Source organism: Emys orbicularis, chromosome 7 (genome assembly GCF_028017835.1).
Source record: "Emys orbicularis isolate rEmyOrb1 chromosome 7, rEmyOrb1.hap1, whole genome shotgun sequence".
Taxonomy (NCBI): Eukaryota; Metazoa; Chordata; order Testudines; family Emydidae; genus Emys; species Emys orbicularis.
This window is the reverse complement of record NC_088689.1, coordinates 85,379,188-85,504,940: the sequence shown is the minus strand read 5'-3', so window position 1 is coordinate 85,504,940 and position 125,753 is coordinate 85,379,188. Positions and strand designations below refer to the sequence as shown.

The 125,753-nt window shown below is 47.7% G+C and overlaps 2 protein-coding genes and 1 non-coding gene across 3 annotated transcripts; 1 reads left to right on the top strand and 2 right to left on the bottom strand.

Annotated features, from left to right (window-relative positions):
- Positions 1-10,423: 10,423 nt before the first annotated feature.
- LOC135882000 (U6 spliceosomal RNA) lies at positions 10,424-10,527 on the bottom strand. The gene has a single exon (XR_010561558.1). It is a non-coding gene; the product is annotated as a U6 spliceosomal RNA (small nuclear RNA).
- Positions 10,528-16,333: 5,806 nt separating this feature from the next.
- On the bottom strand, positions 16,334-24,994 carry C7H3orf18 (chromosome 7 C3orf18 homolog). The gene is made up of 4 exons (XM_065408723.1): positions 24,761-24,994; positions 20,198-20,223; positions 18,192-18,321; positions 16,334-16,414 (listed from the first exon to the last, which is right to left on the bottom strand). Exons 1-4 carry the CDS (start codon positions 24,992-24,994, stop codon positions 16,334-16,336), a joined length of 471 nt encoding a protein of 156 aa, XP_065264795.1.
- An 8,291-nt stretch (positions 24,995-33,285) lies between these two features.
- Positions 33,286-82,120, top strand: HEMK1 (HemK methyltransferase family member 1). Its single transcript, XM_065408337.1, has 11 exons — positions 33,286-33,395; positions 35,476-35,990; positions 36,507-36,598; positions 37,641-37,734; positions 62,359-62,520; positions 65,412-65,476; positions 72,218-72,267; positions 75,015-75,120; positions 77,876-77,971; positions 81,163-81,276; positions 81,619-82,120. The coding sequence occupies exons 2-11, from the start codon at positions 35,739-35,741 to the stop codon at positions 81,716-81,718; spliced, it is 1,131 nt and encodes a 376-aa protein (XP_065264409.1). The 5' UTR covers positions 33,286-33,395; positions 35,476-35,738; the 3' UTR covers positions 81,719-82,120.
- The last annotated feature ends 43,633 nt before the right edge of the window (positions 82,121-125,753 follow it).

Genomic DNA, 125,753 nt, shown 5'->3' with positions numbered 1-125,753 from the left:
GGGAGGGGCAGAGCCAGGGGTTGAGCAGTGAGCACACCCTGGCATATTGGAAAGTTGGCGCCTGTAGCTCCAGCCCTGGAGTTGGTGCCTATACAAGGAGCCGCATATTAACTTCTGAAGAGCCGCATGTGGCTCCGGAGCCACAGAAAAACAGCAGCCTCCCTGTGAAGGGGATTCCCTCACCTGGTTTGTATTAGACCTTTGCAAGGAATTAGGGTTACATTAAGCTCTTAAAAAGCCGTTACAACTTGTAACTTGTGCTGTCAGGAATGGCCATAGTCCCACAGGGAAGGGAAGCTGACTTAATACCTGCAGACACAGTGCAGGTGACCTAATCACACTGCCACTTTTTGAGCTCACCTAGTAACACCATCAGGGGGAATGGGGCATACACTTCTATTTTCAGGAGAGCAGCGAGAAAGTCCTTGGGGACCAGTTCCTGGATTAGGTTGCTGCTCATTTTCTCGGGCAGTGAAGAATTCTTTCTCCCACTCTCCCCAAATAGAAAAAACAATGGGAATTGCCGTACTGCCATGGGCCAGTGCTTCATCTAGTCAGTTATCCTTGCTTCAGCAGTCTAGAGACCTTGGAGGAAAGTGTAAGACTTGAAAAAGGTGGACTGCTGAGGGGGGGAGGAGGTCTTCCTCCCCTGTTGATAATCTTGCTCCCTGAAGCATTTGGGTTGATGAACCTTATTTTTTATCCTAGCTAGTGTCAGTCCAGGGATTATTTGGGGGGCCATATCCCCACAACCAGTCCACACCCAGGAACAACTCTCAGTGAAGTCAATGAGAATATTTCCTGAGTGAGTACTAGATAAACACAGAGTAAAGACCCCTGGATTCTTAACAGGCATGTCTGCAAGAAAAGGGTTGCTTCTTTACTGAGCCTCATGACTGGTGTTACCAACTCCAAAACCACCTTGTAAATTCAGTCACCCACTGTTGTGTCTGCCTGTTTAGAAACTAAACGTGTGGCATCCTCTGGTGTTGCAATTGTGCATATGAAAATATCTTAATACACTCAAATTTCAGGAGTGCCTTGGGACATAATGATAGCTAATCAGTTTTGGGTTATTGCAAGTGACTGTTGATCTCATGCTTCTGTGCCAGATTTGATCTAATTCTTGGGGTTCAGGGTGTTTTTAATATCCAGTCCCACCCAGTGGAAACCCACTGATATTTTCCATCCATTGGAATAGATGCCTGCCTCATAAAATAGGCGGAGTAGATATTTCAATTATATGGGACAAGATATAAAACTGGACAGCTTTTACACTCAAAAAATATTTAATAGGACATAATTGGCTATATATGTAGGGAAGCAACAGCAGAAACCTGTGAAATGACTGGATTTATTGAGCTCAAATGTTAATCTTTTACCAAAGATCTGTTCCTTTAGCAGGTAATTATTTCACATAGGAAAATCCCTGTAGCTTTTTAGGAGGAATGGATAACAGAATGTGGGGCCTTTCACCTCTAGGTCCTGAGATCAAATCAAATCCAACATAATAGAAGTTAATGGAAGTTTGGCACCTAAATACCTTTGGAACTGGGCCTAAGACCCTGATCCTGTAGTTAACTCCCTTGCTCTAATAGTTGTTTCTGTCTAATGGTTGCTTTATGGTAGTCTATTTGAAATGAGTTAGATGGACTCAACTGAGTTCCTAGTGGAACACCACATCACATGTCAAGTATCAGGGGGTAGCCGTGTTAGTCTATATCTACAAAAACAACAAGGAGTCTGGTGGCACCTTAAAGACTAACAGATTTATTTGGGCATAAGCTTTCGTGGGTAAAAACCTCACTTCTTCAGATGCATAGAGTGAAAGTTACAGATGCAGGCATTATATACTGACACATGGAGAGCAGGGAGTTACTTCACAAGTGGAGAACCAGTGTTGACAGGGCCAATTCAATCAGGGTGGATGTAGTCCACTCCCAATAATAGATGAGGAGGTGTCAATTCCAGGAGAGGAAAAACTGCTTCTGTAATGAGCCAGCCACTCCCAGTCCCTATTCAAGCCCAGATTAATGGTGTTAAATTTGCAAATGAATTTTAGGTCTGCTGTTTCTCTTTGAAGTCTGTTTCTGAAGTTTTTTTGTTCAATTATAGTGACTTTTAAATCTGTAATAGAATGACCAGGGAGATTGAAGTGTTCACTTACTGGCTTATGTATGTTACCATTCCTGATGTCCGATTTGTGTCCATTTATTCTTTTGCGGAGGGACTGTCCAGTTTGGCCAATGTACATGGCAGAGGGGCATTGCTGGCACATGATGGCATATATAACATTAGTGGATGTGCAGGTGAATGAGCCCTTGATGGTGTGGCTGATGTGGTTGGGTCCTCTGATGGTGTCGCCAGAGTAGATATGGGGACAGAGTAGGCAATGAGGTTTGCTACAGGGATTGGTTCCTGGGTTGGTGTTTCTGTGGTGTGGTGTGTAGTTGCTGGTGAGTATTTGCTTCAGGTTGGGGGGTTGTCTGTAAGTGAGGACTGGCCTGCCTCCCACATCACAATTACCATTTCCGCTCTTCTGACTGTCTTATCAGAGCAGGCAAGGCTGAAGTGGTACAGATACTGAATGACTTTATCAATGCAGTGGTCATCCCCTAGTCAAGAATGAGGCATGTGGGTGAGGGTTGGGAAAGATTGCACTGCTACTTATGCTATCCCTGTTCTATAGATAAGTAGAGGAATTCAGGTCCCAGGGATGACAATGTAATGTCTTTCCTAAGCAATAAATCTGCTCCCAGATATACAGAGAGAAAATTTTAGCCTTGCAAAGTTGCCATGAAAATTTATCAGCACAGGCACAAAAACTGCCCCGGACTATGATGCTGATGCAAACTGATGAGAAAGGAAGGAATAATATTTCACTCACCCATATTTTTCTTGTTGGTATTCTTGCTGAAATAGTCCATCTTCCCCAGCTGGACAAAATAACATTTGTGGTTTCCACCATCCCTCTCCCTGAGTGCAATGATGGGGCATTGGAAGGGGAAGGGTGAGCATGTTTCCTGCTGCATTTTCCTTAATTTTTTTTAGATACCTTCACTGCTTACCACTTTTAACTATTCCCAAACCTCGCTGCAGTGGCATAATGGGCGAGATTCATATTTTTGGTACATTCCATGTTCTTCTGAGTTCAGGTACTGGAGCTGGGCTTCATATCAGGTGGATACAATCATCCAGTTGTGGCTCATCTCACATTTCAAAGGCTGTGCTGAATGGACACAGAAATCCATTTCAAGTTCTTGACTACAAGTGAATTAACAGACTGTAGGAGTTCTCTGTCTGCCAGACTCTAAATGCTGATTTAGCTAATATTTTTCATCTGTGAGTGTGACAGGCAAAATACCAGACTGGGATTTTCTCTTCATCTGAAATGGATTTGGGGTAAGAACTTGTACAATATGTGGTCTGGTTAATTATTGTATCATGATTGATGTTCAGGCATTTCTCAGTACATTATCTAGATCTTTCTCAGTTGGTAGGCATGCACAAAGACAAGGAAAAGAGACTGGCTTTTGTTTTAACACAAATGACTGAGAAATCTGGTTAGTTTCAGGTGGGGAGGGCAGCTCCCCTTGGGCCACATCAATGTCCTCTGTCTTGTAAAACGGGTCAATCTTTGCTACCTCTTGCTGTCTCACTCAGCAACCACAACAGAAAAAGTCACCATAAAAGCATGGCTATATTGGGACCAACAAGCAGAATTCTATATTGTTGGGAGATAATCTGTGTCTGCTCCTTTTAAGAGTTGGGTGCTGTGAAAAACCTACCTGTACTTTTTGTTTCAGTGTTTATGTAGAGACTGGGGGTGAAAACCTGGCCCAGCTGAAGTTAATAGCAAAATTGCTGTTGTCTTTAATGGGGCCAGGATTTCACCCTATAGCTTTATTAGTTCTTAGGAAAAAAATAGAATGCTTTTTATTCCCCACATTTGACTTTTCAGTCTATGCAAAACAATGGGCCTGAACCAAAACCCTGCATCTAAACATATGAATTTGTAATCTTCGCAATGCAATCAGATCAAATATATCAAGTTTTGCAATCAAATCAAAATAACTACAAGAAAGACAGGTTCATTTTGCAAAATCTCATTAGCCAGGTTATGATTTTGCAGAATAAAAATTGAGAATAAAAAATCCACATCCCATTTTATCTGTGCTCTAAAGTTTGGTAGGATCAGATAAATGGTTCTGGTTTTGGCCCATGGATAAAGATAATGTTAATTTGGGATTAGCTTTTAATTTTGTTAATAAAGATGTAAGTCACACAGCACCTCTGGGTTCAGTTTTCGTGTTCTTTGTGCTTTCTCTTTGAGTGATAAACCCAGGGAGAGTACATGGCATTTGCAAACCACAGGACATCTGAGCTTTTCTTCCTTCACCTTAAACAAAGATTATAAAATAATAATTGGTCTGTATGGCACAAACCCTCGGGTCTACACAAAAATGATAGATAATGAACTCCAGGGAATGCAGCATAAGAACGAATAGGCAAGTCACTTAAGCCAAATTTTCAAAGTCGGGTGCCTAAAGTTAGACACCTAAATCCTTATTTATCAGCATCTTCTGATAAAAAGACAGTAAATTTAAAGGTGCATAAACTGGAATTGGTTTAATCAGAGTAACAATTAATTCTGCTTTCCCCTGAACAAATGCACGCTTCCCACAATTTATTGCATACTGCACACATCCCACAATAAAAGTAATTCTGTAGCTCTTTGTACAACTAATTCTGCTCACATACACACACAGGCTCACCAGTTAATTCCACAGCCTGCTGATCAGTCCTTCACCCCCACACAACTCCCCAACAAAGCATGTGTCCCCAGTCAGTCCTACCTCTCCATCAGTTCTGCCCCCATACGCTATCCTTCATCCTAATCAATCCTGTTCCCAAACACATCTCTTTACAGGGTCTGTGGCTGACAGAGTGGCAGCAGCCCTGGAGGGCTCTTCACCATCCTCCCGGAAAGAGGTGGTGATGTGGGGCTGCAACTGAAGCCCTGGGAAAGGAGAGCTGCTTCTTCCCCCTCTGCCAGGACAGGCTGTTTGTTCCCAAGGCTGGAGCATTCCAGGAAAGCTCCAGCCCTGTGCTGGCAAGAGCAATGCCTGTTTCTCATGCTAATAGACAAGCTGGTCCCTAAGTATGTACAGCAGCTCTGATTGGCTGTCATTCCCCAAAAGGCAGGGAAATAGGGCAGAGAGCCAATTGTATGGGGATTTTCCCCTTAGATTTAGAGTTTTCCCTGTACACCCTGAAGCCCAGCTTGGTTTTATGCCTACTATGAACATCTTCTGTCCCTGCATAGGTCTGCCCTTCATTTCTGCACAAGTCAGGGGGACCTAAAGCTGGAGTGGGAGGTAGAGCAGAAAAGGAACCAGTAACTCTGCAGCATTCTCCCCCCGAGCCCTGATTCACAGCTCAGAGGGAGCTTGTCAGCTATACCTCTGCAGGGTTTGGGCTGCCTGGGTCAGGAAGGGCTGCAAATATGGTGGAAGGGCAAGGGGAGCCACTGCGGGATGCAGCCTTCATGGACTCTAAGGTCAGAAGGAACCATTGTGATAATCTAGTCTGACCTGCTGTGTAACATAGACTGGAGAATTTATCAAAAATAATCCCTAGAGCAGAGCTCTTAGAAAAACAGCCAATCTTGATTTCAAAATTGCCAGTGATGGAGAATCCACATCAACCCTTGGCAAATTGCTCCAAAGGTTAATTACTCTCAATGTTAAAAATGTGTGCCTTATTTCCTATCTGAATTTGTCCAGCTGTCAGGAGCTGGTTGAGTGCTCCGGGTGAAAAGCACCGCCTCACGGCAACACTCTGGGATATACCACTTAATGGTGAGAGTCCACAGGCTGCTTTGCCTAGCGGCAGTATCACAGAGTAGTGTCACCCACTGGCAAGAGTCCAAGGGCCACCTTCCTGGCAGCAATATCACAGGATAGTGTCACCTACTGGTGAGCATGAGGATAGGAGGGGAGGGTAACCCTGGCCCACCCTAGTCCACTGGGTTCTGACCCAGGACCCTTTGAAACACTATCCTGACACAGGGTTGAGGTGCCAATACCCCCAAGTGCATTCCCTAGGTCACTTCCTGCTTTCTTTCCAGTCCCTCTGAGGTCATCTCAGAGTTGGACATGGGGTCCCTCTTGTGTTCCCTCTGATTCAGCTTCAAAGTCTCCTCCACTGACAACAGCAAGTCATCCCCTGCAATTCCCCTGGGCAACTGGCTTCCCACAGCACAGCTGGGAGATGGCTTAGAATCCCAACAGCTTCCCAGCAGGAGGCCACTGCTCCCAACTGCCCTCCTCCTCAGTCAGCCCAGTGTTGTGCTGCTCCCTTTTGAATGTTCCCTCCACTGGGAGCATGCCCAACAGGGGCAAAAGGGCATGGCCTCTTGTGTCCAGAGCCTCCCCTCTCCAGTGCAGGGTTGATACACCCCATCACACACGCTTCAACGTTCAGTCATTGAATCATGTTATGCCTTTCTCTGCTAGACTGACGAGCCCATTATCAAGTAATTGTTCCCCATGTAGGTAACTAAATTGAGTTCCTTGAGTCTATCACTATAAGGCATGTTTTCTAATCCTTTAACAGAGATGACAAGGGTTGGCTGTCCTTAAGAGTGAGATTTACAGCCCCCAAAAGAGAGATTAAATGACAAAGTGAGACTTTCCAGATGGCGTGTTAGGTCATTGCTCGGGGCGGTGCTAGGAGAGGCTTGTGGGAGCTTTTTATAGCCACCCCAAAATTTGCCTTATCCCGCCTGTAGCAGCTGCCACTCTCCAGCCACCCAGGTCTGAAGGCAGAGCGTAGAGAGTGGTGGCTGCTGGCTGGGCGCCTAGCTCCAGCAGCAACACAGAAGTAAGCCTGGGCAGAGGGTTGGGGGGCCCAAGATCAGCCCCATCCCATGACCCTGCCCACTGGAGTATGCCGCCCAGGCCAGGAGGAGGGTCTAGGATTCCCCACAGTGGCCTGTACTGACCCGCTTCAGCCCAGGCTCCTGGGCCCCACCCTCCATGTTTGCTGCTCCCTGAGGCCTCTGTCAGCCCTGGAGCCGGGTCCCTGCCTAGGCAGCTCTTACCAGCTATGACCAGCCAGTGCCCTACACTGCCCAGCTCAGCTCTGGCTTCCAGCCTCTAACCTGGCCAGGGCCACAGATGAGGACAGGGCCAACAGAGGGGTGGGGCCTCATGCCAAGGGAAGGTGCAGCCCTCACAGTTTTCTGTCTGGCCCACCTCAGCCAGTTAATAACCCCTGGTTTAGGCACACAGTCAGTGGACAAAACGAGAGAAATATTCAAAAATAAACTGTTTTATGTACACCTAATAAAAAAGAAAACTGTTTTATCAATACAACAATATGTTTATTTTGCATATCACCTTGTCCTAGTGATCATCCATTTGAAAAACACTTTAAAAGTACAAATACTATTTGGTTCATATATTATTGCTCATGTTACATTTACAACAAACTAAAATAATCAGATTCCAAAATAAATAAATGCAAAATAAATTAATTAAAATTAAATAATTAAAATAAACCACAACCAAATAATACATTGCATAAATATAGAAATAAATTTATTTAATTAATTTGAAGCTAACAAACTGTAGATAAAGGATTCAGATTCCACATTTCTTTTAATATCTAATTTGGTTTCACGTTTTATTACATTGCCATGAAACCCCCTTTGCTGTTTTTATAACTTCTTTTGGTGGCTCAAACTTGTACCATGGCTCAGGATTTCCCATCTTCATTTGGATAATAGAGGCCAGTTGCCCTTCTAATCCAAGGTTTGGTCTGAATGGTGTCTTATTCTTTCGAACAAGACTGAACGCTCTTCTTCCCTGCATTTGAGTGGGGTAAAACTAAGACAAGCCTGGCAACTGTGAACAGTAATGGGAACTTGAGAAAACCTAATTTAAAAAACGAAGTCTTGCCTGCTACTGGGACAATGAAGGGCCATGGATTTGTCCAGTATGGTTTAAATTTTGAACTGGATTTTGCAGAACCTGCAATCTTTCAATCAAGTCCTGCTTGTTTTTTGGGCCAACTCATTTTTTTGACCATTAAGTATTCACACACACAACCATACCTCACCTCCGGATAGTCTCCTCTCTTGGGCCTGTAGTCTCCATGGTTACCACAGTACACAAGCTTAGAAAGCGCCTTTCCAAGATCCAAGCCCTATGCCTGAGGCCCCAGGTATATTGTTGTCTCTTTCAGCCCCTGAGTAAAAGTATTTTAAATCTTTGTATATTTACTCAAAATGAGTGAGATAAGTTTAGGAATATGTGTGAGAGTGAGATAGCGTGCTAACGAGTGAATCTCACACCCAGTGAGTGAGACTTGTCATGTCTGCCTTTAGTCATTCTCCTGGCTCTTCTCTGAACCCTCTCCAAGTTACCAACATCCTTCTTGAATTGTGGGCACCAGAACTGTACACAGTATTCCAGCAGCGATCGCACCAGTGCCAAATCACCTCTCTACTCCTACTTGAGATTCACCTTGTAAGAGGGTTGAATTAGGCCAGGTGGGTCCAATCAACCAATTAAGCAGTGAGCAGGGGAGAGATTTCGGCTAGGAGGAGCCACTAATTAGGAGCAGGCTTAGCTGGACAGGAATAGGAGGGGCCTGTGTAAAGCCCAGGAGCTGGGAGCTGCTGGGAAGCAGGCTGAAGTCACTCTCTGGGAGCAGTGTTTAGGTCTGTAGAGGGTAGGTCATGGTTATTTCCTGTAAAGGGGATTGGGAGGTTTGTGAACCCAGAGCAGGGGAAGTGGCTCAGGGGAAAAGCAGCAAAGAATAGGAGTCAGGGACGGCTCCAGGCACCAGCTAAAAAAGCAGGTGCTTGGGGTGGCCAGTACCAAGGGGCGGCACTCCGGCCGCTATTGGGGCGGCATGTCTGGGGTCTTCGGCGGCAATTCGGCGGCGGGTCCCTCAGTCCCTCTGGGAGCAAAGGACCTGCCGCCAAATTGCTGCCAAAGAGTGGAGTGGCGTGATTGCACTGCTGCGGCTTTTTTTTTTTTTTTTCCCCGCTTAGGGCGGCAGAAAACCTGGAGCCGGCCCTGATAGGAGTGCAGACGTTGGCTGCTGATTAAAGGGCCCCTGAGCAGGAATCCAGAGAAGAGAGTGGGCCTGGGTTCCCCTACCAGCCACTGGGAATGTGGCACCGACGAGGTAGAGGACAGCGGGCTGCCGGGATGTGACATTCTATACCTTGGGGGAGTGTGTTTTAACCCCCATATTCCTTACTTTCATATAATCATGATCTTATGTATAAAGCATGCCTTGTAAGGTATCAGGGCAAAGGTTATGATCTGCTGAAAGTCATTTCTCTATCCATATATATATATATATGGATAGAGAATATATCATTAATGCATATGAAGTTATGAGAATTGTGTAATATGGTTGTCACTAAAACATGCTGTAAGTTGGGGGAATCAGCCAGATATTAGCTCCCCAGAGGCAACAGCACGGAAAGTAACCAACGCCTGGGCGGGGTGTCAAACAACCCATCAACAGCCATTGTCCAACAAGGGAGTTGCAATGCAATGACTCACCTGCATGAGGCCACACCAGGGAATTGCTCAACCTTGCTTGGAGAAACTCAGTAATGCTCACCTGACAGGGGGTAAAGCCAAGAGGGAAGAAAGGACATGATAAAATAGGGAGACATTTGGCATGCTCTCTCTTTCTCTCTTCCACCTATGTCTACAGAAACCACACCAGACTGGAGCGCTGATCAAAGGGGAGAGCCTGGCTGAAGAGCAACCAGCGGTGAAAAGCATCTAAGTTTGTAAGGGCACTGAAAGTGTTAAGATCAGTTTAGAATGCATTTTGCTTTTATTTCATTTGACCAAATCCAACTTGTTACCCTTTGACTTATAATCACTTAAAATCTATCTTTATAGTTAATAAGTTGTTTGTTTGTTCTACCTGAAGCAGAGTGTTTGGTTTGAAGCAGGTCAGAGGCTCCCCTTGGGATAACAAGCCTGGTACATATCAATTTCTGTGTTAATTGATGAACTTATATAAGCTTGCAGTGCCCAGGGGGCATAACTGGACACTGCAAGATGGAGGTTCCTAGGGTTGTGTCTGGGACTGGAGATATTGGCTAGTGTCATTTGGTTGCAAGTAGCTGGGAGCAGCTTACATGCTAGAGTCTGTGTGTGGACAGTCCAGGAGCGGGTGTTCATAGAATCATAGAATAGAATCATAGAATATCAGGGTTGGACAGGACCTCAGGAGGTCATCTAGTCCAACCCCCTGCTCAAAGCAGGACCAATCCCCAGACAGATTTTTGCCCCAGATCACTAAATGGCCCCCTCAAGGATTGAACTCACAACCCTGGGTTTAGCAGGCCTATGCTCAAACCTGAGCTATCCCTCCCCCCCAAAAAAATATGGAACGCTTCATGAATTTGCATGTCATCCTTGCGCAGGGGCCATGCTAATCTTCTCTGTGTTGTTCCAATTTTAGTATATGTGCTGCTGTTCTCACAGCAGAGCAGGGTAAGGCTGGCTCCCAGAGTCAAGGATTGGAGTGACCTAGCAGATCACCAGTCCGGATAACACCAGAGGGGAACGTCACACTGGAACAATTTGTCCTGGAAAGACTTTGTTACTCCTCACATCTGCAAGGGGAAACACATGTGGTGACCTGGCCGCAGGGCCAAGTCACGAAGAGGGAGCCCCTTGAGGGGCAGATGGCGAGAGAACACCGGGAGAGACACCATAGGAGGAGGGCACAATGCCTGGCCAGAGCTAATCCCCAGGACGGCCAGGAGGAGGCACCACCAGCCGTGAGTGGACCCTGTGACACACCTTTTTATGCAACCAAGGATTGCATTAGTCCTTTTAGTCACAGCATTGCACTGGGAGCACATATTCAGCTGATTCTCCACCACAACCCCCAAATCTTTTTCAGAGTCACTGCATGCCAGGATAGACTCCACCATCCTGTAAGTATGGCCTACATTTATTGTACCTAGATCAGGGGTTCTCAAACTACATTGCACTGCGACCCCCTTCTGACAACAAAAATTACTCCACAATCCCAGGAGTGGGGGCTGAAGCCTGAGCCTGCCCAAGCCCCACTGCCCAGGGTTAGGGGGCCAAACTAAAGCCTGAGCCCTGCTGCCCCAGGCAGGGAGGCTAAGGCCAAAGTCAAAGCCCAAGGGCTTCAGCCCCAGGCAGGGGGCCTGTAATCTGAGCCCCACCACCCAGGGCTGAAGCTGTTGGGCTTGGGCTTTGGCCTTGGGCAGTGGGGCTCGGGCTTCAGCCCCACCCCCAGCAAGTCTAATGCCAGCCGTGGCGACCCCATTAAAACAAGGTCCTGATCCACGGTTTGAGAATCACTGTCCTAGATGTATACGTTTATATTCAGCCATATTAAACCACATATTGTTTTCTTGCGCTATGCTTACCAAGAGAATCAGCTGACTATGCATCAGTGACCTGTCCTCTTCATTATTTAACCACTCCCCCCAACGTTTGTGTTATCTGCAAACATTATCAGTTAGTTTATATTTTCTTCCAGGTCATAACGTGTTAAGTAAAAGTGTTAAATAGCGTAGTGCCAAGAACCAATCCCTGCAGGACCCCATTCGAAACACATCCACTCAATGATAATTCCAATTTATATTTACATTTTGAGACCTCTCAGTTAATAGCTTTTAATCTATTTAATGTGTACCATGTCAATTTTATATCGTTTTGATTTTTTTATCAAAACGTCATGCTGTACCGAGCCAAATGGCTTACAGAAGTCTATTACATCAATACTATTACCTTTATCAATCAAACTTGTAATCTTGTCAAAAATATGTAAGTTTTAAACAGGCTCTACTTTCTGTAAACCCATGTTTATTGGCATTAATTATAGTACCTTCATTCTTAGTTAATGGAGTCCTCTAACAGCCACTCCATTATCTTGCCTGGGATTGATGTCAGATTGATAGGCCTATAATTACCCAGGTCATCCTATTTACCCTTTTTAAATATTAGTAAAACATTTGCTTTCTTCCAGTCTTCTGGAACTTCCCCAGTGTTTGAAGACTTATTGAAAATCAACATTAGCAGTCCAACAAGCTCCTCAGCCAGTGTTCTTTAAAACTCTTGGATGAAAGTTAGCTGGACTTGCTGATTTTAAAAATATTTAACTTTAGTAGCTGCTGTTTAATATCCCCATGAGATACTACAGGAATGGAAAGAATGTCATCATCAGATGACATGACAATCTGTTTTTTCCCCAAATACAGAACAGAAATATTTATTAAACACTTCTGCCTAGTCTATGTTGTTGTTGATAATTCTATCATTTCCATCTAGTAATAGACAAATATATTGGGATTCATTTTGTTACTAATATAGTTAAAAAACCCTCCTTGTTGTCCTTAACTCTGCTGCCTGTAGATTTGGCCTTGTGTCCTTTTGCTTCCCTTATCAATTTTCTACAATTCCTATGGTCTCTGCAACCCTGGTAGATAGTCTAGTGTATATCAGCAAGGGACTCTCAGTGCTTCTTCAAGCAGTATTCATCCCCACTTTTTTTGCAATCTCAGAGGGATTTATTATTGGTATGAGTGGGGATGTCAATGAGAATGTGGCTTGTCCAGAAGCTGGGCTGCCAGAGCACACAGCTCCAACCACAGAAGCCCTGGCTGCTACACTCCTTGATCATGCATCCTTGTGATCTGCAATGTGGGATGTCTTACCCCACTGTTTGCTCTCCCCCAGAGAAAAGCATACAGGAAAAACTCTGCAAGTCCAATCTTGTCGATTTTGTCCATCCCAACTTGTTGATATTTTTTCTCATGGAGGGGGAGTGTTTCTGGTCAAGTATTCAGTGTCTTGTACAGTGCTTGGAACATGATGATTCAGCATGCATTGGGTATATGTGCTCAGCCATTTTTCTTGAAAAATGAAAATGAAAGAAAAAAAGACTAAAAATCATGCCAGATTTCATGTAAATACTTTAATTACATCTGAATGCTTAAAACTTGAGTTAAATTACACCATAACACATCTACTAAATTATACGTATACGTCCAGTACCCTGTAAGGAGGTGCTATTACACTAAAAGAATGCTAAAGCCCAGCCAATAGTGGTAATATTCTTTTAGTCTTGTTATCTGTATTACATTGATTTAAGGGCCCCCAGCACAGGACAGAGTCCCCTTATATAAGAGAACTGTTTGAATCTGAGAGAAATTCTGTCCATTCATTATATAATATAGGTCTTACCCCTAATACATGGCAAGGTATGGGTTTGGTTCCAGATACACAGCAAGTGCATCACTCAGCAACTGCCTGAGAAGTGCAAGGATGGGGTTCACAGAGCTTTGCAAAGCATATTGTTGCTTTTAGGAAATACTCCTTGTTACAGTTTTGTGTATTGAATCAAAGAATTAAAAAAATTCACTTCAGTGATAAGGAGTCTTGAAAAAGGTTCCCCTAAAAAGAAAAAGCCAATGTTGTTTAGTTTTAAAATCGTTCAGAAGCCCTAAGGCCTGCCAAGCCCCAGTGGGCCTTACAGCAACAGCTGAAATCTACAGGGGAGAAATCTGACAACTCAGTTGCTGGCAGCCATCTCTGAGCAAATGGAAAGAGATGCTGGTTCTCCCAAAGCAGAGTAAAGTGTGTGATGTGTTTGGTTCAGATTCTCACCTGGGGTAAAATCAGTGTAGCTGCATTGAAGCCTCCAGGGCTCAAAACCTCAAAGTGGAGCTAGGCTGTATTACACCAGCTGAGGATCAAGCTTATTTCCATACACCACACCCTGTTGTGAGCAATCCTTTTGGAGTGGGAACACTAATGGCAGCCTGTAGCTGAGGTGCTGGGATGCCTTTTTGTAGATTCCAGTTGTCTTCTGGCTATACACTAAGGGCCATTTTCCCAAGGACAGCTACAGACTCCAGGATCAAACAGGTTCCAAGAATTCTCAAGCTTTACCTGGGAGGGGAAGTTTAAAAAAATAAAACCCCAAAAAGGCTCAGTCCTGCAAAATCTTATGCAGGTGAGTAGTGTCAATGAATACCCTGGTGGGTAAGGACAAGTTGCATGAGAAGGGGCTACAGGATTGGGCCCATAAGCAGGAAAGGTATTTGTACATATGAAAGGGGGAAATTTGTAGGAAAATGATTTGAGGGAGGGTACACTGGCCAGCAAGTCCCGACTTGTGCAGTTCTACTGAATACTCAAACTGCTGGACATTCTGCCAGCCAGTCACCTGCCTCGTTGCATAATGCCCACTTTCTAAATATAGGTATGCATTCAGATTTTGGCTGTCAATTTAAAGAGAGCTCTTTACTTTGAGAGTCATGTAGTTGGCTCTCTCTGCACTGGAGCTCCTGGGCAGAAGGCAGTTCTGCTTGACAAATGCATGTGCTAAAAGAAAACCAATAGATGGTGCATCAACTGTGATGGACACATGCATGTGCTGCATACATCAGGTCTCAAACTTATTGGTGGGACAGCTGGATCTCTTGAATATATCTATATAGATCCATAGGTACAGACCCATCGCCTGGTATTACAATCTACCTTTGGCATGAATATATCAATCAGGACTTTTGCCCAGGGAGTGGAGGGAATCACTGAGGTTAGAATATCATAGACAGGCAGGGGCTCTCTGATTTGCTAGGTTCCACCAGTTTCCCATTTCAATTTCAGGCTTGGAGAATGGAGCAGGAAAGATAGGGTAGTTGTCTTATGATCTGGCTATGTTGGGGAACATGGGTGAAGGAAAACTTACAGACAGCCTGTATTTATACTTTCCTACTATCATTGCTTAGGTACTGCTACTTGCTTTTGATGTTCTCCCTGCAGTGCCTGGCCATATTGCACTTGTTCTTAGTGACTGCCAGAAAGCTCTGCTCATTACAGTGCCAGCTTCATACTGCAGTGTACCAAGGTGGCCAGTGGCAGTGGGGGCCTGACAGGCCCCATAACACTACTCTTGCCCAGGGGCTTCCTCCTCAGCACTCATCACTTGCCATGTCAGTTAACAATACAGCTGAGAGAGAAGTGCACCAGTGATAAAGGTGAACCGAAAGGATTTGTTTTTACCTACCAAGACCCGAGTTCAAGATTTTGCATTTCTTCTGCATTGTTGGCTGATGTGACTGGGACATAAAGCAGAGCATTTTCTTATACTCTGTACGCTGCTTTAGATGGGGTCACCTATTTCAGCAGGAGAAGCAAAGAACCCTGAATGCAGGTTCTGGCAGGTAAATAAGTAAGGATCAGACTTTTGACTATTTTGTACTGAAATTTATTTATCCTATATATTCACTCACACTCACTCTCTCTCAAAGTGTTCTTCCCTCATAAAACTTTACTCTGTAAGAACCATCTTCCTTGGCCGAAGCACAAGAGTGGATGGGACTACATCCGAGCCCATTTATTTTTATTATATTAATTCTACCACTGTGGTATCCGGTCACCAATCACTGCCACTCCAAGCTAAGCCAGAGGGAGATGAGAGGGCCCAGCTTCTAGGAGCTGAGTGGCTTGTCCCTACATTCTTATTACGTCACTGATCTGGGACGTTCAACCATTTCCTCGCTTTAGATTTATTTAATCAATTTGTTTCTCCAAAGCTCTTTGGTTCACCTTTAAAACTAGTGAAACACCCGTGCTGCAGAAACCCATTGGAAGCCCACAAGGAATCTTTGAGTGCTACCCCGTGAGTGTGTTTATGAACAATCTAGGCAGCACAAGAGGCAAGACGGACGAGCTTTCCCCGGGGATAACATCATGTGCTCATGGGCACTGCTGAGGAGGCAGGCACAGCTGCCCTGCCTCCCAGCTCAAGGGGGCTTAAGTCACCCCCAGGCACCTGCCTAAGCTCTGTGGAAACCATTAAGATTACAGTGCAGGACTCCAATCATGAGATGTTATGGTAAAAAAACACTGGGAAAGCCCTTCAAAACAAGTGCTCCCACCCCCACCACGATCCCATGACTCGGTAGGGTCGTGCATTCTGACCGATTTAGCTTCAAGACAGTTTATCTTCATCCCTGCACAGCTTGGTAAGACGGCACTAACCAGGATCGCTCCTGAAATCTGAGCATGGCAGCTCAGGGCCCTTTGGTAGCGATGGATGTACCAAAAGTTGCTGCAGCCAGCCACCACCAAGCATTTGCTGCCTGAAGTGTGTAAATGCCCAGAACTGCTCCCCAGTCGCAGCACAAACTGATGGGGTGGTCAGTAGGCTTGGTATCCTCATCCATGCTTGTGGTATGTAACTGGTTGGCTCCGTCCTCCCTGATCTCAGAGTGATCCAAAGCAGGGGCAGGTGTCGTTCATGCATTGATAGCGTTAGCGACATCTGTGAACACAAGACGGCTGGGTCTCTGGACAGTTCCCTGGCTTGTCAGGAGGATCTGCAAAAATGAAGCAGTGAGAGATGAGACAAGGCAAGGATCTGCAGGGATATATGCAAACCCACATGTCTGTCCATAAACTTACACACTGTATCTTACCTACATTCATCACTAGTGTTAGTCTGATTAGAAAACACTGGGTTTAACAAGTCTGTGACCCAAATATATATTGGGCCAGATATTGAAGTCAATGGAGACAAGCCAATTTACACCATCAGACAATCTGGAACCTTAGATGTAGTTTATCCAGGCTGCATGGATTAGCAACATGTAACACTTTCTCTCTCCCTGCACCCTTTGAATGGCTTATCTCTTTATCAATATTTGTATGTACTAGGCAGTCACTTCCAAACTGTTGCAGCCCTTGGCTCTTGCATCATGGGACCTATGAAACCTGCCACACGCTGAACCGTGGCTCCATTTTGGATGTTCTCTCTTACTCTTTTAAATCTTTAAAATTGCCATTTATCATCAGAGGCATCTGCGAGGTAGCAGGCCCCATGGGAATCTGAGGAGTCCAGCAGCACAGTCTGTCCTAGGCAGTTGCCTTTGGCATTGCTACTGTGCCATTGTTTCCCTCCCTCCCCCACTTTATTACCTCAATGAGCTCTTCCTTATGCATCTCTCCATGCATCCTGTATTTCTTCTTAGTAGCATTTTAGTCAGAATCCCTACCTTATATATTATTCCTCTTCTTTTCAAAAATCAACATGTTAAACACACAACCCTCTGCCACCAACAATCCCTCTAAAACATACCCCTTGTATCACTGCTTGTGTGTAAGTGATCCCAGAAGAACCGGTCACCTCAAATGCAGTAACCCAACTCCCTGCTCCATCCTGTCAAGTAGAGTTGGGTTTGAAGAAACATCCCACATTTTGGGGCAGGCAACTGGAATCTAAATCCAGACTTGGGTCCAAATTTTGCCACTGGCCTTTATTCCAACAATGGAGCTATCAAAACCCCTTATCCAAAAGCCCTGTGAATTTCAGGGCAGTCAGCCTGAAGATCAAAGTATTGTAGCTTGTGCCCATGTCAAGCGCAGCAGTGTGTATTGTCAGGGACCCTTTGTTAGTTCTGGAAGCAGAATTTTAAGATAGTGACTCTGTGAAGGAGAAGATACAGAAGCAAAGGCTGCCATTGTTTACTTGTTACCTCAGGTGTCTCTACCTGCCCACATTACAGTTTGCTGCTACATTTTTACATGTGTGCTTAGGCAATGGGGGAGGTTCCTTTGGGGAAAAGGCTTTACAGTTACAGCTTCTACTTATTTTTCCTCTCTCCCTCCCCACCCCCATTAATCTGCTGCCAATTAGTTAAGTATATAAAGTGAAGTATGTGTGTGAAAACAAGAGCACTTCCCGCCCCTAAGGAAAAGCTCCATAGGAAATGGAAAGGAATATGTGGGCTGGTTGGTACAGTTGAAGAGGAATCTAAGGAAGGGGAGCTGTCTACTCTACAGAGGGGCTGCACCCTCACATCACTCACTCCGAGACATACCTGTTCCAGCCGTCCCTGATGCCTCTGTATTTCATAAGAACTTTTTCCCCCCACAAAGAAAACAAAGAACATTGTGAAACTGGCTGACAGTGGTAAGTAGCCCCTTTCCCTGCTCCTCCCACAACCTGGTGCCCTGGGCAAATTGGCACTCCACATGCAGTGTTCATTACAAGACTACCTCCAATGCATTTGCCAAGCTCAGTAATAACAGGCCTGCACATCTCTGAGTGGGTTGGGCAGAAAGAAGGGTGATGTGACTGTGGAAGGCAACTACTACCTTGCTCTGGGTGGCCTGGGAAGATGCAGCATCTCTTCCATGCTCCAGCAGCTCTTGTTCCAGCTCGTCCTGTTCTTCCGTGGGGTCGAAATTGTACATGGGCATGAGCTGGTGCCGCAGCTTCTCTAACCTGCCAACGGAAAGAAGAGCAAAGTGCAGCATCAAAACCTGTGGCCGAGGAAAGAGGGAGAGTGAAACAAACAGTTAGTCTTCCCTCCCCACTCCATTGCTGGGCAGCTGCTGAAGCATGTGTATGGATGTGAGTGGAGGCCTGTGTGTAGGGATGTATTTTCTATTCAAGGGTGCTTCTTGCTGTTAAGAGAGTATTTGGCTGTAACTCACTAAGTGATATGTCCCTGTCTAGGGGCAAGGATAAGATCCAACTGCTGCTACCAGCTAACTAGGTCGCTTTTTTAGACAAAGTGGAAGACAAAGGCCGGTACTGAATGTGCAGGGTTCAGTTACGCCCGGTAACCTGTGGCTGCACAGCAGAGGCCCATGTGGGGATTTAAACTGAGCTAGAGTCTCAGGATGAGCTTTATGTGGCAGGGGGAGCATGTAACACGCTGGCTCAGTGTGATGTACACCCCACACACACCCCGCAGTGGCTAGTCCACACTTTGGATAAAAACCTCCTACTGCTGGCAGAATTACATCTTCAGCTCAAGTGGTAGAGGCCTGTGTCTGGTTCTGAGTTCAATCTCTGCCAATATCCTGGGAAGGAGGAACGCGGGATTGGTACATAAAATCTAAAAGGAGCTCTGGAGGGAGCTGATGGACACACAAACACTTTGTAGTTCTGTGTGGCTTACCTACTTTCACCCTAACAACGCAGCCTGACCCCGCAAAGGGTCTCCCTTCATGCTGGCCTAGCAGTGATGAGAGGGACTGCTGACTCCACCAAACAGGCATACTTGTGTGTAGCTGTCGAAGCCCCAGCATATGATGTGGGTGTCGTTTTGTGGGGAGGAAGAGATTCCTGAGCTGTTCCAGGCAGGGTCAGGGTCCTATTTGGCCAAGGCTCAGATGACATGTTCTCTGCATGACCCTTGCCTGCCTCTGGCTGGGCCTGCCTCTGGCTGGGTTCTGTCCACTAAACCATCAGTGTATTTACAGGCTAAATGTTTCAGCTCTGCCTTTAGCCTCTTCTGTTTCTCTCAAGTCTCTGCTTTGGGAACCAGCTTGTAAGATTTCTGGCTAGTAGCAATGTATCCTGCAGGCTGTGTGTAGCCTAGCATTGCCCACAGCAATCAGTAAGTGAGGCACAGTCCATGACACAGAAATCCATCTATGTCTGTGTCCATTTCAAAATAGCAGGCAAATCAAGGAGACATGTCTTTCCCTGTTTGCCATTCTTCTCCTGATTTTCAGCAGCAAGCTTAATGGGTGGGTGGATGAGGGGGAGACCACTAAGTCTTGAGCTAGGAAACTTAGTATCTTGCAAAACAGGATCCAGGGGAAATTGCCCTGGAAAGCGTGGAGTCCAGCATTTCGCCCAGCAGCACTGCCATAAACACAGAGGAAAGCAGGGGGAAAGGTAGGCCCACTGCCCTTGTCAAGCTAAGCAAAAGCTTTGGAGAACTGGGGTCTGGCAGACGTAGCCTTGCCAGGCAAACCTCATTACGTAAGGCTGCTGGAGCAGAAGAGCCCTGCCTGTAACCGTAGCATTTGGGATTGGCTAAAATGTGACAGACTCCACAGGTCATAGGATATGCCTGTTATATGGATAACAGCTTCTTTGTACAAACCCTCTCTCTTTAACCCACCGTATGTGAGATGGGTTAGGTGTTGTGTAGGAAACCTACCATGCATTCAAAGGACTTTCGGCTTCCAAAATGGCAAGGAGCTGGCTTTGGAAAGGAAATCTACAATGGGGGGGAAGAAAGAGAGGGAACTCTGCGTTCCCATCTGACTCCTTTCCCCTGGCCTCCCTGTCTGCTAGAGATTTCCTGGCCTTTGCCTTAGTTTTGAAGCATTGAGACTCCCCAAAAGCAGACTGCACTTACCTCTTCCTCTTCCTGATATAGAGAACCTAGAGGAGAAAGAGAAACACCATTAAAACAGTCCCAGTGAGGAGAGGAGCAGGAGATAGTGCCTATCTTTAAAAAGGGGAACAAGGAGGACCTGGGGAATTATAGACCAGTCACCCTAACTTTGATACCTGGAAAAATACTGGAACAAATTACGAAATAATCAATTTGTAAGCACATAGAGGATAATAGAGTTATAAGGAATAGCCAACATGGATTTGTCAAGAACAAACTATGCCAAGCCAAACTAATTTCCTTCTTTTAACGGGGTTACTGGCCTAGCGGATGGGTGAAATAGTAGATGTGGTATATCTCAATTTTAGTAAGACTTTTGACACAGTCCCAGGTGACATTCTCATAAGAGGAGTAGGGTAATGGGGTCCAGATGAAATTACTATAAAGTGGGTTTACAACAGCTTGAAAGACCATACTCGGAGTAGTTATGGTTTGCTGTCAATCTGGGAGGGTGTATCTAGAGGGGCCTGCAGGGGTCTGCCCTGGGGCTGGTACTAATCAATATTTTCATTAATGACTTGGATAATGGAGTGGAGAGTGTGCTTATACAATCTTATACAATCTTCAGGTGACAACAAGCTGAGAGGGGTTGCAAGCACTTTAGAGGACAGAATTAGAATTCAAAACAACCTTGACAAATTAGAGGATTGGTCTGAATTGAACAAGATGAACTTCAGTAAAGACAAGTGCAAAGTACTTCACTTAGAAAGAAAAAAAATCAAATTCACGGCTACAAAATGGGGAATAACTGGCTAGGTGTTAGCACTGCTGAAAAGGATCTGGGGGCTATAGTGGATCACAAATGGAATGAGTCAACAATGAGAAGTAGTTGCAAAAAAGCTAATATCATCCTGGGGTGTATTAACAGGAATGTTGTATGTAAAACATGGGAGGTAACTGTCTCGCTCTACTAAGCATTGGTGAGGCCTCTGCTGGAGTATTGTGTCGAGTTCTGGGTGCCACACTTTAAGAAAAGATGTGTGTGACGCACTCTATATGATTTTATGAAAATATGCTAATATAACTGGAATATGCTTCATGCAAAAGGTCTCTTGTAATGTATCATTACAAAGCTTATAATCTACTGAGTGTGATCATCCTATTTGTATAAATGTACCACTCTTGTATCTGAAACTAGAAATATGAACTATAACTCTGAGGTCCTATTGTAATTATGCAAAGTGTGGGCCATTAATGGTGGTTTGGAATCTTGATGGCTCCCATTAACCAGGACAATTGACTGTAGATGGCTCTGTTTTACCTGTAAGTCTTCTTGTATATGTGTGTGCTGGCAAGTGGGTAATGAAGTCTTACAGTGACATGTGACCATGTCACCTGAACTGGAATCCATCTTTAACCTGGTGCTTTTCCATTGAGAAGGAGGGGGTGGGAACCCAGAGAGGGACAAAGGATTCCCGCCTTATGCAAAAGACATATAAATGGGTGGAACAGAATAAAGGGGGCGGCCATCATGAGGAATCCCCTAGCTACCACCTGAGCTGGAACAAGGTCTGTACCAGGGGAAAGGATTGTGCCCAGACTAGGAAGGCGTCCAGTCTGTGAAAGAAACGTATTGAAACATCTTTCAGGGTGAGATTTTATCTGTACTCAGTTGTATTACTGTATTAGGCTTAGATTTGCATGTTTTATTTTATTTTGCTTGGTAATTCACTTTGTTCTCTCTGTTACTACTTGGAACCACTTAAACCCTACTTTCTGTATTTAATAAAATCACTTTTTACTTATTAATTAACCCAGAGTATGTGTTAATACCTGGGGGGGGGGCAAACAGCTGTGCATATCTTTCTATCAGTGTTATAGAGGGTGAACAGTTTATGAGTTTACCCTGTATAAGCTTTATACAGGGTAAAACGGATTTATTTGGGTTTAGACCCCATTGGGCGTTGGGCATCTGAGTGTTAAAGGCAGGAACACTTCTGTAAGCTGCTTTCAGTTAAGACTGCAGCTTTGGGGCAAGTAATTCAGACCCTGGGTCTGTGTTGGAGCAGATGGGCATGTCTGGCTCAGCAAGACAGTGTGCTGGAGTCCCGAGCTGGCAGGGAAAGCAGGGGCAAAAGTAGTCTTGGCACATCACTTGGCAGCTCCTAAGGGGGTTTCTGTGATCTAACCCATCACAATGTGGACAAACTGAAGAGAGTCCAGAGGAGAGCAACAAAAATAACGAAAGGTTTAGAAAACCTGACCTATGAGGAAAAGTTTAAAAAAACCACAACAACAAACTGGGCATGTTTAGTCTTGAGAAAAGAAAACTGGGGGTGGAAGGGAGGACCTGATAAGTCTTCAAATATGTTAAGGATTGTTATAAAGAGGATGGCGATCAACTGTTCTCCATGTTAATTGAAGGTGGGACAAGAAGTAATGGGCTTAATCTGCAGCAAGAGCGAGATTTGTTAGAAAGTTTTTCCTAATATCTAACCATAATGGTTGATAAGTTCTGGAACAGGTGTCCAAGGGAGGTTGTGGAATCCCCATCACTGGAGGTTTTTAAGAGAAGGTTGGACAAACACCTGTCAGGGATGGTCTAGATCAGAGGTTCTCAACCAGGGTACATGTACCCCTGGGGGTATGCAGAGGTCTTTTGGGGGTACATCAACTCACCTAGATATTTGCCTAGTTTTACAAAGGGCTACATAAAAAGCACTAGTGAAATCAGTACAAGCAAAAATTTCATACGACTTGTTTATACTGTTCTATATACTATACACTGAAATGTAAGTACAATATTTATATTCCAATTGATTTATTTTATAATTATATGGTAAAAATGAGAAAGTAGCAATTTTTCAGCAGTAAGGTGCTGTGACACTTTTGTATTTTTATATCTGATTTTGTAAGCAAGTAGTTTTTAGATGAAATTAGGGGTACAAAAAACAAATCAGACTCTGAAAGGGAAGGGGTACAGTAGTCTGGAAAGGTTAAGAGCCACTGGTCTAGGTTGACTTGCTTTTTGTCTTTGCACTTAGGCACTTTTGAAAACTTTACCCAAAGTCTGCAAGAAAATTCTGCAGCAGCAAGTTCCACAAATTAACTTGTTGCAGTTTGTAAGGGAAGCTGACCCTAAGAACTGATTCTTGTTGTCAGGAGCGCCGCCAGCGGTCGCCGCCCCCCAAATTGTAGTGCCCTAGGCGACCGCCTAGGTCGCCTAATGGGTTGCGCCGGCCCTGCTTGTTGTTACCACCCATCTTCTGCTGAAAGGTAAACTAGCTCATTCTACTAGAGAAGGACGACAGCCCTTTGTGCTGCCCTCTTCGTAAGTGACACACCCATTCAGGGATAGGTGAGAAGAAAGGTTTAGAAAGCCACTACCTATAGCGGAGATGGAAGGGTTGGCTCTGTGGAGCAGCTCGGGGAATTTTAAGGGTTTGTTCAATATCCTGTGGGAAGAGTGTGACAGACTCCACACCACACGTCAATGGACATGCCCGTTGTTATATGGATAACAGCGTCTTTGTACAAACACAGAACCTTCCTCCTTTCTTTAACTCTCCATATGTGAGATGGGTTAGGTGTTATGTAGGAAACCCACCACACATTCAGAAGTCTTTTGACTTCCAAATTGCCAAGGGATCTACTCAGGAGCTGGCCTTGAAAGGAAACATGACAATGGGGGGAAGAAAGGGAGGGGAGATCATTCCCCTCTTAACACTTCACTGCCTAACAATGCATCACCACATATTATCTGAAGTGCTGACCCACTTATGCTGTGTCCAGTCATATCACAGGAAGCTAGACAGGCCCCCCTAACTCCCCCTCAGTCAAGGGAAACAGAACTTTCTGCAGGGGCAGAGACTGTGGAATGAACTTCCCCAGGAACTAAGAGCCATCACAAACCTCACTATCTGCTCCAAGTGCAAGGCACATTTCTCTGACCTTGCCTCTTCTAACACACACTTAGTAACAGGTATATTTTTATTAAAAAACCAGACACCCTGCCAGACCAAGACTTTCCACTGCACATTCATGTTCCTCTGGGGGGAGGATGAGAGCATAAACAACAGATGGATAGTCATGTGGCTTAATGCACTACTGGAAGGTGCTTAGATGCCACAGTGATAAGCATGGTATAAAAACCTACATAGGACAGAATAGAGCAACTCAGAGCAGAATCTGCCCCATTTTCTTTTAAATAAACTCCTCACTTATTTTTAAAAAGGCTGATACCACATATGGGAACTGGTTCCTGGCATCCTCAAAACTACTGGGCACCCAGTCCTGGGAGATCCCAGCAGCACTGATCATTGTGCTGCGATTTGGGTTCCTACTGGGAGCCTACGCATACCTCCCACACTTGGTTTGTTCTGAGCACTGGATAAAGACAGTTAAAAGTTGTGGATCTCAGAGACTTTCGGTGCCCATAACTTTTGTATGGTTGTCCAGTGTGGTGGCTCTTTCTTGGTTCAATCAAGTTATTGGGACTAAAACTGGTGTTGATAAATCACACCCACCCTTCCTACTTTAGAAAGAGAAGTATTTAGAATGCCCGATGGAGTGGGTCTCTCTTACCATTGCTACAGCCAACCCAATCATAGTAATGATTCCAAATGAGAGGAGCATTGTGCTCAGGCCGGGCCCACTGCTGACCATGTCTGGAATTTTGGTGCTGTTAAAGCTGGTGGTTTCAGGGCTTACGGTAGCAGTTTCTGGTAGAGCCTTGTCCATGGTTGACCCTGGGTCTGGCTCGGAGGTGGTAGTGGTGCTGCGGTACAAATCGTGTTCAGAGGGCGTGCTGTAACTCATCCTGGACAAGGGCCCCACGTCCTCTCTTACTGAACTGTCTCCACCCACTCAGGACTCCTCGATTTCTGCTACAAAGTCATAGGGTCTCCCCTTCTGTCAAGGACCCTCCTGTGAGCGCTGTTGTGCAACATCTTCCTTGTTGGCCCTTCTTTGAGGGAATCCTGTTGCTTCTCCCTGTGTTTGAGAGAGATAAGCAGAAGCTTTATGAGTCACTGATGCACAAGGTGACAGTCCTAAAGATACATGACCAACATTTTCTGAAATGGCAACTGTTTCTGAGTATGAGATAGATTAGATATAATTTTGGAGGAGAGGGGCGGCTTAGAGAGTATTTTTGGGTGCTCAACCTGAGATGGAAAGTGGCTGACTTTTCAGACATGCTGAGCGCCTCCAACTCCAGTTGAAGTTAGTGGGATCTGGGCATGTCAAAATCAGGCCATGAGATTCTCAAGCTGAGCTTCCAAAACCTAAGGCATCCAAAATCAATTGCCACATTTGTGCTGAGGTCTAGGGGGCTGAGAGTCAGGAGAGCCTGGTTCTTTTCTCTTATGCCAACACTTTCAAATTTGCCTTGAGTAGGAGCTGTGGGTGATCAGCACCTCTTAAAATCAGACCATTGATTTACGTGCCTAATTTCAGACACCCAGATTTGCATAGGCATTGACTTGTTTTTGCCAGTGGGTACTTTTGAGGAGGTGTGTGTGTCAGCCAGTTTGGGGGGGAGGCTATTTTCAGCATATTTATATACTTATTTCATATTCTAGTAATTGAATGCATCTATATTGGTATCTTTACTATTTTAATAACGATTAATTTTTTATGAATTACATAATTACATTATCATGAATTACAGTATATTAAAATCATTGCAATCACCTACAAGCTGTCTTCACTAACCTCCAGGAGTGCCAGTAGGGCAGTACCCTCCAGTATGCAGTACTGGCAAGAGATTTTTAGTGGGTACGGGGTACCGGAAAGACTTGGGACTAGCTCCCCACTCCGGTGCGGGAGGGGGGAGTTTGCACTCTGCTCCTTAAAGGAGCAGAATGTGGCTAGGGAGGGCATTCATTCTTTAAGTGGCTTTAACAGCACAATACATATGCTAACAAACTTAAACAAACTTTGTTTAAGTTTGGAAGTTGGTCAGGAGTCCTCAAGAGGGGAGGGGTGGGAGGGACGGAAGGTGTTTAAACAGTGTTTTTGATTCTGTTTCTCCCCACTGGTCTGAATTATCCATGACATCCATACTGCATCACATCAAGTCCAAATCATTAGAGGAATGCCTCTGCTTGTACTGACCAGAGTATGTTTGGATTCTGATGTCAGCCCAGTTCTGCAGCCTTATGGGAATCAGGTGTTGTCCCCAGTGTACATAGAATTCTTCTTTGCAGCCAAAATAGTCTAACATGCATTTTGTTAACTGGAACTGGAGCAGCAAAACAAAGAAAACAAATGCCTCATTTTCCAGCTTTGTGGGTGAGCGAACTGTAAGTGAAGATTATAATGATGGACACTGACGGCCTTAAACCAGCTGCCTCAGGAATCTGCCAAGAACTTTGCTGAAAATATGTTCCTCATCTTAGCAACGGAGCTAAGACTTATCACACACCTGCCCACCTTTATTTTAATGAAGTTCCTTCTGATCTGACAGCTCAGGCATTGTCAGTTTCATCCAGAACAATTTACAAACTTGGAACCTAATCCTGTAAACTCTTAATCATTTGATCAATCCCATTGAAGACAATGGGAGTATTTGCATGACTATGGACCACTTTTGTGGAATGGTAAGAGTTTCAAAAGCCTGTTCCTATAAAGGAAGTTGAATCCCCCATTGAAATGAAATGTTTGGGTAAAATACCATAAAGCAGTTTAGGATACAGTTCTACTTAAAATTTGTCTTTTAATAAGTCATACATATGCTGAAATGGCTCTGCACCCAACTCCCATATTCCATATAAACAGACTGAAATACTACATATTTGGGGGGAAAGTGAGTAGTTAAGCATATTGATGTTTGTATATACAAAGGGGGGTGTCGGAGGGGACGCGGAGAGCGTGTGGGCCCCGGGCTGGGGGTGGGTAGGGGTCACATGGGGAGGTCACATGCCCCCCCTTGTGTCCCTCCCATGAGTGCAGTACCAGCAAGAAATTATTTCTACTTGCACCACTGCTAACAGTTTAAAGACATCATGTCTCACTGTAGCTTTCTGGATGAAACTGTCAGCAATCTTATTTACATCTAGTTCCCTGGTATTGTCTTGATGCACATTAAGGACAGCTACATTATTCAGTTGTGTCTGTCCCATTGATGATTGGAGATGATTTTTAGATCTTTTCAAGCTGGAGAATGAGTTCAGGGTGATACCTGCACAGTGAGAAGGATTCTTATAAATTTACAGATGACTCCAAGCTCTCTTTCTTGATGGGCAACAGCTAATTTAGGAATCATCATTCTGTATGTATAGTTGGGATTATATTTTGCCATGTGCATTACTTTGAATTTAACATTGAATTTCATCTGCCATTTTGTTGCCAAAGCACCCAGTTTTGTGAGATCCCTTTGTAACTCTTAATTAAGTCCAAAGCAGGCTGCAATCTTGAGTAATTATCACTTTTGAAATGGTAATGAGAGTGGCCCATTTCAGACAGTTGACAAGAAGGTGTGAGTAACAGCAGGGAGACAGGCCAGTCCTCGCTTACAGACAGCCCCCCAACCTGAAGCAAATACTCACCAGCAACAAAAACACCAACCCAGGAACCAAACCCTGCAACAAACCCCGGTGCCAACTCTGTCCACATATCTATTCAAGGGACACCATGATAGGACCTAACCACATCAGCCACACCATCAGGGGCTCGTTCACCTGCACATCTACCAATGTGATATGTGCCAGCAATGTCCCTCTGCCATGTACATTGGCCAAACTGGACAGTCTCTATGCAAAAGACTAAATGGACACTAATCTGACATCAGGAATCATAACATTCAAAAACCAGTAGGCAAACACTTCAGTCTCTCTGGTCATTCAATAATAGACCTAAAAGTGGCAATTCTTCAACAACAAAAATTCAAAAACAGACTCCAACGTGAAACTGCAGAACTGGAATTGGTTTGCAAACTGGACACCATCAGATTAGGCCTGAATAAAGACTGGGAGTGGTTGGGTCATTACAAAACCTAAACCTAATTTCACCAATACTAATTTCCGCCTACTGTTACTCACACCTTCTTGTCAACTGTCTGAAATGGGCCACTCTCATTACCATTTCAAAAGTTATTTTTCCTCCCTTGGTATCCTGCTGTTAATTCAATTGTCTCGTTAGACTGACCTCACACTTGGTAAGGCAACTCCCATCGTTTCATGTATTTATATCTGCTCCTGTATTTTCCACTCCATGCACCTGAGGAAGTGGGTTCTAGCCCAGGAAAGCTTATGCCCAAATAAATTTGTTTGTCTCTAAGGTGCCACAAGGACTCCTCATTGTTTTTGAGTAATTTTGTATCGCATTCCACACTCAAGATCTGGCTCGTGGGTGCTGAGCACCCACTATTTTTTTCCAGGGGTGCTTCAGCCCCAGAGCACCCACGGAGTCAGCGCCTATGCAGGTTTGACAATTTTAGTTTTAATATTTCTGTGCTTAGTTCCCCAGCTGGATGGCAGGGCACTGATGTTTACCGAAGGGCTTTAGGATGTCTGGATAAAAAGGACAAGGATTTATTAGGATGTTCATTATTACTCTGGCTAGAACTACTATCACCCAAGAGAAGTATATTCAATATCAACCACCATCTCTAACAAGTGGTATTTGGTCATTGCAGCCTCATGGGATGTGGGTTTTCAGAGTGAAACTTTGTGGTTTCCTCCTAAACCACCCTATAGGTGGCTAGCCCCTCAGCCTCCTATGTAGTCCTCTGTGGCACAGCCTGACTCCCACAGGCCCCTTGCCGCTCTGGTTACCATCCTTCCGCAGAGAGAGAGAGAGAGAGAGAGGCCATCCCTTGAGCAGACTTCTATCCTACCCCTCCTCCTACTCCCCCACTCCAGGACTGCCATGTTGTCTGCTCTTTCATCCACTGGTCTCAGGAACATTCATTGCACCTTGTTGAGAAAATTCACCTTGACATCTCTCCCCATTGTGTGTGGGGCAGCAGGCAGGAGAGGGACTGCCCTGGGGTTACTATTTGCTCACTCTCTGTCCTGAGGTATAACAGGATCTCCCTTAGAAGGTGGTTGGATGGCATCTGCCCAAACCCTACCCTGCAAAGGCTCACAAAAGTTGGATAATTGATGGTCTGGGAGATGCTGTTGAGCTAGCAAAGTTCATTTCAAGGACTAGAGGAGACAACTGAATTCTGCAGAGCTGGCTGCTACAGCAAGGAGATGGGGTCTGAGCAGAGAGGGTTTCAGGGAGTTAGCTTCATGGACAGTCACTTTCCCGAGCACTGGGAAGTGTCCCTTCAGACTTTTCCAGTGAGCCAAACCTTCCCAGCCTGAACCATTTTGGGGCCTTAAGAGATTCTCTTGTGCAGAGGCTGGGACATGTCTCTCCTGGAGGAGAGACTGTTACTCAACATTGCAGTTCTATCAGGATTATCCATGACTGCTGAATTTCAAACCTGACTCCTCTAAATGTCCCTGAAGACAAGTCTGCCTGCTGTATGAGAGGGTGTCACAAGGGCAATGGGACCAGCCCTGCCTATGCCATAATTAGCTACCTCCCAGCTGAAGGAGAGAGGATTAATTGTGGTCAAGTGACAATCTGATGAATACATGGGCCTCAAAGGGCAGAGAATGCAGTTTAGAGGAGGAACCATAGGGAAAAAGTTGGGTGCCCATGGAAGGGCCTGAAGTAGGGGCTGGAAGGAGCAAGGGAGTCAGGGCTTCACTGCAGAGAGATTTAAAAAGAGCCCAGAAGAGACTGGGAACTGAGCCCAGAGGGCAGGCTGGAGAGGAGTCCAAGGGGGGCAGAAGAACTTTTTGTTTGTATGGACTCTTGTTATCCAGGTTAAGTTTGGTTAGTGACTTGGATGGAGGGCTAAGCCACCTCACTAACTCCACCCTGTGTGGGGAAGGCTAAGGGGACCCGCCTCAAAGGAGGAAATTGAGGCAGGGAACATCTGCAGAGCTCTCCTTTCACTCTTGGTTTCATTCAGTCTTGGGTGGGATTTGACATACTAGAATAAGGGGGATGGATGCGGGAAATTCATTGCCTGCCTATATTAACCCCAATGTCCTGCCCAAATTCCAACTCCATCACTTCTATTTTCCCCTACATAAAATAGCCGGCACCCCCTGCATTTTCAATTAAAGTTATTCTTCACTCCCTCTTCTAAAAATATCTTTTTACAGTATTGCTGGTACAGGATGGCTGCCAAATTCCACCCCAGAAGTAGCTGCATTTCCTTGCTGGGTGATCCATATTCACACAGCAATATGCTTTCACTGTTTCCAGCCAGGCTGATGCTACTGCTTCTCACACCAGCTTTCAGTCCCAGTGGCCTGCTCTGGATTCATCCCCCTCCCACCTACTTTCACTGTAACAAGCTGGTGCATGCCCCTCCAACCGCCTGAACAAAATCGTGACATCAGCACTTACTTAATTCCTCCCAGATGAGGAATCGAATCCCCTTCTGGTTCCAGTCGTCCGTCTCAGACTGGAAGAGTAGCCCAGGCCAAGCCTCCCGAGCCGGCAGGCAGGGGGAATACCCACAGCCCACACAGACACAGTAGCCGCTGGCCTTGTCCCCGGAGAGCTGCTGTCTGTTTGTCTAACCTCGTCGTCTCCTACCACAACTGGGACAAGAGCACAAGTGCAAAAGGTTGGGTGATGTGTGTGTGAGTGCGTGCACGCTAGGGGATAGAAGCAAATTGCTCTCTCATACAGAAAGCTGCTTCCAATGGACAGCAGAGAGCGACCTTAGCAGATGGATAATTCTTGGTTTGGTGGAGACAGGGCTGACGAGCCGCCTTTGGCAGTGGAACTCAGATTGCTTGTGCTGGAGATAGAGGACCCGCGGCTGCTGTTATTGCTCTACTTGCCATTGTATTTTCCAAGATGCCAGGAGCTGCCAACCCCTCCTCCCCTTTCTCTGATCTCCTGCTTTGATCTCCTTTTAGCCGGGGATTGGCGGGGAGAGGATGGGGCTCTGGCTCTGGGTTGGCCAGCCTGTTTGTCACTCATGAGCTTTTGCTGCTGCAGGGAGATTGAGGTTAAACAGTGGGAAGCTGGGATTTTAGCACTATGCACTCTCAGTCTGGAAGGATGCCACATGCCATTGCCCCACAGAATTGGCGGGGGCGGAGAGGGGAGATTTTAGCTCCTGTATAACCTTTAGGATTGTGTTTCACTTTGCAGTGCTCCCATCGGGCTTGGTTATACGGAATTCCAGCCTTGTCCAAGTCTTCTCAGGGGAAATCCACCAAGAGGGCATTTGTCCCCACCCATAACCACTGTGCCTTTTACCCAGTGCAATTGCCTCACGTCCCTGCCAGTGATGCTCATGACAATTGGTACTTTGCCCTATTGTCTTGCCAGGGGTGCTGGAACAATTTTTACAGTGGGTGTGTTGAAATCAGAAACCATGTATTTTGTTATTACTCCTTCAAGCAAGGGGGTGCTATCCCTAGTTCCAGCACCCCTGTGTCTTGCATCTTTCATCTGAGGATCTCAAAGTGAGACACACACACACACACACACAACTTTAACTGGTGCCTCGTATCCAATCTTGTAGTTTCAGCCTCTGCCTGTGGGAAGGAATTTGGAAGATAGAGGCCGTGGAAATCGAGCTCCTTTACACTGGGGTCAGTCAGGAACAGCTTTATGACATTTCACCAGCATAAAATCAACCTGCTCTAAGTGGAAGCAGCATCGGCATCAGATGCATGCATGTTGCTCACCTGTCTATTTAGAAAACATCACTGGCCATTGGCAATACCAGGAGAGAGGAGCTGGAGTGCCTTTGAGAAGCGACGTCGGGAAAGTAACTGAAATACTTATTTGATAGGTTGTCCCTCAGTAAATATAATCCATCATAAATTCTCAATTACTGAGGGACAATCTACACTCATTGCTATATTTGCTTTCCACAAGGTACTCTTGGTATAACCTTTTATGAGTGATGTATCTGGATGTTAATATCTAAACTGTTTTGTTAAATTTATTAACCTTAATTTGGGATATTGCAGATTGGGTAATATATATATTACCCAGGGCGCCGGAGGGGAGGGCGGCCGGAGCCCTGGGAGGAGGGCGGCGAGCCCCGGCGGGGGCTCGGCTCTCCCCCCCGCCCCGGCGGCCAGAGCGCCGGGGGCAGGGCGGCGAGCCCCGGCGGGGGCTCGGCTCTCCCCCCGGCGGCCAGAGCGCCGGGGGCAGGGCGGCGAGAGGGCGGCGAGCCCCAGCTGGGGCTCGGCTCTCCCCCCCCCCCCGGCGGCCAGAGTGCAGGGGGGGAGGGTGCGGGGGGAGGGCGGCCAGAGCGCCGGGGGGAGGGCGGCGAGCCCGGCTGTGGCCCCGCTCTCCCCGGCGGCCCGAGCGCCGCGCCGCCCCCCTCCAGGTGCCGCCCCAAGCACCAGCTTGGTTGCCTGGTGCCTGGAGCCGGCCCTGAGCATACCAAGCAAGTGCTTGGGGCGGCCACTCCGGAGAGGGGCAGCACGTCCAGCTGTTCAGCGGCAATTCGGCCCACGGTCCCTCACTCCTGCTCGGAGCGAAGGACCTTCCCCCGAATTGCTGCCGCAGATCGCGATTGCGATCGCAGCTTTTTTTGTTTTGTTTTGTTTTTTGTTTGGCTGCTTGGGGCGGCCAAAACCCTGGAGCCGGCCCTGATCCCATGTCTGGATCATGAGGCACGGGGTCCAGTCTTCAAAGTTGGCTGCCTGAGTCTTCCAAGGAAGGGCACTGTTAATTGCATAATGGGGTTTAATGAAACTGAGGAATATCTGTTCTGAACTCCTGAAAATACCCCAGCCGGGACGTGGCAGTCACACTAGTGCAAGCGGCACTGTTCGGGGACGCTCCCTTGTCACCCACCTCTGCACTGGGACCTTTTTTCCAGGGCGGGGCCGCCGGGGTTGGTGGAGAAGCGGCTCCCTCCCCGCTGCGAGGCGGGACTGTCCGAGCTGCTGCCGCCGCCCTGAGCTCTTCCTTTTCTCCCCCCCCCCCTCTCCCTGGAGCCCTGCTGGCTGGGGAACAGTGCAGTGAGGGGAACCGTGCACGGAGGCCGCGGTTGCAGCCTGGGTTGCGTTGCCTGCAGCCCCAGCAGGAAGTGCCCTGAGTGCTAGTCGGTAGAACGTACCGCTGCAGGCACCGGCTTTTCCCGGGGAGTCCCTGACTCAAACCCGCTGGGCGGGCTCGGGCCCCGCACAGGGGAAAAGGCAGCAGGGGCTGCCAGGAGTCTGGGTCGCTGGTATGTTGTAAATAACCTGGTGGCTTTGCTGTCCCAGCACCTAGGCTCCGGAACAGGAGGGAAACCCTAAATAACTCCCCTCCCCCCTCTGGCTGGTTGTTTCTGGGGTTGTTGTTTGTTTGTTTTGCGTTTCCCTCAGCACAGCGGGATAAAATCCATGGAGTCCGTCTGGTTCTTCCTGCTTCTAGTCAGTTCCCCCCCAGGTCTGTTGCCGCGCTGGGGATGCAAATGCTGCACGGATGGGGGATGTGACAGTGTGTGTCGTTAAAAGCCGCTGTTCCCGCTAGTCTAGTTTAAAAACAAACCAAGGCGCGAACATTTCCCTTAGTAAAGTTAGTAAAACTTCCGGGCGCGGGGAGAGGTTACAAAATCCAATATTTTGGACAGAGGTGGGTTGAATCTCTCCCTTTAATTCCCACCTGTGTTATTCCTCATAGGAAAACCTTTGTCGTTCTATTCCAGGCCATATTGCAGCTGGGAAAGGTTATTTTGCTTTTCACAATGACCCTCTATGCAAGGGGGACAGGCATCTCGTAGGGTTGTTAAGCAGCACCCCCGTCAACCTTCCAAAAAGAAAATGTGGGGGTAAGGAGAAGCCATAGCAGCTGCAGAGAGCAAGGACTGAAGGGAGAGCATCCCCTCGCAGAAAACAACTGGGGAAAGTTTTGGCCTGTGTTCTCCATTAAATCACAACTCCAAAGTGTGGTGTTGAACAATTGTTTTGTAGAGTTCTGGCTCCCTTTCTCTTTTTCCTTCTGGTCTTCCTGTTTATTTCTCTTCATTCCATGCATGGATGCAGCTGTTCTCTCCCCAAGATGTCCAGGGCTTCCCTCTGGCAGATTTTCCTGTCCTGACCTGGCCTTTCTCCACATTAGTGTGTTTCTCTCCCCCCCCATTCCTACCCTTCATGAGCCAATCTACCTTCTATCCCCTCTCCCCCACCTGTCTGTCCTCTCTCCTTTCCCATGCCCAACCTCTTCACATGGAGACCGGAGCCCAACTCCTGCTCACTCTCCAATGCAGCTGATGAGAGTGTTTTGGAGGGTGACTGGCAGTGAATTTGCGAGGCTCTCACTCTTTCATTCCAAGTGTCATGAGCTCACATTAAGATGAAGAATTTGGGACAGACTGGAAATAGAACAAGGGTGGCAGGATACAGAGATGGTGCATTGGGGAGAATACAACCGAGGCAGCAGGACACGCTGTCCAATGCAGTCACCTCAGGTGCATTGTGGGACAAAAGGTCCAAGACCAAGAAGTGATGGCTGTTTAACCATAGCTGTGTACTGGCTTCTTCGCAACCAAATGTGTTGACTGGCCCATCCTTAGAGGGACAGGCCTGCAAAGCTGAGCAGCATTACTATGATATGGACTCCAGAGGCAGCGCTCTCCGGGAGAGAGACTAATGTGCTCCCAGTTATATTTCATGAGTCATTGTGTTTGTGGAATCATTTTACACCTTGTAAGCAAGTTTTGGTACTAAGGAGAGGTGCCGGAGCCAGGAGTCTGTTTATCCACAGCACAAGCAACAGCATGCCATGGTCCCCACAGACCACCAGCAACGTGCCTCAACCCGGAAGCGACCACCTACAGGAGTGACAGGGGAGTCTGGACTCTGCATCTATTCGCTGCCTCTTCTGTAATGCCAGCAAGAGGGTGGGGAGCACTTTGAGCCAGTTATGGCAGTGGTTTGGTGTGTGGATGTTTGTCCACAGGGCAGGGGGCTGAGACCATGGACTCATTTCACACGGGAGTCACCCTTTGGACTGTAACTCTCAGTTGCTACTGTCCAAGGCGAAACGGAGCTGGTGACTGAGAGGCGAAAAGCCCCGTTTCCCGCTCCCCATTCCCAGTGTCCTGCCCCTACTAGTTCCCTGCTGTTTAATCTCAATCCTTTAAACATAGATGCATTTTGTGATAGCATGAATGATTGTTTGTGTTTTCCTGTGCACCATGAGTGCCTTTCTGGCTGGGAGTGGGGAAAGCACCCTGCTCTCTGGTGGGTGGATTCCCTTTGACTCACTAGCCCATAAGCCACATGTGCGCACGCTCTCTCTCTCTCCCTCTCTCTCTCTCTCAGCAGAGGAATGGTGCCCTGAGCTGGTGCCTTGCTGTGAGGAGATGCCCGCAGGATGCCTTTCACAACGCCCGTGGGCATGAGAAGACTCCCGCAGCAGCAGAGTGTCTGGTGGGCATTTAGCAGCCGTGATGTGGGAGTGTCAGGTGGTGAGGAGACCATGCCGCCGGCCTGCCGAGGCTTGAGATTGACTAGGTCTGGTGAAGGTGGCCCGGGAAGGAAGGACATACGTGGCAGCTTGGAAACCATAAGTGGCCTCTGATGAGATGAGGCTCCTCACCAGCCCGTTGCGCCGGATGCTGTTGAGCCTCCAGAATCTCTGTGAAGGAGAGGGAGGGAGTCCTGCCAAATGCTGTGTCCTAAACCCCCACCGCCTGCTTCGGAGGGAGAATTTCAGTGCTAAAGTGACAGCCATTGAGCTGGTCAGCTACTGGCGAGGTGTGTTTGAGGTGAATGGGATCCCTGAAGCACAGGAATCCAGCGAGTATATCGTTTCCTACGTCCTGGGAGCAAAGACAGTTAAGTGGTGCAGAAGGGATTATGATGGTGTGGTCACAGCACTCCTGATTCATCAACAAACTTGGCGATCTTGACTAGATTGTTTAATCTCTCTGTGCCTCTGTTTCCGTAGCTATGAAATGGGGAGACTGACACTTTCCTGTCTCATACGGGGATGGGGGTGAGGCTAAATTCATTAATTTTTGTAAAGTATTTTGCCCTCCTCTAATGATTTCTATACAGGGATCTGCCAGGGTTAGCACTGGTTGTAGCATGGGAAACAGGCACCCAGATTGTGCCTGGACCTGTGGCTGCGTGGCCTTGAATTTGGCCCACTCTCCTGAACCCCAGAACTTAGCAGGTAAATGCAGAGGAACTGTTTGAATCGGTGACTTCTAAGTCTCTATGTAGATTCTGCTAAAGATTTGGGATCTCAAAGAGTCTGGGGTGTTATTTATTGGTGAATGTTCGGGGACAGGAGAAAGAGGTGAGCAAGCTGCACAGTTGGGCAGGTATTAAAGTGATTTCCTCTTCAGTTTCACAGCTTGGGTGCTGGCAGCCTCTCCACCCCGCTCACATTGGAGCAGCGGCAGCAGATCCAGCAGCTGAGTATGAAGCGGCTACAAAGGTGGGAGCGTCCCCTTTTAAAATCATCCGGCATCTCTTCCTTCTAGGGGGAAGGAAGTAGCATGGAGGAAACAAACAGAGCGAGGGGGGTTGTGTTCACGCTCAACATGCTAGAGCATATGGTAGCGCCGTGTCGCTGTTGAATGACCAGGGAGCGGCGGTAATAGGAGTTTGCCATTAGAACAAGGAGGATGCATGGGGTGAAACTTTACAAAAGAGGCCAGGCCCAACTGGATGTTGGCTCTGAGTCCATTAGAGAAACTACCAGTAGTGCCTTGTGCCGCCACTCCCCTGTCCACTGGCTATGGTCCTCTTCTCAGCTCCCTGACCTCCACTGTTGTGCAGTGTTAAATAGTTGTCACGTTCCACCCCAGAGATGGCAGATCCAGCCTCTGGGGAATTTTCCTGATGTTGGGGTCTCCCTGGCTGTTGTAGAGTTGGCAAAACCCAGTATTCCCCTCCCTCCCCACAGGATCTCTCAGTACAGGGTGAATTGGGCCTGGTGTCTGCAGGTCACCTGGAATTGGAGATGATGGGGCAGTCTGTGAAGAGAGGAAATGCTTAGGGACTTGGATCATTGAGAAAACTGAGACCTCCAGGAAGGCATCTGGAGTGAGCCTAGAGGAGATATGGAAAAAAACTTAACCCTTTGGCTACTGCAGACATACATCCTCCCAATTATCCATGTGACCGGTGGTTATGGAACATGCTTGTGTCCTGCAGTGAGGGTTAGCTCTGCGATGCATGACAGGGGAGTATGTAGGGGATTCTATAAGAGGCATAGTGTGTCAGCAGTGGATGCTGGGCTTCATGTATTATCTCCTCACTGCCCATGTGCTCATGGATCATCTTGTTAGACCCCTTCAGTTCCACATCCAAGGATCTTTAGCAGTGCCAGGCATTGCCCTCCATCCCCTGAAGCAAAGGTGCTGGCAATGACAATGCCCATGGCTTGGAGGTTGATAAGAAGGTGATTGAGGGCTTGTCTGTAACAGGGGAGCCTACTCCTAACGTGATGCGTAACCCACCCCGTCCTGTTGCAGGATGCCTGTGCAGTACGTCCTTGGTGAGTGGGATTTCCGGGAACTGACCCTCAAGATGAGACCCCCAGTCTTCATTCCTCGGCCCGAGACAGAGGTAAGACCTTGGAAAGGAGGCGTTTAAACTGCTCTTCCATGCACTGAATTGCTACAGATGTGCCCTGTACTGCATGAGAGTCTGTCTATAGGTGATGAGTTGCCCAGACCGACCACCTCACACTTCCTTGGGGAGGTGCGGGGTGGAGAGGAGGCAGAAAGGAGATATCTGAGACTGTTGTAGGCGAACTCTGCTTCCTGGCCCATGCTGTTGGGGGAGAGACTGTGTTTCTCCCAGCCCCACACTAGGGCAGGCTTTGCTAGCGAATCTATTTCACCTTGGCCAGTCACAAGGAAACCCCAAGTGGAAGTAGTTGGAGTATTTTCCTTTTTTTCTGCTATGGTAATGGCTTTCTCCATAGCCTAAGGACATTGTTAATAAAGCCCAATGGCTTGCTACTTTGATACCAGAATAAGAAGCCTGCAGCTATTCAGAGCTTATGTTAACAAAATCAGCCTGTGGTTGAAGGTAGCAATCACTCTTCTTGAAATCTCAGGATATTGGTAGTGGGATACCTGGAGCCTATTTGTGTCTTTGCTGCTTCAGATTGAGCCTGGGTTGGTAGAGGATGGAAGCTCTTCCCTTTGGGTAGCTTCTGCAGGACAAGCACTGAAGAAATTGGACTCAGATCACTGACTCATTCCCTAGGCCACCAAACAGGTCATTTCTGGCATGGATTGGATTTGAACCAGTGTCCTAGACATGGTGGGGTCATACCGATCCCTTGAGTCACCCATGTGTTCCTCATCCACCTGGACTGGTGACAAAGTAAGGAAACTGGATGGCTAAGAGGATTGGCCATGGAGCTTTTCATCTCTAGCTCTCTGGCTCAAATCTGCTCCCAACTGGTTAGTAACTAAGTGCTTTTACCATTTGACTACAGCTTGGTGGCCATTATGAACTAAATTGGTGGGTCACTGCTCAGTTCCTCCTAGGCAGGTGCCCACGTCACAAAAGTGACCGATACAATTAGCCTCCTTGCTGGTAGTCTCAGATGCCAAAGGCAGGATGAATCATGGAGACTGAAATACATAACCCATATAGGATGGATCTGCTAGCTCACGTGTGAGCTGTATTGGGGATGGCGGGGGGGGGGAAACTGTGTGGAAAGCACCTAGATGTACTGTACCTGATCTGTAGATAAAGAGAGGACCTCCAGTCCCCAGGGTTGTCCATCGTGCTTCTTTCATTAATCAAAAATAAAATATTTGAGAAAGAAACATTTATATTATTTGGTCAGGCAAGAGTATAGGAGTCCGATCCAGCTCTTCCTGAAGTCAGTGATTTTAATGGGAGGACGAGCAGGTCCTAGGTGAAGAATCCCATTACTCTAGCTTGTACAGTGACGGTATGAATGTTCAGCGCTGGAGTCCCAGTCAGGACTGTGACATCAGCACAACCTCATTAGTTTCCTATTAATAGAGCCCTGGAAATCTGTGGATATCTGCATCCATGGACCATGTTTGCAGATCGTGGATTGGATGCAGATACAAATTTTTTACCCGTGCAGAGTTCTACCTACTAGGCAAAATTGCACCAGGATTGCTTTCTCTAAATGTAGTGCTCGCATCCAAGAGTGGAGACTGCCCGAGTTGTGTCTAATGCCTCGCTTTTATCATGCTGGTTATGATGATCCAGTTTGGAGCAGGTGCCCTGAATGATGATTGTTTTCTTAGTTAGAAAGCTGCCCCTCAACAGCTACATCCAAAATCAACAGCCAAAAAGGAGAGATTCTAGTAGCTGTGTTGCATAGGTAGTCCTGTTCCTGTCAACTTCAGAGAACATTTCCGGCCTCTGACCCTCTTCTAATTCATGGCTACAATGTTGGAACAAATGCCAGAGGGAGCCTGTATGTTCTGAAAGTCAAAACATCTGCTGATGAGGCTTCCTTCGGTGCTATGCTCTAATTCTTTCCATGCAACACCAGCCCCGCCAGTCCTTAAACAAAGGTCTATTGCATACAGAGCAGGCCATGATTGCCAATGCAAGAGAGCATTGCTGGTTGTGCCCATGTGCTTGCATGGTTTGGTAAATGCATCTCCACTGGCCCAAATTACAATGCAGTGTGCTGGAACATGCTACATTTAAAGGTGTTCAGCGCAGGCAGGAACCCTGTCTACAAGGGAAATTTTTACAAGTTAGACCACTATAACCCACTGTGTGGACACTCCTATTCCAGTATAAGAGTGGCTTTTTTTTTGGTATAGTTGAATCCCTTCACAAGTGACATAAATTAAACCTAAAGGAGGTCACTGTAAACTGGAATAAGACTGCCCACATAGGAGTTGATCCTGGTATAACTACAGTGGTTCACACCTTAGGTTATAACAAAAGATCTTTCCCATGCAGACAAGGCCCTAGACATCCCAGCCACAGTGCCTTTTTAACCAACAAAATGCAGCCACATTCCTTCATTCCACCCGAGTGGATCCCAGCTGAAATCTCCTCAGGGTCACCCCTCTTCTGCACGTGGGCGCCGAACCCTTTTTTGGTGCACTCCTAGAAATTCAAAAGGCTTTAAATTTCCCCTTTGTTGAGGTTCCTGGGAATGTTTCTTATGTCAGCGAATTCCTTTGTAGCGAGACATGGCATGTCTTGCCACCCACTAATTTAGATCTAATTTGCCAAGCCTAACTGGAAGGAGGAAGCAATCAGGCAGGCACTTGTGAGAGGCCAGAGGCTGGCAGGCAGGTGGTCTGTGCTGCTGAGTTTAGGAGGACAGAGGAGTTGTCCTATGTATCATTTCATCTGGAAATAGAAGAGGAAATAACAAAGGATCTGATGAGTGAGGGTGATAGGGAGGAGTAGTGGGAGGGTGCTGATGAGTAGGGGTTAGAGGGGAACCTACCCTGTGGCCGAGTAAGTATCTGTCTTACTCAGAAAGCAGAGCAGCAGCAGCATATGCCCCAGGCTGCTGCTGCTTCTCTTGTAGCTGTTGCTGTTTCTTGGCTTTCTGTTGTCTCATCGTAATTTCTGTAACGTCATATGCTGGTCAGCAGTGGCATGGCGAGAGATGGTGAGGTATGCTGAGCTTCACTCTTGCTGCTGTGTAAGTCTGTGTATTTCTCAGGTCTGAGTCTGTTGATTGTACATTAAATAATGGGAGCACCTGCTGCTGGCTCTGACAAAGCTGCAGTATTTTGAGCCAGCCACTTCTGGTATCTGATGCAGAGACGACTGAAGATCTGTGTGTTCTTTCTGCCTGGCCTTAATCCCATCCTACCCTGTCACCATTTCCAGCCATGCCCTCTAGTTTAATGTCAAGCTGACAAAAACATTGGGAACTCAGTTGTTTGTTGTCTTGAGAAGGTGTGTGGGCAAGACCATTTACATCATAATCACACCAAACACGTGGCCTAGTTATCAGGCCATTGACACTATGTGGTAGCACTCATGGGCCAGCTTTGGGGGAGGATAGTTGGATAGGAAGTGGGTGGGGACAGGTCCAGATATTGAGCACCGTCCAGCTGGATGATGCTTTGTGCATGTACTCTTTCCAAGCACTACGTACTGTGTATAATCTGTTGCACAAAGTGAGTGGGTGTCCAGCTCCTTTCACTCTGCTCCTTCGGACATTGAGCTCTGTGTGGTGTGTTTCAAGGGTGGGTGTTGCTTTGCATATGTCGCCAATGTAACTTTTCAGGAATTCCATTTTACTTTAAAAATGCAACAGGAAAGTCTCTAATTTATTTTTTGACCAAATAATGTAGTCAGTACATTTGAGCTGTCTTCCTGCTTGTGATTTGTCTGCAAGCCGTTTGCAATGTTCTCATAATGATTGGTGGTTAGAAATCATTCACCAGATAACGTCTGAATAATTCTTGGTCTGTAGATCATCCACAGGCAGCTCACTGCCAGTAATTGTTATCCCATATTTGAACTGGTTCATTCTGATTGCACGCAAGTCATCTGGCATGTTTCTATTCCCTGATTGGCTGAGTGTAACTCTTACTATTGAGACTCTGATGCAGATATATTTACAAGTACAAAATGTGCTTCCTGTTGCTATTTGGTGAAACTTTGCTGCTTCCACAAATGTTCCTGCCTGTAAATGTGGGCACAAGCTAGGAGAAGGAGCTGTCTTTATTACACATTTGTATTGCACCTAGTACAATAGGGTCCTGGTTCTTGATTGGGGCCCCAAGGTGCTACATTAATACAAAAAAGAATAAGGAAACAGACACGTAAGGAGTGTGAAACCAGCAAAATCATATTTGATTGTATGAGCGAATATATAAATGAAAAATAAATTCCTTTTTCTGGTTTTCTTTTTCACCTGTGTGAAATTCATCACTTTCTAGTCTATTCAAGTTCTTACGCTGTACCCATCTCAATGGTGTGTAAACTCTCAACCCACAATTTTTTGCATTCATTTCAGCTCATACGGTTTCACACCCTTTCTTGTATTTTACATTAGCATTTGGATTTCTTTGAAACCCATCAGGGTGAAGCTGAAATTTCATGTGAATCAGAGTTCTTTTAAGCTCTAATCATTGACTTTGGGTCCATGAGTGCTCGTTCAGTTCAGATCCTTGCCAGATTTCTTTAAGAAACTGATACTAAACTGTCTCAGAAAATTTCTGCCTATTCAAGAGCTGCATAAGATTTCTGAGTATCAAAGTGAAAGGCTTAAGACACCAAAAACCTTTTGCAAGCAAGGTGGTTGGCTTTATTTCTGTATTTACACCCCAGATTTACCTGTATTAGCAGTTTGCATGGGTGGAGATTTTCTTGCCAAAGGTTGGCTCTTCTCTACTTTTCATGTATTGATATTGTTATGTATCTTATTTTTTGGACTGAAGTGGTGCCATCATGGACCAGGACCCATTGTCGTAGGTTCTGTAGAAACACAAAAATACAGTCCCTACCCCAAAGAATTTACAGTCTAGATAGAGTATAATTCCACAATGGGTCCTTGGTCTTTTGGGGAAACACCTTCCACAAATTCCCAGGCTAGATTGTGTGCTGTTCTTCTGCATAGTCTACAGGTGTTTTAGCCTCTTATGGAATAGAGAAAAACAAAATCATGTGAAGGATGTCTCAAGCCAGAGGCAAACCAGATATTATCTTACATGTGTAACCACAGGCTAAATTAAGCCTCATCATAATTTCACATATAGGAGTTTTTAATTTGGTCCTATTGTTTACCTCCTAGATTATTTTGGTAACACATATCTCACCCCTAGAGGGCACTCCAGGCTCAGATTCATTCCCCGCTCCCTAGGTTCCTTTGACTTCCAGGAATTATTTTCCTGTAGCTGATGATTAACAGGGTTTCCGGTGTCTGTTTTCCTCCCTGAGTGAGGCTGTATTTTTAGGCAAATGAAGGCTCGCTTTTAAAAGTAAACATTGTCTCCCTCCAAATCCCTCTCCCCTGGAGATGGCTTTCCTGCCAGAGAGGGACAGTTGGGTCCATTCAGAACCTTCTGAAATGCCTTCCTGTGGACTTGGTGAATGGAGAGCCACAGGAAGGGACAACTTCCAGTTATCCTTAGGAGGCTTTGCTCCCTGAGCCGCAGAATGGTTAACTAGCACTACCTCTGACCCTCCCCTTAGGCCTTGTCAGGGCTCACCGCCCCACCTTGAGCCTTAGGGGATTCATCGTGGCAATCTTTGACACCTCCACAGCCCTGTGGCTCGCTGGGATTTCAGCACCATTTCAGAGCTGTAGGAGGCTTTTAAATCCCAGACAAGCCTGTCTTAGATTGGTTGTGGGGGCTAGATCATAGAAATAAATCGCTGACCTGTAAAGAGGAAAGGATGGAGTCAGGACTAAGGGCTTGGCTACACTTCCAAGTTACAGTGTGTTAAAGGAGCCCCGGGCGCACTAGCTCACTACCCGTCCACACTGGCACGGCACGTAGAGCGCTCTGACTCCACGGCTAGAGCGCTCTTGGTACTCCACCTCAGCGAGTAGAATAACATTTGATGTGCCCCAGCGTCAGTGTGAAAGTGTGAACGAGGTGTTGCATTATTGCACTCTCATCAGCATCCGGAAATGTCCCATAATCCCCTTAAGTCAAGTGGCCACTCTTGTCATTGTTTTGGATATGCCCTTTGAAAGCTCCATTTGACAGCCGGCTGCTTATCTGCTCCGAGACAAAGCAACCATGACTGTGGAATGCTGTGTGTGTGAGAGAGAGAGGCGGGGGGGGGGGGGGGGGGGTCTGCTGCTGTCTGAACTTACAAGACAACATGCTGACATGCTCTCAGCCCCCCCAAAACCCACTCTCTCTCCCCCCACATACACACAACACACTCCCTGTCACACTCCACCCCACCCCCACATTTGAAACGCACGTTGCAGTCACTTGCATGCTGGGATAGCTACCACAATGCACTGCTCTCTGTGGCCATTGCAAGAGCTGCTAATGTGGCCACGCCAGTGCGCTGTCAGCTGTCAGTGTGGACAGACTGCAGCGCTTTCCTTACTGCGCTCTACGAAGGCTGGTTTAACTCAAAGCGCTCTACATCTGCAAGTATAGCCATGCCCTAAGAGGCACATTCAGCATGAGAGATGTGTGTGTATGAAAAATTGTAAACCCCATCTTCTGTGGTGCATGTTTCCGATACTCTACGTGCAAAGACAGAAAAAAGGATGGCCGGCTGGCTAGCATTGCAGAGTTAAGTTTTTTTTGGAGAACGTGCATCCTTAGTTGTGCATTTCTTAGGTTTCTGACTCTTTTTTTTTTTTTTGTTCTGGCAAGAGCAGGGGTATTGTGTTTTATTTATAACTCTGATGTTCTTGAATGGGAGTATGCACTAAAACCACTGCTGTCTACTTGCCCCCTTCAGCTAGCGGTGTGATTCCTAGATTGCAGAGATATACTCACATTAGCTCAAAAGAGTAGTGTAACCACAGTAGCCTGGGGAATGGTATCATGATCCAGCTGCCCTGATTACGTACCCACAGTGTCCAGGTGGGTTTGTACTCATGGTAACTAGCCTGTGCCGCTGCTAACCGCTGCCCATGTTACTGTGACTACAGCCATCGAGCTAGTGGGAGTATAGCTATGCGAGCTGGGAATCACACCCCTACCTTCAAGTGTAGGCTTTGCCTGAGTGACATTTTGTTCGTGCTGAAATATGTTATACAAGCATGTGATCAAAGTTTGACTCAAAGAGGGCTTTCATGGATTATAACTGAACTTTTAGTTAACTTTAATTATGAACTTTTTAATTTCTTCAGAGCCATACAAAAGGGAGAAGAACAAGAAAGATCTGGATTCATTAATCTGCGTATTTAAATAGACAGATTGCAAGGTGGGGGATTTCTCCACTGTTTTATGTGTAAGTGGCATTATGTTCATCTGCTTGAGAAGCCATTATTGATGCTGGATGGATCGAAGCCTCTGTTTTTATTCCTCAGAGTCCTTGTTAATGCCACAAATTGCATCACTTTTCAGCAATTGCAGAAGGCCATGTAGTCTAGTGGTTAGAGCCATGGATTGGGAGCCAGGAGACTTGAATCCTCTTCCCAGTTTTGCCAGTGAGCTGCTCTGTGACCCATGGCAAATCACTCCCCGCCTCTGTGCCTCTGACTTTCCTGTGTATGAGGTGGAGATGCCAAATCTTGCCCACCTTTGGAAAGGGCTTTGGGATCCTTTGATAAAAGGAGCTATGCTAGGGCAGCTGGGGAGTACCAAAAGAGACTTGGAAATGTCAATTTTTTATTAAAAATCCCCAACCTTTCTTTGCAAACACAATTCGCTCCCCTCGGTGCTGGGCAGAAAGGAGGCAGCTTTCCTTTAAGGGCACACATGGACCTGGACATGCTTGGAATGAATTGACTTAATATATGCTCTGGTTATCACCTCTCCACCATACTAGTTGTTCCTTGTATCTCTCAGCTCTCATACCACACATGGGCTCTTACTTTCCTGCCTTCCAAGCCTCTGCTCCTTTGGAATCCTGTTCTGTTTGAGACTGGGATCTCAGGTCCATGTTTTTCAGGTTCTTAGCTGAGAAGCAGTGTGGTTTAGCAGTTAAAGCACAGGGCGGGAAGTCAGGACTAGAGCTGTGTGAAACTACTGCAGAAAAGTAATTGGGGAGAGTCATTTGACTAAAGTCTGCAGATTAGCTTGGACAGAATCCACGACCCATTTCCTTTGCCCCTAACCAACATTAGCCTAAACGGGGTTTTAGGAACACAGGAATTGCCAGACAGGATTGGATTAGTGGTTCATGTCATCTGGGATCCTGTCTTTGACAATGGTCAGTACTTGCCGCTCCAGAGGCAGGGGCGCCTCCAGGCACCAGCCGACCAAGCACGTGCTTGGGGCAGCACCTTAGAAGGGGCGGCCAATCTTGGGGTGGCGGGGGGTGCTTGTGGTGGGGGTTTTTTTGTTTGTTTGTTTGGCGGGGCGGCGCTCGAGGGTTTTTTTTGTTTTGTTTTGGCCAGGCAGCGCGGGAGGTGTTTCGGCGGCGCAGCGCTGGGCGGGACGGGGGTTTGGGCGGTGCGGCGCGGCGGCGGGGGTTTGGGCGGCGTGGCGCGGCGGCGTGGGGTTTGGGCGGCGCGGCGCTCCGGGGGCGCGGGGGGGGTTGGGTGGCCCGGCGCTCGGGGGTTTTGGGCGGCCCGGCGCTCAGGGGGCGGGGTTTTGGGCGGCCCGGCGCGGCGCTCGGGGGTTTGGCAGGCCCGGCGCGGCGCTCGGGGGGGTGGGGTGGGGTTGGGCGGCCCGGCGCTCAGGGGGCGGGGTTTTGGGCGGCCCGGCGCGGCGCTCGGGGGGGGGGGGGGTTGGGTGGCCCGGCGCTGCGCTCACGGGTTTGGCAGGCCTGGCGCGGCGCTCGGGGGGGGGGAGGTTGGGCGGCCCGGCGCTCGGGGTTTGGGCGGCCCGGCGCTGGGGGGGATGTTACGGCGGTGCGGCACTCTTCTTTTTTGCCTGGGGCGGCAAAAAAGTTAGAGCCGGCCCTGTCCAGAGGAAGCCAGCATTTTGCGAATGTTCAGGGGCAGCTATGAGGGGATGAAGATTAATGCTGGAGGCATCCATGTAGCTGCCTCCTGGTCTGTTTGGGATCAAAGGCCCTCCTCAGTGGCCTTGTGTTGGGCTGCTGCCCCGAAAGCACTAGTATGGCTGCCTCAGCGCCTCATTGGCATGGGGTTGTCTAGGGTCTGTGTGGGAGGCTCGGGGGTATGTGAGGTGTGTCCCTTTCCCCCACGGTGGGCGGTGCGGCGCGGCGGCGGGGGTTTGGGCGGCGTGGCGCGGCGGCGTGGGGTTTGGGCGGCGCGGCGCTCCGGGGGCGCGGGGGGGGTTGGGTGGCCCGGCGCTCGGGGGTTTTGGGCGGCCCGGCGCTCAGGGGGCGGGGTTTTGGGCGGCCCGGCGCGGCGCTCGGGGGTTTGGCAGGCCCGGCGCGGCGCTCGGGGGGGTGGGGTGGGGTTGGGCGGCCCGGCGCTCAGGGGGCGGGGTTTTGGGCGGCCCGGCGCGGCGCTTGGGGGTTTGGCAGGCCCGGCGCGGCGCTCGGGGGGGGGGGGGGGGGGTTGGGCGGCCCGGCGCTCAGGGGGCGGGGTTTTGGGCGGCCCGGCGCGGCGCTCGGGGGGGGGGGGGGTTGGGTGGCCCGGCGCTGCGCTCACGGGTTTGGCAGGCCTGGCGCGGCGCTCGGGGGGGGGGAGGTTGGGCGGCCCGGCGCTCGGGGTTTGGGCGGCCCGGCGCTGGGGGGGATGTTACGGCGGTGCGGCACTCTTCTTTTTTGCCTGGGGCGGCAAAAAAGTTAGAGCCGGCCCTGTCCAGAGGAAGCCAGCATTTTGCGAATGTTCAGGGGCAGCTATGAGGGGATGAAGATTAATGCTGGAGGCATCCATGTAGCTGCCTCCTGGTCTGTTTGGGATCAAAGGCCCTCCTCAGTGGCCTTGTGTTGGGCTGCTGCCCCGAAAGCACTAGTATGGCTGCCTCAGCGCCTCATTGGCATGGGGTTGTCTAGGGTCTGTGTGGGAGGCTCGGGGGTATGTGAGGTGTGTCCCTTTCCCCACGCTGCCAGCCAGTGAGTGAACTGGGATTGCTGTGAGCTGTGCTGCCATCTGAACATGGAGCTGGCCTGGAGGCCTAGTGTTTAAAAGGGGCAGGGGGGAATTTTCCATGGCTTCCATATACTCACGTTTCCTGCTTGGCCTCCACGTGCCCTGCTGCAGATCGATTGGGAGCCAGTGGACAAACAGACAGGAAGGGGGCGATCAGATTAGGCTCTGCAGAGAGTCCTGGATTCTGGGAAGTGCGGTTTCTGGGGGGAAAAAACAACACATGTAAAAACATTCCCAGGAAGCGACAGTGTGTGTCTCTGGGTGTTTGGACAGGAGTGTACACCCAGCCTTCTGTATCCCTCACTGTCTCCCCCTGCTTCCCAACTCTAACCTGAGAGATTCACAGGCAGCACACCACCCGGGCTGTTGACTCTCAAACTTCATCTTCCCTGCTGCCTCAGACACTTGAGCCAGGAATGGCATGACGCAAAGGGATGCTCCCAGGGAGTGCTGAGAATCGTCAAAGTCAGAGCCTGAAGGAAGCGTTTGGGGTGCTAAGAGGGTTAACATGCTATCTCCCTGCCCCTGCAGCTGTTAATTTTGTATTTTGTGTTATGTGAAAGAAAAACATGGGGTTACTCTCCAGTTTTTCTGACAGTACTGATTATTATTAATATTTATTATCTGTGCTATCATAGCGTATAGGAGCCCCAGTCATAGACCAGGAACTGATTGTGCTAGACGCTGTACAAACACAGAACATTGGGAAAGGCAGTCCCTGTTCCAATGAGCTTCCAACCTATAATACTCTATCATCCCACTGCTGGGCTCACACACAGCTCTGCCACTGCACCTCAGCCCTGGCCTACAGCCCACCCTGTGGTACCTATCCTACCCTCCTGTATGCACAGTATTGAACTGCAGCACCCCTGTCCTATGTCTATTAAGCACAGAGGCTGCCAGCAGCACCAAACTGTGCAGGGTTTCTGTGGTACCATTATACAGCCACTGGAGGACGACTGGATATCAGCAGGCTCTTTTCTCTTGTACCCATAAGAGATTGCATGAGCCCCCCACCAAAGCCTAAGATGAATTGCTCTCTATACCTCTGCAGACAGCTTTCGCACGGCAGTCTCCTAATGCAAATAGGAGGTAGGATGACATCAGCAAAGCAGTGCTTGTCCAAAGTTCACACTGTGTTCCATCCTGGGAGGCAGAGAAGTGGTTGGGGTGAAGAGGTTAATTACACAGGAGCTTTTCAGCATTTAACTAGTTTCTTGAGGAAGATGTTTTTCAAATAATTTGTTCTTGTAATGAGCCTGGACTCAGTGAATAGTTTGTGATGAATAACTTATTCCATGAAATTCACTTTTTTTTATTTAATTCACAAATTTCCTGTGAACGGCTTGCAAAATTCTATTAATCTGTCAAATAATTTTCCTGAACAATCATGGCCCTCGAAACATTCACTAACAGTTCAGTGTGATCTTCCAAACATTTGAAACATTGGTTCATTTTGCCTGGAAACACACATCGCACCCTGTGGTTTCTGTTCCCAGAGTGGATGACCATTAACTCTTAGGGCTTGACTCACTGTGGGTGCTACAGTGGCACAGCTACAGCCGTTTAGCATCATAGTGTAGGTGCTTTCTACAGCAACGGAAGGTTTTTTCCCACCAGTGTAAGTAATCCACCTCCCCGAGTGGCTGAAACTAGGTTGACAGAAGCATTCTTCCATTGACCTACCAGTCTGTATACTGGGGGGGTTAGGTCAGCAGAGCTACAACACTCGGGTGTGAATTTTTCATGCCCTTGAGCGATGTAGCTGGGTTGATCAACATTTTAAGTGTAGTCCAGGCCTAGGAATCAAGTTTCCGAGGTGGATGCTTGTACTTTGAATCTTAGATTTGCTGCTGACGTGAATGTTTTTGCTGTTGGAAAGTGAGTAGAGAGGACGTTCGGTGAATGGGACAGGGTACTGGGACAATGGAGACCTAGATTCAGCAACAGATTTCCTATCCTTCAGTTCCCTCTCTGTCACATGGGGGTCGAATTTCTTACGGGAGTGTGGTGAGAATAAACCCATTAATGACTGCAAGGAGGTCAGATATCCCGGGGCATATGTAAGCATCTCTCTAGAAGACAGTGGAACCTGGCCAGTTCAGATTCAGCATTTTGTTTCTAGCTAATAGTAACAAACAGGGTAAAGTGATTTTTGTAGGTATTTGCTCAGCTCTAGTCATGAGACTCTCAAGTGTATTTCCACTTCCCCATCTTTGCATTACAAGCTGCCTGGCCATATACTGCCTGCCGGATGGAGCTGCACAGGTGGAGAGCTTGTGGTTTGGGTTCTGGCGAGCAGTGCCCTGACTTTCTCTTTGTGCGGCTGCAGTTCCAAGAAACACAGTGAACAAGAGACCCGGCCACAGGGAGGGGGAGCTAATACCGAGAACCTGTGAGAATGTGTGTGCTGGAGGGGTGGAGTCAGGGTTCATGGGGAACTGGGGGTGTTTGCAAATGTGCACGTTTATTTCACAATTAGCTCGGAAAGTGGAAAAAATAAACGATAGCATGAAGTTAGCTGGATTCAGACAGTGAAGTCAAACAAGTCACTGTGGAAAAGCAGCTGAGGGCTCGGTGGGCTGCTTTGTTAAGGCAGGTGAAATTTTGAGAACCTCAGAATGATGGGAATCAAGCAACAATGGATACACATTTTTTTTTCTGCTTGGTAAAGGAGATTGTTTGGAAAGCTCTTTCCCTCCCCCCAAACTCCAAGGATGCCCTGTTCTATTCCTTTTCCAGTCTCTTCTTAAATTCCTTCCCCGTGCCAAAGATAAAGAGGGGCTGGAAATCGCTGCCTGCAGAGGCTGCAAACAGCATCCCGTTTGTCTGCCAAAGAGGGTCACTAAAGCAATATACTCACTGAGCCCAGGGCCCCTGAAGTTCTCCTAGCCTGGTTCAATGGGGGTGCCAAATTCAGATCCCCACACATAGCAACCCTTTGCCCTTTTCCTACATCCCCAGCCCATCATCCTATAGATATAGATGATTACACAGCATATGGATCACAGGTATTATGTATGGATCATCACAGGCTCTGAGAGCCTCCCAAATATTTGTGGATTTATCCCCACACTGCCCCTGTGAGATGAGGAATTATCATTGTCAGCACTGTACATGCGGGAGCCTGAGGCACAAAAAAAGAACATGACTTTCTCATTCTGTGGCAGAACTAGGAATTAAACCCTGGTCTCCTGAGTCTCAGCCAAGAGCCCTGCTGCAGCACTATCCATCCTTCGCAGGTTAAGCAAAGGCATAGAGCAAAGCTGTGCTGGACGATAGACAGCATGAAGGTGGGCCGTGCCCCTGCTTGCTGGACTTAGAGTGAAGCAGATGGGCACTCCTTATGTGGGCAAGGATAGGAGCGCTGCAGATTTGGGGCAATAACCTCTGCTCCTGCCCCCCTGGGTGGGGCTGGAGGAAACTGGCATCCTCGTCTGGGAGGGAAATTCCAAGCTTTCGTTCTAGTAGTGAAACTCCCACACTAAATGCACCACTGGTCCAGCCCATCATCTCTACTCTATCCCCTTGTCACTCTTTCCCTCCTGGTGTCAGTATCCTGCCCTTGCCTTACTCCATCTGCTACACTCTAGGGTCACCATCCTCTTCTCTCCCTCCTTTCTGCAGCCTTCCCTTCTGCTGTGGGTCACCTTTAGGTATCCAGCCTTTGGGAGAAATGTACAATCTCTCCTTGAAGGCTGTTAATGGCTTTGTGGGTCATGCCAAAGTGTGCCCGGGTCCCATTTCCACTGGCAAAAGAAGAGGAGGATCTCACAGTCCGTCCCCCCTCCCCCGTTCCCTCACCCCCTAAAGACTACTGCATGCCAGAGAAAAGGTGCTGGTAGGGGTTATTCTTGGGATTAAATGGTGAATTTTCTTTTAAACAACCTTCCCTCGCACACACTCGGTTGTATAGAAAGGAGCATAAATCCAGCAGCTCTGCCACTATCTGTAGCGGTGACTCAGGTCAGCAGGATTTTGAGCGTGTGGGCTGCACGCACACTGGCTCTGACATTTATTGTAAGCAATAATTTGCATTTTAATAGCCCCATAATTGAGCATTTCTCCATCAAGTGGATAACACACCTCTCCAGTGCCCAATGATAAATATCTAACTAGGTTGAATATCTAAGGTGAGTTGTTAATGTGTGTCTTAGGTTTTTAATATGCAGCAGTAAAAGCAAAACAAAAAAATAGTTTGGTGGTAACCAAGCACTGTGTTGACATGATGTGCACCATCTGACCTTTCTGATCTTCACTTTTCTAACTGGGAAAAAACTTGTGCTGAGTGTGTCTATCTCAGGCGGCTGGGAAAAGTGAAGATCAGTTCTGACCTTTCTGATCTTCACTTTTCCCAGCTGCCTGAGATAGACACACTCAGCACAAGTTTTCAGAGCTATGCCAAAAGGGGGAAAATGGCCTAGCCTGGGGCATGGGAGACCCAAGTTCACTTCCCTGTTTTGTCACAGACTTCTTGTGTGACCTCAGACAAGTCACTCAGGCCTGGTCTACACTTAAATTTAGATCAACCAAGTGGTGTTGCTCAGTTGCTTAGTTAAGCTGACCTAGCCCCCAGAATAGAAGCATTCTTCCATTGATCTAGCTACCACCGCTTAGGGAGGTGGATTACCTACGTTGATGGAAAAGCCCTATCCAGCAACATAGGAAGCATCTATGCTATGGCGCTACCAGAGCATAGCTACAACTGTGCCACTTTACCGCCCATAGTCTAGACATGGCCTCAGTCTCTCTTTGCCTCAGTTTGCTATCTTTACAATGGGGATAATAGCACTTCCCTACTTCACAGGGGTGTTGTGAGGATAAATACATTAAATAGTGATAGGTGCTCACCATATTGTAGTTAATGGGGACATATAAACACCTAAGCTAAATAGGATGACTAGATATCCAATTTTTGTAGAATTTAAGAGCACTATGATTATTTGGTCTGACGTACTGCATGTAGTTCCTGCAGTAGAGGGAATTGCTGTTCCTTTTTATGTAATTGGCACTACTGAGCCCAATAAATTGTGTCTGAACTAGAGCATATTTTTTAGAAAGGCATCCAATTCAATCAGTTTAAAGACAGCAAGTGATGGAGAATGCACCACGTCCCTTGATAATCTGTTCCAAAGGTTAATTACTTTGACTGTTAAAATGTTTCCTGTGATTTCCAATTAGAATTTTCATAACTTCATCTTCCAGCCCTTGGATTTTGTTATGCCTTTGTCTACTAGATTAGTGGATTGAGATTACTGAAAGGAAATCTGCATTCTATAGCAGTAATTAGCTCAGTGAATACTCTCAATATAAGAATATATACTATATACACATCTACCCCAATATAGCGCAACCCGATATAACACGGGTTCGCATATAGCGCGGTAACCCCAGGGCTCCGGCAGTGGGGCTCGGGCGGCGATTTAAAGGGCCCGGGGCTCCTGCTGCTGCGGGGAGCCCCGGGCCCTTTAAATCACTGCTGGAGCCCTGCGGCTGCTATCCCGGAGCTGTGGCAGCAGGGCTCGGCTGGCAATTTAAAGGGCCCGGGCTCCCCGCAGTGGCCGGAGCCCGGAGCTCTTTAAATCACCGCTGGAGCCCTGCTGGTGCTACCCCGATATAACAGGGTTTCACCTATAACGCGGTAGGGATTTTTGGCTCCCGAGGACCGCGTTATATCGGGGTAGAGGTGTATTGTATAATTAATATGTAAAGCCATTTTAGAAACCTCTATTTCTAGTCTATATTTCTTATATCATGCTCATCACCATAGTTTTGAGCACTTTCCAGTATTTCATTAAGCAACCTAAAACCTGTCACATGTTGTTTGTTCTCTCAGCCTCTCCCCAGGGGGAGCAACATGTGCAGTGGAGCGGGGTTTTTGATACGGTTTAGGAGGGCAGGAATTAGTATACATATGGCTGTATATTTGTGTTAGGGAATGCAAGGTCAAAGAAATGTGGCTTGTATTTGGAGTGCAAGGTGGTGAGGTTTGTGCTCAGTTTCTCTATGGCTATGTCAAGTACTGGTGTCTCTAATACTTCCATTTTATTGCTACTCCCCAGCCGGAAGCTCCAGTCTGATGATGTAGAGTAGGATCTGGGGAATGAAGTTCCCATCTGAATACAAGCCTATTTGCCAAGGGTTTGTCTGCTTGGGGAAATTGACCGGCAGAGCTGTAGTGAAATATCCTGCTATAGCTATCCTGGTATAACTCCCATTTGTGGACACACTATTCTGGAATTCTAGAATAAAGTCACTTTTATTCTGGAATAGAGTGTCCGCAGGGGGGTGTTATATTGACACAACTATAGCGGAACAATTAGGGTATGGCTACACTGCAGTTCAACAGCTACCGCTGGCCCATGTCACCTAACACGGACTCGCAGGGCTCAGGCTGTAGAGCTTTAAAATTGCAGTGTAGATATTCAGATTTGGGTTGGAGTCCGGGCTCTGGACCCTCCCCCCTTGCGGGGTCCTAAAGCTCGGGTTCCAGCCCGAGCCCAAACATCTCTATTGCAGTTGTACAGCCCTGTATCCTGAGCCCCATGAGCCTGAGTCAGCTGACATGGGTCAGCCACGCATGTTTAATTGTTATGTAGGCATACCCTTATTCTGGTATAGCAATACTGATCAATTTCCCTGTGTAGACAAGCCCTTAGTCTCCTGGCTGTGTAGTCACATGAGAGCTGATTTCTCCCAGGTGAGCACATTTCCTAAGTGAAATACCAGGGTGCTTGCCCTGGGATGGGGTCTGTGAAGGAGAATACTATGCCTTTGAGGGACAGGCTGGAACCTACAGCTGGGGCAGCTTGAGGTAATCCAGGAGCTTTCCCCCACCCTAGGGCTGGGCTACATAAACAGGAAGAGGAAGCAGAGCAAGAGAGAGAGGAGCGGAAGCCATATAGGCTTCAGGAGGGCGGTGGAGTTGTTTCTGCTCAGGCTCTAGGAAATTGACCTAACTAGAGAAACTTGCAGCTCATAAATATGGCAAATGCCAGGCACTGCATGACATAGATGGTCTGATAGTGGGGACTGCTAGTTCCTTGGATCAAGGAGCACTGGACCTAGAGAAGAAGCAGTGCCGGTGGAGAAGCAGAGACGCAACGAGATAGTGAACAGCCGGCTCAAGGAAATAAGTCTTCAGATCAGCCATGTCTAGACAGATTTGCAGGCTAAGTTGGAAGAGATACGTTTCTCCAGGGACAGTGTCTTGGCTCAGTCCATAAAACTGGACCAGGAATATGCCCGCCTGAGGGCAAAAGAAGAAAACAGTGAGCAACAGCATTTGTTGTTGGAGAGAGAACTGGAAGAGCTTCATGAGGAAATACTCTGGCAATACGAGATCATTGAGGCATAGATTAAGAAGGAACTATTGCTCTGTACTCACTCCCTGTGATTGTCTCCTCTGTGTCACACAAGAGTGTTCCTGTAAGCATCGCCCTTTCGTAAGTGATCAGAGACGGCTAGCATGCAAGGGCACCCGTGCTGACCAAGCTTTCTGGATACTAACCCCTTCTGAGGATGTGAGGAAGAGTGCTGCTTCACGTCTGCAGCCAGCCTCCCTAAAACCAGCTGATTCTGCTCCAAGAGAGGGGCCTTGTCTGCACAACACATGCTTTGCTGGACTAAGTATATTGGCAGAGTCCCCTAATGAAGGTGCAGCTTATGCCGACAGAAGTTTTTCTGGCAGCATATTTACACCACCTCCCTGAATGACGTTAGCTAGGTTGACAGGAGCCAAGATGTCAGCCAAGTTGCGTCTACACTGGGTGAGTTTTCCTGTTGACCGGGGGGCAGTTTTTTTCACACTGCTGATGAATGTAGCTATGCCAACAGCACTTTGTAGTGTAGACCTGACCAGACGCATGCTAGAACACCATACACTGCGTCCTGAGTTCACCTGCATGTGCTCTGATCCTGCTGCAGGAGGAATCCACAGACAAGGAGCTCCCCTTAAAAATGGGCTAGTCAAACTGCCTTTCCCACAGACAGGTCCAGGTCAGGGGAACATTGAAACAAGCCAGGCTGCTCAACAACTGCAAGCTCCAGTCAGGGCCGGCTCTGGCTTTTTGGCCGCCCCAAGCAAAAAAAAAAAAACCTGCAGCGCGGCCGGAGCGCGGGTGCAGGGGGACCAGCTGGGGGGGGGTGAGGGAGGGAGCGGGCGGGAGAGAGAGAGAGAAGGGGGCGGCCAGGGCTACAGCAGGGGCGCTGCCACGCAGCCCCTCCCGCTGCGCCGCCTCCTGCCGCCTGCCGCGAGGGCTCCGCTCCGGTCGGCGGGGAGGGAAGGAAGAGGACTGTCCTGCAGGGCGCTCTGGTTCTCCGCGCCCCCGCCCCCTACAGGGCGGCCGGAGCAGAACAAGAACAAAAACAAGCAAACAAACAACAACAAAAAGCGGCCGTGCCGCCCTAGGATTGGGCAGAATGCCGCCTCGAACAATCTGCCGCCCCAAGCACCAGCTTGCTCAGCTGGTGCCTAGAGCTGACCCTGGCTCCAGTTCTTGCTTGGGGCAGAGTGTATGTGGAATTTTTCTTTAATGGGTTGAAGAGCAGCTCATGCCTTGTACAAAATGTTTCTGGAGGTTTCTTAGGAAGTCAACTGACCTCTCCCAGGTATTTCACCTGCTCGTCTTCCTTTATTGCTAGGGATAGCTCTCTGCATGGAAATAGGATCTTTGGGTATGTCTACACTACGAGGCTAGTTTGATTTCTCTTAAATCGAAAATGTAGAATCGATATTGCAAAGTCGAACGTGTGTGTCCACACTAAGGACAGTAATTCGACTTTGTGAGTCCACACTAACGGGGAAAGCGTCGACATTGGAAGCGGTGCACTGTGGGCAGCTATCCCACAGTTCCCGCAGTCCCCGCTGCCCATTGGAATTCTGGGTCGAGCCACCAATGCCTTCTGGGTAAAAAAAAAAGGGTCGAGGGTGCTTTTGGGTAATTGTCGTCATCCGTCCGTCACTACCGCCCTCCCTCCCTCCCTGAAAGCGCCGGCGGGAAATCAGTTCGCGCACTTTTCTGGTCAGTGACAGCGCGGACGCCACAGCACTGCGAGCATGGATCCCGCTGCGACCATCGCTGCAGTTGTGGCCGTTGTCAACGCCTCGCAGCTTATCATCCACCTTTCCCAGAGGCAGATGCAGATAAACCAGGCGAGGAGGCTATGGCACCGCGGTGAGGGCCTGAAGTCTGAGAGTAGCACAGGCCTGTCAGAAAGCACGGGACCCAGCGCCGAGGACATCACGGTGACAATGGGTCATGTGGATGTTGTGGAACGGCGATTCTGGGCACGGGAAACAAGCACGGACTGGTGGGACCGCATAGTGCTGCAGGTCTGGGACGAATCCCAGTGGCTGCGAAACTTTCGCATGCGGAAAGGGACTTTCCTTGAACTTTGTGAGTTGCTGTCCCCTGCCCTGAAGCGCAATGACACCCGGATGCGAGCAGCCCTGACTGTCCAGAAGCGAGTGGCCATAGCCCTCTGGAAGCTTGCAACGCCGGACAGCTACCGGTCTGTCGCGAACCACTTTGGCGTGGGCAAATCTACCGTGGGGGTTGTTGTGATGCAAGTAGCCAACGCAATCGTTAAGGTACTGCTCTCAAAGGTAGTGACCCTGGGAAACGTGGAGGTCATCATAGATGGCTTCGCCGCGATGGGATTCCCAAACTGCGGTGGGGCTATAGATGGAACTCACATCCCTATCCTGGGACCGGAGCACCAGGCCAGCCAGTACATTAACAGAAAGGGCTACTTTTCAATGGTGCTGCAAGCACTGGTGGACCATCGGGGATGTTTTACAAACATCAACGTCGGATGGCCGGGCAAGGTTCATGACGCTCACGTCTTCAGGAACTCTGGTCTGTTTAGACGGCTGCAGGAAGGTATTTACTTCCCGGACCACAAAATAAGTCTTGGGGATGTGGAGATGCCTACAGTGATCCTTGGGGACCCAGCCTACCCGCTAATGCCCTGGCTCATGAAGCCCTATACTGGCGCCCTGGACACTGAAAAAGAACTGTTCAACTACCGGCTGAGCAAGTGCAGAATGGTGGTGGAGTGTGCTTTTGGCCGTCTCAAGGGGAGATGGAGAAGCTTACTGACTCACTGTGATCTCAGCGAAACCAATATCCCCATTGTTATAGCAGCTTGCTGTGTGCTCCACAATCTCTGTGAGAGCAAGGGGGAGACCTTTATGGCGGGGTGGGAGGTTGAGGCAAATAGTCTGGCATCTGATTACGCCCAGCCAGACAGCCGGGCGATTAGAAGAGCCCAGCGGGACGCGCTGTGCATCCGGGAGGCTTTGAAAGCTAGGTTCCACAGTGAGCAGGGTAACCAGTGACTTTTAAGTTTCTGTACAGAGAAGCTGAACCTGCCACCGTTTCTTTACCCAGTTAATGTTGACTATCCTCTCCAGTTACAGACCCCCTCCACCCCCTTCCAAAAAAATAAAATAAGTTTTATTTTGTTAATGAACACCGTTGTCTTTATTACTGTTTTCGCGGGAATGTTTTAAACCTGGGACGCAGACTGTGGTGGGGAGCGGGTGTAGTGTGCTGATGCAAATGATCCTTCTAAACTCCAGGAATGACAGGATTCGCAGTGGCGGACTGGTTGTTTCAACGGAGCCTGCCAGCCCTCCTGAGCGGGACTGCGTGTATGTGGGGGCTATGTGACTTTATGGCAGGGGGAGGAGGGTTACAGATCCCCTCCTGCGTGGCTCTGTGATCCAGGACAAGGACCGCTGCATAAGATCTGTAACTGCCCTCCCCCGCCACAAAGTCACAGAGCAACCCCCCCCCCCCCCCCCCGCACAGAACATGAAAACCACCTCCCAGACTGACCAGGGTAACTAGTCACTGCACTGTGTATGTGCCCTGCTGCTGGACCTGCCCCCGCCTCTGTACCCTGCTAAAGGTGACTGTCCTGTCCAATTACCAGGGCCCTTCTCCCCCTTCAGACAGACTCTCCCTCAAAAGAACATGATTGAAACAGTAATGAACAGAAACGTATTTTTTATTAACAACCACACATGAAACTGGGGGGTGAAACTTGGACGGGGGCTTGGGTGAGGCGGGCAGGAAAGGACTTTTCAAATTTTGGGGAATGACAGCCTTCTGGTGCTTGAGCAGTCTGCAGGGGTGGAGTGAGAGTTTTCACGGACTCTGCCGCCCCTCCTTCTTTGGACTTTGGGCGAGGGGGGTATGGGACTTGGTGGCGGGGGAGTGCGGTTACTGATAGACTGCAGCGGGGCTCTGTCCTCCTGCCTCCGTTCCTGCAGAACATCAACAAGGTGCCGGAGCGTGTCCGTTTGCTCCCTCAGAAGTCCAAGCAGCGTTTGAGTCGCCTGCTGGTCTTCCTGCCACCACCTCTCCTCACGTTCCATGTGTGTCCGGTGCTTTTGGGACAAATTCTCCCTCCAATGGTTCTGCTGTGCTGCCTGGGCTCGGGAGCAGCCCATTAGTTCTGAGAACATGTCCTCTCGCGTCTTCTTCTTCCTCCGCCTAATGTACGCTAGCCTCTGGGAGTGTGATGCCAGGCTGGGTTGGGAGACAGTCGCAGATGTGGCTGTGGGAATGAGAAAAAGGTAGTGAATTCCTCCGAAACATAAATGTAGTTGTGAACAAAGAACATAGTCTTTCTCTGTGAACAAGACCATGCACCGCAGCTATCACATGCGCACTCAGGACAAGGTCGAATTTTCGGTCCTCGCCTTCAGTGCCTGGGGTCTTGCACTGCCGAGCTGGGAAGCGGGGCAGGACACCTGAATCTCTGTAGCAGGCAAACATGGTAAGCCGTAGACTTGTGGCTGCTTAAAACTTTAGTAGTACCACTGGCCTCCTTTCACATTGAAAGCAAAGCCAGTCTCTGCTGCCACCAATCGGCCAAGCATGAACTCTGGCCCTGTCCCACCCTCTCGCGGATGTCCCAGGGAAAGATCCCTGTATCCTTCCCCTCTCCTGCCTCCACCGCGTGGCTGTAAACCAGCGGTTACAGTTCTGTAGAGGAACTTGCAAGCAGTCCCAATACTAACAGTCCCCTACCTAATTCAAAGCAGGTCATCATGAGCGACATAACTATCATGAGGATCTCGGACAGCGATAAGGAAAGGATGCTTCGGGAAAGCCTGCAAAGACCAGGGCCCTATGCCGCCATGCTGTGCAAGGCGATGATCCCGGAGTACTTGAGGATCTCCTGGCGCGGGAACGTCTCCTACTTCGGAGGACCCACTAAGGCCGCTCTCCCCAGGAACCTGATGAACAGGCTTTCCCATTACCTCCAGGAGAGCTTCATCGAGATGTCCGTGGAGGATTTCAGCTCTATCCCCGGACATATAGACCGGATTTTAATATAGCTGCAGTGGCAGGGACTAAAGAGTGGAGCAGCTTGGGCAGCAGAATCATGCACAACCGGACACTGTTAGATTTTTTTTAAATAGTTGGAACTGAATACTTAAGCGCCCAGGGTAAAGAAATCATGAAGAACACATTGTTCTTATTCTTAATATTCCAGTTTTGTTAAAAATAAATGTTTAGATGTTTAAAACACTTACTGCTTGATCCTTCCCCTGAATCTGTGTCCGGGTTACATGCTGGGGAGGGTTGGTAGGGGATCTCTGTAAGGATGATGAAGAGCTCCTGGCTGTCGGGGAAATCAGCTTGGTAAGCGCTGTCGACTGCCTCGTCCTCCTCATCTCCTTCCTCATCTTCCCCGTCTGCTACCATGTCCGAGGAACCGGCCCTGGACAATATCCCATCCTCTGAGTCCACGGTCAGTGGTGGGGTAGTGGTGGCGGCCGCACCTAGGATGGAATGCAGTGCCTCGTAGAAACGGGATGTGTGGGGCTGGGATCCGGATCGTCCGTTTGCCTCTTTGGTCTTCTGGTAGCCTTGTCTCAGCTCCTTGATTTTCACGCGGCACTGCGTTGCATCCCGGCTGTATCCTCTCTCTGCCATGGCTTTAGAGATCTTCTCATAGATCTTTGCGTTCCGTCTTTTGGAGCGCAGCTCGGAAAGCACGAACTCATCGCCCCACACAGAGATCAGATCCAAGACTTCCCGATCAGTCCATGCTGGGGCCCTCTTTCTATTCTGGGATTGCACGGCCATCTCTGCTGGAGAGCTCTGCATCGTTGCCAGTGCTGCTGAGCTCGCCACGATGTCCAAACAGGAAATGAGATTCAAACTGCCCAGACAGGAAAAGGAATTCAAATTTTCCCGGGGCTTTTCCTGTGTGGCTGGTCAGAGCATCCGAGCTCGGACTGGTGTCCAGAGCGTCAACAGAGTGGTGCGCTGTGGGATAGCTCCCGGAGCTATTACCGTCGATTTCCATCCACACCAAGCCTAATTCGATATGGCCATGTCGAATTTAGCGCTACTCCCCTCGTTGGGGAGGAGTACAGAAGTCGAATTTAAGAGACCTCTATGTCGAACTAAATAGCCTCGTGGTGTGGACGGGTGCAGGGTTAATTTGATGTAACGGCGCTAAATTCGACATAAACGCCTAGTGTAGACCAGGCCTTTGTTTCTTAAGGGCTCGTCTGCTACAGCTCCTTATTTCTTCACCTGTTTGCAACATCTTAATTGTTTCCACACTAGCTTGCTGTGATGCCACAAACTGGTCTGTGGTGTGGAATAACCAGCAGAGGTGGATGAACCAAGCAGTTTTGCCTGAGGCCTCCTGTGCTCTCTAATCCACTTTAGGCCCGATTTCCAAAGCAGGGTGTGGGAAAATGCTGGGATGTCCATGCAAATAGGGTTCACTTTGCAGGCAGCTTAATGCTGGCTCCTGAGAAAAATCTAGCGTTTTACATAAAGGATTTTGACATACCCACCAGTCACGCATTGTTACTTTATGGATTGACATAGAATGCTGCTAGTAAGAATGGGAGGCCTGTAATTTACCCTGGAGCATCTTTCTGCTCGTATACCTGTTGGCAAAATCCATGCAATTCTTTGTTGTGGTTTTTTATATGTGATTGACAATAAAGATTCCTGTGCTGACTTGTCAAAATAAAATAAAAATCCATGCTAGCAGCCAGCCATTCCTGAGTGTGACCCTACAATAACAAACCAGCGTGTGTAGTTGTGCATTGCAAGCCAACACAGGAAGCCCACTTGATTGGGCCATTTACTGTATTTCTTGTCCATCTGCTGGTTGGCCTAGTGCTTCAGGGGTTGGTCTTAGGGGGTTACATGCTCGCCACCAAACTATTTCAAAGCATGAGTAGAGTTTCAGACATGGCAAGGCTAAGACTGGTGAGTAGTGAGGCTTTCAGAGATAAAAGTTAATGATTGTGGCAAAAGAAAGGGGGGGGGGGAGAATGTGTGTGTTCCAGCTGCTTATTCTTTTCAAATGTCCTAAAAGATATAAAAGGATCTGTAGGGCACCTGCAGATTTGGTTATAGTCAAAGAACTATGTGGAGCTGAAGTTGTTTCTGGGATCTCAATCCTGCTACTGCCATGTGTTGCTTTTTTTAAAATACAGAGATGTATTTGTTTACAAAGGTGAGAAATGGGGCTCTTTCACCTTCCCTTCCCAAGCTCTCGGGTGTTAGTTTGAGTCATCATCAGACCCCCACAGAAATAGCTCACTATCCCTTTTCTGCTAGGATCTTGTCTCCTTGGTGTTGGAAGAAGAATTACAGAGGAGTGGGAGCCCTGCAGTTATTGTGGGTCACCAGTGCCCCACCGTTGTCCCTCACCCTGTGATCCTGGAGATCGGCTGTGGCTCAGGGGCTATTGCACTGAGTTTACTGAGCAAACTGCCCAAGGTGAGTGAGCTTTTCATCCTTTGTATTATGGTAGAACTGAGTCCCATTGCGCCAGGTGTTGTACTGACACGCAGCAAAAAGATGGTCCCTGCCCACAAAGAGCTGACAGTCTAGGTATAAGACAAAAGACAACAGGTGATACAGACAGACAAAAGAGCACAAGGAAAGAATGAGGCATTTGTGAGCAATGCAATGAGCAGTAGTCACAGTTCACCAGCTACCCTGATCACTGCCAAGAGCCCATTTTGGTGCCTGTCCCTTCCCCAGTAACATAATCCCTCACTGGTAAAGGAGGAAATAAAGTCACAGGAAGGACTGGGATCTATAAGTGACTAAAGCCCCCTTCAGTTTCAGATTATCAATCACGTGGGATATATCCCGCCCCCAACTCAGACCGCAATGGATAATCCCTGCTCAGTGCTCCAGGAGGGGGAGAATGACCCAAGATCCCTGCCCACATGCCTTGGGGAGAAAAAGGCCTTCCCTTGCTCCAGATCCGGAGATCAGTTCATCCCTCAGACTCATCCAGGCTGATGATGACCCTGGGAGAAGAATCAGTGCTATGCCGTCTATGTATGCTAGGCATTCTTTGCATGCCGACTGACTATGTGTTGTCCAACTGGTAGCCCGTGGGCTGCATCCGGCCTGCAGAATAACTCTGTCCAGCTCCCATGATGGAGGACACCATTTGGTAGAACAAAATGGCGTCCTCCACACAGCATCATCTTGGCCCATCGGTACGTGCAAGGTCACGCTGCATGGAGGACGCTATTTTGGATGCCTAAGGCATGTCAGTGAGTTGTTGCATGCTTTAATAAAACTGTCCTGGCATGCCACTGAGAAGAAGCATCGAGTGTTGGTGTGTAAGGTCTATGGAGGGTCATGCCTGTAGCGCGTGTCCCTTCGCCCAGTGACCTGTTGGGCTGATGTTTAGTTTTCACTAGGCCAAATTATAAATTGCTCTTGTTTCCTACTCAATCACCACGCTGCTCTCCTTGCATTTCAGACGTAAACGACTGTGTCAGTCTGTCCTTGTATGTTACGTCAGCCCTTCCCCAAATGGCCAACATGCATGAGCCTTGAGTGAATAGACCAGCTTAAATCTGTGCTGGCTTACGCACCCCACAACCATACTAGTGTCTATGACATGTACATCAAGACAGAATTTGGCCCTAAAGTGCTGCATTAAAATAAAGAACTAGCAACTTGTCATGTATGGTTACAGTGAGGATAGAGCTCTCTGCAGAACAGACTGCGAACCCAGGTCACCCGTCCCAGCATACAGTGTGTCTCCTTTTAAAGCTCGAGTGGATTCCTTAGGGCATGGATTCTCTCGCATTAGAGATGAGGAACCCATGAAGCTCTTCCCTCTCTACCCCTCACTCTCTGTTCTGCTGGGCTGCTCTGTCCCAGGTTACCAGTTGATACTGTCAAGCTGTCTGGAGTGGCTCACAAACATGGGTGCTAGCCTCAAGGCAGCCTTACAAATCGGGGCACAAACCCCAAACTGGTTATATGTTGTATAATTAGATTTTGCCAACAGAGTATCAACTGTGAACTCCTAAAGCACTATAACAGCCTTATTCTGGAGTCACCGACTGTTCCCCTTGGGCACTCTTGCCTCCCAGACAAGCCTGTCATTGTGATAGATGGTCTCTTACACCAAAACTCACAATAATATTCAGGTTACTTCTGGTCCCAGACACTTACCCCAGGTTAATTGTATCTTATATCCCTCCCTAAAGACAGCGCTTGTAGCCAATCCTGTGATAAACTAACTAAAGATTTATTAACTAGGAAAAATAAATGAGTTATTTACAAGATTAAAGCAGGTAAACACACACACATGAGTTACAGTCTTAGGTTTCAAAAGGCAATAGAAGCTGCTGTAATTTGCAAGCTCTAGATGTCCTTTAGGGCTTACCCAAGCTAAACAGCTGACGATCCCTTGCTTATGCTTGGAAGTGTTGCCTCCTCCCTGAAGTCCAAACAGCATAGGGACACAGACCCTTCTGGTCAGAGATTTTTATTCCCTTCCCCAGAGTTCAAACTGTTACAGGATGAGGGTTTGTATATGTCCCTTCTTCCTGGGTGTGGGGGGAGCAATCAGGAAAGTCTTTTATCTGCTGATGTTCCACAGTGGTTCGTCTGGTGTCTATAGGCCTTCTTTTGTTGGGCAGGAGATCACACCTCTTGTGATAAACTGGTATCTCACACTTGGTAAGGCTTCTCTTCTGACAGTGGGGGTTTCCAGTTTCATAGCAAACACTTAACTATTACCATCTCCCAAATAATAGCTATTATAAGTGAGATTAATGCAGGCAGCAACTCATAAGCATTTCATTAAGTCCAAACACTCAATACATTTGTAAAAACTTAACATCTGTTTTAACAATGCTAATACACAGGTGAGCCAGACTGGTTTCCAGCTCTGCATTTGTCAATGTTCAGTGTGGCCTAGGGGTCTTGGCATGAGTTGGCACCTGACCTGCCAGCATCACAGATAGATTTAGGACTAGGTCGTTAGCTGATGCAAATCAGTGTAGCTCTTCTGACTCCAGCTGATTCAAACCAGCAGAAGGTCTGGCCCTAAGACTTTTTATTAAGGTAAAATGCTAGCAATGGTAATGAAAACATTCAGTTATCGTGATGGCCTAGCTACAAGCGACTATACAACCCCAAAGTGTCCTGCTCCCAAGGAAGTCCTAAGATGGATTCTTCAGGGGCTATTTCTGATTTTGGTGTTAGAACGACAGAGGGACCCTTTCCAATATCTTATATTGGCATCATCTGTCTCGTTTGCCCCTTTTGCCACAGCCTGTATGTCCAGTCATCAGCCAACAGCAGTAAATTTGGTGACATAATGTGTGTTTTGTTTCCTTCTGTGCCAGAGCCGGGTAATAGCTGTGGATAAAGAGGAAGCTGCTGTGAATCTCACCAGAGAGAATGCTCAGAGGTAGGAACACATGCATTGCTCATTTTTTCTCTCTTTGAGTGCCCATTGCTTCCTAGAACCCCTCACACTGATCCCTGAGACAAGTGAATAGCTACCAAAGTCCTGGCTTATGATTCTCAAATATGCCCAGTGTCTCAGCCCCAGGCTGGATATCATGTTCATCACCATCAGGTGCTGGGGTGCGTTAAATGCTTTGAACCTCTGGAAAATCCAGAGAAAATTAGGAATTTTTGGAACAAATTTTCCCTGAATTTTTACTTTGGTAAAAAAAAAAAAACCTTTCTCTGACCTGTGAATCCCCTTTCCCACCAGCTGGGAAGGAAATGGAACAATAGCGATGTTTTGTACTTATGTCGCACCTTTCTTGCAAGGAGACCAAATTTGGGTCAGTAGACTTGTCCCTGTTTTGTGAATGGGAAAGCTGAGACCTAGTGAATGTCTCAGATTCACAGAGTCTGGTCCATGCCACAGGCTATTACCAGTGCCTTGAGAGTGACCCCTTTAGTGTGCTGGGCACCAAGGACCCACACAATTCCACAGGGCAGGGCTTCCGCCTCAGAAATTCCAAAACTGGGTCTTCGGGCACCAGAGAACCCTGTCTTCTTCCATGGCTCCCTGCAGCAAGTCTAGCCAAGCAGGACTCCTGCAGGAGGCTTGTACTGTAATCATTCAGGGCTTTCTGTGAGGATTTGCAGTGACACCAGGCAGCCTTTTCTAAAACAGTGTAGGGTTTATTAGTTGACTGGAACACAGCATCGGCTAGTCCTGAGGTGAGTGTAGAGAATCTCAGGTTAAGACATGGTCCATACTGGCCAAACCAGTCAGCCAGCCAAGCTGTCATAGACTCCATTCCAGGCTCTCTGACAGTCCTCGGAGAGAGCTGCTGAGTCCCTCCAAGAACCCAAACTTATCCCCTTCCTGCTGACCCATGCTGAGTTCACATGTTCCTGGGATAGTGTCAATCGTTCAGTAGGTGCAGCTCCCTTTGTCTTTCTGGAACCTCCATTGATACGGGTGACTTACAGCCAGTCCTCTAACGATCGATTCATTTACCCGACAGTGAAGTGACGCAGCACCTCATGTCCCCCGCTCTGCCCCAAAAGCCACATTCTAACCCTTTTTGCAACCATTGGGTAGCAATGCAAAGTACATGGGGAAACTGAGGAACACAAAGACATAATAAAAATATTACAGAAAATTGCCACATGGTTCACATCATGTCACAAAGCGAGTCAGTGACAAAGCCAATAACAGAATCCAGAACGCCTGGCTCCCTCTGACTCACTACACCATATTGACTCCCTTTTCAGACAGGGCCTTGCTTCTGTTCTTACTTCTAGATTTTATCTTGCTCCCCAGGCAGCACCTAGACTTCTGGGTGTGTCGGTGTGGTGTCCCACAGCATCCTTCTTCCTCTCTGGGCTGTCGCTAGCACTGACTTGTAACCAAATGAACTATAATCCACAGCAGCCACCTGTGCTGTGGCTTGGTTTTAAGGGCTTCAGAATCAGCTCTGCTCTGTCTGTCACAATGCGCTCTCCCATAACTGTCACTTGACAATGAAATTGTGGTCAGGACAGTGCTGGTGTCAGAATGACACTGTCTCATTTACCCCTCAGCTCCCTGTGCCAACTCTGCTCTCTGTTACACCAGTGGAAATCCAGCGTGACTCCACGTGACTTAATACAGGTTGTAACTGACACCAGAATCTGGCTTCCTTATGTGTCTCTGCATCCTGGGACCTATCCTATGTGGCACCTGCAGGAACTACAATGCAGGGAGAGAGGAGGACAGGTGGTTTGATCATTCCCTTGCATCCCCAGGATTCTGGGCTGCTCTAGGGGCTGAAATGGCCCTTGGCGTAGATTAGAGCAGCCTCAAAGGTGCTCTGATTTACAGCAGCTTCCTGAGAATTCCCAGAGGGCTGATCCACAGTGTGGAGCAGTCCCGAATTTTCGTAGTGGTGTGCACTGTAGCGATTCCCTACCCTCTATGTGCCCCCCCCCGCCCCCCGGCCTCTTCGCACAGAGACTTACAAAGCGGGGGGAGGGGGGGCGGGCGGTGCAACATAGGGCTGCTTAAGTGGCCCTATGCAATGCGGAATTCTGCCCCAGCTCCTTGCAATACAGTTTTGGCCCTTACATGCTGATGGAGTGAGTATAGGGGCTAGAGCACAGAACTGAGTCAGTCCCGCCATGTCCACCGCATACCCCCCCCCCCCCACGCTGTTTCTTCACTCACACAACCAGCATAGCCCAGTGCTGTTCTGGGGGGAGGGGAGGGGGCAAATGAGGTAGAGTAGAATCGACCTCTGTCCAAACGTCAGACACTCTTACAATGGGTTGATGTTGTAATAAGAAGAACAGCAGCTAGATTTTCATCTCCATGACTGAGTTTGTAGCTCTGACAGTCAGAGAACTCCTCTCCTCGCTGGTTTACTGTGCTAATTCAATCAGGAGTAGTAAACATGGAGCCAAACAATCTCACATATGTGCAAACCTGCCACTGTTTTGAAAGAATCCATCCTGTTGTCTGATCAAAGCCACTGTTGTGCTCACCCTCCTTTTAAAGCCCCATGTCACAGCTAACTTGCCTAAAAGGGAGGGGGGCTTGGATGAGAATCGTTGTCAGCTAATCATGTCGCTCCCATTTCACCCAGAGGGGTGCGCTGCAGATAGACATGTTACACTCCCTTTGTTCCCCACTGCCAATGTGTGCTGGTGTTTCAGACCACAAGCTGGGGTCTAGGAATGGAACAGGACTCTTTCACACCATGTGGAGCATGAGGCCCCCTATGTGTCCCAAATTCACTAGTGCATTGGATAAAAAAGTTGGGGAGGAAAATCCTGGATGCTGTACTCCTTTGACTGGGTTTTAGTCTGCTATGTAAGTTATTCTGCATGGAGGGAGAGTGTGTATTGGGAGGAGCTGGATGGTTTTCGAAAAGCTGCCTCTAATTCAGTGTATAATAGAGTGTAGGGGAATGGGGAGTGTCTTTGGAATCATCACAGAATGCTCTCAGGAACATGCTGACCTGGATGTCACCACTTGCCTGGGTCTCATTCCTCCAGCAAACCCTGAGAAATCCTGTGGCTTTGCAAAGAAGTGATCGTCTGGTGTTCAGAAGAGAGAGGTGGTTTTGTGATTAAGGCAGACAGCCAGGGGGCATCAGGACTGCTGGGTTCAATTCCTTAGGGCCACTATCTCAGGCCACGTCTACCCTATAGGAGCACTTTGCCAGGGATAGCCATACCACTATACTATACCCACAAAGCACTCCTAGTGTGGATGCAGCTTAACCTGGCAAAGCTGTGCTTTGGTTGGTGTAGCTTATTTTCCAGCACCGCCATCCAACCCGCCCCCCCCTACCCCCCAACAAAATAAGCTAGACTGGTAAAATCACAGTTCTACTGGTATAACTGCATCTACACTAGCTCTTTTGCTGGCCCAGCTCTGTCAGTCAGGGGTCACATCTCCTCACCCCCCCTGACAGAAAGAGCTATGCTGGCAGAAATCTGTAGGGTAGACCTGGTCTCACTCTGCAACCTGGAGCTTGTCACTTCATTGCACTATGCCTCAATGGCCCCTTCTGTGAAATGGGGTTACTGCCAAGATAGCAGGCTAATTTAATCATAGCTTTCCCACGCCTGGACCCCCCGTGCTCCACCTCAGCAGCACAAAGGGGATTTACAGTGGTTGTGAAGGCCACAGCTAAAGGTTCCCCTAGGTAAGAGGAATCCTCATCTGGCCCCTGCCCCCAGCATGGGGGACATTATGGAGCAGGTTTGGAGTGGGCATGGCAGGATTGTGACAGGGTGGGACTGGAGCATAATGCCTTGTACATCCCCTGGCAGCCCAAGTCTGCTCTGACTTGCAGCAGCTAAGGAGGTGGTCTGGCCTCTGGCAGCCTCCAGGATCAGAGGGCTCAGAAATGTATCAGAAAGTTACCTGGGCCTCTCTTTCCCCGTGCCATGTGCTTACTTTCTCTTTCTTTGCCAGCAAGAGAGAAGTGCCCACATCTCCTGGTTCCCTAGGGAATCTAAGTAGTGCAGAGTCCAGTGCGGTATGGTTCAAGCTGAGAGGCACTGGTACAGTTGTGTGTTCTCTTAGAGGTGCCAGGGGTGGAGGGAGAGCCCACATAAGGATATTGTACCTCAGAAGCCCTAAAGCCTCTTTCTGTAGCATTGCACCATAATGGACCTAATCCTAAATAGGTCCCACCCTCTTAGTATGTGTCCTGCCTGGTGAATCAGCTGCATTGTGATGCTTTCGTTTTCACACCCTGCCTCACATGGGTACATGATATTATCATGTCACCATGACACTGCATGTCAGATACAAACACCCAAACGTCACTGTGGCCTTAGAGCCAAATATGTTCACATTTCACGACTCTTGCAAGGGCCAGGTTTTCAAAGCAGGGTAGAAGAGGCATGCAGAAAAACGTGTGCGTGCCCCTCGCACCCACAGAACCCCATTTTTGCATGTCTGAAGCCAGCAATTGAGGGTTTTTTTGTTTTTGTTTTTTTTTTGCAGGTGTGGTGGGTTTGCACATAGGAGGTTTTGCAGGCATAATTAATGTACAGATGAGGTGGGGTGGCGAGTGCACTAGGTGAATACGTATGTGTATGCATGCACAAGGAGAGGATGAGGCTATAAAGGTATCACGGATCCATAGGATCGGTGCTACACCCACAGTTTTGCAACAGTCTCTAGGAGTCAAGTATCAGAGGGGTAGCCGTGTTAGTCTGAATCTGTAAAAAGCAACAGAGGGTCCTGTGGCACCTTTAAGACTAACAGAAGTATTGGGAGCATAAGCTTTCGTGGGTAAGAACCTCACTTCTTCAGATGGCATCTGAAGAAGTGAGGTTCTTACCCACGAAAGCTTATGCTCCCAATACTTCTGTTAGTCTTAAAGGTGCCACAGGACCCTCAGTCTCTAGGAGGAACCCCTTCAATGTGCCGGACCCCCAAGGGGTCTCACCCTTCCTCCAGAATAGGCGATGCAGCCTCACCACCTCCTGGACTGAACCTCTGGGGCTTCAGTGCTCCTGCTTCACACTGTGAGCTCTGTTCGGAGAGTCCAACTGAAGTAGACTCCTGGTAGAGACGTACACTCTTCGGGGATTAACGCATGTTGCCAAGTATTTACAGCACCACTCAGGCAGCGTTATCAGAACAATAGGGTTTATTAGTCAGCTGGAACACAGCACAGGAAGTCCTCAGTTTAGCACAGAGAATTGAAGGTTAAAATATAGTCTAGTCTGGTTAGCCAAAGCCCGGCCAAGCTGGAGTGAAAGTGAACCCCATTTCAGGCTCTGTCTGCCTCTCTCTGTCTGACCTCCTGGGTCAGTTCCCAGGTGAGAGCCCTCACTCTTTCCAGAGCCGACTCTTATCCCCCACCACATACCTTCCCAGTCCTTTGTTCTCGAGCTGGGGTACCTGCTTAGCTTCCCTGCTGAGAAATGGGGAAATCCATTTCTCTCTGGGTTGTTCCTTGCTAGGTGTCAATGTCTGGCGACTGGGATCAGCCTTGACCAGTCCTTTGTAATGACCCATTCAGGCTCAGAGAGCTAGGCAGCACACACACTTGTGTCTCCAAACCTGCCCTGTCTCTCTGAGAGCAAACACTCCTTTCCCCCGCCAACATATAGGGGAAACTGAGGCATGCATAGGGGTCACACAAATATTACAAAAGATTCCCATTTTATTACAAAAGGGTATGCACAGGGGTTTGAAAGGAAATTTTGAGGTGCACAGTGGGCGTGCACACAGGTGTTTGTGGGTGCACAGGTTGTGCTCTGCTTTGAATACTTGCACCTAATTGCTTTGCAAGCAAAGAACAGACTCATGACTTCCCTCAAATTTTGTGCTGAGTGGTAATCCTGCTGCAGATTGTGGCAGGGGTTTGCATGGGTAGGTGTGATATCCTGTATTTAATTATGTGCAAGGCTATGATTTTTTCATGGAGGTCGCAAAAGTCACGGAATCCATGACTTCCAGTGACCTCTGTGAATTCAGCCCTGTCAGCCAGGAGCTGCAGGGTCACCCCTCTCTGGCCCCCCGGAGTGCCCAGCTGCTGTGGGGACGCAGCAGGCATCGTGGGCCCCCCGCAGCTCCCAGTGAACATGGGCCTTGGGGACACCCTCGGAGCTCCCAGCCAGCAGGGATGGCAGAGCTGCAGCTCCTGGCTGCCTCGGGCAGCATGGGCCCCCCACAGCTCCCAGGCATTGGGGGCCCCCCGCAGCTCCGAGCTGCCGCGGGTGGCAGGGCCACAGTTCCTGGCTGCCGCAGGCAGCGGGGGCCCCCTGCAGCTCCTGGTGGACGTGCGGGGCAGGGGACCCAGGAGCTCTGAGCCGCTGCGGGCATACCCCAAAGGTCCCAGCTGCCGCAGATGGCGGGGGTACCCGGAGCTCTGAGCCAGGCCCCTGGAGTTCCGAGCCACTGGGGGTTCTTCAAAGCCCCAGAGCTTGGAGGGGCCCCTGCAGCTGCCCAACCTCTGCAGGCAGTGTGGGGAGCCCACAGCTGGGCTCCCTATTTTGTCAGGGATATTTTTAGTAAAAGTCAGGGACAGGTCACGGGCAATAAAGAAAAAGTCACGAAAGCCTGATGACCTATCCTTGACTTTTACTAAAAATTTCCGTGACAAAATCTTAGCCTTAATTATGTGCCATTGAATGACCTGAGTGTGGTATTGTGTGTATCTCTTACACTCACCTTTCTCTGTTCTTGGGCCTGCAGGTTGCAGCTACAGGACAGGATAAGAATTCTTCGCTACAATGTCTTCTCCGGTAATTTCCTTTCATATTTCTACCTCCCCTGATGTTTTCTCCATTTTACTTTACTGAGGGGAGGTGGGCATGAAAACAATAGGCAACTGGGGCAGGAATGACCTAATCCTGGCTGATGGGTAACTCAGGAGACAGCTCTGGCATGTGCATGTTTCTGATTGTTGCTATGCTTAGATCTCACCTCACATTATGTGCATATGGCTGACTGCAAACCGGTAACACACTGTGCACATGAGAGGGGCACGGGTCCCTACGCTGCTGTAGAATATCAGGTGTCAGTACAGTATTGGAGTAGCAGGAAACATACTGTGAGAACTGAGAGTCAGCCTCTTCAGTGCAAGCTTGTATCTTCAAAGCTCTCCTGGCCGGACTTTCAGTTTGCAGAGGCACCAGTGCACAGAGGAGAATGTGTGCACAACTGTGCGCTTAACATTTGCAGATGCAGTTGCTGGAGATGGGTAACCCAATGGGTAAATGGATGCCTTTTTGTGTGTGCAGTAGCATTCATTGTGCATGCAGTTGTGGTGATTGCATATGTAGGGGTAAGTGCACATAGCTATATTTGGACTTCGAGCCTCCTTTTCTCAAAATGTGGCCCTTTGTGTCAGATACACAGTCTTTGTGCCGGGATATGCAGGGAGGGGTTCCAGGAATTTGCTTCAGCTTTAAAAAACAAATCTGATATTTTTCCCCAAGGGCAAATCTGTACATGTGCACCTCTTTCCCTTCTTTCCAGCTCAATGCCCATCCTCTGCCCCTCCTTCGGCTCCCCCCAGTCCCACAAACATCTTCCCTAGCTCCCAACTCCTTCCCTTTTCTTCCACTCCTTCATATCCATACTGTCTGCAGCTTTGTCAGATAAGCTGGGTTGGGCCTGGTCACTGCCTGGCTGGGAGATGTGCAGTGGTGGATTTAGAGTTAGTGGGGCCTTGTACGCAGCTTCATTTTTGGGGGCCCCCCTTGGGACCCAGCCAAGAAAAAGAACATTCTCTCTTATCTCCGCCCCCCCCCTCCCCCGTTTTTCATTCTTTTTTTCTTCATCCTCCTCCTATATTATAAGTAATAGGAAATAAATGAATATAAAGTGAGGTACCTTGACTGGGGTTGGGGTGCAGGCTGGGTGCGGGCTCTGGGCTGGGGCAGAGGGTTGGGGGGTGGGAGGGGGTGAGGGGTGCGGGCTCTGGGAGGAAGTTTGGGTGCAGGCTCTGGGCTGGGGGTTGGGGTGCAAGAGGGATCGGGGGGGCGAGGCTTACCTTGGGCGGCACAGCTCCCAGAGTGATCGGCACACCCCTCTGGCAGCGGCTCCTAGGCGGGCAGGGGGGACCAGGGGGTCTGTGCGCACCGCTGCCTGCAGGCGCCGCCCCTGCAGCTCCCATTGGCTGCAGTTCCCAGCCAATGGGAGCTGCGGAGTCGGCACTCAGGGCGGAGGCAACGCACAGAGACACACACACACACCCCAGGGGCCGCAGGGACATGCTGGCCGCTTCCGGGAGCGGCATGGAGGGAGGGAGGCAGCGCGGGCAGGGAGATGCCTTAGCCCTGCTGCACTCCTGCTGGCACATCTCTGCACACCCCTTTTGGGGAGGGGGGCAGCAGGTCTCCGTGTGCTGCCTGGGGCAGGGGCAGCGTGCAGAGCTGCCTCCCCCCGCCAAGGGCACGCAGAGTCGTGCCAGCAGCCGTCGGCTTCCGGGAGCGGCGTGGGGTCACCGGCCGCGGAATGCAGGCAGCCTGCCTGCCTGAGCCCTGCTGTGCCACCGGCCGGGACTTGGGGGCAGGTTGTCAGATGAGATTTGTCCTGCATTTTGGGGGCCTCCCTGTCATTGGGAGCCCCATGCCACTGCACTGTTTGTTTAATGGTAAATCCACCTCTGGAGATGTATAAAGAAAACCAGGGTGCTGCAGGAAGTGGGGTTCATGAGTCAGTATGTGACACTCTTCTCCCTGGAACTGGCCCCACTTGGGCGGTGGGAAGCATTGTGCTGTGGGGGGTGGTGTCTCATACATACGCATGTAACCGAGGTGCTGACCATTTGTGCTCCCATAGCTCTTTAAGGAAGAGTAGGGGTGTTCTCCCCGGTGTTCTGTACAAATTCAAACTGTAGTAATTCTGTGCAGCCTAAAATTCTATTTGTGGATCCAGATGGATACGGTATTCTTCACTCTGGATCCAGATGGATTCGGTATCCTCCACTACATCAAGGCATTGTGTTGCAGCACATTGTTTGTGTGAATGATTGGTTCTTTCCATGTGCTTAGCTCTCTGTTATCCTATTCTGTGGGTATGTCTACACAGCAGCCTGAGGTGCATTTACAGCTTGGGTGGACAGACCCGCTCTAGCATTGCTAAAAATAGCAGGCTAGACATGATGGCATGGGCATCATCATAGGTTGTCCAAGCCCGCCCAGGACCTTGGGGACGTACTCTCATTGCTAGCCTGCACTTAAGTCCATGCCACCATGTCTACACTTCCATTTTTAGCAGTGCTAACATAGATGAAGCAAGCACAGACTTGTCCACCCAAGATGCCATCACTTGGGATTGCAGTGTAGACGTGCTCTTTAAATTAAGGTGGGAAGGTGGACCAATTCAGGTTAGCCTAACAAAATGTGAAATTAAATCCTATCCACAGAGAGAGAGACAAACTTGTACCTATAGAGTTGCTGTTATCAAGATCTTACTTGGGTAATGAGCTTTGAAGGTATATAGGTATGGCTGATATTTGGTTTTCATTCTTTCTCTGCTGTAGGTTCCTGGGAGCAGCTCCTCCCCTGGGGTCCTGTGGACACTATAGTCAGTAACCCACCTTATGTCTTCCATGGAGACATGACTCACCTGGCTGAAGAGATCCTCAGGTGGTCAGATAAGACCTTTCTATCTTTCTCTTTCCCATGCATTATTTCACCCTTCTCTGTTCTCTGTGGAGAAGTTTCAGGGGTCTAGTACCAACAAGTTAGGAGATATCCGTCGGGGATGGGGAGTGGTGGAATGCAGTCCAAGAAGGGCAACCACCTGACAATACACTTATTTGGAAGCCCGTCCCTTTCATTCCTGCACAAATTGAGGATCTTGGTATTTTCTCTCCTTCAGACCTAGTTCAGAGATTCCCTCTTGGCCCATTTGTTCCCTGGTGAGCTTGCCTACTTCTGATACCATGAGGAATTGGACAGAAGACATGTGAAAACGCTACATGACTTAGAGAAGGGGTCTGTGAGCTGGAAACACTTTCCCTTGTTTCTGGGAGAGCAGGAGTGGTGTTGAATGCCTGGCACATTCCCATGCTAACTCACCGCAGTACGCTCCTGAATGTCTCCTGGGTAGTGATACCCCCAGGGTTGAATGGAGCAGCTGTAGTAATCAAGCTGCAACTCAGAGGGGCAGAGCTTAGAACTGACTTGCTTTCCATTGATAGCTATAACAAGAGCCACCATCTGTTACAAGGCTTTTGTCTAATGAAAAAACTCTGAGTAAGGCCATTTGGGGACAGTAGTTGGGCCAGTGATGTGATGCATCACCTTCCTCTTTGCCTGTGAGTTTCCCACAAAACTGATTGAACTGGAGGTTAGAACTGGTTCCTGAGTCCAACATCTGGCATGATGCCAGTCCGCCACGTCCGCCCCTCCTCTCCTCCCCTCCCCCCCCCCAAAACAGAACAAAATACCCCCATCCCTGAAAGGTGGAAACTTCCTGTTGTAATGATGTGCAAATTCAAATTTTTCTGAACTAGGTAGATCCTTCTGTATTGTATCCCACAGTGTGTTAGGTTAGATGGCAGCTCAACTTGGCTGTTGGCAGTGCTTGAGCCAGGAGAAAAAGTGATACGTTGTCCTGCTGCCTACTCACTTTTGCACCAGTGACATAATTGCACCTTCCTAGTGGCTCAATTGAAGCACTGAATAATAATAATGCCACCTACTGGCCAAGTGAGTTGTGGTTCTGGTGAGTGCCCTTAGGCTGAGAAGGCAGCGTGGTGGGCACCAGATGGCAAGTGAGGAGACCTGGGTTCTAGTCCACGTTCTGCCCTGAATATTCTGTGGCACCGGAAACAAATCATTTAACTTCTCCCCCCTCAGTTTACTCACAGAAAAATGGGGGTAAAACATTTATCCACCTTTGTGAAGCACTCTGAGAGGAAAAGGCCTGTGCCAGAGCTAAGAATTACTATTACAGTAACTCCTCACTTAACGTCCTCCCGCTTAACGTTGTTTCGAAGTTACGTCGCTGCTCCATTAGGGAACATACTCGATTAAAGTTGTGCAGTGCTCCCTTATAACGTCGTTTGGCTGACTTGAGCATTGCACAAGTTCCTCTTCTCCGCCTCCTCCCCCTCCCTTCCTCCCTCCCTCCCAGCGCTTCCCCCGCCGCCAAACTGCTGTTTGGCGGCGCTTAGGACTTTCTGGGGGGGGGCAGGCAGGGAGCGAGCGAGCGGGTAGCTGTCCCGTTTCTCCCCCCACACCCCCCAGGCAGGCAGGGCCACCCGCAATGCAGGGGCTTTAGGGGCTGCAGGGCCCTGGGCTAAGGGGGCCCCGGGGCCCTGGCCTGCAGCTCTAAAGCCCCTTTCGGAATGCAGCTCTTCAAGCACAGGCCGGAGGAGCAGGGGCAGCCGCGCAGCCAGCGGCCAGAGAGAAGCGGTGCTTTGAAGGGGAAAGCGCCGCTTCTCTCCGGCCGCTGGCTGCGCGGCTGCCCCTGCTCCTCCTGAATCCTCTGGCCCGTGCTCGCAGGACTGCATTCTGAAAGGGGCTTTAGAGCTGCAGGCCAGGGCCCTGGGGCCCCCTTAGCCCAGGGCCCTGCAGCCCCTGCATTCCAGGTGGCCCTGCCTGCCGGGGGGGGGGGGACGGGGACGGACAACTCCCAGAATCGCGGCCATGGGGGCGGTGCCGTGCTGCGCAGAGCCACTTGCACACCTTCTGCACCAAACAGGAGCTGCCCCAGGTAAGTGCTCTGCACCTCCTGCCTGCCCCAGCCCTGAGCCTCCACCCGCACCTGCACCCTAACTCCCTCCCAGACCCTGCACCCCCAGCCCTGAGCCCCAGAGATAAGCCGGGGCACCTCCCCACCACAGTACAGTACTGTACAGTATATAATGCCTTTTATCTGCCCCCCAAAAATTTCCTTGGAACCTAACCCCCCACATTTACATTAAATCTTATGGGAAAATTGGATTTGTTTAACATTGTTTCACTTAAAGTTGCATTTTTCAGGAACATAACTACAACGTTAAGTGAGGAGTTACTGTGCTGTTATTATTAAACGTGACTGGCAGGAGTAGTGCTATAGCTGTCAACAGGAGATCAGGAATGCCTGATGATGTTTGCCCCAAGACTCTCTCAGCCTAGTCTCAGTGGCAATCTCCGAATAACTTCCTCTATTACACATACCACCCATCTGGGTCGCCAGAGGGATCTTACAAACTTCCCTCTTTACAGATTCCAAAGTTACTGTGACCTTTCCACTGGGACACAGCCCCACAAGCCATTGCTTTCATGTGCCATGTGCCAAGAGACCCCTCTAGTACTTGTTCCCAGTGGAAGATGCTACTAACAACACATTTTACTGCTGTGTGTAATGGTGGGTAATGGAGAGATTTCATCCCTTGTCTTCAACCTCCAGCTACGAGGACCTTGGTGCCCTGGATGGGGGAAATGATGGGATGAGAGTGATCAAAAAAATTCTGGCTCTGGCTCCTTGTATCCTGAAGGATCATGGGTAAGCGCTGATGCTGTACTAAAATCCTAATGCCTATCTACATTTGACTTTTCATATCTTCTGCCTATTCCCACCTCATATTTTTTATGATCAGAAATATAAGCAAATACGAGGGGGAGTCAAATGCACATAAGAAAAGAGGGGAAAAAAGCCATTCCCTCTTAACATAAGAATGTCACATGCATTAGCAAAGAATTACTGATATTAATACAATCAGCCAGGGGATTATGCATCACGCTGGTGATGCTTGGTATTGTTGCCTGGTCATTATTTAAGTGGGTACCTAAAACTTAAAGAAATGAGGAAAAGCAGAGAGAAGAGAATAGCAGGGGAAGAGATGAAAAGGGAGAGCAGAAAAGAAGAAAACAGTTAAGTGGAGAGATATCTGGAGAGAGAAGCACTGTAGATACCCCTGGGTCGGTGATATTTATGGACTGTGGTAAGATATCTTATAAAACATCCCGGGGGGAGGGGGGGAAACATCCCAGGGGTTGTTTCTTGAGGGATTAATCTTCTCCATGATAAATGACCAGGAGATTCCCTGCTTCCATTCGCTACCTTGTAATGTCCCTCATGGGATACTAGAGATCAGCACTGTAGCCCTCAACTTAGTCAGGACATTCTAAGGGCACTCTTCACTACCCGCCCGGATTGGCGGGTAGAAATCGATCTCTCGGGGATCGATTTATCGCGTCTCATCTAGACGCGATAAATCGATCCCCGAATCGTCGCGCGTACTCCACCTCGTCAGGAGGAGTAAGCGGCGTCGATGGGGGAGCCGCGGCGGTCGATTTGCCGCCGTCCTCACAGCGGGGTAAGTCGAATAGGATACTTCGACTTCAGCTACGCTATTCGCGTAGCTGAAGTTTGCATATCTTACATCGACCCCTCCCCTCTAGTGTAGACCAGCCCTAAGTGTCTAGTGTGACAGTCCTGACTTTTTACCAGCTCAAGAGAAGTAATTGAAAATCTCCTGTTGTGCAACGTTGGAACAGGAATATTCAGTGTCATTGTGCTACAGGGGTGCAGACATGGAGTTGTATTCGTTCTTAGAGCTTTGATTGACCACTGAAGCACAAAATCCTCTTCAGAGTTTCCCAGGATTAAGCTCTGTAGAGTGCTTATTTTGTATTTTAAGGTGGAGCCCATGTTGATGGGAGAGAGTTTTTAATGTCAGGAATGAGATCCAAATCCAGGCATGTAATTAATTTGGCTGAGGTAAAGAAAGTGTTCAGTGTGGGAAGGTTTGGGGATTTTCAGAGGAGCATATAGTTAGGGTTTGGCTCTTTTTTTGCAGTTTGGTGTAGCCTACGAAACTGTCAGCGGCTGCAATCAGTTCCAGAAAACTAGGAGTGAATTCAGATAGTTCAGTGATAGCCGTAAACACACTACCTGTGTACATGGAGAGCTTTATATTCCAAGGTCCCTTTGATACTGGAGTGAATTTACAGCTGCTGAAAGCTGCTGGGTTGACAGTTCTGGAAACTGACGTGCCCTAAGTATTCACCGAGCTGGAACAGTATGAGCAGCAGCAGCACAAACCTCCAACCACATTCCCTGCTGATGTGAGTCATGCGCAACCTGCAGTACCTACATCAATGGATGCAAGATAGAGTATAGAGTTCAGGCCCAGCTAGTCTTTGGCCTCTCTATTGAGACATCCGGCAAGGGGGCCATCTGGCAAGGTGGTGGCTTTTTTGGGTTGGGTCCCTGTCCAGTAGGAACTGGACTGAGACCAGCACCACTTGTCAGGTGACCAGATTCAGACAAGCAGCCTGGAGATAAAGGCTCCTGTCACACTGGTGGTGTACCTTAGGAGCTAACGGCATTGCCTTCAGTGCGGCTACCCTGATGTGAAGGTGCTGTGAGAGGGGACTCAGACCCCTGTGTACCTCAGGTCTGGCCAGCCCTCTCCCCTCATCCTAGTGCCTCAGGCTCACAGTCGTTCATACTGCAATGGCCTCCGTCATCACCCACTCCCTGTTAGCCTCATCTCTGTCTATATTAGGTACTTAGATGACCCCCATTACCATAGTATCTGAGTGCTAGTGAGGCAGGGCAGGGCTCCCATCCCCTTTTTAAAGAGGGGACTGAGTCCCAGAGAGATTTGCCCAATGTCACACAGAGTCTGTGGCAAAGAAGGGAATTTTCCGCAGTCTCCCAAGTCCCAGGCTAGCGCCTAACCCCTAGACTATCCTTCCTCCTATCTAGATCCTTTCCCCGTCCCCCTCTCTCTTTTGTACGATCCCCTGCTATATGTTCAACCTGTGGAACTCTTTGCCAGAGGATGTTGTGAAGGCCAAGACTATAACAGGGTTAGAAAAAGAACAAGATAAACTCCTGGAGGATAGGTCCATCAGTGGCTATTAGCCAGGGTGGACAGGTATGGTGTCCCTAGCCTTGGTTTGCCAGAAGCTGGGAATGGGCGAAGGGATGGATCACTTGATAATTACCTCTTCTGTTCATTCCCTCTGAAGCACCTGGCATTGGCCACTGTCGTAAGACAGGATACTGGGCTAGATGGATATTTGGTCTGACCCAGTATGGCTGTTCTTATGATTGGTCGTTTTATGAGGGTGATTCTTTCAGGCTGAGTTATGAAGACATTTCATGTGCAAGGCTCCAAGCAGCTTGGTGGGGATGCTTTGCAGATACAATTATTTTTTATGATTATCCCCCATGGGGAGTTGGTGCCACCCAACTGATGCAAGAGGAGAATTGTTACTGCCATCATTCAGTTACAGTTTGTAGCCTAGAGCTTGCCCTTCGCCATCAGCCTGCCTTTACCTTAAATCTTTGGAGTCCATAGCTAGTGCTGTCTCTATTATAGGTTTACTGATTCACAGGCCATAATCCCAAGCCTGCATCTCAGTGGCCGTGCTTTAATTACGCAGGTTGAGTAGAACCTTACTCTATGAGGAGTCCTATTGAACTCAGCCTTTACTCACTGTAAGTAAAGGTTTCTTTAGTATCTTACATTTGTTAGCTCCATGACCACTTTGCTTGGACAGTCCAGTGCGGTTGGTTGTTAGGTCACTGCGTTCCAGAATTTCACAGGCCAAACAAGCTGGTCAACTGGATCCTTCCACGGAATTATCTGGACCATCCTAGGAAAGAGAGTCTGATATTTCCAAGCTGGTCAAACAAAATGTGTTTGTTTCCTCTCCACGTTCCCACACATGTGTTTTCAGGAGTGTGTTTCTAGAAGTTGATCCCAGACACCCAGAGATGGTGGAGAACTGGCTGCAGAATCACCCTGACCTGTCCCTCTCCGTCTCTGCCACCCACAAGGACTTCTTTGGAAAGTAAGTGTTTTCTCTTCCTCCGACTGTTCCCTTCAACTGTGTGCAATTGCATCCAGCCCTGGGGACAGTCTCCCTCTGCACCCTCTTGTCTTGAGGTTAAACTCAGAGGGACTCAGTCACTAAGTTAGTGCACCCCCTTCCTAAACACCTGCATCCTTTGAACTCCTCAAACCTCTAATTTATCTTGAAGTGGGGGCAGTGCCAAGCATTCCTGACTCATCTTAGTGTTGACATTATCTGATGGGATTATCCTTCAGGGAAAATTGTGGCTTTACATGATGGGTGTGGATTCATATTCTCCCTGGCAAAATGTAATGCCGTGTTCATTCTTGTCCCCAACAGGCCAAGGTTCCTACACATCCAAAAGCATAAAGCAGGTGACCGCATCAACAAGAACAGCTTTGCTTGTCCGAGCGATCATCTCCCTGGAGTTTCTTGCTGAGTCGTCTGTTGGATCCCTGCACAGCAACAGGAACCTGGCCATCCACTGCATTTCCCAGCATTCTGATCTATTCAGATGGTCACTGGTGCATCCATTGCTGACAGAGAATTTCACTTGGAGGATCACTAGAAAGGAGGTGGGGCAGGGGTCCGAGTCTGCAGAGGTGTTTCAGCTCCCACAGACGGTCGGACACAGATTATTAGCTCAGTCAGCTAAAGCAAGAAATAGGTATGAGAACCTAGCATAGAGGGAATCTCAGTTCCAAGCATCTCATTTTGTTGAAGCTGCAAATACATATGGTAAAAATACAACTTCTCCATGCATCAAATGGCACTTTTAGTTCATAATGAACAGCATAGGTCTTGCCCTGGAAAAAGAACTTAAGATTGTTGGTAGGTCTGTTTCTTTTTAATTATTATTTTTTAAACCTCCACTTTCAAAGCCTATGAATTCTTTTAGCGGGTATGCTCGGAGATTCCAGAACTAATGCTTCAGATTCAATTCTGTCCCCGCAGCCCCCAGTGTTCCTGAGTGATCCTACCATGACAAAGCACCGAGTGCAGCCTGTCGCTTCTGAGCAGCCCTCCAACAACAAGCCAGCATGCACAGTCTTGCTCTCCTGAGCGACCTTTCAGTAACAAACCAGCACGTTTGCAGCCATTATTCCCAAACGGGCAGTATTCTACAGCTCAGACAATGGGATCCATAATGGAATGCTTTGTGAGGAAGATGTGGGATGGGTTTAAACCAGAATTTAGTGGTAATCGACTCCTTTCTTTGGCAAATCTAGTTTTAGACAGAAAGGGGAAAGCCTTGTATCTGAAGACTTGAGGACTGTGTTTAGAAAGCGTAGCTCTTTCTGGCATCCTTGGCTTATTTCCAGAGTCCTGTTACTTTAGGTCCTGTTATTTTAGCTCCAGAGCAGTGGTCTCCAACCTTTTTACGCCAAAGATCACTTTTTGAATCTACGGGCAACCCAGGATCTACCCCGCCCCTTCCCCGAGGCCTTGCCCCTTCCCCAAAGCCCCACCCCACTCACTCAGCCACCCTCATTCACTTTCACCAGGCCGGGGCAGGGGTTTGGGGTTTGGAAGGGGGTGCAGGCTCTGGGCTGGGGGGTTGCAGGGTTGCAGTGTGGGTGGGGCTCTAGGCTGAGCGTCGGGCAGGGGGTTGGGGTGCAGGAGGGGTGAGGAGTGCAAGCTTTAGGAGGGAGTTTGGGTGCAGGAGGAGGCTCCGGGCTGGGGCAGAGTGTTGGGGTGCAGGAGGGGGTACAGGGTGCTGGCTCTGGGAGGGGGGGTCAGGGCTGGGGCAGGGGGTTGGGGTGCAGGAGGGGGCATGGGGTGCTGGCTCTGGAAGGGGGCTCAGGGCTGGGGTTTGGGGTGCAGGAGGGAGTATGCGGTGCTGGCTCTGGGAGGGGGCTCAGGGATGGGGGTTGGGGTGTGGCCTCCCGCCTGGCAGCACTTACCTCCAGTGGCTCCTGGTCGGCGGCGGGTGCAGCGAGGCTAAGGCAGGCTCCCTGCCTCTCCCGGCCCCACACCGCTCCCAGAAGGTGCCAACGCGCCCCTGCAGCCCCTGGGGTGGAGGATGCGGGGGGCACGTGGCTCCGCATGCTGCCCCTCTCTGCAAGCACCGCCCCCGCAGCTCTCCCGGCCAATGGGAGCTGCGGGGGCAATGCTTGCAGGCAGGAGCAGCACACAGAGGGAGACCTCTGCGCATGCGCCCCCGGGGCCATGGGGCTGCAGTGGCCGGTTCTGGGAGTGGTGTGGGGCCGGGGTAGGCAGGGAGTCTGCCTTAGCGGCAGCCACACTGCACTGCCGCTGGAGATCGCAATCGACTGGGAGATCCTCTAGGATCGACGGGTTGGTGACAACTGCTCTAGAGGAGTGGGAGAAATGCTTCTGATATTCCGTTTGAGCTTTCTGTTTATACAACACCTAGCACATTGTGAATGTTACAGGTAACAAATATAAAAACATAATAAAACAGTGCTGCATGTTCTGTAGATGGAAATGAGCCTCAGTTCAAACCAGCTCACACAAGAATTGCTGTGTAAAGAGTAAAATAATTATTTTGCGTATTGCAGTGGGTCCAAATCAAAACCCTCCTCCACGCTCCCCGTCAGATAATAATACCTAGCTCCAATGTAGCATGTTTTACCCATAGATCTCAAAGCACTTTACCAAGGAGGTCACAAGCATTATCCCCATTTTACAGGTGGGGAAACTGAGTCACAGGGAGAAGTGATTTTCCCAAGGTCATGCATCAGGCCAGTGGCTTAGCCTGGGATAGCAGCCAGGACTCCTGGCTCCTCAACAGTGCAGCTGGAATAGCGAAGGTTTAGTTCCTTGTTCTGTTTTATCGGGGGAAGTGACTCAGGCAATAGAGATGCCTGAAAGAGCAGGGTGAGAATTCACTGGAGTGGAGAGCCAGAGCAGGCTGTTATAAGTAATGGGAGGATTTAAAGCCAAGTTGCTTTCTTGTTTTGCAGTTGGTAGCTCCTCTCCTGGCCAGCTTTGGCCAGCAGGAAGGAATAGCCAAGCCAAGGAGTCTGAGCTGATCTCAGAGGAAAGCTGCGAGAGGTCATCAGAATGGACCGCACACTTGTGGGATGGAAATATCCATCTGGTGACCTCTGCAGTCTCTGAGCACAGCAGGACGTGCTGCTGGGATATTCTCCAAGGCTGGGCTGTGAGTGCCTACTCAGACACTTAGTTGGGGCCTGCGTCAGTGCTGCCCACATCAAGCTTCGGCATATACATGTGGGGCTGTTTAGAAAGCACCACCAGATTCCAAGGGCTTTACTAAACAGCACACTCTCACACTCCCTCTCTCTCTCTCCACTGCTTTCATAATCACTCTTTCACTCTTGCCCACTCCTTCATTCTCATTTTCCCTCTGGAGCCTTGCACACAACTTTGCAAGTCACCTCAACCCTGACTGATGTGCCAATGCCCAGACCCCAGCCTGGATCCCATCCAGAGCCCACCCCACCATCACTCACAACCCAGCCTTTACCTTGGTCCCACTGTTGCCTATTGCACAATCATGTCCCTGTCCCCTCCTCCCCCCAAAAGTGCATCCTGTGGGCCTGCCTCACCACTGGAAGTGGCCCCTCCGGTATCCAAAAGCCTTCAAAACAAAAAAGGACCCTCCTTCATGTGAACATGCTAAGAGAAATTTAACGAAAGAGCAGCAGGGAGGATGGGACTCAGGCTCCATCTGCAGTGATGCTCACCCTGGGTTTGTGAGTTGGGGAACCATGTTTTGTCTTAGTTTTACCCACATTCCAGCTGAGATGATTCCCAGCAGTTTTGCAGGCCAGTGAGGGAGAGACCAAGCTGTTCAGAGAACTTTAAAAAACAACAACAACAACAAAACAACACATCCACCTAAACTGAAAGCTAGAACTGTCTTTTTAAACTGAGTTTAAACCGAGTTCCCCGACTCAGCAATGGGTACAGCTACTAAATGGTACTTATCTATGGAGCATATAGACAACCTGTAACTCACTCTAGCAGGATTTTTAAAAGCATGATTTAATGACTGGGTAATTTAATGATTAGATGAGGTTTCAATGTCATCATACTGCATTCTTCAAGGCATAAGTGGTCACCTGCAGCAGTCCAGAACGAACTGTCCCTGTGCAGTTAAATGAACGGGTGGCAAGGAGCATTATAATTTTCCTCTGAATCATTGCTTATTGGCCTCAGCCAAGAGCAGGATACTGTACTAGGCAGGGTCATGGTCTAATCCAGCAGGGCATCTACTGTCTTCTAACATTCGTCTCTCTTTTTTAGAAAACTGATTACATCAAAGCCATTGTGCTGTACTGTGATTCGGTGGTACAGAAGATCATGTAACACTGCTGATCTTCTCTTAAGGACAGGAGTGAGGGAAAATCCTGTTCTCTCCCCCATGTGGCTGGGCAGCATTTCCCAGCTCAGGGAACGTGTTTGTCTAGTGTGTTCCATAGTGTCTGATATACCTTTGGCCAAACTCTCTTTGGTGCAGAAACTTTTCAAAACGGCTGTGACAGCTGTGAAGGAGCCATTGATACTCCCAGAATTCCTGCTTTCCCAGAGGACTGGGCAGTTATCCACCCAGTGAGGGACGATGCTAACATGTAAACTATAGGATTTGAGATTAGCTCTCTGAGAAGTTTGCAATTGATTAATGAAGCTGCAAGAAGACTAACATTTCTGCTTACATTTTACACAATCAAATAACTTATTGGGGCTCATTCTCAGTTACTTGGCACATGCTTTAATTCCATGGAGTCTTATCAAGGAGATGGCTTATTTTTCTGAAACAACATTTGAAGAGGTTTGTTTTTTTCTGTGGGGTTGGAGGTTGTGTTTTTAGGGGCTGTTGATGTATCTGCTAGGACCATTTCCTGGAAAAGGGGTTGCAAACCACATGGCCCATTAGGTGGTGCTGTGATCCCAGTCTCAGCTGCATTGGTGTTGGCTACTGCTCTTAAGCAGGAAGATACAGATGTAGAGACAGAGAACCGTTCTGGCTACAGGTATGGTTGCCAACCTTCCAGGACTGTCCTGGAGTCTCCAGGAATTAAAGATTATTTAATTAAAGGTTATGCCATGTGATGAAACGTCCAGGAATACATCCAACCAACATTGGCAACCCTCACTACAGGATTGTTATTTGTTTCAGAGTCACCCTGTTTTCTGAAAAGTCTGTTCTGAAATACAGACACTATCTTTGTTTATAGCATTCTAATCTAGATACTATGGTGATGAGGGCTATTTGAGCACCTGATAGTCATTAATCCAGGGCTCTCAGCCACTGTGGGCAGCAGCAGGGACCCCGGAGCCCTAGCAACGGTGGGTGCTGGACCCTCCTCCCTCCCTATTTTGGCACAGTTATTTTTAGTAAATGTCATGGACAGGTCACAGGCTTCTGTGAATTTTTGTTTATTGCCAGTGACCTGTCTGTGACTTTTCTAAAAATATCCAAGACAGAATCTTAGCCTTAGGGATGAGCCATTTCATGAACAGTAAGAGCCAACTCCAAACTCACGCTGCTTTTTCTTTGAGGTTTGAAAAGTTGTGTTTAATTTTGTTTAAAAGATCATTTCTGTGCCCTGCTTGTGCTCCAGGCTGCATCCAGAGGCTGGAATACTGAAATACAGTGAGGTAAGCTGCCCTTGCATGGCCAAACCAGGGAGTGCTGGAAATCTCAAGTTTGATCTGGCCAGACTTCAAGCCCAATGGCTCTTTCAGAGAGGTTCAGATGCTCTTTGGATGGGCACTGGACTTTCAGATGCTTCTCCAACCTGAGGAGGGGCAAAGGTACAATCCCGCTCCAGTCCCTTATAGTTGAAACGGCCTGCATCTCCCCAGCTTGGAGGAATCCCCAGAGGGCATAGGGCTGGCATAGTCACTCTTACCACACCCACTTCTTGCAGCCCAGGTGTTGTGAACATGGCCAGAACATGCTGTGCACGTGCTATCCCCAGCTCGCAGGCTGTCCTTCTGAGGCTTGCCAGGTGGCTACAGTGACCTCCAGGGCACTCTAGCATGTGCCGTGGCTGGGATGAAGCCTGGTAGGGACCCAAAGAACAATAACCAGCTGCCACACACCCTGAATCCCTAACTATACCAAGCAGTTTTGGGCTACAGCGGAGAATCTGGGTCTTGAACCATTTTGAGGTTTGCCCTTTGTCAGAGGCTTGTCTCTTTCATCAGCACCTGCCGGTGGTGAGAGAGGGTTTACAGGTTACTGCTCTTGATGTGCTGGCTGCTGCTGGGCCCTGAGAACACACAGATTCCTAGATTCCAAGGCCAGAAGAGATCGTTGTGATCATCTAGTCTGACCTCCTGCATAGCACAGGCCAGAGAACTTCTCCAAAATAATCCCTAGAGCAGAGCCTTTAGAAAAACATCGTCTTGTTTTAAACATTGTCAGTGATGGAGAATCCACCACGACTCTTGGTAAGTTGTTCCAATGTTTGTCACTCTCACCGTTAAAAATTTACGCTTTGTTTCCAGTCTGAATTTGTCTAGCTTCAACTTTTAGTCATTAATCATGTTACACATTTCTCTGCTAGACTGAAGAGCCCATTATTAAATATTTGTTCCCCATGTAGGTACTTAAAGACTACAATCAAGTCATCGCTTAACCTTCTCTTTGTTAAGCCATACAGATTGAACGCCTTGAGTCTATCACTATAAGGCAGGTTTTCTAATCCTTTAACCCTTCTCGTGGTTCTTCTCTGAACCATCTCCAATTCATCAATATCCTTCTTGAATTGTGAGCACCAGAACCAGACACAGTATTCTGGCAGCGGTTGCACCAGTGCCAAAGACACACGTAAAATAACCTCTCTACACCTACTTGAGATTCCCCTGTTTATCTATCCCAGGATCGCCACAGTGTCTCACTGGGAGCTCTTGTTCAGCTGATTATTTACCCCCAAATCTTTTTCTAGATACATACATTTACATTTAGCCATATTAAAACACATATTGTTTGCTTATGCCCAGTTTACCAAGCAATCCAGATGGCTCAGAATCAGTAACTTGCCCTCTTCATTATTTACCACTTCCCCAATTTTTGTAATCTGCAAACTTTATCATTGATGAGTTTGTTTTCTTCCAGATCATTAATAAAAATGTTACGTAGCATAGGGCCAAGAACCAATCCCTCCAGGACCCCACTGGAAATACACCCACTCGATAGATGATTCCCCATTTACAGTTATATTTTGAGATCTATCAGTTAGCCACTTTTTAATCCATTTAATGTGTGGCATGTTAACTTTATATCATTCTAGTTTTTTAATCAAAATGTTGTGTGGTCCTAAGTCAAAGTATGTTGTGTCAATACTATTACCTTTATCAACCAAGCTTGTAATCTCATCAAACAAAGATATCAAGTTAGTTTGACAGGATGTATTTTCCATAAACCCTTGTTGATTCGCATTAATTACTTTACCCTCCTTTAGTTCTTCTTAGTTCTATTAATCGAGTGCTCTGTCAGCCACTCCATTATCTTGCCTGGGATCATTGTCAGGCTGACAGGCCTATATTTACCTGAGTCACGCAGTTTACCCTTTTCAAAAATTGGCACAACTTTAGCTTTCTTATTGAAAATCAACATTAATCGTCCAGCGAGCTCCTCAGTCAGGTCTTTTAAAACTCTTGGATGCAAGTTATCTGGCCCCACAGATTTAAAAATGTTTACATCACCCACCTTGTCTTTTTAAAATGTCTACCTGTAGTAGCTTCTGTGTGTGATTGACAAGCTGTGATCACCTGAGCTGCATTCAGAAGGAGCTAGAATAGCACGAGCCAGTTGCTGAATTTTTAATTAGTTTATTAATTTCTTTCATGCCATTCTATTAGCTCTTGACTTGTTCTTCTAAGTAAATGACAACATATCAACAATATTGGCTTACAAAAATAATGTGTACCTGAAAAGATGGGGACCAAAACACATGCTATCCCAATCAGGTAAGTGTCAGATAAGAAAAGGTCTGGTTAAAGAATGCTAAACGTCAGTGTTTGTAATGAGACAGGGCCCCTGTCCCATTTAAATGCCTAGCTTGCAGTTCCATCCTGATGACTGCTAGTTCTGAGCCTTTTTTTAAAAGTCCAGTCTTTTTCTGAGTGGCAGTTTGTTTTTCAGTTCAGCACGTATTGCTGTGTTTCAGTGCTCAGACAAGTAATATGCTGGAGAAAGATTGTGGCTTTAAGCCATTACCCACTGGCAGCAGCTCCCTGACATGAGCAACTTGTGCCTGAGTGGGCCTTGCTACAGCCAGTAAGAGAGTGTAGCTTGCACTCCCCGACCCCGCCAGATGGTGCAGAAGGGAGGCATGGCCACTGGCCCTTCTTTGTTTCTGTTGTGAAATTCAACTCTGCTATCTGCCCTAGACTTGACAGACCTCAGGTGGTGAGATCAAGGTGAGAGGGATGATGGTTAGTGTGCTAGCCTGGCGCTCAGCAAACCTGGGTTCAGTTGCTTGCTACTCCACAGACTTCCTGTGTGACCTTGGGTAAGTCACTTAACCTTTCTGTGCCTCAATGTCCCCATCTGTACTGTGGGGATAATAGCTCTGCCCTTCCATACAGGGATATTGTGAGGGTAAATACATTAAAGATTGGAAAGCGGTCAGTTACTATGATAACAAGGGGCACATAAGTACCGTATATAGACAGACCGAAAGGGCCATGACCGTACCTATTAACCACCCTCCCTTACTGCACGTCCTTACAGGGCTGGGCATAATCTAACCCTCATTAAAGAAATGTCTCCTGTGCTGCCCAATGCATGCCCAGCTGCAGAGATGGGGTCATGAATGGTACATCATTATTGCTGTGCTAATTCCAAGAAATGTTTGTATGCCAATGCAAAACCAAAGGATGTGGGAGCAAGTTGTCTTGTCACCACTTGCTTTTCTAAAACAATTATCTTTCTGTAAGTGCATGAGAACACGACATGCAGACATAAACCAGCCTACTGCCGAGCGCTGAGAAAGTTGAGCCTACATCCTGTTCGCAAAAACAGTGGTGTTTTTACAGTACATAAGCCGGTTTGTCTAATATCTCATTGGTATAAATAACAGTTGAGAGAAGTGCTGGTACACAGTGTGGTCTGTCTAGCACGCGTCTGTGGTTATAGTCAGAAAAGTAACAATTTTAAAGTGGTACCTTCTGACTCTGAGTGTCTCCCTGCTTACCTACAAAAACGGTGCCTTTTGTTGCCCATGCAGCCCAGTAATGGGACAGTGAGCTAGTCTCTATTCTGCCTCATACATTGTAATCAACAAAAGCATCAGCTGAATGCCAGTTCCACAATCTGCATTATTGGTGAGGATATAAGAGACAGACAGAACCCGGGGGATTGTCAGATCCCAGGTTTGGATCTGCCCCGCTGTCAATTAGAATATCTGTCACCTGACTTATATGCAGGAGATTAGATCTGGCATAAGCAAATAAATATACAGCCACATACAGGCGTTCATGTGCATTTTAGAGTGTGTAAATACTGTCGCGAAGGTTTGATGCCTCATTATGGTGTGGTCTAGAATAGTGCCTGAAGGTTCCAATCAAGAGCAGGTCCCAGTTGCGCTACGCACTGTACAAACATGTAATTAGAGGTGATCCCTGACCTAAAGAGTTGTACAATCTAAATAGATAAGACAAACAAAGAGTGGGATGGCACTGCAAAGGGAAGTGACTTGCCCAAAGTCACCCAAGAGGTTCGCGGCTCAGAACAGAGCACTGCCAATCTAGTGTCCTACCTCCTGGATCATCTTCTATGCTATTTTCAAGTCCTTTGTTAAAGCAGTGCATCCGGGTATTCCTTGCCATTTGTCACCTGGGACTTGCTATTCTGGGAGGATGATAGTGCTGTGGAAGCAGGAGAATCTCATTCTTACTCCTCTTTATTTAGGGAAAATGGGAGAATTTATCACTCAAAGACATGTCGAGTATCATTGCATCACTTACTCTCAGTATTTGTCATAAGAATGCCTTTCGCAGCATGGATTGCTATGGGAGCCACTGCCAAATACCCCGGATCTAAACAGACAAAAATGGGAAGAGCAGGCTTCATCATTTTGTCATATGATAGAAGGGGAAAGGAACTGATGGTAAGAACAAGGCACATGGTCAGAATGGAGAAGGCCAAGCCACTTTAGGAAATGCTGGCTGATGTGATGTGTTAGGGGTTGGGAAGAGGTATCCCCTCTAATTTATTTAGGGTTGCCAACCCTCCAGGACTGTCATGTGATGAAACCCCCAGGAATATGTCCAACCAAAATTGGCAACCTTAGAATGTATTCCTTCTCTGCTTCCCAGAGATGATGGAGATTCATAGATTCATGGATTCTAGGACTGGAAGGGACCTCGAGAGGTCATCGAGTCCAGTCCCCTGCCCACATGGCAGGACCAAATACTGTCTAGACCATCCCTGATAGACATTTATCTAACCTACTCTTAAATATCTCCAGAGATGGAGATTCCACAACCTCCCTAGGCAATTTATTCCAGTGTTTAACCACCCTGACAGTTAGGAACTTTTTCCTAATGTCCAACCTAGACCTCCCTTGCTGCAGTTTAAGCCCATTGCTTCTTGTTCTATCCTTAGAGGCTAAGGTGAACAAGTTTTCTCCCTCCTCCTTATGACACCCTTTTAGATACCTGAAAACTGCTATCATGTCCCCTCTGAGTCTTCTCTTTTCCAAACTAAACAAACCCAATTCTTTCAGTCTTCCTTCATAGGTCATGTTCTCAAGACCTTTAATCATTCTTGTTGCTCTTCTCTGGACCCTTTCCAATTTCTCCACATCTTTCTTGAAATGCGGTGCCCAGAACTGGACACAATACTCCAGCTGAGGCCTAACCAGAGCAGAGTAAAGCGGAAGAATGACTTCTCGTGTCTTGCTCACAACACACCTGTTAATACATCCCAGAATCATGTTTGCTTTTTTTGCAACAGCATCACACTGTTGACTCATATTTAGCTTGTGGTCCACTATAACCCCTAGATCCCTTTCTGCCGTACTCCTTCCTAGACAGTCTCTTCCCATTCTGTATGTGTGAAACTGATTTTTTCTTCCTAAGTGGAGCACTTTGCATTTGTCTTTGTTAAACTTCATCCTGTTTAACTCAGACCATTTCTCCAATTTGTCCAGATCATTTTGAATTATGACCCTGTCCTCCAAAGCAGTTGCAATCCCTCCCAGTTTGGTATCATCCGCAAACTTAATAAGCGTACTTTCTATGCCAATATCTAAGTCGTTAATGAAGATATTGAACAGAGCCGGTCCCAAAACAGACCCCTGCGGAACCCCACTCGTTATGCCTTTCCAGCAGGATTGGGAACCATTAATAACAACTCTCTGAGTACGGTTATCCAGCCAGTTATGCACCCACCTTATAGTAGCCCCATCTAAATTGTATTTGCCTAGTTTATCGATAAGAATATCATGCGAGACCCAGGGCCGGCTCCAGGGTTTTGGCCGCCCCAAGCAGCCAAACAAAAAACAAAACAAAACAAAAAAAGCTGCGATCGCAATCGCGATCTGCGGCAGCAATTCGGCGGAAGGTCCTTCGCTCCGAGCAGGAGTGAGGGACCGTCGGCCGAATTGCCGCCGAACAGCTGGACGTGCCGCCCCTCTCCGGAGTGGCCGCCCCAAGCACTTGCTTGGTATGCTGGTGCCTGGAGCCGGCCCTGGCGAGACCGTATCAAATGCCTTACTAAAGTCTAGGTATACCACATCCACAGCTTCTCCCTTATCCACAAGACTCGTTATCCTATCGAAGAAAGCTATCAGATTGGTTTGACATGATTTGTTCTTTACAAATCCATGCTGGCTGTTCCCTATCACCTTACCACCTTCCAAGTGTTTGCAGATGATTTCCTTAATTACTTGCTCCATTATCTTCCCTGGCACAGAAGTTAAACTAACTGGTCTGTAGTTTCCTGGGTTGTTTTTATTTCCCTTTTTATAGATGGGCACTATATTTGCCCTTTTCCAGTCTTCTGGAATCTCTCCCGTCTCCCATGATTTTCCAAAGATAATAGCTAGAGGCTCAGATACCTCCTCTATTAGCTCCTTGAGTATTCTAGGATGCATTTCATCAGGCCCTGGTGACTTGCAGGCATCTAACTTTTCTAAGTGATTTTTAACTTGTTCTTTTTTTATTTTATCTGCTAAACCTACCCCCTTCCCATTAGCATTCACTATGTTAGGCATTCCTTCAGACTTCTCGGTGAAGACCGAAACAAAGAAGTCATTAAGCATCTCTGCCATTTCCAAGTTTCCTGTTACTGTTTCTCCCTCTTCACTAAGCAGTGGGCCTACCCTGTCTTTGGTCTTCCTCTTGCTTCTAATGTATTGATAAAAAGTCTCCTTGTTTCCCTTTATTCCCGTAGCTAGTTTGAGCTCATTTTGTGCCTTTGCCTTTCTAATCTTGCCCCTGCATTCCTGTGTTGTTTGCCTAAATTCATCCTTTGTAATCTGTCCTAGTTTCCATTTTTTATATGACTCCTTTTTATTTTTTAGATCATGCAAGATCTCGTGGTTAAGCCAAGGTGGTCTTTTGCCACATTTTCTATCTTTCCTAACCAGCGGAATAGCTTGCTTTTGGGCCCTTAATAGTGTCCCTTTGAAAAACTGCCAACTCTCCTCAGTTGTTTTTCCCCTCAGTCTTGATTCCCATGGGACCTTACCTATCAGCTCTCTGAGCTTACCAAAATCCGCCTTCCTGAAATCCATTGTCTCTATTTTGCTGTTCTCCCTTCTACCCTTCCTTAGAATTGCAAACTCTATGATTTCATGATCACTTTCACCCAAGCTGCCTTCTACTTTCAAATTCTCAACGAGTTCCTCCCTATTTGTTAAAATCAAGTCTAGAACAGCTTCCCCCCTAGTAGCTTTTTCAACCTTCTGAAATAAAAAGTTGTCTGCAATGCAGTCCAAGAATTTGTTGGATAGTCTGTGTCCCGCTGTGTTATTTTCCCAACATATATCTGGATAGTTGAAGTCCCCCATCACCACCAAATCTTGGGCTTTGGATGATTTTGTTAGTTGTTTAAAAAAACCTCATCCACCTTTTCCACCTGGTTAGGTGGCCTGTAGTAGACTCCTAGCATGACATCACCCTTGTTTTTTACCCCTTTTAGCCTAACCCAGAGACTCTCAACACTTCCATCTCCTATGTCCATCTCTACCTCAGTCCAAGTGTGTACATTTTTAATATATAAGGCAACACCTCCTCCCTTTTCCCCCTGTCTATCCTTCCTGAGCAAGCTGTACCCATCCACACCAACATTCCAATCATGTGTATTATCCCACCAAGTTTCAGTGATGCCAACAATGTCATAGTTGTATTTATTTATTAGCACTTCCAGTTCTTCCTGCTTATTACCCATACTTCTCGCATTTGTATATAGGCATCTAAGATACTGGTTTGATCTTTCCTCCCAGTTTTGTCCTGACCCTCCTTTCTCTCTGCCAATATAGCCCACACTCCCTCTCGTTTCCGACCCATCTCCCAGGTCTGCATGTTCCCCACTTACCTGCGGGCTTTGCTCACCTGTCCCCGTCGAACCTAGTTTAAAGCCCTCCTCACTAGGTTAGCCAGTCTGTGTCCAAATAGGGTCTTTCCCCTCCTCGAAAGGTGAACGCCATCTCTGCCTAGCAGTCCTTCCTCAAATAGCATCCCGTGGTCTAGGAAGCCAAAGCCCTCCTGGCGACACCATCTTCGCAGCCAGGCATTCACCTCCAGGATGCATCTGTCTCTGCCCGGGCCCCTACCTTTGACAGGAAGAATCGAAGAGAATACCACCTGCGCTCCAAACTCCTTCACCCGTACTCCCAGAGCCCTGTAGTCACTCTTGATCCGCTCAGTGTCACACCGCGCAGTATCATTTGTGCCCACATGGATGAGTAGCATGGGGTAGTAGTCAGAGGGCTGGATAATCCTCGACAATGCCTCCGTAACGTCTCGGATACGGGCTCCCGGCAGGCACCATACCTCCCGAGATGAAATGTCAGGGCGACAGATGGGCGCCTCCGTCCCCCTCAGCAGAGAGTCTCCGACCACCACTACCCTACGTTTCCTATTCGCAGTGGTGGCAGCAGACCTCCCAGCCTTAGGGGTACGAGGCTTCTCCTCCTTTACTGTAGGGGGTGATGCCTTCTTTCCTGTATCAAGAAGAGCCTAACGGTTACCTATTACCACAGCGGGAGGGTTCGGAGCAGGGGTGGAGCACTGCCTGCTGCCAGAAGAAACCAGCTGCCAGTGTCCACCCTGAGCCATCTCCTCCTCCACCAGTGGTGTGACAGCTACCTCAGCTGTCTCCACATGGACACTGTCCAGGAATTGCTCGTGGATTCGGATGCTTCTCAACCTAGCCACCTCCTCCTGTAGCTCTCCCACCTGCTGCCTGAGAGTTTCCACCAGCAGGCACCTTTCACAGTGGATGGTCCCCCCAGCCTGGATATCAGTAAGTGGAAATTGCAAGTTACAGTCTCTGCAAAACCACACCAGGATCTGGGTAGAAGCATCCATGCTCAGGCGCTCTGTCTGGCTACAGGCGCAGGTGGAGGAGACAGAAGCAGTGCTGGCACAGGTGTTGCGGGTCTTCCTAACCATCGTAAGCCTCCCTCTGTCAAACCCCCTGTCTGCAGCCCACTGTCCGCTGAAAGAGTTGTTTAAGCAAGAAGTTTAAAGTTTTAAGGGGAATAAAGGGAAAACAGATAGAACCGGCAAGGGACCCTCGCCCCTTCCCAACTCCCTTGCGAAACTCCCTGTTAGCAGCCCCTGGTCGCAAAAGCTCCCTGGTCGCTTGTGCGCTGCTTTATAAAGCCCTGGCCTGTATGAATGCCCCGCCCACTGATTAAGGCTCAGCCAATTACCAGAGGCTTCTAGGTTTCAAACCTTCCATTGAAGCTCACAGCTTCCAACTGCCAGCCACAGCACACGGTCCTTCAAACAAACAAACAAACAAACAGACTGACAAACACAAGCTCAGCACACAGCAAGTAACCCCCAAACACAAACAAACACACAGTACAGTCAGTCACTTACCCCACAAGGGTGCTGTATTGCTCCTCCTTCACCTGGAGAACTCCCTTGCGAAACTCCCTGTTAGCAGCCCCTGTTCGCAAAAAAAAAAAAAAAAAAAGGGAGGGCTCTGGGTCCCACAAACTGCAGACCACATATTGGAGATGAGTGCCCCACCCCATTAACCCCTCCTGGGGAAGGGTGTGCAAAGGAGGGAACCAATCCCCTTGTCCTGTTAGACTGGCAGCTTGGCCTAGGTTTTAAACAGGGAGAGAGCCCCATGGCAGACAGCGCAACATCATGGGGGTTGGTATCTGCTACTCCCCTGGAATCGGCGAAGGCATGGGAGCACTGTTTAAAGTATGTGGTTCATTTCTGTAAGCAGCGATTGCATTGTTGGCATTGGTTCTTGGCAGGCTGTATGGGACTCAGTGGGTAACCTTTCCTCACTAGGGACCACCCTGTACTTAGTGATGTGGTGTCTTGAGCAATCTCAGGCTTTGTCTTCACTACCCGCCGATCCGGCGGGTAGCAATCGGTTTATCGGGGATCGGCTTACCGCGTCTAGTGAAGACGCGGTAAAATCGATCCCTGATCGCTCTGCCGTCGACTCCGGAAATCCACCTCGGCAGGAGGCGGCAGCGGAGTCGGCGGCAGCGCGGCAGCGGTCGACTTTCCCGCGTCCTCACCGCTAGGTAAGCCGACCTAAAATACGCAACTTCAGCTACGGTATTCACGTAGCTGAAGTTGCGTATCTTAGGTCGGACCCCCGCTGTAGTGTAGACCTAGCCTCTTCCTGGCAGACTGCTATGATTACTAAGTGTTATGCAAACACACCTGTCCTTAGGTTACTTTGTTTCCTCCCTCTACACTCCCTTTGTCAGTTTCTGCACCACTTGTGTCTTGTGTAAAAGCTATATTGTGAGCTTTCTGGGGCACAGACTCTCTGTGTGGTGGTTTGTTTGCATCATGCCTAGTACAATGGGGCCTCATGGATGTGCTGGGATCCTCAGGCTCAGCCATCATAGAAATAGTAAATAATGATAACCAACAGAAGACCGGCTTCTCCGCTGTAGCTTCTCAGTGTCTGTTACAGAGGTTTGTCTGAGTGCCATCAACAAGGCTGTTGGCGTTGTTGCCTCACTCTGGTGAATAGAGACGTTTGCAGAAATTGCAACATTCCCAGCTGTCATTTGGGTTATGGTTAATTAGTGATGTTTGCATGGTGCCTTTGATGTTCCAGGACCAAATTCAGAGCGGGTGTAAGTGGGTACAACTCCATTGCCTTCAGTGGAGCTGGATCCTCCTACTCCACATTTGAATTTGGCCCCCAGCAGGATGACGTAACCACCCTGCTATTGTTTTTGAACACGTCTGGTGACTTGCCACAACTGACCTCTCAGACATTCTCTGTCCTTTCCACACTCTCTCTGCTTATCTAGACGTGGCTTCTTCTCTCTCCCTTTGGACAGCCTGTTTCCTGCTGCTGCTGTAAGACCCTTCTCTGTGGCTCCTGACATCTGGAATTGCCTTCCTAGCTCTCTCCTCTTTGTTCCCCTTCCATCTTTCAAGTTTCCAGAGGAGACTTGTCATTTCTCCCTTGCCAGTATCTCCTCATGTATCTCCCCTGCTCTCACTGTTTATGATTGGACTGGATAAGTGTATCACTTAACGCTAGATAATTTGAAAAGCTCTACCAAAGAAAGTGTTGCATTGCTCTTGATGTGGTTATGTTAGGGATGGGGCTTCCTGGGATTGGAGCTGTGCTGCTAACAGCTTACCAGCACTCATGCTCTTCATGCTCAGACATAGCAGATTAAGATCATACCTTGCTTGAATGAGATCTCTTCCATCCATCCACGTGGGCAGGATTACTCAGGCTGCGAACAGGTGTTATGCTTTTGTGTTTGTGTGTTTGTTTACTTGTACCAGCAAAATCCACAGTTTTCATTCTGGTAGTGCCTTAAGCTGTGTGATTCTGTAACTTGTGCAATTTAAGGCACTGCTTGAGCGTGTGGTATGTGTTGGTCAGTAATGGCAATGCCAGGAGAACAGAGGTGACTGTCCCAGGGCATGTCCCTCCATTTAGACTGACTGTGATAAGGGGTAGAAGCCAATGTGGCAGAAAGGGGGAGAGTAGACTCCCTCTCTTTGGAAAAGGTTGCCTTCTTCCCAGCCAAGGCTTGTGGCAGTAGTAAGTTCTTCCCTCTTTTACAAGGGGAGAGCCAGGGATAAGGGGTGGGTTAAAAGGGCAAGCACCTCTAGCGGCACAACATCCTCTAGTTCCTCGTTCAAGACTGGAACTCAAGGCCTTCTCTGATCCTACAGTGTGAGCTGCTGGTCTCCAGGCTTTGCACTGGTAGATGCTGGATTTTGCCTAAGTATTTACCATTGCTCATAGCCTATACCTAATGTCCCAGACAGGAGCAGGACAGGTGGAAATCATCAGGGAGAGAGGTACTGTCTGTGTGCTGATGAGGAGGAGGGATTCCTGCCCACCCCTGAAGAGGATAGGTCTGTTTTGCAGAGGTGTGTGTGGGCATTTAACATTTTAGTTTCAGGCACATGACACAGATGAAATGTGCAGTCTCCCACACAAAGGGTGTGATCTTTCCTGTGTAAAGGGAGCTCAGAGTTGCTGCTGCTTTGGTGGTGGTTGGGAGAACAGAGAAGGCTGCTGGTTTGCCTGCAGGGGAGAAAGGCAGAATTAAAACTGTGATGGGGTAGTCTGCCTCTTAAGGGTGGTGGAGCCTATTGGTCAGCCCACCCCATCATGTGGTATGGCCCTTTAAGAGGCTGGATGATTCGACTACATAATAAAGACCTGGGAAATATTGGGAGAGAGGAAGTGGTCCTGGGAGTAAGAAGTGTTCGGAAGGAAAATTCTGTTCCTGCTTCTTTAAGGGGCTGGGGCCAGTAGCCTTCCAGAGAGCATGGGGCAAGGTTCTCCTCTCCCCCAACCAACTGGGGATGAGCTGGGAGACAGGGACCAGCATAAATGCTGCCTCCTTCGTAGCGAGGCAGACACCAGCAGGAGAAGATGGGCCTGCTGTGCACCCTGAGGACTAATGAGGGAAGAAAGGGCTAGCTAGGGAGAAGCTGGCTAAAGCCCTACAGTGGGCGAAATTACAGTACAGCTCCAGAAGGTGAGCTGGAGATTTGTGGTTTAAGGAGAGGGATAATAATTGCCCAGCTCCAGGAGGGCTGGGACTCCTGCCTGAAGGAGAGACAGAGGGCTGGGAACAGAGCTCAGAGGGCAGACTTCCAAGGAGCCCTGAAGGCCACAAGGACCTTTTGGTTATTTGGGACTTTCCAGGACTGTTTTGTATGGGGTTTTGTAATAAACCAGCCCCAAGGAGGGTAATATTGACTCAAGAGGGCCCAAAGTGGAGTTATTGGCTTCCTGTGAGGAGAAATGTTGGCAGGGCTCACCTGCAGGGCCATGCCTGACTGAAAGGGGATACACCGGGTGACCTCCCCACCGTCACAAAAACCTACCCTCATCAATGGCTACAAATTACTCCAGCTGCTGCTAATGTGGGGGTAACTTTAGCGCTTGTGAAAGAGTGACACTCTCAGTGCTGGTTTGAGACGGACATAGTGCCACACAGCTTTGCCACTGCAGCTCCATCTTGACTAGCATCTCCAACTGCTGTTCTAGTCCTGGGATCTTCCCCCCACCCCCACCATAAAGCTCTGCTAATGCACTTCAGTCCTGACCTGTAGGGTCCCTGCTAGTCCAGTCCTTGCCCTCTCACCCTCCTCCATCTGCTCTGCTAATTCACTTCTACCTGCGCTGTAACAACCCTTGGTATTCAAGTCTTGGATCCCTACATAAATACCTCAGTCCTGATCCTCAGCATCACTTACTAGTTCCTGCCATGTGTCCTTAGAAATGTTCGGCCAGTGCTCCTCACTGCTAACCAGTGTCATTCTAGCTCCTGGGCCCCTCCAGCAAAGGCACTGAGAATTGTGCCACAGAGGGTTTGTGATATGAACATACCGGACCTAGACAACCAGTCAGATTTTCATTTCTGGTCTGAGTCAGGATGTAAGCCTTGATTCTAGTGAAGGGCTCATGCACTCACCCACTGCATCAGTCATATCTTTCCTCTGCCCTCCACAATGTGTTTTAGTGCTGCTTGTAATGTCTCATGTCTGCCCTGGCATTGGTTCCTGTGAGATAAACTCTTCTTATCCTGGGGCAGAAGCATGCTGTTCAGATTCTTTGTGCCCCTAACTTGGAGAGGGGACTGCATGCTCTCACCCCCCAGGTATGTTTCATAATCATGGTATCTCAGAACTCAGGAAGGTAGAAAATTTAGAAGACTCTGTCCCTCTTTTTCCAGGCCACTTACAGGTACTGCCCAAACAAGCAAGACAAATGCGTTCCAGAAAATGAAATACAAGGGCAGCCAGAAAGTTGGGGATGCCACACACGGTTTGGAAGCTGCAGTAATTGATAGACCAAAGATTTTCCTTTCCCATCATGCCTTGGGGTGAATGTGTTGTAATTTGATGCTTGGCTATTGGGTCACTTATTTGCTGCTGATATGGTGGGAGCTCTTTATGAAGTTACCTTTCAGTGATTATCACTTTTATTCAAGAAACGCCCAGGACTGGAATAGCTGGTGGAACAGCAGGTCTGGACTGAGGTGCATTGGCACCAAGACTAAAATAGCAGAGGGCTGCAGGTGCTTTGACAGTGCTATGATATGGCTCAGGACTGGGATGGCAGCAGGGTTGGGCAGACTAGGATTTTGTAGTGAAAAACGATTCCATTTCTCGTCTCCTTTTGCACAATACATTGCAGCACACCAGTATTTTAAAGCTATACAGAATCTTGGGTAAGCTTGCATTGTGCCTGCTTGTGCTGGCCTGGCCTTATCCAGCCAGGGTTGCCAGTTTCTCAGTGCTATAAATATTTGAAAAGCTTTTTCAATGGTACCAGCATAGGGGACTCTATTGTGCTAGAGAGGGCTGATTCATCAGGCAAAGACCTGCAACAAGGAGGAATGGAAACGCCAACAGCTAGACAGGAATGAGCCCCAGTTAAAGACCTGGTAACAGCAGGACCTGGCACATAGGAGGAGGAAAAAGATAGCTGCATTTGAGTCAAGGCTAGTGTATTCTTATAACATAAAAACCTGGTTCCACTGCCACCAGGGAGACGTGCATGGGGGGAGCCAGCCTATAGGAGCAGCTGCTGAACCTATGCTAATAAAATAGCCAAGGACCTGTTTCCAGGAGTGTGCTCAACCAGATTCACTTTCCACAAAACAGCATATGTTCTTTGTTGCCTTTTTCATGAGAGCAAATTGGGGTTTAGATAATATAAGAATTTTTTTCTCCCCAGACCTTTGTTCAGAATTTAACCACATCCAAACAGGAAAATATTTTCACTTGTCTTTAAACTACAGTGGATTGCACTTAGTAGCAACCTTTCAGTTCCCAGCAGAAAGTTGCTATTATTGAAGAGTTGCCAATAAGTGAAAGTTATGTTTGTGGGGCTGCAGCCAGGGAAGAAAGCCCTGGGACGTGTTTGGTCTGCACATCCTAGCATTTCTTGTCCTGGTGGCAGCCCCACAAACCTGCCTCCTGCTGGGACCTTTCTTCCAAAAAATCATTGTGAATCCCATTAACATTAGATTAAGTGGGAAGGGATAAGTTCCTGGTAAAAGTTGCTAATATTGGGACTGCTGTTAAGCAGCATCCACTGTAGGTATGTGTTTATTTATTGCACCATTTTTCTTTGGGTTTTGGCTAAAAGCAGAAGTTTCAAACACCAGTAGAAAACCAATTCTCAGAGGAGGTTAAGTGCAGAGGACATGGGACTGAAATTCAGGAAACCTGGGGTAAAACTCTGGCTCCAATGTAGTCAATGGGAGTTTTGTCACTGTGATAGATTGACACCCTCCACCCCCATACATGCTCTTACATCACTGACTTCATTGGGGCCAGGATCCACCCCCGGTTTCTGTTCTGTTCTGGTGCTGATCTGCAGCGTGACATTGGGAATGTCACTTTACCTCTCTGTGCCCCCATTTCCCCATCTATAATGGTTTAGGAGACTGATACTTACCCACCTTTGTGAAGCATTTTGAAATCTGTGGATGAAAGGTGGTGTACTATAAATGCTGGGAGCAAAATTAGAGGGGCTGGGAATGTCACGAGAGCCTGTTGGCGTGCGATTGCAGACCTAAGATGCTTAGATGTGGTTCAGCTAAACACCCACACTTGGGGTTCCACCCAGTGGAATCTTCAAACTTTTTGCAGTTTGCCCTATTTTCACCATTCCTCAGTGGCAACCTCCTGTAGTGAAACAAAGTATGATGATAAAAGGGGAAAGTGAGGATGTAAAAGAGCATGTGTTAGAGATTCCTGAGAAGAGAGGCTAAGCCCTTCGCAAAAACCCACACGTTGGCTGAAAGCAGAAGCTTGGCTGAAAGAATCATCTGGGGAGGTTTTGGGGTTTGTGGGCAATTGAAAAAATTGTTCCTTGAAGTTTTCTTTCTGCACAATGTTCTACCTCAACTTGGGCTTAGGAACAGTGTGACGGGGTTCCCGGCGTGCAACCTGGACTGTGGCGCCACCGAGCCCTCTGTCCCACCAATCTGGGCTGCCTCTCACACTGTGATGCTGTTGCCAAGCTACAAATCTCTGACAGGTGCTGCACTTTCACAGACAGCCACAGGCAGGGACACACCCAACTGAGTTACATGCATGCTTCTCCCAGCCACTCATGAACCAACAATAGAGAGGCTCCAGCCACTTCTCCACAGTCTTGCACCCCAGAACTGTACTGTTTTGCACTGGTCAGAAGCCTGACCAGTGTAAGTTCATTACCAAGTCTGCCCCTCCTTCGATGTAGAGTGGACACACACTAGCCTTTGCACTTCAACCAAAACACACTGTTTTAGGTAAAATATAACACAGATTTACTAACTACAGAAAGTTAGATTTTAACTGATTATAGGTAGTAAGCATAGAAATCCAAGTTGGTTACCTAAGAAATAAAAGTAAATCCATAGTCTGAGTTCTATAAACTAAACAGGATTTGAATCAAGCAGTGTGTCACCCTGATAGATGATACAAACAGGTCACTGATCTTCAATACACAGGCTGGAACTGCCTTCCAGCCCGGGACCACCCTCTCCAGTTCAGTCTTTGTCCTCCAGATGTGTTTCTAGGTGTTGAGTTGTGGGGGGAGTGAGGCCAAGTCATGATGTCGTTTCCCCTCTTTATAATTTCTTCCAGTTTGTTGGAAAGATGTTTTGCTATGAGGTCAAGCAGTCTCCATTGTCTACGTGCTCTCCCTGAGAAGTTTCCATTGTAGACAGTTCCTGGGATAGTGGATTCTCTTTAATGGGCCATCAGCACATCTGGCTACTCTATTGTTGTACCTGAAAGGCTGGATGTGGGTGTTCCCAACCTCACAACATATTTCAGTAACATATGCAGCAATATTTTAACCTCACATACAATGATAGCACATACAATCCAACAGGATATTAATGTTCAACAGATCAAGACTTTTAAAATGATACCTCACAAGGCATACTGCATACAAAACATATCATAATTATGTGACAGTGAATTTGAGAGTGAACTTCACTCTAACAGGGAGAAGTGCTCCAAGGTCTCTGGACCCTAAAGTGTGTGCTTCCTGGGAGTAGGGGTAAGGGAGATTGACCTTGAATATGGGGGTTCCTGGGTGTAGCTTTGAGTGCCACAAACCTTCTCCTGTAGGATAATCTGAATCTTTGGATGACAGAAAATGGAAGGGTAATGTGAACAGCCAAGCCAGAAAAACTAGCTCCGAGTACAAAAAGGTAAAGAGGTGTTTCTGAGAATGCAGACAAATTTGTTAGGAGACAGAATTAGCCCAGAAATAGAAGGGTTGCAAGAAGGAAGCACTGTCCTCATATGTGACTGGGAGAAGAACATGGGGAGTGGAGGAAGGAACAGTATATGGAGCAGGTGGCTGCCTCAGTTCCCCATGACAAATTTTAGTGTCCAGGGCAAATACTTTGCTTCCCGTTCCCTCCAAGTACCGAGTACAAAATACTGCAGAGTACTGAGTGCCTCTCATCTCCCATTGAAGTCAACTGGAGTTGAGGATGCTCAGCCTCTTTCTCGGTGGGTGGGTGGGATTCTGACCCCAAGGATTGTAAAGGGATGGGCAACCAAGAGTTGACCCAGAGGGTGTCAGGAGCATCTCAAGGGAGGCTGGAGAAAAAGTTGCTCATCTGGCAACAATCTGCTTTTCTCTTGGTTCCTGCTAAAATGTCCATCATGCAGCTCTGCTTAATTTTCACTTCCTTGCGTGCTTTCTCTGTGACTCATGAGCAGACACAAGGTATTTGGTCTCATGCCTGATGCTGGCTTGGCCGTAAGACAAATTGCATAAGCAAAGCAGCTTAAAAGGTGCCATTAATGGCTGATACAAGCCAGAGGGAGAGATGCTAAGGGAGAAAGTGACTAGGAAAAATTCCACACCTCCCAGGAGGCTTGGGTGGAACCCAAGAATTCTGATAATTTATCAGGGGGAAGGGTAATCTGGCCTTGTCAGACTTGCTTTTTGCCACCTCCCTGAGTCATACTGTCTCCATGTTTTCAAAAGCTCTTTCTATTAGAAGCAGAGATTTCATTGGGAGGGTTTCCTGGGGGCTGAGCCCAGCATGATCTGATAGAGGCTCCACCAGTTAACAAACTGCTGTCCTCTTCAACCCAACCAAAGGTCCATCTCCCTTACCCCCACTCCCAGGAAGCACACACTTTAGAGCCCAGAGACCTTGGAGCACTTCTCCCTGTTAGAGTGAAGTTCACTCTCAAGGCAGATATCTATTTGATCCTTTGGTTTCTCTACAATTCTTTCCCCTCCATCATATTACTGTGGTTGTGCATGAGTGACCTGGGGAAGCTAGACATTGGTGAGGAGCTCCGGTACCTTCCAGAGCATTGCTTGCCCCTGCTGGCTGCCTCTTTGCAGTACCCTCTCCAGCTGCCAGGCTTTTAGAAACATTCTCCCATGTTTCTCTGTGATCTCCCAGTGCCCTCTTCTGCATACTGTAAAGGGAAAGAGACAGAACTGAAGCCTAAGTCTCATTTTACGCACACAAAGATGAGCAAGGAGCCAATGAGCACAGCCTATTGAGAGCAGTCTTCACAGTCCTGCATCTCACAGCCCTGTCACCAGCACTTGAAGGCCAGCAGTATTAACAGTTACTGAAAGACAAGGAGTGTTCCTCACCAGCTGGAGACTGTCAACTCTAGCAGCTCTGAATTTGTCAAGAGAGAATAATTCCCACAACATTATCTCACCTTTGTAGTTTGGGGTTCTAAGCATTCTAGATACCAAGATGCCAAGGTATAGAGTCTGGGTGCATTTCTGTCTGCTTGCAAGACATTCACAGATGAGATTCATGTATGGTGGGCCTGGATCTTTAATCCTTGGGTAGCAGGGATTTCATTTTAGCTTCATTTGAAAGGTGCTAACAGTTTGCTCTCTCTCAGAATTATTTAATTTTGTTTGCCTCTGTATCAGAAGATGCTGCCCCCTCATCCACTTGGCCAAATGGTGCCTATTACCCCTGTTCCAGTGTAGTTTAGAAAACCTGCCTGAGCAGCAGTGAGTTTACATGCCATAGGAAAGATCAAGATCCTCTCTTTAAGTGAATGGGAGCAGAGGATCTACTCAATACTTCGAATAGAGAACATTTTCCTCATAGGTAAGAAAAAGTAACCTAGAGGAATTCTCTCTCTCCTAAGAGCTTCTACAAACTTTCACAATGTAGTCGGTACAGCATCTACCAAGGAGTAGCGAAATCACACTTCTATAGCTCTCTGTCCACTTAACCTTTCTATTTCTTTCTCTTCCTTTGCTACTCTACTCTCTCTGACAGCTTAAGTTAAACCAGTTTGAGTGCCTTATATTGAAGTACTGATTCAACCAAATTGGATTGTAAACTCTGTTAGTTAAATTGTTGAACTTCTGTATGTAGACAAACCCTTACGTATCCTCCTGGCACCTGCTTCAGTAGCCCAGCAAATAGCAATGGTGAAGACAGAAGGCCCAATTCTCAGTTGTCCTACACTTTGTGTAGCTATTTAAACCCAATCAGAATGGTTGTTTTTCATATCCCCTTTGCCCTGCCCCTGGGGCAGTTCTTTACATCTGTGCAATGGAGAAGCAGGCACAGAGTCATTAGCATGGCGCCTGCTCCACTTGTCTGTTGTGTTAGTGTCGGTTGTCTTTGGCTATGTGTATGCCACTCTTTGCCCTTCCAGTGTATTGAGTGTTGTTTTTTAGTTTGCACTTAGCTGATGTTTCCGCTTCTGTACTCACTCCTTATAAAGGTTTAGAAATGGCTTCAGAGTAATCCACAAAGGTCAGAATGTATGTTTGGAGCTCTGAAAACCTGACCCTGCTTCCATTTAAGTAATCGGCAACACTGTCGATTTCAGTGGTGCGCAGGATCCAGCCAACAGGCAGTACTTTGAGAGGAAACTTTAAGTGAGCTTCAGGAAAAAATATCATTCCCTTTTTATTTTTCCTAAGCCCCGTGCCCACTTTTGCAGCATAAGTTCCTGCAGAGTGCCTGAGCACCATGCAGCTGCTTTTCACGCGTGCTGAGCTTCCACAATTACAAGTCTGCTACTACTTGAAGTCAGTGGAAGTTGCCTATGCTCAGCAATCCTATAACTCATGCTCAGTAGAGCTCAGATTGGGCACCAAACACAACAATTCCCCCAAATCATTAGCTACTTGGAAAATATCTCAAGTGTCTTGTCCAAAGTCAATGTCAGAGCCAGGAATAAAACTCGCATCTTCTGGCTACTGATCGTGTGCCTTAGCCGCAGGACCAGACTTCATCTGAGACAGAGCAATGGGCTCAGCTAGATCTCCTATTAACACGTTCTTGTGTGGCTTTGTTTTCCCACTTTAGGTTGATGAAATAGTCACAAAAATGGGTAACCTCTCCTTTGTGGTGCCCAGGGTTCCTCAGATGCTCAGTGCAGAGTAGGCTAATGCAGGCAAGTAGCAACACAATCAATAATTACATGACCACGTTCACCGGAGCTGTCCCAGTGACATGATGGCATGGTGCCAGCCCTCACCCCCAAGCTGTTGGAAGAATAGGTGTTCCTGGAGCTCCCCGGTCAGTTTTCTCCAATAAAAGGAAACTGGAAGCTATTTGGTAACTAGCCAAGATGTTCATGTTGAAAGAAATAAGGAGGTTTTTTAAATCAACAGATGAGTTTTCCCACACACAAGTGCAGTCTTACCCCCTCAGGATGTGGCATAAGACAACACCCTGGCCCATGAAGGTAAGACTAAATTCCTCTCCTTCTCATGCCTTGAGAGAGTATGACCCTCTCCTAGTCTCAGTTGGAGATTTACTTGTAGAACAGTCAAGGGGAAGCCCTGTGTTGAGTAACCCCAAAGAGTGAATTCCTCTCTTCACCCAGGAGAGGCTGTGTCCCCCAGGTGGTGCTGGGCAACCACTGATAGACAGGACATGAGAAGCCAGAGTTGAATGCACATTGATTTGAGAGAACCCCTCTTTCCATTCTAATACCCTTTGCATTTGCTGAATGTCACCTCTGTCAGCCCTAGCAGCTGAGGCCACTTTCAGAGGGAGATCACTACAGTGTGATTGCTTGCAGAGAGCCAGGCACCCTGCCGTCCTGGAGAAAAGGTTATGGCTGAAAAGGAGCTCTGCCATCATCAGGAAGGCACGAGGAGCTTTGTGCCTCTCCTCCTTTCTCTCCTCCCTTGCAGAACTCAAAGGACTAGCGGACTGGATCTTGCAGCCTTTCCTGAAAGATGAGCCAGCCACAACAGGTTATAAATACCCCTTTTATTGCTCCTGCAGGGGCGGGAACACAGCAACACCCAAACCCAATCCCTTTAGCTTGGCTCAGCATCAAGTGACATGATGCTATCCTTTAGTCATTTCACCTTTTGCTCGCAACAGAGGGCCAGATTCCACCATAGCTAGGAGCAGAGTCTGGCCTGGAGGGGCAGATTCTGCCCATAGCTTGCTGGATGTGAAGGGACGGTTGATAGCAGAATCAGTTCAATCAGGACCCCCGGAGCGCTCACAGCGTAGGGTGTCCGATTGGACTCAAGAGGTGGACAGAATAGACCAAGGGGGTGGGAGGGTGAGCTGACAAAATGAACTGAGTAAGGGGTGCTAGGCCCACTAAGGTTACCCTGCTCTTCTCCCTCATGGATTGGAGGAAACCTTCTGACAACCACCATCCCCAGCAGAGAGTCCCAGTGCCCAGACAAGATACTTGCACTGGATTTGACCCTGAGTGTCCTCTTACCCCTGTGTCTGGCTCGCCAAAGGACTGACTGGAGAAGCTGTCTTACCGCAGAGGCACACTGCTGATTGGTGTTAGGAGACCTGTGACGAGGATGGATGCCCCTGCTGGCAACAGGCATGTCCCAAAAATGACCAGATTTCCTTTTAACATCTCAGGGCAAGTGAAGCTAGGATCACAGGCTTCTCACTGCACTAAAATTATACTGACAAATAGATGCACAGTGGAAGGGGGGGACGTGGCGGTGGAGACCAGGAAGGGTCTGGGTTTGGAGCTGAGGGCGGTGCCTGGCAATGGAGAGGAGATCAGGCACAGCAGAAGTCAACGAAAACAATGTAAGCTTCTGAGATAAACCCCACAAGTCAGGAAATAGAGTCAGGGCTGCCACTCTGTCTTTAACCCTTCCCGTGCTGCCAATGTACATGGAGTGAAATCCTAGCCACCATTGAAATCAGTGGGAGTTTTTCCATTTATTTCAAGAGGCCAGAATTTCACCCATGGCAGGTATCATCCCCCACTCAGATCTTCGCTGTGTAGACAACACAGTGCAGCCTTTTGTAGCTCACTGCCAGATGAGGGCCTCACTGGACACATTTCTTCACAGCCAAATGCGATCGAGTTTCCAATTCTCTGTTCTGCACCCAACCCCCACCATTTCCCTCACGTGTTTACTATCTGCCCTTCTCTTTTACACTGCCTTTCGAGTCCCCATTCTGGCTCCACTTCTTGAGCCATAGCAGAAGTTGGGCTATTGCTACTGCCACTTCTCCAGTCTGCACTAGGTTATCTTTCTTACCCATTTATTAATTCTGGATTTCCATGTGAGACAATGGTCTGTTGTTATTATTTAATATTTACATTAGAGGAGAGCCTAGAGGCCCTGATCCCTTTGTGCACAAAGACATATGAAGACATTGGCTCTGCCCTGAAGAGTTTCCAATCTAAGAGGTGTGGGGGAGAAGAACACAATAAAATAAAACCAATTTTTTATCTAAATATGTATATCAGCAATATTTTTTCTGATATTTATTATAATGTGCACATGTAGCAATGCCTGTTACTGAGGTTGCCTAACACTTCCCACTATGACCACTTTTTCCAACTGCTTATAACATTGCCAGCCTGAAACCATTGAACCTGAAATGTGTACTGTCACAGATTGATCTGTTGCCTCTCACCCCTTGCTCACAATTTCTCACAATTCTGGGTTGAACGTGTTGCTTCTAGAATGGGTTTAAAGGAGGTTGGCTGTTGGAATGAGAATCACTAATAAGTGATTAGTGACCACCTTGTTTGCTGGATCAGTTCTGATAGATTATCTGTAAGGAAGAATTTGGAGGGCTGCTGCTATGTTATCTGCATAATTCCTCAAAATGTGGATGCTCTTTCTTTTTACACTTGTATCTGCTAGTGATTATTGACATCTTGTTGGGAGGTCTGGCTGGAACATATCAGACCCTGCCCCATCCTGTGACATCACAGCTACCACAAGAGCAGAGAACAACCCATAGGGGCTGTACTTAGCGGTGTTTTGCTTGTTGTATTTAATGGTCTCTTATGTTTCCCGTGTTGTATCTCTAAGAATATCAAACAATCTTAAAAACAACCAATCACATGAGAATAACCCATTTCCTGAGTCCCTGTAGGCTGTCACCAGCAAGGCTCCATGGTTATTTAACATGGTGCATGCTGGGACATTGTAGTGAACCAGGAGCTAGTGAGTGTGGTCTATAGCGCATTTTAAATGGCTGAGGCTGGAATCTATGAGTCACATGGCAAATGGCCCCGTTTGTCTGGTGTGGGATGCCAAATGCCCATCTTACACTTGCTGCTTGAGTCATTCAGAATCTAATGGTATGTTAGAGAGAGAAATCAGATGTATGTCTCCATTAAGAGCACATAAAGTAACCTGGGCCTGATTCTCATTTGCATTAAGGCTGCATCACACCACTCTGTCAGGTCACAAATTAAATTTGTACCCACTTTACGGTGCAACCTTTGCATTGCCAGAGCAGCATAAAAGGGCCTTAATGTAAACAGGAATCAGGCTCATTAATTCTGAACATCATAGTGGTTGAACTGGGGCATTAATGTGCTAATAAGATGGAGCTGTGACAGCCCAGGGGCTATGTCTGTGTCAACTTATGAATTCCATTTTTATTTTGTGAATGTCTGTTGTATTTCAACCTCTATTTTGACTGTTATATTTAGTGGACTTTGAGCATTCATGCTGTAGTCGGAACTTGACTCCTAGTGCAGAGACTGTGCCTGGAAAGTGGTGACAGAGCAATCCAGGGTCATCAACGTCAACAACTCTTCCCTACTGAGCAGTGGGGTTTCAACTGGCAGGGCTGCTGACTTTGAATGACTCTTCCCAGAAGTTTGGTCGTGGGATTGTGGGGTTGGTGCATGGAAAATCCCCTGCAAGGCCAGAGAAGAGTGAGGACAGAAAAGGTGTCAGAAGCTGAGAAGAGGCATACTTCCTCAGCAAAACGAGCCATCTTACCACCAGAAACAGAAGACCTAGCTGGAGGAAGTGAAGGCAGGAAGGCCTTGCCCCTCCCCCCATTAAAGGATCTACCAAACCCAAAGACTCACAAAAGATCAGACCAAGGGTATTAAATTCAAGAATGTGGTGTTTTCTACAGATCTGTAACTCTTCTGAGCAATCTAAGACTAAAGTGTGTGTGTTTAGGAAATTCCTTTGCTAAGCCTGTGTTTCCTGGCTTTACTGAAGGGATTAGTTGAGAAAAATATAGCTCGTATAGCCAGGTGAACACTGGAAGGAATGTGCCTAAGCAACTGGAGGCTGAGGAGGGCTGAGATACTGGTTCCAGGATCTTGGCAGCTGGGCTGCGGGGTCCCACTATCCAAGAAGGGTCTCAGACACTGGGCTGTGTATCTGGGTGTTTGCCTGCGAGACCCAGAGCTAGGGATAATGACCAGTCACTTAACAGCACTTCAGATTCAGCAGTTGCCATCACAGATTGGAGTCCGCACAAAGAGATACAGACTGATCCAGGTGATAATAGAGGCTATATTAAGTTTGTTGAATTGTATTCCTAACTCTTCCTATGGTATTCCCATCATGTATAAAGAGCCAAGGAGTGAAAAGCGTAGAATTGTGCATAACTTTCTTTTTTTTTAAAGTTGTGGTTAATTGCACAACATTCCGAAACACTACGAGTGCAGAAATAACTTCCCCCTACATCCAACTTTTCTTGCTGCTTTATTATGTCAATATGTATGAATAAACTGTGAGCTTGACAGGATGGCAGTGTCAACATGGGAGATTTTTTGCTTTGTCTGTCTTTAGATCATGTGTTTAATAAAAATAGTCTTGCTGGCTGATGTGTGCTAAAAATGGGATTTTGAATGCACTTAGCATTGGCTTAACTCTAATCCCAGTGAAATCAGTGATAAAACTCCCCTTCATTTCCATGGGAGCAAAGTTAGACCAACACTGACTGCTTTTGAAAAATCTGACCCCAAAGTAATATAAAAATATTCATTTTGATAGATATAAGAAGGGAAGGTCCTTATTAGACCAAGTTAAAAATGCCATTTTTTCCCTTGCAAAAAACCTGAAAACAAATCAACCAAAAAAAACCCCTGAAAATTTTACATTTTGATCATTTTTATTTTTCATTTCATAGCTCTGCTCCTCATTATTAATTGTGTGTCGCTCTAGCAGCATATTAGGCACTATGAGTGCCTAATACGTGTGAGTTAGTTACTGTAGAATAATAGATCAGCAGTTCTCAAACTGTGGGTTGGGACCCTAAAGTGGGTCGTGACCCTGTTTTAATGGGGTCACCAGGGCTGGTTTAAAGTTGCTGGGGTGGCGGGGCTCAGGTTACAGGCCCCCTGCCTAGGGCTGAAGCTCTAGGGCTTAGGCTTTGGCCCCCCACACCAGGGGTGGCAGGGTTTGGACAGGCTCAGGCTTCCGTCTCCCCTCCTGGGGTTGCGTAGTAATTTTTGTTGTCAGAAGGGGGCCGCAATGCAATGAAGTTTGGGAACCCCTGGAATAGATCCTTCAGAGAGGAGCTAAAAGTTATATAGTCTCTGTGCTTCACTACCCATTTCAGAGTGGCAATGGTTAGTTAAGATAAGATCTCCACTCTATTTTTTTTTTTATCTAATAAGAGGTACAAGAGAGTGGAAAATACTAGTCTTTTATTCTTTAAATAACAAAAATTGAGCCAGTCACATGACAGGCACGAACAGGATCAAATTACAACAGAGATGTAAAAATTCAGCAGCTCTGAGAATATTGGGAAAAGCAAAATCTCTGTAAAAGTAAATATGGGTTAGGGTTTCAAGGCAATGTGCCAAATTCACCCCTAGCGTATTCACTGTGTGCTATGGAGTCCAAATAAAAACCGATATTCTCTCTCTTGAATGATAGCCCTGGATTTGCAAGTTAAGCATATTCTGGTCAGAAGGGGGATCCCACACAGGTTGCAAATAATACCACATGTATCTGTGCTAGAATGTGGATTTCTGAGCTCTTTTTTTTTCTTTTTCTTCTTGCAGACGAACAGCTCTTGCGACTGCAGCCCTCTATCTATCCCCGCAAAGTAAGTATAGCATGAGCAACAACAGTCCAGGCGTGTCTGCACCACATTGCCGAGGTGCCCTGAACCTTCAGGAATCTTCTCTAGGGCAGTGGTTCTCAATCTTTCCAGACTATTGTACCCCTTTTAGGAGTCTGATTTGTCTTGCATATCCCAAGTTTCATCTTCCTTAAAAATTACTTGCTTACAAAATCAGACATAAAAATACAAAAGTGTCACAGCACACTACTACTGAAAACTTGCTGACTTCCTCATGTTTACCATATAATTATAAAATAAATCAATTGGAATATAAATATTGTACTTACAATTCAGTGTATAGTATATAGAGCAGTATTAAGTCATTTTCTGTATGAAATTTTAGTTTATACTGACTTCGCTAGTGCTTTTTATTCCGCCTGTTGTAAAACTAGGCAAATATCTAGATAAGTTGATGTATCCCCTGGAAGACCTCTGCATACCTCCAGGGGTACACGTACCCCTGGTTGAGAACCACTGCTTTAGGAGACAGAGTGTTATTCACTTTCCAAGTCCATTCGGTCCTCTGCCTTCCTACTGAGTTTGCCAACAATGATTTGACTGGTCCACTTTTGTAATGCTGGCTTCTGTCCACAAGAAAATGGATACCCTAGTGGAAATTCACATAGGTTCTTTTTGAATTGTTCATTTGGCTTCCATTGAACAATTCAGTGGAAGACAAACAGGCCCATTTAGCTTGTTCAAAACCTGTTTGGCCACCTGGAAAAAGAGTTCAGAGTAGCAGCCGTGGAAAAAGGGAGCTTTTTTAACTGGACTATCCTCTAGGGCTGAGACCAGCTCCTTTCAGAGAAGTCACTGGGTAGCCATTAGATGGCAAATTAGGTGGCATTAAATGTCACCATAAACTGAGGCCAGATTTGTTCTGGTGCCCTACAAGTGAGTGTGCTCTGTGACTCATTATCAATCAACCAAACTCATCTAGGCTCCCTGATAGGCAGCAGACGGTAAACCTGATGAGTGAAGTAAGGAGGATTGGGCATTTCACCCTAATTTTCCAGGACATTCATAATGGTCAGTTGACCACTCTGTGCCACCACATGCCATCCAGAGAATCCTTCTATGTTCTCCAGCTATTGTTCATGCCAGAGAGCTGTACAAGTACAAATACAGGCAGACCACCACCAACATACACACACCAACGGTATTTTTACAGGTTTCTAAAATTATCCTTTTCCTCTACCTCCGAGCCCTCTACAATTGCCCATGGGGTATTAAAGCCCCTTAGCTTTATCTGCAGAGGGAGTTAAAAAACAGTCTAACAAGAATACCTCTCTCAAATATTTCTAAACTAGCTCATTTGTAAAATGTGGTATATGCACACAATGTGGTAGAGTGGGATAAAGGTTGTCTCAGCATTCATTTGGGATGATTTGCATAACGCATTCTCTTGTGGCTTTGATGTTTGTGAGTAATGCAGCCATCCTAAACTTGTGCTAATAAGTCTCTGACTGGATGCTACAGCACCACGTACTGTATAAATCTCCAAGGGCTTACATTTAAATTGAAGCCGGTTAAGGAAGACAGAGCTAAATTTATCACTAAGGCTTTTAAGTGTTTCTCTCTATTTCTCTTCCTCTTAATAGGTTTTTTTTTCAAATGTGTTTGCATTAAGTGATTCATTCTGGAATGACCCATCCTGTTTGGAGAAGAACAGGAACTGAATGGGTTCTGGGTGCAGCTTCTGGAAGGAAAAGTACCTGGTCAGGGTGCTCCTGGAAACAATGCTGAGTGTAGCTCCTGAGAGGAGAGAAGCAAGGGCTTATAGCTCCAGACCAGTGAGTTAAGCATGTGCTGTTTCAGAACTCTTGCTTTTTGCATGGAGCCCTCTGAAGCATATGCACTGGGTTTACACTGAATGATCTTGCGCTAAATGTGGTCTGTAAGCACAATCCTCTCCTTCCCTGTTCTGTTACATGAAAGTCTCACTGTGTTTCATCCTAAATTAAAGAGGCAGAAAAGATGTAAAATATCTAATTATATATTCACAGACTGAGGCTTTTTATGACTGTTGCATAAAGCAAACAATGAAGCACCCAAGGAGCTTGGCAGCAGCTGAGACAGACACCTCTCCTGGTGCTCGTTCTTGCTGAGTGTCTTTTATGGTGAGCTGAGTCAACAGGATTCATACCAAGCGTACCAAGAGAGCTCCCAGGAGCCTCCTAGTATGTATACCAGGGGTGACTGCATTATCTTGCTCTAACAAGATTCCTGCTGGTGGAGCCGGAACTGCACCCACTCAACTGCTGTTTAAACAGCAGCACCTGCTCTGTGTTTCTGTCCCACCTGAGGCCTCCATAGGTGGGAGGTTTAGAAAAGAGGCTTGGCATCTCGATTGTGAGCAGTGCTAAGAACAGGTCACATTCCCACTGGAGGAGAGTATTCGAGGGCTGCCTGTGTTATGGGGTAGAATAGAGAACCCAGTGCAAAGCAAAGAGAGACGTGGCTGGCATAGTCCCCCGGCTGATACCAATCGGTATATCTAGGTTTTTATACTGTTCTCACCACCCTAGTATCAGTGTAGAGAAACTTTCATCTTGTTCTAAAGAGGCTGAGTAACAAGTTGAGGGAGAGAAGGCTGCAGAGAATCACATGGGCCAGTTGGCCATGCTTTTCAAAAAGAGAGGCTTACATTTAGGCTCCTAGAGTAAAATTCACCAAGAGCCCAACTTACTTAGGAGCCTTTCAGTGGGACATAGGCTCCTGAGTCAGTTAGGTGCTTTGGAAATTTTTACCCCCTAAGTTTTCAGAAGTGCTGAGTACTCACTGGGTGTGTCTACACAGCCAGTTGTCATGAGCCTCCAAGTCTAAATTGACAGACTGAGGCTTGCACTAAAAATAGCTGTGTAGACAACGCTTTTAAATTGCGGCTCAGGCGGAGCTTGGGTTCTGAAGCCTATGGTGAGGGATGCCACCCCCCATCCTGGGCTTCAGAACCTGAGCTCCAGTCTGACCCACAGCATCCATACAGCTATATTTAATGCCATAGCACGATCTCAAGTCTCAGGAGAGAATTTTTGCTCTGTACATGTTCACAAAGATCACTTCATCCAACACTGAACACAGTCACCATTGGGCTAGAAAAATCATTACAGTAATGTTACTGTCAAGCTAACTAGAGTGGCTTATGACCATGAGTGCCAAGCTCAGAACAGACTGTTAAGCAACAGGGCACAAACCCCAAACTGGTTGTGTTCTACATTTAGGTTTCACCAACGAAGTATCAATTGTGAACTCCTCAAGCACTACAACAGCCGTTAACATGGAGTCACAGACAGTCCCTTTCGGCACTCGGGTCTATCTAGCCACCTATGCAAACTTGCCTTTGTGATAGATGGTCCCTTACACCAAAAATGACAACCATATTCAGGTTACTCCCAGTCACTTACCCCAGGTCAGTTGTACTTTATCTCTCTCCACAAAGACAGCACCTGTAGCCAATCCTCTAATAAACCAACTAAAGATTTGTTAACTAGGAAGAAGAAATGAGAGTTAATTACAAAGTTAAAGCAGGTAAACATATATACACATACAAATGAGTTACAGTCTTAGGTTTCAAAAGGCAATAGAAGCTGCTGTAATATGCAAACTCTATATGTCCCTTACAGCTAACCCAAGCTGAGTGGCTTGGGGATCCCTTGCTTATGCTTAGAAATATTGCCTTCTCCAAATTCCACAGTGATACGGTTCCGTCTGGTCAGGGACTTTTATTCCCTTCTCCCAGAGCTCTCACGGATGCAGCAAGTGTTGGTGCCTGCCTCCTTTTCATGGGTGTGCGGGGGTGGGAGCGCAGTCTTCACTGCCGTTGTCCTTTGATGTTTAGTGAAACATCAAAGGACAACGGCAGTGAAGATTGCGCTCCCACCCCCGCACACCCAATGGCTCATTGGGTTTCAGTTGGCCTTCTTGTGTGCAGGACCAGCACTTTACATTAGTTAACACTTCTTTCCTGTTTGGTGAGTTACACAATTACAGAGCTTTACAAAGCAAACACTCCATATAACTTCATACCACGGGCTACAGATGTTATAAGTGAGATCAATACATGCAGCATCCTACAAGCATTTCATCAAATCTAAACACTCAACATATTCTTAGCAAATTAACATCTATGCTAACAATGCTAGCACACAGGTGAGCCAGACTGGTTTCTAGCTATGCTTTTATCAGTGTTCAGTGTAGGGTGAGCAGACAGCAAGTGTGAAAAATCAGGACGGGGGTGGGGGGTAATAGGAGTCTATATAAAAAAAGACCCAAAAATCGGGACTGTCCCTATAAAATCAGGACATCTGGTCACCCTAGTTCAGTGAGGCCTGGGGGGCCTTGGCATGAGCTGGTGGCTGGTCTGTCGGCATCATAGTTACCTAGAGGTTTAGGAGAGGAAATGAAGATCCGTGCATAGAAACTGCATCATGACCTAGAGGGCCTGGGATCTCAGGAGACCCACTCAGATGGGAAAGCCTGAGCATTAGCTATAAATACTCAAAAATATGACTGACTACCATGACATAACATTAAAAGGACATGCTGTGCCTGCCAGTTTACAGTACAATCCGTCCATGGAGTGTTCCAGTAAACCTGGAAGGAGTTATGGGACAAAGTGACCACAGCCTCTGAGCCTGGGGGGATCAGTGTTCTTCAAACTGATTGAAAGTTTGCCAAGTACAGTTAGTCCTCTTGGAATTAGACCACGCTCAGTAATTCCTTGTGCATTAACTGCAGCCTCCTGAATTTACTGTTCTGATAGCTCACAAGTGTTTCATGCAATTCTAGATCTTTGGTCCATGGTGCAGCTACATCTGGCTGAAACTGAAATATGTTTAGCTGAACGTGTTAGCAGTTTAAACTGATGTGAGGTTCCTCCTTCTTCCATCAGGCTGATTACTATGAATTCCACTGCCTTAATTTCAGCTCTCTGCGATTCTAGGAATAGGTCCTTGATTAAATGCTCAGAAACTAATCTATTTTTAGTGATTCAGTTACAGTACAGTATACTAAATATAGACATGACCCCAAATCAAAACCCTAGATCCCAGGTTATGGGGGTGCTTTAGATCCTTGTCCAAATTTAAATTTTGTTGCTTGGGCCCATCTCTAATTAAAGCTAATGGGCCAGATCCTCACCTGACATACCTCAGCATTTACACCAGGTGCAGATTTGGTCCAATGGCAATCTGAGCGGCTGCAAAAAGCCTCTTCTAGCTTCTTCAGTTCCTGATTCCAGTTTTAAGATGGCAATACTGAATAAGGCCTCAGGTCAATGAGGAATAGAACTCTCTAAGGAGCGGCAGAGCAATTAAACCTTTGGGTGGCGTTTGGTGTCTGAGAACTCTGAAATCGTAATTTGGGTAAGTTGAAAATGTTCATTTACATGCAAACCAGCCCAGTGGTTTGCTGTTGACTTGGCATTGCTCACTCTGCTGGAGATGTTGCTATCGCTGATGCTGTTAGGGTGACCAGATGTCCCAATTTTATAGGGACAGTCCCGATTTTTGGGTCTTTTTCTTATATAGGCTCCTATTACCCCCCACCCCCTGTCCCGATTTTTCACATTTGCTGTCTGGTCACCCTAGGTGCTGACCTCCTTTTTGCAACAGAGCAATGCTGAAGCCAGTTAAAGGTAATAATAATAAATTCCCCTCAAGCTGTGAAACCTGAGAGACTGGGACCTGGCAGTGCAGAGAACTTTGCAGAAGCCTCATGACCAGACTCGTTTATACCCTGCTCCCTTGGAGCTAAGGAAATGTTTTATGTGACTAGCACTTGTGGTGGACCAATAACCCTGGAACCTGAAGTCTTCTAATTTGCCAACTGACCAGCTACTATACATCATAGCGAACAGCAATGTAAGCTTCTCCTACACCTCCCCCGGTAGCAAATTGTCTTGGCCCTGACCAGGTGGTCACTTGTAGGACTGATGTGCTCTACGGACCATTCAGTCATTGGCCTCTCTGCTGAAACTCCCAAGAAGGACACTGGTCTACTAGGAACCCTGTTGAGACCCACTAACTCAGTTCACATTGACTAATAACTTTCAGACAATATCAGAGGGGTAGCCGTGTTAGTCTGAATCTGTAAAAAGCAACAGAGGGTCCTGTGGCACCTTTAAGACTAACAGAAGTATTGGGAGCATAAGCTTTCGTGGGTAAGAACCTCACTTCTTCAGATGCAAGTAATGGAAATCTCCAGAGGCAGGTATAAATCAGTATGGAGATAACGAGGTTAGTTCAGTCAGGGAGGGTGAGGTGCTCTGCTAGCAGTTGAGGTGTGAACACCAAGGGAGGAGAAACTGCTTCTGTAGTTGGATAGCCATTCACCGTCTTTGTTTAATCCTGATCTGATGGTGTCAAATTTGCAAATGAACTGGAGCTCAGCAGTTTCTCTTTGGAGTCTGGTCCTGAATTTTTTTTGCTGTAAGATGGCTACCTTTACATCTGCTATTGTGTGGCCAGGGAGGTTGAAGTGTTCTCCTACAGGTTTTTGTATATTGCCATTCCTGATATCTGACTTGTGTCCATTTATCCTCTTGCGTAGTGACTGTCCAGTTTGGCCAATGTACATAGCAGAGGGGCAATGTTATATATGCCATCATGTGCCAGCAATGCCCCTCTGCTATGTACATTGGCCAAACTGGACAGTCACTACGCAAGAGGATAAATGGACACAAGTCAGATATCAGGAATGGCAATATACAAAAACCTGTAGGAGAACACTTCAACCTCCCTGGCCACACAATAGCAGATGTAAAGGTAGCCATCTTACAGCAAAAAAAATTCAGGACCAGACTCCAAAGAGAAACTGCTGAGCTCCAGTTCATTTGCAAATTTGACACCATCAGATCAGGATTAAACAAAGACTGTGAATGGCTATCCAACTACAGAAGCAGTTTCTCCTCCCTTGGTGTTCACACCTCAACTGCTAGCAGAGCACCTCACCCTCCCTGACTGAACTAACCTCGTTATCTCCATACTGATTTATACCTGCCTCTGGAGATTTCCATTACTTGTATCTGAAGAAGTGAGGTTCTTACCCACGAAAGCTTATGCTCCCAATACTTCTGTTAGTCTTAAAGGTGCCCCAGGACCCTCTGTTGCTTTTTTCAGACAATAATGACTTGCAGTCACTGCGAGCCAAGGTTGGGGTTGAACCAGGGCTTTAAGGTGAAAGGCTGCATAATGCATCATCCTGGCAAGCTGCCCAGACACTAGCCTCTCCAACACAGCTCCCTTTTTTCTCGACTCATTACCACCCCCCTGAGTTTCATAGCCAGTTCCCGGAAGGGTAAAGTAGACTCAATCTGATTTTTATTTTCCCTTTGTGTCTCTCCCACTCTTATGCTGAGTGCTGCTATCTGTCTCTGCTCTGAATGGTTCCGTGGGCAGTCACTTGCTCTGTGTCACTCTCAGCGTACTTCACCTATGAACCAGATTATTGCCTTTAAAAATGGAGACGTCCCTTCCTATAGACATTTCCATTGGGTTATTGTAAACTCCCTCCATGGACAGCTCTGCTGGGAATGATCCCAATATCCAGTCAGCTTTGGGAATTTGTATTGCATGTTGATAAAATAGCCCCAAATAGCTTCCAGAGGCTGGGTGATGTTGGAGGGTTCTGTGTTTATTTCTGGGAAAAGTTTAAAAAATACAGTAGGTCACACTGTAACTGAACAGGCCATGTGGTGTAGGGGGGAACGGAATGGGGGGAATGATCACTCACCCAGTGATCTAATCTTTGGTGGTTTGATGAATTCAGCCTCTTTCTGCTTGTGAGCTGCTTACAACGTCCAGGAAGTTATTTGATAAAAAGAACGAGCCCAGCTTTACAGCAGGGAGATGCAGAGCTGGCAGGGAAGGAGTGCTCATACAGCCCTGCCAACGCCTTATTTTCCTCTGCCTTCCAAGAACAACACTGTATTCCATTGCCTGCCGCCCCCTCAGCTGGTGCTGGGAAGAGCAGCTGAGTTTAGCTCATTGTTCCTGGAAGTAACTGAGATTCTGAGCGTTCTCTGCCGTCAGGAACTGCTTGCAGAGAAAAAACGAGCAACTCTGAATCCTTCTCCCTCACTAGTGCACATATAAAACTGCATCAAAAGAGACCACGTAGCTGTTCTCAGGGTCCTCACAAAATGCACAGGGCTCTCTCCCATAAGCCTGGAATTTGGGAGCAATTAGTATATTCAGACTATAATGTAACATGATGGACTCAATTCATCTCTGGGGTAACTCCAGCGAGTTCAGTAGAGTTCCACCAGGGCCAATTTTTTTTTCTTTGTTCAGCAAATTGAAGTACCGTCAGCTGTTCAGCCAGTCCACATGATCTGCTAACCAACTATTCCACAAAGTCTGTGTTTGAAGAGAGACGGTGCCTTGCAACACAGAACAGGTGGAGCAAGGGGCCATTCAAATGCGACTACCCCAGGAGGTGGACTCCTCCTGTAACAGACAGTTCCATTGTGACTACGCCCTGGGGATACTGGAGAGGGGGGTATTCAAATGTTAATGCTACTTGAGGACACAAAAGATATTAATGCTACTTCATACCAGGCTATTAGGGCCAAATCCAGACCTGGTGTGAGTGAGTGACTCACTGCAAACTCCATTGAATCAAATGAAGTTGTAGTCACTTCTATCAGGTCTGAATTTGGCCCATAGGTGGATGGTTTTGGGAGTCATGTGAGCTGGGTTTGTTTCCTGGCTTTGCCACAGACTTCCTGTGTGACCTTGGGCAAATCATAGCACCACCTGTTGCTTCAGTTTCCCCATTTGTAATATGGGCATAATGATACAGAACTACCTTACAGGGGGGACAGTGAGGATTTATTAATGTCTGGAAGGTCCTCGGGGGAAAGCACTATAGAAATACAAATTATTACTATGCCACTTGGGAGGTGCTCTCTGCAAGGCTGCTCAGTTCAGAGTCAGGGATAGAAGAGCTGTCTCTTCAGGCTGGCCCAGTGCTCTAATTGAGCAGCCGCGTGAGGGATCTGCAGTCCAGTCCCCCACACTGTCCCTGAGTTTAATGGCTGCAAAGAATCCAACTGGGTCTAGGAAAAAAGAGTGCCCCAGGTGACCATTAATATAGCAGCTGCAAAAACCAGAGAAGCAGCCAAGGAAAACTGTAAGCAAGGAGAAAACGACATAGCACAGTGGTTTTCAACCTGCGGTCCCTGGACCCTTGGGGGTCTGCAGGCTGTGTCTAAGATTTCCAAAGGGGTCCACACCACATTGAACATTTTTTCCGAAAATGAAAAAAAGTTGAAAGCCACTGACATAGCAGAAAAGTGGAAACAGCAGAAAAAATTGTATGGGATGGTTTCATATCAAAAAAGGGTTTGTTGCTCCTTTTAGCTTCAATACAGAGCAGTAGCAGAGAAAGCTTTAAAAGGAGTGATCAGTGAGGAAGTTAAAGCTAGAGCAATAGATTCCTTAGTTCCTGGAACAGAGTCTGGCAGGAACAGGTCTAGTAGTTGGGGTATGAGGACATTTTTCCTAAGGTAGAGAGTCTGCAACAAGTACTGATGGACAGAAGAATCTGGCACTCAGATACCGCGGTGATGGATGGGCAGTACCAAACCCAGAGACAGACTAAAGACAAAAAATTGTGTCTTCTGTTGGGAAGGCTAGTCTTTGATGGAAGGTCAAGAAGAGCCAAGGACGGGAAAGCCAGAGAGCCCTGCTGAAGTGTATGGCTTTCCAGACATCTAAGCCTAGGGCATTCAGGCCAGCTGGGGGACTGATGGCTGAAAATTGCTCTGGGGCAAACAATGGCAGATGCCCTGTCTTGGTTAGCTGTGGTGTGGAATGAGGGTCCATCTGTGGATACTCTCATTGCTGCCTTCCTTGGTGTAACTGGTCTGCAGAAGAAGAGCTCAGGAGGTATTGCCATATCATTCACTCTGGGATTAGTTGATGGGAAAGTCCATGTTCAGGAGGGAGAAAACCCACTCTGGTTTAATTTTATATGCTTAATACCTCGCTCCCTGCCCCCTCCACACACACATACACAATGTCAACATGGAAACTTGCAGACATTCAGGTTAAGGCTCTACTTTCAGCAGTCCCCAAACCTGATGGTGTAAAGCTGCACCATACAAACATTCTCCGTGCTCTGGAAGCCCTTCCCCAGAACACAGAGAACCAGCTGCATGGATACTCCTTTCTCCTTCTGCCTGCTGTACAGCCCATTACCAGAGAGCAGGCTCTGTGGGCTAGGGTAATAGCAAACTCTGCCCTTCCCTGTGTTCTGGGGATGTGTGTATGGCCCAGCCAGTGGCATTTGCATTACGATGCCGACCGCCTCAAACATCTGCTGTTGCTGCCGTACTTGGGTTCCACTGACCAGCTGAGAAGGTGCCATGTCAGACAGGGCTTGGTCTCAGGCTCTGGTGGTTCTTTGACTGTATGGTTCAGCCCTCCTGTTACATGCAGCCTCCTCTGGGTCTGTGTGAATTCTTGCTCTTGATGCGCTTCGTTGGGACCCTGACACAGCACTGACTGTGGTGTTGAGGAGCCTTTCAAGTTTCTCTCTTCGGCTGCCTCGATTCCTGGAATCGGCTCAGGCCAGGCAGCAGCTTGAAAAAACAGTAACCAGAAAAATAAACACCCTTCCACTTGATGCGTTCCTATAAACGTTGCTGCAAAGGGAAAACCAGAGCAGTGCAGAAGAGCTGAGACATCCTGTGTGGTGAAGAGGTGCTGGCAGCTGAGTCAAACTCACAGAACTCAGCTAACTCAGAAAAACCCACCCATCCCTACACACTGCTCCAGATGCAGCTTCATCCATATGCTATTATCATGGGAAGGGGAGGGAGAGGTAGGGGGCAGCATGACAGTGCCTGTCCAAAGTAGCATACCAACTAGGATTTCCCTGCAGGTCTGTGTTCTCACATGTTGCCTATGGTAACAACATGTTGCTGCTCCTTATTGCTGAGTAACAGTCTCTGACCTCTGCTTGCTCTTTTGCCAGTTAGCTAGAGCTAGACATGCACACACGGACTCACCACACCACTAAACCAGTGACACTGTTCACAAAGCCGAGCAAAGAATTCCAGCCAATTGAAATGCCTATAGAGTTATGAATGAGTTGTCATTTCTCATTTTTCAGGGGTGGATGGGTATGTGGATTAAAACCAACTTTTTTTGTTTTTTTGTTAATAGAAATTCTGGAATCAGTTGCTCCCTGCTGAGACTAAAACCCTGCTACAGTATTCTCTTTCATAGAAAGCATGACCCCATAATGCTAGTACAGAAGAGCCTCTTTCATACTGCCATGAAATGAATCTTAGAAATACCAGGCAGAGAGTTTTTACTATGACTGATATTAGAGGAGCACCTACAGTACCCTACAGAGACTGGGGCTCCATGCTCCATAGACACATACTGTGCCCAAAGCTCTTACATTCTAAATAGGCAAGACAAACAAATGGTGGGAGGGGAAACAAGGCAGTTGGGGTATGTCTACTCTGCAGCTGGGAGCCAACTAGACAGACTAGTGCTAAAAATAGCAATGTGGACATTGCAGCACTGACTAGCCACCTGACCTCAGACCCAGGGGGACAGGTGGGTCTGAACACCAGTGGTTAGCCGGAGCCATCACTCTGGTTAACTATCCACTGCTGCTATTTGTAGCATAATAGCTTGAGCCTGTCTCCCCAGACTCGAAGGTTTGCTCCCCATAGCCCTAAGAAGTGAAGCTATTTGCCTGAGGTCATACAGCAGACTAGTGGCAGAAACAGGACTAGAACCCAGGTCTCCAGAGAACCAGCCAGTTTAGCATGAAAACCACCTCTCAATGTAGAGTTAGAGTGTGTTTCCAAAGAGCACAGAAACTGAAGATTCATCTCCTCCCACCTCAAGGCATAAATATTGTAGCAAATCTGCAGACCTCGGTCTTCGCGACAGCCGCTCAGCGGCATATCACGAGCACTCAGAACTCCAGGGCAAGTGGGGCTAAGAACTCAGCCCTCCAGTTCCAAAAGGCACAACCCTTCTACAGCTTGAGCTAAAGACCACTTGTGTACACCACTCTTTGAAAATCTATAGCAAAGCCATGCTCTCTGGGAAGACCTCTCTAGAAAATATACTTATTAAAAGCTAACTTTCCATGCAGCAAAATCTGGATTTTCCCACCTCCCACTGTATCATGGGTTTTCCTGTGGGTTTTAAGATAGATGAGCTGGGAAAGAGAATAAAAGGTGCCTTTATAAAAGTGCTAGTGACAGGTTTGGGGCAGCTGCTGGGAAAGCACCCAGTTATAGCAGAAACATACTTGCATTCTCACCAGCACAGGAATATTACTGTGTTCAGGGGCAGTGAGCACTTGACAAGTTTCACAACCAATCTCTCTTTTCAATTGCTCAGACATTGCTCAGATTCCTTTGGGGCAGGAACTTTCCTAGCCTGGTCTTGGCCCAGAGGAGAATAGTTTGTGGGGGGAGATGGTTGGTTGGTTGTTTTGTTTTTAATGATGGAAACATGGTCTGCCAGTTTTGAGCTTGTGAAGATGTCTGAGAGCTTCTTGCACCAGTTAGTAGTAGTAAGATTAGTGATA

Bases quoted from the DNA above. Each gene is read 5' to 3' on its own strand.
- C7H3orf18 (XM_065408723.1), bottom strand. From the start codon at position 24,994: ATGAGTTACAGCACGCCCTCTGAACACGATTTGTACCGCAGCACCACT. The intron at 18,322-20,197 runs GTAAGTGCAGTC...TTCCGTTGGCAG, and splicing joins TATATCAGGAAGAGGAAGAG to GTTAGAGAAGCTGCGGCACC. The intron at 16,415-18,191 runs GTAGTAGTTGCC...TCATTTTTGCAG, and splicing joins CCCAGGCCACCCAGAGCAAG to ATCCTCCTGACAAGCCAGGG.
- HEMK1 (XM_065408337.1), top strand. From the start codon at position 35,739: ATGAGGCTCCTCACCAGCCCGTTGCGCCGGATGCTGTTGAGCCTCCAG. The intron at 72,268-75,014 runs GTAATTTCCTTT...TCTCTGCTGTAG, and splicing joins TCGCTACAATGTCTTCTCCG to GTTCCTGGGAGCAGCTCCTC. The intron at 77,972-81,162 runs GTAAGCGCTGAT...ATGTGTTTTCAG, and splicing joins TGTATCCTGAAGGATCATGG to GAGTGTGTTTCTAGAAGTTG.